The sequence below is a fragment of the Onychomys torridus genome, chromosome 13, assembly GCF_903995425.1.
Source record: "Onychomys torridus chromosome 13, mOncTor1.1, whole genome shotgun sequence".
Lineage (NCBI taxonomy): Eukaryota > Metazoa > Chordata > Mammalia > Rodentia > Cricetidae > Onychomys > Onychomys torridus.
Genome location: NC_050455.1, coordinates 24,959,921 through 25,081,816, shown reverse-complemented (window position 1 = coordinate 25,081,816; position 121,896 = coordinate 24,959,921). Strand labels below are relative to the sequence as shown.

Here is a 121,896-nt window from a genome sequence, read left to right as displayed (position 1 = left end):
CCAGTCTTCTTGAGGCTTTTAAGTTTCTGAAGAGTTTTCCTACCCTAATTTAAAGTTGGTCAGTTTGAAGAGAAAGAAAGGATGGTCGATGATCAACTGTTGTTTTTTTATTTTTTTGAGCTGAGGATTGAACCCAGGGCCTGTGCTTGCTAGGCAAGCGCTCTACCACTGAGCTAAATCCCCAACCCTCGACTGTTGTTTAACACAATTCCAGCATCTACCTTACTGAGCCAGTTCATTAGCAGGAGGCCTGCTAGCAAAAGAAAAAGCCCACAAGGCCTTTATTTTAAACTGGAATGCTTTTTCTCAGGTCAAAAGGGTGATGAAGTCAGCTATCTTGGAAGTTTACCATTTTTATTACCTAGTTACAGCCCCTCCCTACTGTCTGTCTACTGATAAGTAAAAATCCCCCGGAAGTGAGTAACTCCACTGATGCAGTAAGTCAGATCAGGCCGAATTAATATGTCCAGGTTTAATCTGAGCAAAACATTTCTGGGTGGTATGGTGATACTTTGTGCTCTGACAAACAAGGCTTGCCTGGAGATCAGAGGGCGGAGCTAGCCATAGAGCCAGGCAGTGGAGGCTCACACTTTTGATCCCAGCACTAGGGAGGTAGAGACAGGAAGTGATATGGCTCGTCAAAGAGAAGAATGTAAGGTGGGGGGAGACAAGGGCTCACCCCCTTTTCAGTCCGAGGATTCCTGGAGGTAAGAAGTCTTTCTAGTGGCTGGCTGCTCTGTTCTATCAGCTTTCACCCTTTCATCTGACTCCAGGATTTTATTATTAAGACCAATTAGAGGGTTGGAGAGATGGCTCGGTGGTTAAGAGCACTGACTGCTCTTCCAGAGGTCCTGAGTTCAATTCCCAGCAACCACATGATGGCTCACAACTATCTACAATGAGATCTGGCGCCCTCTTCTGGCCTGCAGGCATACATGCAGGCAGAATACTGTCTACATAATAAATTTAAAAAAAAAAAAAAAACCAATTAGAGAGCTACATCTGACATCCAACACTGGGGGCATGAATTCATGCCACCGGCCCTGAGCTACACACGGCCTGAGTCACTCCCCCACAGGATGTTTTTGTTGCAGCCTCTGCAACAAACCCCACAGGCATGTGGCTCAATACTGTGGCGGAGTTAGCGCCTCACCTTTAGGCAGCTCCCGCCACAGGAATTTCTTCCCCCAAGATCTCCTCTGTGTGTTTTCAGTGGGTTCCCTTTCCCGTTGGGTTGTGAGCTTTCCCTGGACCTTCTCCTCTGGCTGCTGCCAAACTCGATAGCGGCCTTGGCATCTGCTCAGGTTTCTCTGTACAGCAGCAATCTGCCTCAGGCTTCGCCGTCATTGTTGGCAGATTTGGTGAGACAGTTGGGAATTCTTAAAGGGGGGGAATTAGTTAAAAGGGAGTTTTTCCCCCATGTTAAAAAATGGGAAACACTGTTACAATGGAGGGAGTTAGGTCTCTGTATGATAACACTCTGGATGTTTTGAAAGTGGGAACAATTAAATGAGAGGATAATTAAGTTAGATGGGATTTATGTAATGTCAATTATAAACATTATTGGTTTTATCATTATTGTTATATCACTAAAAAAGTTGGTTAATATGAGTACTAAGATACAAGTTTTAGAAAAACTTATTAAAGCAGACCATAGAGATACTCAGACCCAGACAGATGAATTTAAAAGAGAACCAATCTCAGCATTGCATTATAAAGTTAGAAAGGAACAACTTAAGATCTTCAAACAGCCACCCTTAATTTATCCAGTAACCTTACAGGACCTGCCAAATGATAGATATCTTCAAGGCTGTGTAAGAGCTGAGTGGACTCCCGTGGAAATGTTAGATTTAAGGAGGTTCAAGGAAGGGATAGTCTCACATGGCATGCATTCACCTTGTATGAAGCAGATGTTAAACTTGTGTTTAGTTTATTCCAGAATTATCCCTCAAGACTGGAGAGACTTGGTTACAGCAGTCTTGGAGCCTGGTCCTCAGTTACAGTGGAGGACCTGGTGGAAAGATGAGGCTGAGATCACTGAACACTGAAGTAGGGCTAGGGATACAGGAATCTCCCAAGACCAGCTTCTTAGAGAAAGAGATTATACACAAAGGCAATCTCTGTATGATGACCACACCCTGGCTTTGTGTCTCACAGCAGCCTTGGATGCTTGGGACAGAATTGAAGAAGCAGGAAAGAAAACTGAGTCATTTACTAAAGCTATACAGGGCCCCAAAGAAACCTTCACTGGTTTCCTATAAAGATTGACATTAACAGTAAATAGACATATACCAAATTCAGAAGCTAGACAAATAATTGACTCCCTGGTTTTTAAAAATGTTAATGGACAATGTAAAAGGGTAATTAGGTCCTTAAAGGCAAGATTCTCACCGTTGGAAGAAAGGATCCAAGATACAGTCAATATTGAATCTCATGACCATGATGATGCTTGGATAGGAGAGGTGATTGCCAAAGGTTTCAAGAAAAATCGAAATGGCAGGAGTCTCAATTGTGGGAAACAAGGTCACCTAAAAAGGGATTGTAAACAGGGCATTCCTAGAAACAATGTTTTTCCAAAAATAACCCAAACAGAATGCCCTCCCTTCTGGAGTATGCAGAAGGTGTGGCAAAGGCAGACAGTGGACTAATGAGTGTATGTAGTTGGAAGTTTTCTTGGGTCCCACCTGGCTCTGTGGTCCAGCATCTGCTTATAAAATAATCACTCAGAGGCTTAATATTATTTACAAACTGTATGGCCTATGGCAGGCCTCTTGCTAGCTAGCTCTTATATCTTAAATTAACCCATTTCTATTAATCTATGTTTTGCCACGTGTTCCATGGCTTTACGGGTCTGCTGCCATGTTGCTCCTTGGGTGGTATGCTGGCGTCTCTCTAGACTCTGCCTTTCTCTTTCCTGTCTCTCTCCTTGGATTTTCCACCTGCCTCTAAGCTTTCTTGCCATAGGCCAAAGCAGCTTATTTATTAACCAACAGGAACAACATATATTCACAGTGTACAGAAAGACATCCCCCAGCAAATATAGATCAACAAGGGACAGGCAAGACAACCCTTTGCCAGCTGGGCAGTGGTGGCCCACGCCTTTAATCCCAGCACTCAGGAGGCAGAGGCAGGTGGATCTCTGTGAGTTCCAGGCCAGCCTGGGCTACAGAATGAGTTACAGGACAGCCTCCAAAGCTACACAGAGAAACCCTGTCTCGAGAGGAAAAAAAAAAAAAAAAAAAAAAAGATAACCTTTTGCCATTGGGAAACTCTCCAATAGGACAAAATTTCACAAATCTTCCCAAATGTTTGTTTCGGCCATTCTCTACAGACACATAATGCAAACAGTCTTTTTGTAGTCCCAGTTCAATTGAAAATTAAAGCTGGCTTTGGAGTTGGAGTGTGGTTCTCTCCTTCTCTAAACCCAATCATGCTTGTTAAAGTAAAATTCAAAATTTCTGTCTCATATCAGAAGAACCACCTGATGCGGAACAAAAGAAAAACAAAAAATTAGGGACTGTGTTGTTGCCACTAATCTCACAATCCTTTGGTTGTATTTTGACTCTTTACAGCTTTTCTTTTCTTTTTTCTTTTTTTTCTTTATTGATGATGATGATGTGTTTTAATTTTACACATCAGCCATGGGTTCCCCTGTCCTTCCTGCTCCTGCCCCCACCCTCCCCCCATCCCCTCCCCTCCATTCCCATCTCCTCCAGGACCAAGACTCCCCTGGGGATTCATTTAAACCTGGTGGATTCAGTACAGGCAGGTCCAGTCCCCTCCTTCCAGGCTGAGCATGTGTCCCTGTGTAAGCCCAAGGTTCCAAACAGCCAGCTCATGCACTAAGGACAGATGCAAACCCCATCAAATTACCAACACAATTCTTCACAGATCTGGAAAGAATAATACTCAACTTCATATGGAAAAACAAAAAACCCAGAATAGCCAAAAGAATCCTGTACAATAAAACAACCTCTGGAGGCATCACCACCCCCAACCTCAAGCTCTACTATAGAGCTACCATAATAAAACCAGCTTGGTACTGGCATAAAAACCGACATGTGGACCAATGGAATCAAATTGAAGACCCTGACATTAACCCACACACCTATGAACATATAATTTTTGACAAAGAAGCCAAAAATGTACAATGGAAAAAAGAAAGCATCTTCAACAAATGGTGCTGGCATAACTGGATGTCAATGTGTAGAAGGCTGCAAATAGATCCATATCTGTCACCATGCACAAAACTTAAGTCCAAGTGGATCAAAGACCTCAACATAAATCCAGTTACTCTGAACCTGACAGAAGAGAAAGTAGGAAGTACTCTTGAACACACTGACACCAGAGATCACTTTCTAAATATAACACCAGTAGCACAGACACTGAGAGAAATAATCAATCAATGGGACCTGTTGAAACTGAGAAGCTTTTGTATAGCAAAGGACACGGTCAACAAGACAAAGTGACAGCCTACAGAATGGGAAAAGGTCTTCACCAACTCCACATCTAACAGAGGGCTGATAGCCAGAATATATAAAGAACTCAAGAAATTAGACATCAAAATGCCCAACAGTCCCATTAAGAAATGGGCTATAGAACTAAACAGAGAATTCTCCACAGAGGAAGTTCAAATGGCTGAAAGACATTTAAGGAATTGCTCAACATCCCTAATTATCGGGAAATGCAAATCAAAACGACTCTGAGATACCACCTTACACCTGTCAGAGTAGCTAAGATCAAAAACACAGAAGACAGCTTATGCTGGAGAGGATGTGGAGCAAGGGGAACTCTCCTCCACTGGTGGGAATGTAAGCTTGTACAGCCACTTTGGAAATCAATATGGCGCTTCCTTAGAAAATTGGGAATCCATCTCCCCCAAGACCCAGCTGTAGCACTCTTGGGCATACACCCAAGGAATGCTCAATCATACCACAAGGGCATTTGCTCAGCTATGTTCATATCAGCATTGTTTGTAATAGCCAGAACGTGGAAACAACCTAGATGCCCTTCAACTGAAGAATGGATAAAGAAAATATGGTACATATACACAATGGAGTACTACTCAGCAGAGAAAAACAATGACATCATGAGGCTTGCAGGCAAATGGATGGATCTAGAAAAAATCATCCTGAGTGAGGTAACCCAGACTCAGAAGGACAAACATGGTATGTACTCATTCTTTTTTCTTTTTTAAAAAGATTTATTTATTATATATACAGTGTATGCTTTCATGCCAGAAGAGGGCACCAGATCTCACTAAAGATGGTTGTGAGCCACCATGTGGGTGCTGGGAATTGAACTCAGGACCTCTGGAAGAGCAGCAAGTGCTCTTAACCTCTGAGCCATCTCTCCAGCCCAAAGCTTTTCTTAAGGTATAAATATTATCTCAAAATTTATAAGGTTATATATATATATATATATATATATATATATATGTACATTTTAAACTTTTTGTCATGATATTCATTGTTATTAATGGTACTAATTCTAGAAAAAGACTTCATCTAGCTTCATGTACATGATTTCAGGTTTCAGTCTCTATCAGGTAACCAGAAATTAAATTTTTGTACTCTGGATGAACATAATAAATATTGATCCTTAATCTCTTTGAGATCTGCTGCATATGACCTTTAAAATGTTTAAATTTTCTTCAGTGAATCATGACCATGCCTAACAGCGACTTTGAAGTCTCCAAAAGGAGGATGGGGGCCCACAACGACGATTCCACCAGGACTATGATAACACCACTAAGGGGAAAACACGTCCCAAAGATCGGCTGTGGACTACAAACTGCTCAGGACAATTTCGAGATGGCTAGCTGAGATGATCCAGCCTCACAGACTCCTCTAGCAGGAACTGGAGACAAGCCCTGCACTCTCCCATCACACAGAGACTGGATAGCAAATGCCACAGCTACCTCTCCCAGGACTTGACAATTAACCCAAATTTTTCTTTTCAGGATCCCCTAAAGGTGCCGTCTCCCCCAGACAGCAGCAAGTAATTTTAAGAACATGACACCCACATTCCCAAGGTGGGGTGGGTGGTTTTTGGAGAGAAAACAAGGCTGACAAGCTATAGATCTCAGCAGATGATGGGGGGGGGGGTTTATAGGAGGGTGAAGGGGTGACTGGGGATGGAAGAGTCCATCTGCAGGCTGGCTCCCCTGCAGTCTGGAGGTGGCGATTTTGGCGTGCCAGTCTCCTTACCAGACACTTCATCAGTCAGTGTGTCCTCAGTCAGGTCAACTCTCCTGCCCAGAGCTTCAGTACACCTGAGGCTTGTAGGCAATTAACCCTTCACGGAGTGTCAGGGAAAGCTCACGTAGGCTTTTGGCAGGTCTCCAAAATGGGGAGGGGTTATAATTTTCTGAGTTAGGACTCAGAAAAGCAGAGGCCCTGAGAGTGTTCGCACTTAGGAGCTGGCTTCTGGAAAGACATTGTTTCATGAAGGGAATGATTAGTCCTCCATCCTTAGCCTTCCTGAGGAGTGGACTCTTGGCCAAGGGACTGACAGCCCCAGTGTGTATTAAAGTGTATCTACCCAGTGTGTGTGCGTGTACACTCATGTGGAAGTTGTTGGATGACTTTCCGGAATCAGCTTCCCCCTTCTACCGCGTGGATGCAGAGGATCAAACCCAGCAGCAAGTATCCCACCTCCCCAATTAACTTCGTTGTTGTTGTTGTTGTTGTTGTTTTGTTTTCTGAGACAGGGTTTCTCTGTTTAGCTTTTCCCTTTTCCTGGAACTCACTCTGTAGCCCAGGCTGGCCTTGAACTCACAGAGATCCTCCTGCCTCTTCCTCCCAAGTGTTGGGATTAAAGGCGTGCACCACCACCGCCTGGCTCCAATTAACTCCTTTTTATTCTTTTTGGTTTTTCAAGACAGGGTTTCTCTGTGTAGCTTTCCCCCTTTCCTGGAACTCGCTCTGTAGACCAGGCTGGCCGTGAAGTCACAGAGATCCGCCTGCCTTTGCCTCCCAAGTGCTGGATTAAAGGTGTGCACCAACATCTGGAGACTTTTTTTTTTTTTTTTTTTTTTTTTTTGAGACAGGGTGTCTTAGTCAGTGTTCCATTGCTGTGAAGAGACACCATAGCTTTTTTTTTTTTTCCCAAGACAGGGTTTCCCTGGTTGTCCTGGAACTCACTTTATGGACCAGGCTGGACTTGAACTCACAGAGATCTGCCTGCCTCTGCCTCCTGAGTGCTGGGATTAAAGGTGTGCACCACCACCACGAGGCCTCCAAGGCAACTCTTATTAAAAAAACAAAACAAACAAACAAAAAACCACCATTTAATTGGGGCTTGCTTACAGTTCATGTACTGGCTGTTTTTGTGTGTCAACTTGACACAAGCTAGAGTCATCAGAGGAAGGAGCCTCAGTTGAGGAAAGGCCTCAATGAGATCCAGCTGTGAGACGTTTTCTCAATTAGTGATCAATGGGGGAGGGCCCAGCCCATGGTGGGTGGTACAATTCCTAGGCTGCTGGTCCTGGGTTCTGTAAGAAGGTAGGCTGAGCAAGCCATGGGGAGCAAGCCAGTAGGCAGTACCCCTCCATGGCCTCTTCATCTGCTCCTGCCTCCAGGATCCTGTCCTGACTTCCTTCAGTGATGAACAGCAATGTTCAAGTATAAGCTGAATAAACCCTTTCCTCCTCAACGTGCTTTTTGGTCATGGTGTTTCGTCACAGCAATAGTAACCCTAACTGAGACAAACATTACCATCATGGCAGGAAGCAGATGGGAATGACGCTGGAGTAGCTGAGAGTTTTACAACCTGATCAGCAGGCAGCAGGCAGAGAGAAACACTGGGCCTCGTGTGGGCTAATGAAAGACTCAAAGCCTCCTCCAACAAAGCCATATCTTCTTAGCCTGGTGACTGAACATTCAAATATACGAGCCTAGGGGAAGCCATTCATATACAAACCACCAAAGAGAGAGGAGAAAGAGAGGGAGAGAGAGAGACACACAGACAGACAGACAAGAGACTGGGAATGGTTTGGGAAAACTCAAAGCCCACCCACAATGACACACCGCTTCCCACAAGCCACACTTCCTAATCCTTCCCAAACAGTTCATTCCCTGGTTGGCCACTAAGCATCCAAACATATGTGCCTATGGGGCGGGGATGGGGGGGCATTCTCATTCACCATCACATGGTGTATCAGTCAGGACCTCTAGAGGAACAGAACTTATACAATGATTGTCCATCTGTCTGTCTGTCTAGACAGGGCATATTAGAATGGCTAGCAGGTTGGCCCAGGTGGTCCAACAATGACTGTCTACCAAAGGAAGGTCCAAGAATCCAGCAGTTGTTCAGTCCATGGATGTCTCAGCTGCTCTTCAGTATCTGCCAGAATTCCAAAGAAGGCACTAATGCCAGTGAAGGAACGAATTTACCAGTGAGAGCAAAAACAAGCAGGCAGAGAGAGCGAGCTTCATCCTTTCATGTCCTTTATATAGGCTGCTAAGAGACAGTATGGTCCAGATTGAAGGTGGATCTTTCCCCTTCAAAAAACTCTGGATTAAAGGTTGATCTTCTCATTTCAGGAGATCCAGAATAAAAGTGGGTCTTCCTACTTCAAATGATGTAATTAAGAAAAAGCCTTGGGCTGGAGAGATGGTTAAAAGCAGTTAAGAGCACTGGCTATTCTTCCAGAGGACCCGGGTTCAATTCCCAGCACCCACGTGACAGCTCACAACTGTCTGTAACTCCAGTTCCAAGGGATCCAACACCCTCACACAGACATCCATGCAGGCCAAACACCAATGCACATTTAAAAAAAAAAAGGAAAGAAAAAATCCCTCACAGGTGTACCTAGCCACTTGTGGGTTAGTTAATTCCAGGTGTCAAGTTAATCACTAAGAAGAGTCTCACTATGCAGCCCTGACTACCCTGAAACTCACTATGTAAACCTTGATCTCACAGAGAGATCTATCACCACCGCCTTCCGCGTGCTGGGATTAGAGGAATGTACCACCATGCCAGAAACAATAGGTAATGTTCTAGTCCTTGGAGCAGATCAGAATGCCGCACCCCAGGCCAGAGGTATTCTATTCTTAAGCAGTAGGCAGAAGGAGCAGTGACAAGGTTGATTTTTATCTTCCTAGTGTTGCTAGAGAAACAGGAGGCGGGGTCCAAAGCTACCCCAGGGAGGAGTCCATCCTTGAGCTCTAAGGTTAGACTACCCAACAGTGTTTCAAAGACTTACCTGTGGAGTGCTAATGCCATGGCCCATGCACGGGGACACATTTTCAAGCCTTGTAATGCACATGTCCAGTGATATTTGGGCTGAATTGAGCAATGATGGAAGAAGTGTGTATGTTGGTGGGGTGGGGGTAGGGGCTCCCTTTCTGCCACCTGCAGAGCCCTGGGAGGAGTCGCAGAGGCCCAACAGGTCAGACCACTTTGAGAAGCTCAGAGCAGGAACCAGGAGAGAGGAGTGGACCAACAGAGGGAAAGGCTGGACCTGGACAGGGAATCGCATTCTGAACTGCCATGAAGCTACTGCCCAGCTGGAGAGCCGTGCTGCCCATGGGCCCTCGGCCTGGCCGGTGCCCCTGTGTCCCGGCCTGGGCACAGCAACCCAGAAGTAGGTAGCTCTGGGGTGGTTGGGACTAGGGTAACCAGAGAGGAGCAGGTGCCAATCCCAGGCCCAGCTCCTGGCAGCTGAATAGGGCCCTGGATCCTCATGACTGTCTCTGCCCTACGACAGATAGGAGGAGAGATGTAGACACAGAGTGAACACGGAGTGATGTGCTTAAAAAGCCTTGTGTTCAATTTAAAAAATGTTCCTCTATTTTCATTTTAACCCCTTTCAGATGGTTGGGTGTTTTGTTGTTGTTTATTTTGTTTAGTTTCGTTTGGTTTGGTTTGGGTTTTCGAGACAGAGTTTCTCTAATTATCCATGGCTGTCCTGGAACTCACTCTGTAGACCAGGCTGGCTTCGAACTCACAGAGATTCACCTGCCCCTACTTCCTGCGTACTGATGTGAGTAATGGTGTGTGCCGCCGACACCCAGCGAGAGAGTTGTTGTTGTTGTTTGTTTGTTTGTTTACTTTTTGTTTTTCTGTGTTATTTTCTGAGACAGAGTCTTACTATGTAGCCCTGTCCTGGAACTCACTCTGTAGACAGGGCTAGCCTTGAAATCGCAGAAATTCGCTTGCCTCTGTCTCTTCCTCCTAAGTGCTGAGTTTTAAAGGCATGAGCTACCAAGATAGGGTCTTAGGTTGCCAAGGATGTTTGAGGCCGGTCTTGAATTCCCTATCTTCTGGCCTGAACCTCCCTCATGCCGGGTTACAGTGTTATCAAACCCAGCTTCTCTGTTACTTAAAAAAAACATACGTTATACTTAGTGTGTGTGTGCTTGGGCATGTGCAATGTGTATGTGTGGGGAGGAGAACTTGCAGGAGCCAATTCTCTTCTAGCATGTGGGTCCTGGGGAGGGCACAGAACTCGGTTTCAGGCTTGGCAGCAAGTGTCTTTTCCTACTCAGCCGTCTTGCCAGTCCCCAACTTCTATTTATTACTAGTTTGTGTGTGTGTGTGTATATATGTATGTGTGCATGTGTGTGTGTATGTATGTATGTGTGTATGTGTGTGTATGTATGTATATGTGCGTGTATGTATGTGTGTATGTGTGTGTATGTATATGTGTGTGTGTGTGTGTGTGTGTGTGTGCTGTCTGAGTTTGGGTGTTTGTACCAAAGGGGTACAGGTGGAGGTCAGAGACAAACTATAGAAGTCAGCTCTCTCCTTCCACCATGTAGGTCCTCGAGGTCAAACTGGGGTCACTGGGCTTGGTGGCAGGTACCTTTACCTAGTGAGCCATCTAGCTAGCCCAGAAAGTAACAGGAAGTTACCTTTCAGTCAGGCGTTTACTGTTAGGTATTGTTTTTTTTATTGTATAGTCCAGGCTGGCCCAGCTAGAACTCACTATACAGACCAGGCTGGGCTTGAACTCACTGTCATCTGCCTCCCTCAGCCTTTTGAGTACAGGGATTACAGGCATTAGCCACCAGCCCCAATAAAACTCTTAACACTTTTGCAACAAGAACCCCTTCTCATTTGCACAGGGGCCCACAGACTGAGTAGTTCATCCTGGCTAATAGGTGTGTGGGGAACCCTCCCCCTGACACAGGGCTTGGGCTACACAGGCCTCTCTGTGGGTGCCTCAGGAACCCCTTAGAGTGAAGGCTGGCAGGACAGGAGACCAAAACTAACCTGAATTTAGCATCGGTTTTCTGAAACCTCACTTCCTGTCTGGCCTTGGTCCTATCACTACTAAGTCTTTTTCCTTCAGCAGTGAAAGAGTTAACACCACACAGCCCCAGAGGGGACATGTGACAGTGCATATACAAATACAGACATTGGCATTTGATTGTATTCTGGAAAGGAGAACAGTGATGGTGATAAGATTAACTTCTACTAATCCACACGTGGAGGGCTTTGTGAGGAGGGTGAGGAGTTATGTCCTGTGTCATCCTCCGACTGTGCCCTCTTTACCCTGTAGACTCTGGCCCTCCCTAGGGACACAAGGACAGGCTTTGTGCCAGGCTTGGATGCGGGTAGGACAGAGAACAACTCAGAAACGTGCCCTGTGCTTAGGTGGCCTTTACCATGGAGCCAGAGTTAATACCTTACCTCTGCCTGGGTCTCCCTTTCGCAATCTGGAGCTACGGACCTAGTTACAGATTGACTTCGAACAATGTCTACTGTGTGGAGTAAAGTCCTCCTTGGCCTTGGTAAAGCCTTCCTCTCTTCTCCTCAGAAGTTTCTCAAACCTGTGTCTCAGAGATGAGAGCTCAGGAGGATCCCAGGAGCCCAACACAGGTGCTGGGGGAAGTGGGGGGCTGGGCAGGGACATGGCAGGTGGGGGCTGGCCCTCTGCTGGCCTTTCTGGGAAGGCAGAGACAACATTTCTAATGCCAAAAGAGACAGTCCTGAGCTGCAGGTGGAACTGGGGGAATGGGGTGGAGGGCAGGTGAGGGAGCCTTTAGTTTGGGGGCTGGCTGACTTGGGCTTAGGGGGTCAGTAAGGGCTGGACCTCCTCCCCCTGTGGCACCTTCAAGGACCTCCAAGAGGTAGAGGTGGGACAGATGGGGCTTATCCAAATTTGGTCTGGTACCTTCCAGTCTTCTGACTTAGGGCCCTCACTAGAAAGCCTAAAGATTCCTCTAGAAGCCAGGACATGATTTCATCCCTAAACTAGGATGTGGGGTGTGGGAAGGACTGGTGACCACCAGCTGGAGAAGGTGGCCGATCCAGCCCATCCTCACAGAATTGTTGGGTGGCTGCTGTGGCCCCCTTAGTCCAGGCAACATAGCTTTGCCTGTTTATCACTCTGCCCTGAGCTGTGGCTCTTTCTTACCCCAGCATGAGTCTCTGGGTTCAGCAGAGACTTCCACCAGGGACCAGCAGACACCCTTGACCATGGAGCCCAAGTTTGACATGTTGTACAAGATTGAGGATGTGCCACCATGGTACCTGTGCATCCTGCTGGGCTTCCAGGTAGGTCGGTTTCCCCAAGGCCTCCCGAGTCCTACACAGTGTCCTCCCCAGCTCTACACGGTGTCCTCCCCACATATCCCAACCCCTCCCTGGACAAAAGGTCATTTTCAGGCTAGAGAAAGAAACAAGGTCAGCACAGTGACTGTCACTTAGCAGCAGTGCCAAGGAAGGTTAAGTGACCTGGGAAGATTGGGGATGGCATATGACAGACAGGAAGGGCCCATCCACAGAAGCCGTAGGAATAACCTGAGGGAGACTGAGGCCCCTGAATGGTGAGCAGTAGCTCTCTGGTAATCTCTGGGGGGTAACGTCATTGGAGTCAGCACCCTGTCAGCATGGCCCAGGTCTGGGGCACGGACCCGGGGTGCACATCTCCACGTGCGTGTTGTGGGGCCACCGCTTGATTTCCTCTCACCTTAGCACTACCTGACGTGCTTCAGCGGCACTATCGCCGTGCCCTTCCTCCTGGCTGAGGCGCTGTGTGTGGGCCGCGACCAGCACATGGTCAGTCAGCTCATCGGCACCATCTTCACCTGTGTGGGCATCACCACGCTCATCCAGACTACAGTGGGCATCCGGTGAGCTGCCCCTTCCCGGCTCATAAGCACACACACGCACGCACGCACGCACGCACGCATGCACACATGCACACATGCACTTGCCTGCTTGCACAGGGCAGAGCAGGTGTTCTCTCTGAGCACATCTGGTTTCTTCCCTGTCTGCTGCGCCATCCACCCGGCCAGCCTTAGCGCTAGGTAGCTGGGCTCCTAGGGAGTCCGTGATTTAGGGCGTCTCCTTCACTCGATCTCTACTCCAAAAGCTTAGGGTGGGTTCCCTGCCCCACTGCGCATCCCTGTGAGCAGGCTTCCAGCATCTCTGTGGACACCGGGGAATTCTTGTCCCGGATGAACAATTCTAATCGGTGGGCTCCGTGGTAGGGGGCGAGAACAGTAGCAAGCATTCCTCAGATGTAGAAATGGAGTGGTCCACTTTTGAGCACACGGCTCTCGCGGGTGCTGAGATGGGATGGATGGAGGGCTGGAGATAAAGCACAGGCTGTGAACTGACGGGAGTCCCCCTGAGGCCTCAGTGCCTTCCCTCTCTCTGACCCTTCCTCCAAACCTCCAGTTTGCTCTCCCTGTTCCTAACCTACTGCATCACCCACCATTGCTACTCTGTACCGCCTCCTAGGCTGCCACTGTTTCAGGCCAGCGCCTTTGCGTTTCTGGTTCCGGCCAAGGCTATCCTGGCCTTGGAGAGGTGGAAGTGTCCCCCAGAAGGTGAGTTTAGTTTTGATGTCTGCGCTGGAGGGGAGGTCTTGGAGGTCTGGGCAGCTGCCCAGAGCCTAGACACCAGAGTGTATTCATGGCACCATGTTTTCTCCAACTCTGTCCCCAGAGGAGATCTATGGTAACTGGAGTATGCCCCTGAATACCTCACACATCTGGCACCCTCGGATTCGAGAGGTGGGTAGAGATTGGGCTCAAGGCGGGGCTAGATGGGTGGTTTGTATATACTGCTGAGTTGTATTCAAGGAGGTGGTTGAGAAATTTGAACATTCTGCTAGTGACCAGGTCAAGGTGACTTACGGCCGATTTTGCCTTTTTAGGTCCAGGGTGCAATCATGGTGTCCAGCATGGTGGAAGTGGTGATTGGGCTCATGGGGCTGCCTGGGGCCCTGCTCAGCTACATTGGGCCTCTCACGGTCACCCCCACTGTCTCCCTCATTGGTCTCTCTGTTTTCCAAGCTGCTGGTGACCGCGCTGGCTCCCACTGGGGCATTTCAGCTTGGTGAGCAGGCAATGGGACGATTTCTGCCCAATCCTAGGCCCTGCCCTCAATCCCTCCATTCCTGCCCTGTTTCCAAGTGCCAGGCTGGCCTCCAATATTCCCTTCCTGTCTCTGCTCCCAGCTCCATTCTACTGATCGTCCTGTTCTCCCAGTACCTACGCAACCTCACCTTCCTGCTGCCCATCTACCGATGGGGCAAGGGTCTCACCCTCTTCCGCATCCAGATCTTTAAGATGTTTCCGGTGAGGAGCTGGCAGATGCTGGGACTAGCAAAGGGGAAGACCTGAGCCAGGACAAGGCTGGGCAAGGACAGGGGCTCCAGGCAGAGGCTGAGTGTCAGCCAGGGTTCTGGGGCTGGTGCTGACGCAGGAGCCGGTTAGTCTGCACCAGGTCTCTCTCCGGTGCCTGCAGCACACCCTCGTCCCACCTGCTCCAGATCGTCCTGGCCATCATGACCGTGTGGCTGCTGTGCTACGTGCTGACCCTGACGGATGTGCTACCTGCAGATCCCACAGCCTATGGCTTCCAGGCACGAACGGATGCCCGAGGGGACATCATGGCTCTCTCACCCTGGATCCGCATCCCCTACCCATGTAAGCAAGCTCACTCGGTCTCTCCTGCTTCCAACGGAACCTCCTGTAAGATACCTTGTGACCCCAGTTCAGCAGACAATGCAGCTAGCATTAGCCCTGTTTGTGGGTGCCACAGGGTAGTTTACCCCCAAACCTTTTTCCTGAGCTGTGTTTCAGTGAGACCTCCCTACCAGCCCCTCTCCCTTTCGAATAACCCCATCGATTCCCAACCCGCCATCGCCTCCTCAAGAACCTATTCTGTTGTCTCCAACCCAGGTCAGTGGGGCCTACCCACAGTGACGGTGGCCGCAGTTCTGGGAATGTTCAGTGCCACGCTGGCGGGCATCATCGAGTCCATTGGTGATTACTATGCTTGTGCCCGGCTGGCTGGTGCACCGCCCCCTCCAGTACATGCTATCAACAGGTATGCCCGCCTGGATGTCGGAACCTGAGCGGCCACTATGAGAGCAAGTGTAGGATGGGACCAGGTCCTACTGTTAAGAGGCTTGGGCAAGAAAGTCTTACCTCTAGACCTCATTTTCTTGATTATGGAATGGGGAATTACTCACTCTAGAACTGCTGAGGGTCTCAGGGAAACCAGTTAGTTACCCACAACTGTGTACCCAGTTCAGGTGCATTCTTACACAATGGCTAACCATGCTATGAGGCAGGGACCCTCATTATCTTCACGGTACAGATGAGGAACTGAAGCTCAGAACTGTCCAGGGGAGTAAGCACTGGGGCACAGTGCTGGTGCTGGCTTCCAGAGGTGGGATGCTACAGATGATGCCAGTCTGCAGTCCCAGAGGGGCAGGCAGTGGGCCAAGGTGACAGGACAGACTGGCGATGAGGCTGGACCAACACCCCACTCACCATTTCTCCACAGGGGAATTTTCACTGAAGGCATCTGCTGCATTATCGCTGGGCTACTGGGCACAGGCAACGGGTCCACCTCATCCAGCCCCAACATTGGGGTCCTAGGGATAACTAAGGTGCCATGGCAGCAGCCAAAGCAGCACAGTCCTTTTCTAAGCAGTCTTGGCTTTGGCCTAGCCCCACCCTGTGAGAGAGCATCCCACCTTCATCTTACTCCCCTCCCACCCCGTGTTGGGAGTCCATTTACATGCCTAACACCCTGCTCCCCTGGAACTGGCCCTGCTTCTGGCTCTAGCCAGCCCCTGGCTTCCCGCAGGTGGGCAGCCGCCGAGTTGTGCAGTATGGTGCAGGCATCATGCTAATCCTGGGTGCCATTGGCAAGTTCACAGCCCTCTTTGCCTCACTCCCAGACCCCATCCTGGGAGGAATGTTCTGCACTCTTTTTGGTGAGTGTTTGATGTCTGCCCAGTGGGAGTGGCAGGACCCACCTAGCCAGGCTGCATCTCTAGTCTAGTGGTTCTGCTGTGGCAGGTATGATCACCGCCGTGGGACTGTCCAACCTGCAGTTTGTGGACATGAACTCCTCTCGAAACCTCTTTGTATTGGGATTCTCTATGTTCTTTGGCCTCACGCTGCCCAATTACCTGGATTCCAACCCAGGCGCCATCAACACAGGTACCTTTTGTTCTCTACTGTCTTGAGAGAGGGGGGGAAAGTGGGGTGCTCTCTCAGAATCCTTACACATGTGGATTGGAAACCAATTAAATGGGACAGCACTTCCCTAGCACCTGTAATGAGGCTGGATTGCAAGCATGAGCCTAGCTATTTATCAAGCTTTATGTGTGCTCATTTAATTTTCCCTATGGTTCCACAAAATTCTGTTAATACCCCTGCTCTTCAGAGGAATGTGAGTTCACAGAGGCTAAGTGTTGTCCCAAGTCAGTAACTAGCAGCTGACAGAAGACTATCCCCAAAGATGGGAGACAGAGGTACAGACAGGCTTGAAGGTCAGGGCTCTGGAATATTCCACAGCCACCATTGCCTCTAAGTCAGTGGACTACACAGGCAGGAAGTCCCTTGAGCACAGCCTTCTAGAAAAGGCCACTAGCCCATCAGGCCCGACTTATTCTGCAGGCGTTCCTGAGGTGGATCAGATCCTAACTGTGCTGCTGACCACGGAGATGTTTGTTGGCGGGTGCCTTGCTTTCATACTGGACAACACAGTGCCAGGTACTGGGTCAGTGCTGGGAGAGAAGCACAGAACCAGGCTAGACTCTTCTGTACAACAGATGGCCTGGTTCCTGAGGAGAGATGGCCAGGCCTGATGCCACGCAGGCCACCGAGCAGTGGGAACAGATGGGCTGGTGGAGTGTCCACTGGCTGGAGGGAAGAGCTTGAGGCATGACATAGTCCCTGGGTTGTGAGAAGGTCTGGAGAGTTCCTCACCAATTCTTTATAGCTACCAGGCTGAAATCATCTTTATTTTTGCAGAGTTGGACAGGTAAACATGCAGTATTGGTTTGTGGGGGAAAAAAAAATCTACCAAGTATGTAAGCAGCCTGATACACAAATAGGGGAGCCCCCAAAGTGAACCTTTGCTGCCCAAATTTTTGCAGGGAATGTGGAAATGTGACAGCCTACAACTAGCGAATATATTTTAAAAACTGACTGCCATGAGATCTAAAAGGCAGCCAGCATCCACTATGAGTCAGGAATAGTCTCACACCATCCTCAAAACCTGACAGGCCGGGTTGTATCAGCAGTGTTGAAATAACAATGACCAGCCATAAAGTAACATTAAACTGCAAACCGACAGTCAACAGCTTGTTTCCCAGCCTCTGGACCACACAACCCCTGCGGACAGGTTTTGAGAACTGAATGGATGGGGCAAAGCTCAATAAAGACAGTGGTCATTAACCATGGTTTTTGAGACAAGGCAGTTCAGACTGGCTTAAACTTGCCATTCTCTTGTTTGTATCTGCCCAGTGTTACTATAGGCATCCATCACCATACCTGACTTATACCTCTTAGGGCGAGTCAAACACAGTTCAGAAAAAGCTGGTGGAATTTACCAGCTTGGCCCCGAGTCAAACTGAGGATGATGTGCAAAACACTTTGTTTTGAGGAGTTCCTGCCACAAAATGGGACATAAACCTGGGTTTAAAGAACAAGTTGCTGAGACTAAGCCAGAGTCATCTGTAGGTAGGCCAGCTCCATCCAGGAGATGAGAACATGAGAACAGGACAAGACTGAGCAAGAAGGCACCCTGGGCTAGGCATGCTTTCACTGTGGCAGTGGAAGAGAGGTAAATGGGACCTTGGGACCACTGTCCTGTGCATGCAAACAGCTCTTCCCTTCCCACTCTGGCCAACTCATCTTGAGGCAGCCTTTCCTGGGGCTTCTGGCCCTCCCTGCTGAGAGCATGAGCTTCATTCCACTGACTACAGCAGCTCTGGGCTATTCTTAGCTCTGGCTGCCCTCACTCCTCCCATTAAACTGGAATTATTTCTGTCAGTCCCAGCCCTTTTGAGAAGGTGCAATCTCTGGACTCCTCCCCATAGGCACAACCTTACCCCATGGATCTCTGCTTAGCTTGGTTTTCATTCATATAGAAAGGTTTATTTCCCAAATGCAGAATCCTAATACTGATTAAGTGTTTCGAGATCTACATCCTTGGGCTGGCAGGATGACTCAGCAGGAAAGGTACTTGCTGAACCTGATGACCTGAGTTCAATCCCCAGAGCCTACATGATGGAGCCAGAGAACCTACTTCCTGTGCTTTTTTTATCCTTTGATGCTAACTCTCATGGTTACAAGATAATAAATGTGATAAAAAGTTAAAAAAAAAAAATACATCCTTACTCCAATGTATAACCTAGACCCAGCATACACTAGCCCTATATTCAGAGAGAGTAAAATGTAGGATTCTTTTTCCTAGACAGGGTTGCCTTGGCTGTCCTGGAACTCTCTGTAGACCAGGCTGGCCTCAAACTCAGATATCCACTTGCCTCTGCTAGGATTAAAGGCGCATGCCACCACTGCCCGGATCAGAGTAAAATGACTTAGCCTGTCTCTTCTCAAATTTTGTGCAATAGTGCCTACAAACCTCCCAGGGGTGTTCTGAAATAATGAAATTATTTAGCACAGAGCCAATGCTATCTATAGTCACACAGTATTAATCTTTAAAAAATTTTTTTTTGCATTTACAATATTGCACATTTTATGTGCATTGGCGTTTTGCCTGCATGTGTGCGTCTGTGTGAGGGTGTCAGATCTTGGATTACAGACAGGTGTGAGCTGCTATGTGGGTGCTGGGAATTGAACCCGGGTCCTCTGGAGAGTAGTCAGTGCTCTTAACCACTGAGCCATCTCTCCAGCCCCATTTTCATCTTTTAAGAGTTTTTCAGAGGATTAATCTTTCAGGGTTTCTCAGAGCTCTGGCAAGTAAGGCATCCAGGGTGGTAGAGTGCTTATCTAGCATGCAAACCTGCCCTGGGCTCCATTCTAGCAATGCCTATCACCCATACTTGATTCTAGAAGTCTGCCTTAGGACTGGTTGGGTGAAGGGGAAGTAACACAGGGTTGTCACCCTCTTAAATGACCCCATTGTCTTGTTGCAGGGAGCCCAGAGGAAAGAGGCCTGATACAGTGGAAAGCTGGAGCCCATGCCAACAGTGACATGTCAGCCAGTCTGAAGAGCTATGATTTCCCCTTTGGGATGGGCATGGTAAAAAGGACTGCCTTTTTCAGATACATTCCTATCTGCCCAGTCTTCAGAGGGTTTTCTAAAAAGTCAAAAACTCAGCCTCCAGTTCTGGAAGACACTCCAAACACCACAGAAACTGGGTCTGTGTGCACCAAGGTCTGAGACTAACCAGGAAAGGTAGGATGTGTTACTGCTCTTGTAGGGGGTGGATAATCAAACACCTGTTTCAACAAAAAGGAAAACTGAATCACTTTCATTTTTGTAATCTGTTTCAAATTTCCTTGAGAGTAGGCTGGATAAAAAGTCCTATGTGGATTTGGGTGGAATTCCTTAGCCATGTTATAGTGAGAGCAGACATTCCCAGTGGGTATGAGCTGAAATATTAACCCTACCAAGTACAGACAGCACCCAGGCCTGCAAGTCTGTAAGCAGTCTTTGTAGCCCGCACCTTGGAATTCTTGCATACTATGTGTATAGTTCTCAGTCTCTCAAAAGTACCGGCATAAGCACCATGAGCAGCTCACCCCTCTCAATTCACGATTCTATCAGAGCCTCTCTCAAATAAACTTTTGTAAGGTAATTCTCTTATATGTACATGAGCGTTTTGCCCGCACGTATGTCTAGATACCTTGTCTGGTGCCTGCAGAGGTCAGAAGCATTGGATCCCCAGAGCTGGAGTTATGGACAGTTGTGAACCACCATGTGGGTACTGGGAATCAAACCTGGGGTCTCTTGTCAGATGGCCAAATGCTCTTATCCGTTGAGCCATCTCTCCAGCTTCTCAAACACAGGATTTTACAGGTGTGCACACAACACTTAAATTATGGTTGGCATGGGAAGGTTGTGCCACTGACAGGAAAAACCCTTCCACATATACCATTTGGTTTCAGTGTTCGTGATCATAAAACTAAAACCATTTTGTTTTCCGAGACAGGGTTTCTCTGTGTAGTTTTGGTGCCTGTGTCCTGGATCTTGCTCTGTAGACCAGGCTGGCCTCGAACTCACAGAGATCCACCTGGCTCTGCCTCCCGAGTGCTGGGATTAAAGGTGTGTGCCACCACCGCCCAGCCTAAAAACATTTTCAATTACTTCAGTTATCATAAATCTGGAGCACAAGCCCATAAAGCAGTGATCATTTATCTTTAGGGCTTCAAAATGTGTAGATAGTTCTGAATCCTAATTTTGGCTAAAATGCAGATAATACCTGGCTCTGGTTATCTCAAATGCATTCTCCCTCAAATAAGCAGCATGCCAATGAAGGCTGTGAGTGGCGCCCCAAGTGAGACATGTGGTTCTGAGCAGTTAGAAAAGAAAGGAGTTATGGCTCCTGCAAGAACAAGCGTCAAACATGACTGTCTGTTCCAGCTTTTTAAAGACCCTGCTTGCTGCCAGGTAGAGTGGTGCACACATCTAATCCCAGCACTGGGAAGGCAGAGGCAAGCAGATTTCTGAAGCCAGCCTGTCTACACTGTGAGCTCCAAGATAACCAGGGCTACATAATGAGACCTTGTCTCAAAAACAGAAACAAAACCAACAACAAAAAACAACAATCACCGTCTCTTCCAGATGACTCGGGTTCAATTCCCGGTACCCACAAAGCAGCTCACAACTGGCTGCAAGTCCAGTTCTAGGAGCTCTGATGCCCTCTTCTGGCCCCTCTGGTCACCAGGCTGGGAAGTGATACACAGATACACCTGCTGGCAAAACTCACACATTAAAAAAAAAAAAAAAAAAAAAAAGTGGTGGTGGTGGGCTGGAGAGATGGCTCAGAGGTTAAGAGCACTGACTGCTCTTCCAGAGGTCCTGAGTTCAATTCCCAGCACCCACATGGTGGCTCACAGCCATCTGTAATGAGATCTGGTGCCCTCCTCTGGTGGGCAGGGGTATATGCAGATAGAACACTGTATACATAATAAACAAATCTTTTTTTTTTTAAATTGGGGCTGGAGAGATGGCTCAGTGGTTAAGAGCCCAGGCTGCTCTTGTAGAGGTCCTGAGTTCAATTCCCGGCATGCACATGGCAGCTCACAACTGTCTATAACTGTAGTCCTATAGGATCTAATACTCTTCTGGTGTGCAGATATGCATGCAGACAAAATACCCATCAACATTAAATATGTAAATAAACAAAGGTAACATCTGTATTCTCTAAATGCCAGCACTAAAGGGAAAAAAAAAAAAAGAAAGAAAGAAAGAAAAAGAAAATTAAAGCCAGGCTTGGTGGTGCATGCCAGATCTCTGAGGTTGAGGCCAGTCTGGTCTACAAAGTGAATTCTAGGACAGCCAGAGCTTTGAAGAGAAGCTGTCTCAGGAAAAAAAACTAAAAAGACCACTCAGGAGGCAGAGCCAGGCGGATCTCTGTGAGTTCGAGGCCAGCCTGGGCTACAGAGCAAGATCCAGGACAGGCACCAAAACTACACAGAGAAACCCTGTCTGGAAAAACCAAAAAAGACTACATGGCCTGTTTTAGTCTTTAGCCCTATAATATCAAGAAAAATCCACGTTGTTACACACCCCCAGCACAACCCTAGTTTTACACCACGGCTGTCTAAGGGTCTGGACACCGCAGTCTTCAAGGACTCATCAAATCACTGGAGACACTTGACCGCTAACTGTGTTCTAGCAAATCCTCTCTGAGCATGCTCACCCACAGGGTGGCCCAAGGCTCTGGGCCACTGCAGAGTCTGTAGTCTGAACCAATAAACACAAGCATCAGCTCAGTTCTACTATTATTTATTTTTTTAAATATTTTTGAAAAAATATAATTTTTTTACAATATTTTCAACTTAAAACGCTATTCACACTGAACACGTATGGCAGCTGAACCTACCCAAATATGAAGTTTAAGAAGCCAAGACTGTTCTAGCTTGTTAAAGGAAACTGTGCTGCAGACTGTAGTCAGGACGGTTAACAAAGCAAGGAAGAGCACTGCTCAAGTCACGCTACCACCTGTCGGGACTTCAGTTGGATTACGGGCTGCTGTTGGTCCTGGGTTCGACTTCACACATGTATGGCTATGACACACTCGATCCTGAGAAGATGCAAACTTAAATCCTATTTCCTCAAGTTCACCACTAGGAGAACCCAGTGGTCCTAACATGATAATGCACCCGGCAAAAGCCAGACCATCCGTCTCTTATCTGCCCACCACCACAACCTCCGCCAGTCTCGTGTAATCTACTTCTAGTTAACAGACTTTCTTCAGAAAAGGTTATTTTCAATGGACAAATGCAACTGAGAAATCTGTTTAACAATTCAGAACCTAATTTAAACTTACTCATTTACGTATTTTTTTTTACAAAGTGCAGACATTAGAAAGTGTCAATCAATCCTTAGGGACCAGTTTAGCCTCAAAGACAGACAATTCGGTGAGAGTTGGAGGTTATTTAATTTGGTTCTTTGTCACAGCTGACTGGTGCTTCTTCCGTTGCTGTCTTTACAATAAGCCATGGGGCCAATGCTACTTTCAGTAACTGTGTGACGGCTTCTTACTTAGTAACAGTCTCAGCACTTTTATTAAGCATGCAAGACTAACAAAAACTTTGGCAATGCATAAGTGTAACACAGTGACGAGCTTTTACAATGAAGTCTTCTAATACTGCCTTCACAGTGTGGAAATTGTGCTACATCCACCAAAAGAGGGCCCGGCTACTCAAATATGTTAGTACTTCACCCCAGGAACAAACTCCTTTGCATTTGGATTCAGATTGCTCTTGACCTGGAAAATAAGTACATAAGGAAAAAAAAAAAAAAAAAAAAAAAGAAAAAAAAAAGGCAAATTCATTACAGTTGGCTGTGGATTCTCAGACGCATTCAGCCTAGATCCTTATGTAAAAAACATCTCAGAAAAATAAGAAAGATTGGACTACAGTTATACCTAACCCTAAAAACCTATGGCAGAGAAAGAATGTGATGTAAGTTCTACATCCTTTTTTTTTTTTAAATTAAATATAGGTCTCTTTATGTAGTCCTGGCTGGCCTTGAACTCAAGAGATCCACAAACCTGTGCTTCCCAAGTGCTGGGACTGAAGGTGTGTGTCACAACACGAGGCCTCTATATCCTATTATATCAACTTCTAAAGCAGGAGCTGACATTAAGTATAACAACCCCCCTGCCCCCACATAACTTCATAAAAAAACTTCACACAAACTATAAGGAATAGCATGGAACAAAGAATTTTGTCAACTGTACTTGATACTCTGGTCACAGTTTGGTGAGCTGGGGCACTGTTGGCTGTTGGTGAATTTCACTTATGACTGCCACTAAAAACTTGGGAGTTATCCTTCTACAACTGCTGTCTTCGACTTCCCACAGGTGATACTGGATGTAACAGCAAAAGAAAACTACACAGGAAACAGGAGACCAGAGTTGGAAATCTCAACTCTGCCTATTCCAAATTCCTGTGTAAGCTTGGACAAATCAGCCTCTCCGAGACTCCATTTCCACATCAGCTTAGAAAACAATGGAAGAGTAGGCCACATTCTTGAAACGCTCTAGAGACCTGTACCAGCACTATTCTGTTCTTTACTTTTACTTTCCTAAGCATACATGTCAACGTAAAGGAAAGAGAGCTGGAAATTCTCTACATTTGAGCTGGGAGTTGATAAAAAGAAACCAGGAGATTCCAGGGATAAATGTAGATATGCACGTAGGCTCTTCTTTTTTTTTTTTTTAAACTGAATTCCAATGTCATGTATTTTAAGACCAAAACATAATGCTATATAACACATTGGACCAATAAGTTAGATATATTGAGATAAATAGTCTCTATTCCCACAGGGGAAATAAATTTACATTTTAATTAAAGAATGTTCCAGGTCTGGGCTTGATCTTCAGCATTATATACACACAAATAAAAACCCTTCAGTGGAAGAAGAGCAAACATGGTTTAATTGTATAACCCAGAAGCCTTGACTATATAAGCTGCTGGCAGCTAGAGAAGTCTAAGAATGAATTAATCTCAAATAGTCTGAGTTAAATCAGTTTCTGTGTTATGGGTTTAAGCAAAATCCAGGTTATACATTAAGCCTAGCAAAGCCTTTATTCATCAGAACATCAGTATTATTTAACATAACTAATGTAGCTATAAACAAATATGCTGAGATCAGATTGAGATTATACACCTCTTCAGCTGGGTTACTGTTACTGACTGCAACAACAATTATACCACAATGTAAACTTCAAGGACTTCTGTACGGTTCTTTAGCTGCAGAGGTTTCCAAAAGCCTGATGGGGAGGATGACTCTAAAATATCTCCTTTGGAATGCTTAAAAACTGATTCTTCAAGTTTGGGTGATTATGATGGACAGCTTAGTAAATGAATACACAGTGAACAGACAACAATGGAGAAATTCCAGAGCCCAGGAATTCCAGACAATTCTCGTGGTGCATGATGGCTCATGCTCATAATTCCAGGTCTTGGTAGACTGGGGCATGAGGACTGTTTTAAGTTTGAGGCTAGTCAGGGCTAAGCATTGCGTTTCAGGTTGGATCATGCTAGAGTGAAATCATGTTTCAACCACCCACCCACCTCACAAAACAAGAAAATCTTTTATCTTAATTTTAGTAAAAGACTCATCAGGTTCTACTTTGGTGATGATGAGAACTTTATTGCAAGCACATCGCCAGTGACAACACTGATAGGAATCTAGCTTTGCATTCTTTATCTGCCAAGAGCTTGTAAAAATATCTTAAAGAAACCTAATCTAGAGATCTTAGAAATTTTATCAGATAAAAATTTCCAAATTTTACCAAATATTTAGGTAACAAAGAGCAAAACTTTCCATTAAGATATAATCAAGTCATATGGTAATACTCTAAGTTTCTGGACTACTCCAAGACATTTAAATATTCCAAAGGCAACATGAAGTTTAATGTAACATCAATGTTGGAAGCAACAATGAGTTATCCTATATAAGGGGGCCGCTACTTCCACTCTTACAAAAAGTGGGAAAATTTTCAAAGGGGAAGAGAGGTGGAACTCTTCTTAAATAGAGGGTAGCTGGATTTTCCAATTATGGTAAAGATGAGGTAGGGTCTAAAAAGATGAGAAATGACATTTTACCACAAGATCTTCCAGAGAAGAGCCATCACTGATAACAAGGTCATTAAACTGGTCTTGGATTTGGTCCATAGTTTGTGGGAGGTCTCGAGCTGGAATAAACCATTCATGTTCTTCTTCCTCTTCCAGCATTTCTTGGAAACAACGCTCAATAAATTCTTCTTCCCACAACTCCTCTTCTATCTAGAGTCACATCAAAAAGGGATAATTACAGCACAACTAGTTAAGACATCCCTAAATATGCCTTAAAATACATTAAACTGAGCCATTTGAAAACATTTTGTGCTGGGCGGTGGTGGCGCACGCCTTTAATCCCAGCACTCGGGAGGCAGAGGCAGGTGGATCTCTGTGAGTTCGAGGCCAGCCTGGGCTACAGAGTGAGTTCCAGGACAGGTGCAAGGCTACAGAGAAACCCTGTCTCGAAAAACAAACAAGCAAACAAGCAAACAAGCAAACAAGAAAGAAAGGAAGGAAGGAAGGAAGGAAGGAAGGAAGGAAGGAAGGAAGAAAACATTTTGTGAGGGCAAGGTATACATGCCTTTAATCCCAGCACTCAGGAGGCAGGCAAGCAGATACACAGCCAGTTACAGCCAGCCAACGCTATACAGTGAGACCTGTCTCCACAGACCAGAACCAAATCAAATCACCAGGTGAGGTTTACAACTATCACCTCAGCACTTGAAGTGTAACTCACTGGTAGAGCACATCACTGTGCATGGTGCCTTGGGTCTGATCTCCAACACCAAAAATTAAAAACTTAGAAACTTTCTTCCCCACTTCTGTACTACAGGAAAACCTCCAAGACCGAGGAAGATCTGTTTAGGGTTATTCTAGGTCTTTGTCTCTACAGAATGTTTTTTTACATTGAAAACAGCAAGGAAAAAGTAAAGGACAGAGCCAGGTAGTGGTGGCGCACACACCTTTAATCCCAGCACTTGGGAGGCAGAGGCAGGCGAATCTCTGTGAGTTGCAGGCCACCCTGGTCTACGAGTTCCAGGACAGCCAGAAAGACACAGAAATCCCATCTCAAAAACAAAACAAAACCCCAAATGATAAAGATGAAAAATAAAGGAGTGATGTCTTTGAGAATATTGATGAATTACTCATGAAGCCTTAAAATACCAAGGCCCTAACCCAACCTACATAAATCTCTAGGAAGTAGTTATTAAAAAATAGCAGCAAATAGGGCTGGAGAGATGGCTCAGAGGTTAAGAGCACTGGGCTGCTCGTCCAAAGGTCCCGAGTTCAATTCTCAGCAACTACATGGGGGCTCACAACTCTCTATATAATGATCTGGCGCCCTCTTCTGGCCTGCAGGCATACATGCAGGCAGAACACAGTATACATAATAAATCTTTAAAAAACAAACAAACCCCTCCAGCCCTAGAAAACATGGTCAAGAAGAGCTAGGTGGTGGCACACACGCGCGCGTGTGCTCTCCCTCCCTCCCTCCCTCCCTCTCTCCCTCCCTCTCTCTCTCTCTCTCCCCACTTGAGATGCAAGTGGATCTCTGTAAGTTCAAAGCTAGCCAGAGCAAGTTCCAGGACAGGAAAGGCTACACAGAGAACCTGTCTTGAACCCTTCCCTCCCCCAATAAAAAGGTGGGGACTCAGCGGTAAAGAGCACTTGCTATTCTTGTAGAGGACTCATTCCCAATGTCCATGTTGGATAGCTCACAATTGTCTGTAACTCCAGCACTAGGGGATCCAGCGCCCTCTTCTGGCCCACTCTCTGCACCCATACAGGTATGACTATTAATGGCTAGCCTCACAATCAAAAAAATAAAATCTTAAAGCCAGGCCTGATGGTTCATGCCTTTAATCCCAGCACTTGGGAGGCATAGGTGTGTGACTTTGAGGGCAGCCAGGGTTACGGGGTGAAATACCTTGCCTTAAAAATAAACAACAGGGCTGGAGAGATGGCTCAGTGGTTAAGAGCACTGACTGTTCTTCCAGAGGTCCTGAGTTCAATTCCCAGCAACCACATGGTGGCTTCCAACCATCTGTAATGAGATCTGGCGCCCTCTTCTGGCATGCAGGCAGAACAGTGTATACATAATAAATAAACCTTAAAAAACAAACAAACAAACAAAACAAAACCAACAACAACAAAACCACCCTTTTCTCCCCCAACCCCCACAAACCCCACCTCAGCTGATCTTACTGAAATGAGACTGAACTGTTTTGCTCTGCCGTGGCCATCACCGGATACAGGGATATTAGGCCAACTACTGATTCCCAAAACCCAAACCAGAAGGGATAGTGGAAATGGGAATAAAAGATGACACTTATTAGTGTACCAGCGTTCTCTAAGGAGTAGTAGTAGAAGTAGCAGATTTTCAGGCTGACTGAGGCTCTCAAGTGAAATACAGATCAACTCTGCACCAGGACATCTGTGGTCTGTTTACTCCAGTTTCCTAAATTCTCTTGGATTTGCACTGTAATACAGAGCTCTATCTAGGATCATTTTTCCATGTCCCAGGCTCCACCCTATTCTTCTTCATCAGTCTCTAGGGTGGGGTCTGAAATAAGCTGCCCAAGTAATTTCAATGAGCAGTTAAGCCTGGCAGCAACTGGCAGCCAGACAAAATAGGAGTGGTGGCACATAAACCCTTACCCTGCACAGAGGACTACACACACGCTCGCTCGCTCGCGCACGCACATCCCCCTAAGAATATATTTGAAAGATGTTTGTACACAAAACTAACTTGTCTGTTGAATTCCTCTTCGTTTTCCATCCACATGTACTCTGCAAATGGATTATCATCTTCATGAGAATGACCGTTAATAATCACATCTTCATTGATGATGCTTGGGCTAGTACTGCTGCGACTTGGATCTTTCATGGCTGGTGTTCGTTGTCGTTTTTAACCTTTAAAGTAGAATACAATCATTCTTTTGGTTCTTAATGAGCACACTTGCTATCATTACCACCCACCAAGGTGTTAGAGGCACATGCTACATTAGTTGGAAAGCTTTCTTTCCCAAAATGACTAAGAAATTGCTGAGGGCAGGGCTCAAGATATAGAAGGAGAAAATTCTTCTTTTTTGGTTTTCCGAACAGTGGTTCCCTGTGTAGTTTTGGTGCCTGCCCTGGATGTCGCTCTGTAGACCTCTTCTGTCTTGTTGAGGCAGCTTCACTGCACAGCAACACTCCAGGATCTAAGCTTTATGGATTCTCAGACTTTCATGTCTTTATGATTGCCACTGGTTGTTCTGACCTCCACAAGCACACAGTGATACACCGTGACACACCCTATGAAATACAATGAATACATTTGAAAGTAATCATCCAATTTACCGTCAGCACGATGTATTCTCTCAATTAGAGTTTGGCAAATATTTTAGCTGAAGTTAGAGGTGGTAGGTATTATATGCTTTATAGTGTCAAATGTAACAACTAACACCCAAGCATGCTCACTAACATGTTAGGGCTTCATATTATCAGTAGCTCCTTTATTCTAAAACCAATGACAGTCATTTGCTCATATTCGATACGGTTTCTCAATCTACTCAACTTAATGTAATCTAATTAATTACCTATACAATAACTTAATGTAATCTAATTAATTACCTATAAAAATTAGGTTAGTTAGGTTGGTGGCACATGTCTTTAATTCTAGCACTCTGTATGAAGAGACAGGAGGATCTGAGTTTGAGGCTAAAAATTAAAACATGGAATTTTCATTCTTTATATTATTTTACTAGTTAAAGATTGAAATTGCTAAAGAGATGCAGAACAATAGTGACCTGTACACAAATTCATGCAATTGTACGACTGAACAAAGAAACAACATAATTAAAATACAAAAAGTTGAGGGATCTGTAGGGATGGCTTTAGGTTGGTAAACTGCTTATCATGCAAATATGAAGACCAGTGCGTTCAGATCAACAAAATTCATGTAGTACCTATCTGTAATCCCAGCACTGGGGAGGGATAGACAGGTGGATCCTGGGAGCCGCTCAACTGGCCAGACTGGCTGGCCAAGTTAATGAGCTCCAGGCTAAGTGAGAAATCCTGTTCCAAAAAATAAGATGCAGAAAGGCTAGAGAAGGCCCGGGGAGTAAGAGCACTTGCTGCTCTTGCAGAGGACCCATGTTTATATTCCAACACCTACATGGTGACACTCAACCATCCTTAACTTCAGTTCCAAGGGACCCAACAACCTCTTCTGACCTCCATGGCCACCAGACATGCATATGGTACACACGCAGGGAAAACACTCACATACACAGAAAAGATCTAAAAATTTAAACAAAAAGCCAAACACACAGACAACAAAAGGTGGGGTACAATTGAGGAAGACACCATAGGTAACTTCTGGCCTCCACATCTCTATGTCCACACTCATGAACACATAATGCACCTTATACACATACAGAAGAGCCTCAAGAGCCAGGTGTGGTGACACATGCCTGTAGTTCCAGCACTAGGAGAACAGATGAGAGTCTGAGGCTAACCTGACTTAATGTCAAGTTCAAGTATAGCCTGAGCAATCAGCTATATAGCATGACCCTGCATCAATGAAACAGAAACAAGTCCACCCTGCCCAAAAGCCCATTGATGCCTATTATTCTGGCTATCATACCAATTAAAATATCAAAACTAAAATCTTTTAAGTTTTTTTGTTTTTTGTTTTTTTTTGTTTTTCGAGATAGGGTTTCTCTGTAGCTTTGGTGCCTGTCCTGGACTAGCTCTGTAGACCAGGTTGGCCTCGAACTCACCTGCCTCTGCCTCCCGAGTGCTGGGATTACAGATGTGCGCCACCACCGCCTGGCTTAAATTCTTTTATGGGGGTGAATATAATAAATATATATTGTATAAAATTCTCAAATTAAAATATATTAAAATACTTTCACTTGGGTAAAGTTCAGGGGACAGAGCTGCTATATGGGTTGCCTGACTCCTTAAAATTAATTTCATATTTAAATTTTCAGTCAATAGGGAGTGGTACTATCTGAAAGGATTAAAAAGATTAGGAAGTGTGTCACTAGGGGTGGGCACTGAGGTTTCAAAAGCCCAAGCCAAGCCCCAAAGTCTATCTACTTATGTCAGAATGTTGCTCTCAGATACTGCTCCAGCATCTGCCTACCTGTCTGCCTAACACCATTCTCTCACCATAATGCTAATGGACTACACCTCTGTGATCATGGTATCTCTTTGCAGTGATAGAGCAGTGACTAAAACAGTGTGCCTGCTTGGGTTTATGTGCACCGCATGTGTTCATGTGCCTTTGGAGGCCAGAGGTCATTGGATCCCCTAGAACTGGCATTAAAGGCAGTTGTGAGCTGCTCAATACTTATGCTGAAAGCTACATATTCTGAAGAGCAGTAAGTGCCCGTAACTGCTGGGCCATCTCTCCAAGACCCAACTATAGCCTTACTTTTAAGAGCATATAAAGTGTAACAAAATTCCACAGCTGTAATACAAATTTAGTCTCTAATCCAGGGTAGAGCTCAGGCAGGGATCCAATCCCATTTAGCACACATGTATTTTCTCAATACTGAATACCAATGACACCACTATGAAGTTTAAAAAAAAATTTTTTTTTTTCCTCTGAGATAGGGTTTACTTTATATAACAGCCCTTGCTGTCTGTCCTAGAACTCACTATGCAGACCAGGCTGGCCTCAAATGCAGAGATCTGCCTACTTCTGCCTCTGCCTCCCAAGTGCTACGATTAAAGACATGCACCTGGCTGCAGAAAATTTTTTTAAGAGATTCTCAACTAATCAGGCTTGGTTGGCACACACCTATAAACCAACACTTAGCCAGTGGAGGCAGGATGATCAGGAGTTCAAGACCAATTTCAGGTATATGGGGCCCCATTTTTTCTTTCTTCTTCTGATGTTTTGTGAGACAGGCTTTCTCTGTGTAACTTTGGAACCTGTCCTGGAATTTACTCACTCTGGAGACCAGGCTAGCCTTGAACTCAGAGATTCACCTGCCTCTGCTTCCCGAAAGCTAGAATTAAAGGCGTGTTGAAAACCATGTTCTAAAGAGAAAAAAAGGAGGCAGCAAAATCAGATCCTGCAAGCTTATCAGTCCACAGGACTCTCATAGCAAGATAAACTGAGATACATTGTAGAGGAACAGCCAAAGGAAAAAAGGGGAAAAAAAGGTTAACCATTAAAAAAAAAAAAAAAAAAAAAGAGAGACTATAATGGCTTCTACCCACAATCCTAGGGTTTGGTAGCTGAACCGGGATTACTGTGAATTCCAGGTCAGAGCCATACAGTCAGACCCTGTCTCAAACAAACAAAAAAGAAGTGTTAATAAAAAGACAACCCAGTTTAAAAATACACGAAGAAATTCAGGTTGGACATTTAGCTGATGCTGTCTTTAATGAAAAAATTATGTTTGGGGCTCAGCAGTTCAAAGGCCACTAGACAGACAGACAGACTGACAAAGGTGTGGAGTTTTCTTGTTGATACAGGCAAGTGTTGGGGAATATTTTTTTAACAAAGACTTATTTGTTTGTTTGTTTGTTATGTATACAGTATTCTGCCTGCATGCCAGAAGAGGGTACTGGAACGCATTATAGATGGTTGTGAGCCACCGTGTGGTTGCTGGGAATTGAACTCAGGACCTCTGGAAGAGCAGCCAGGACTCTTTCTTAACCTCTGAGGCATCTCTCCAGCCCCGAGGAATATTATATTAAGGTGTGTTACTTTTGTTTATGTTGCATTTGTTTAACTCTGTCAAGCCGTGTTACTGTGTCTATCTAAAACACCCGATGGTCTAATAAAGAGCCAACAGCTAACAGAGAGGCAGGAGAAAGGATAGGAGGGACTGGCAGGCAGAGAATATATAGGAGAAATCTGGGAAGAGAGAAGTAGCCAGGAGGAGGAGGACTCCAGGGGCCAGCTACACAGCAAGCCACGGAATAAGATTTATAGGAGGATAGATGGGTTAATTTAAGGTTAAGTTGGCAAGAAACAAGTCACGCTAAGGTTGGGCATGTTTTTTTAAACATAAAGACAGGTTATAATTCCAAAGTCCAGAGTTATTTGAAACAGGAAAATATATTCTCTGTAGAAAATAGGAAAAATGGTAACATTCAACAAGATGCCCTTCTAAGCCAAATAATTAAGGCTGGGCACATTCTTAAAAGAATAAGCCTCTATGAGGTGTTTTATTTGGGAGCTGAGTGGTAGGCACCCCAAAAGAGCAAACAATAAACAACAGACAAGGTTTGCTGTTAAGTTTACCAAATCAAGAGTTTTAGCCTAGCATGGTAGGATAGGCCTTTTACTCTCAGTGCTCAGGAGGCAGGGACAGGTGGATCTCCGTTTAAAAAAAAAAAGTTCCTCCCCACCTCTAGTGTTCACTCCCGTATATCAAATGAAAAGAGATGCTGGGAATCCTCAGCAACTTAATGAAATACACTGTTTACTGCATAAAAAGTACAAAGACATCTACATTGGAAAAAAGACACGAGAAAGATGCTCGGACTAGAAAAAAACTCACATGCCTCACTTTCACAAGCATATCCCGTGAATGAAAGCACAATCTGGAAGAATCAAGATCTGGAAGCTGCCACAAAGACTTCCAAGAACATGCTAGACAGGCATAGTGCCACACACATAATTGGGGGTTTGAGCTAGGAGATCAGAATTTCAAGACCATCCTAAGCTACAAAGGTTGATGCCAGCCTGGGCTACATGACTCTTATCCTAAACACTTTTGGGCTGGCTGGAGATACTCCGTGATAAGAATACTAATAGCGAGTAAAAAAACCAACTCATAAAAATGTATTTTAGCCTCCTCTCAAAAATAGGCAAAGGAGTTGAATAAAGTAACATAGCTATATAAAAGACACACAGATGGCTTTATAAGAACAGGGTTCAGGCTGGAGAGATGGCTCAGAGGTTAAGAAGGTTAAGAGCACCGACTGCTCTTCCGGAGGTCCTGAGTTCAATTCCCAGCACCCACATGGTGGCTCACAATCATCTGTAATGAGATCCGGAGCTCTCTTCTGTATACATAATAAATAAATCTTTTTAAAAAAAAAGAAAAGAAAAGAAAAGAAAACAGGGCTCACACCTTTGACTCCAGTACTCAGGAATCAAAGGCAGGACAACCACAGCTATACAGTCCTTGTGTTTAAAAAAAAAAAAATCCTACAAATACAGTTAAAAAAAACTATTAACATTAACCGGGTGTTGATGGCGACCAATCCCAGCACTCAAGAGGCAGAGGCAGGTGGATCTCTGTGAGTTTGAGAGCAGCCTGGTCTACAAAGTGAGTTTTCAGACAGCTAGCGCTGTTACAGAGAGAAACCTTGTCTCAAAAACAAAAACAAAAACAAAACAAAACAAAAACCCAAACCAACCAACCTACCAAATAAACAAACAAACCCCCAAATAAACAAAATCTAAAATTATCCATCAGAAATACAAACCAAAGTCACAATGACACCAGACAGCTACAGTAAAAATGACACGTCTAGCCGGGCGGCGGGGGTGCACGCCTTTGATCCCAGCACTCGGGAGGCAGAGCCAGGCGGATCGCTGTGAGTTCCAGGCTACAGAGTGAGTTCCAGGACAGGCTCCAATCTTGAAAAACCAAAAACCAAAAGACACATCTAAGAATGTGAAGAATTCAGAACTATTATTCATCAATGGTGGGAAAGTATTATGTCAGCTCCTTAGTAGATTAAACAAGAACACATCTTTTGGCCCAGTAACTCTATCTCCTAGTTATAGACTTAAGGAATTACAAGTGTATGTGTACATATGTTGGAACAGAGGCCAGGAATGTAGTCACGAGAGGAACTTCCGAGTGCTTGTGAGAACACTCCATGGAACAAGAGTCCGGCAACCCCAGTTTCTTTACAGCACGGAACTGTTCTTGGAATGTGCGTTCATGCTTCGTCCCAGGTGTAGCAGATATAGAGTGGATTGACTTCAGATTACTCATTATTGCTTGCTGCTGTTATTCAATTAAAATTTTAAACGTTCCTTTATATTTCTCTGTGGAAAACACTTATTTGCCAGCTGTGGCTTGTTCTTGTGATTATATACAGCTTGAACTCATGAGAACTTTACCCAGGTGACCTTTTTGTTTATTTAAAAAAAAAAAAAAAAAAGATTTATTATGTATACAGCATGTATGCCTGCAGGCCAGAAGAGAGCACCAGATCTCATTACAGATGGTTGTGAGCCACCATGTGGTTGCTGGGAATTGAACTCAGGACCTCTGCAAGAGCAGTCAGTGCTCTTAACCTCTGAGCCATCTCTCCAGCCCCAGGTGACCTTTCTAACCCTCAAGAATATAAACTGTCTGAGGCTCTGCAGGAGACTTAGTCCAACTCATTTCGTGGCCCCATTCTCCCAGGTCCCACAGCCTCAGAGCTGTGACACGCAGAGGGAAGGTGTAGTGCAACAAGCCTGAAACCCTGGAGGGAGAGAGCCAAGTGAAGCAGCAGTCTGGGGCCAGCCTGGGCTAACAGAGCAAGATATTGACCAAAAACCAATGAAATAATCATTTCAACATTTGGGAAGTTGGGGGGGGGGGGTGCAACTATAAGTTCAAAGCCAGCCTGGATTACATGGCAAGAACCAGACTAGCCACAGTTATATAGCAAGACCCTGTCACAAACAAACCTCAAAAAAACCACAGCAAACCAAACCATAAACAAAACCAGAAACCAAAAAAACTAGTCTGGTGCTTATCATGCAAGCACAAGACCTGAATTCCATTCCCAGCACCCAAATAAAGAGCTGAAATTGGTGGCCCATGCTGAAAAGCCAGCACCGGGAGGCGAATCCTGCGGCCTGTCAGCCAGCCTAGGCTAGGCACAAAGTTCCAGGTCCTGGCGAGAGAGAGATCGTGTATAAAAACAAAGAAACCGCTGGGTGGTGGTGGTGCACGCCTGGAATCCCAGCACTTGGGAGGTAGAGCCAGGCGGACCTCTGTAAGTTTGAGGCCAGCCTGGTCTACAGAGCTAGTCCAGGACAGGCTTCAAAGCTACAGAGAAAAACCCTGTCTCGAAAAACAAAAACAAACAAAACACACACACACACACACACACACACACACACACACACACACACACCAAACAGGCGGGCATGGGTGGCGCCCGCCTTTAATCCCAGCACTCAGGAGGCAGAGGCAGACGCAGACGGATCTGAGTTCCAGGCCAGCCAGGGCTACAAAGAAAAACCCCTTGAATGCACCCTCTCCCCACCCCAAACAAAAACAAGATGAGCAGGATGTTGACTGTGTCTGTCCTTTCCACTAAGGAGGATGACATAAAAAGATCTCCTAGTTTGAAGGCAGCCTGGTCTATCTAAACAGCAAGTCCCCACTTATGAGCATATACATTTACCTGAACATACACAAAATTAAAAACAAAACAAACAAAAAACCCAAACCTCCTCCTCCCAACAAAAGAAACCCATAAAACCCTGTTCATTCAAATGCTCCGACCTGCATTATTCTCAATAGGAAAGGGCACGGACAACACCAACTACAATGTGTTATCTACACAATGGATTACTCAGCAATAAAAAGACACACTTCATTTGTGCATAGAGACAGCTTTGAAAACATGTGAAGTTAAAGATGCCAATAACGAGGCAGGCGGTGGTGATGTACACCTTTAATTCCAGTACTCAGGAGGTAGAGGCAGGTGATTCTCTGAGTTTGAGGCCAGCCTGGTCTACATAGTGAGTTTCAGGAGAGCCAGAGATAGATACACAGAGAAACCTGAAAAGGAACTGGCGACAGGAGAGTTGGTTGCCATGATGTGGCTGCTGGAAACCAAACCCAGGTCCTCTGCAAGAGCAGTAAGCACACTAAATCACTGAGTCACCTCTCTAGCCCCAGGCCTCTCTTTGAGAAGTCTTACTATGTGAATTAGGCTGGTCCTGAACTAGAGACTCTCTTCCCTGGGCTTCACAAGTAACTAACTGACTTTACATGCTTCACCATGCTGGACAACCATTCTTTTTTCTTATATTGTCTTCTCTTGACACATTTGAGTTTTATTAATTTAGTCTGCATGAATTTGTCATTCACACCTCACAGAAAAAGGAATGAGAGGAACAGGTCACAGATGCACCCCCCCCCCAAGTTTGTGCATGCCATCCTATTTACATGGAGGTTCAGGGAATCCCAAATCCTAGCTACTGCACTTCCCCCTCTGGAGCAACAGAGCAGCAGCACTTTCTACAGGAGCTGCCAGCAGTAATCAGGACCCATTTCTAACCCACAGGAAGCTGGACTTCAGAAAGAAATGAAGATGCAGGGCTCTTGGAGGGTAAATTTGATTTTATGTATATATAAGTTTTGACTGAGTATATGGCTGTGCGGCATATTCATGCCCGGTGCCTGCAGAAGCCAGAGGCCTTGGATCCCCTGAAACTGGAGTTACAGACGGTTGTGAGCCCTGATGTGGGGGCTGGAAATCAACCCTGGTTCCTCTTGAAGAGCCAGTGCTCTTCATCACAACCACCTCTCCAACTCTCTGGTTGTTTCAATTTAAATTTAAGAGGATTTCTTTCTAAAGGTTGCCTGGAATTATGCATTTCCAAACTACTACATACATGTTCAAAAATATCTGTTGCTTTCATATTTGAGTAGCTTTAGTTTGGGTCAAATTGAGATGTTTTTTGTGATTCTAGTCAATAATCCACATTGAATTATTTCAAATTTCACCTTATGCCTGTAATCTCTGTGATTCAAGAGGCTGAGGCAGGAAAATCAGACTGTCAACTCTAGCCTGTCTAGGCTGTAGCATGAGTTCAAGGCCAGCCTGCACAACTCATTAGGGCCACTGGGCTGGAAATACAGCACTCACAGAGGGCTTGCTATTTGTGGGGCTCAAAGTAAATCCCCAACACCACAAGGTAAGTAACCAACCCTCAAGATGGCTGGGGGCTAACTGGGGATTTAGAGCACTTACTATCATGTTACACAAGCTTGATCCTCAGTAGGAGAGGCAGAGGAGGGGAAGATGGCTATGTTTTAAAACTTAGATTCATAAATTTTACTAGATTTTTGTTGTTAATTTTTTTTCCTATTAATACTGCTTAGCAATCAGCTACTTGATTTAGTAGTTTGTTTTCACTAGATCATGTCCTTTATTTCTTTGTTCCTACCTGAAATTCCTCACATATTGGTTTCCAGCAGGGTCACATTAGATCACTATTAAAATTTTAAATATGGCTTAACCATCTTTCTCTAGTTTCATATCTTAAGAATTCTCATTAAACCAGGAGGTCGGTGGTGAAGCATGCCTTTAATCTCAGTGTTGGGGAGGCAGAGGCTATGCAGAGAAACCCTGTCTCGGAAAAAAAAAACCCAAAAAGAATTCTCAGTAAAATTCAAATAGAATTACCTTCTGGTTCTTTCATTAATTTGCCTTCACAGGCATTACTTACTTTTTCTTCTCAGAACTGTACTCTAAACTACCATGACTTCTTAGCTTAGCTGTACTATTACTTTAACACACACACACACACACACACACACACACACACACACACACACACACAGTCTACCAGTCTCTTCAGCTGTTAAGCAAAAATAAATATTCCACCAGACATGGCAATGCCGATCTGTAATCCTAGCACTCAAGGGGGGGGGAGTAGAAAGAGCGCCCTGAGTCTGAGGCCACCCTAGACCACATATTAAGTTCTAAGCTAGCCGGATAAGACCTTGTCTCAAAACTAAACCATAATTCACAAAGGAGGAAAATATTTTCATCAGTCCTTTTCCACACAGATGTTTTCAGGAAGCAGTACGTTTGTCTTAAATGTTTGGCACTACAAGGTAATGACAAACACAGAGGCACACCTGGAATCTCAGCACTTGGGGCTGAGGCAGGAGGAGCTGGAGTTTAGGGTCAGGCTGTACTATGTGCATAAAAGACTTATTTTAAAAAGGGGGGGGGGGAGAGTAGCTGCGGGCTAGGGAGTGTTGGGTGGTGCATGTCTTTGATCCCAGCACTCAACAGAGATCTCTTGAGTTCCAGAGCAGCCAGGGTTATATAGTGAGCTCTTATCTTAAAAATAAATTAAAAACAAAACAAAAAGCTAGCTATCACCAGTCTGTTTCCCTCTTCTTAGCTGTGTAACGGCCGAGTCAGTTACTTACCCTAGGTCTCACCGTCCTCACATGTAAAATGGGTACTAAGGACAGTACCTAGGCTGGAGAGGCACTTCAGCAGTTGAGAGCGCTTGCTGAAGAGGAGTCAGGGTTCAGTTCCCAGCACCGATATGGTAGCTCACAACCATCTTTAGCTCTGGTTCCGGGGGGATGCCACTCCACCCTCGGATCTCTGCAAGTACCAGGCATGCAGATAACACACATTCATACATGCAGAAAAAACTCATAGACATAAAATAAAACTAGTAATATTTTTAAGGATTCAAATTATGTGTTTTGCCTGCACATATGTATGCGCATCACATGTATGTCCAGTGCCTGAGAGGTCAGAAGAGGGCAACAGAGACTCTGGAACTGAAGTCACAGACGGTTGTGAGCTACCATACAGATAGGGACTGAAACCTGGGTCCTATATAAGTGCGACAAGCACTTTTCTAACTGCTGAGCCACCTCTCAAGCTCCACCCCCTTTCTTTTTGAGACAAGGTCTTGGAAGTCAAGAGTGGCCTTGAAGTCCTGATGCTTCCACCTTTATGTCCTGAGCGCTGGGATTACAGTCACCCAGCACTGGCTTAGTTTACTTATTTATAGACAGGGTCTCACTATGTGGACCTGGCTAGCCTGTAACTTACAGATCAGTCTGGTCTCAAACTCAAAGAATCCACCTGCCTCACCCTCCTATATTTATTTATATTTCTGATACTGTCCACAATGTAACACAGGCCAGCCTCTATCTCCTAAATGCTAGGATTATAAGCCAGACCTAACCAGTTAATCATTTAGAAAAATCAAGAATCTAAAGCAAGGTACAAGTTAAAAAATCATACGTCTTATACCTGTAGAAATGAAACAATGCCACAGGAAATCCCTAATCAAAGGCTAGAACCTGCCAGTGTGGTGGCACAGGCCAGGAATCCTAGCCACTTGGGAAGCAGAGAGGAAGGTAGCCTGGTAATTTATCAATACTCTGCTTCAAAGGGCTGGAGATGTCGGGTGTTGCGCTCCAGACAACAAGAACCAGACCCAAGCCTATGATATAGCACTAATCTCTAGTGTTAAATAGGGCGATTTGGTAAGAGTAAGGATGGCTCACCGTTCTTCATTAGAGAAAAGTTCAACTATATCAGAAACACTAATTTATTCAACCAGGCATTAAAATGTAGGACATAATTCAAATCCTTCAGGCAGCTGATCATCCACAATGGTATCAAAGGCGTTTTAATTTAAATTTACTTTTTTAGTTCTTTAGTTGTACCTGCCATATTTCAAGTTGCCCCCTACAAAACTGGATTTCACTATGTAGCCGTGGTTGATCTTGAACTCAAGAGAACTGCCTCTGCTTTCTGACTGGGGGAATTAAAGACATTTGCCACCGTATCGGGCCTTATATTCCAAGTTTTCAATAGCTACAGGAATGCTGGGTTTCAGAGTCCAGCCACCACATCTAGTTTAAATATCAATATTCAGAAAAGTACTCAGAACAAGGAAGGCCTGGCATAATTAAATGATATCTACTACTAAATAATCTGCCAAACCCGTTTTCTCAACTTTAAAAATAGGTAAGAAAAAAACTTGCTCTATTTCACATGTCATCATAAATAGGAAAACACTTTATAAATGACAAAAAGGTGTGAAAGTGCAAAAGGTTATTAAATACTACCTTCATTCTTCCACAATACTTATTAAAATTGCTCTAATAGTGGACATTTTATAACTTTCACTAAAATGAAGGCATCACTATCTAGGGTCATAAAGTGATAAACCTGAATAAGGTATGTTTATTGAAGGAAAACACCACTGTAAACTTACTCTGTCCTGGAGGGGAGAAATTACCTACCTCAGTTTGAGTTCTCAAGGACCAATATGCACAGCCTTTAACCATTACAGTGAATCACCATTCCCCCCATCCCCTAAAGAAAGATAAATAGGGTATATTTTTTCTTGAAAGTTACCCATCTTTGCGATACATACTTCTGAGAATGGTTTTGTTCAAGGTCATTAACACAGAGACTGTGCTCAATCCTGTCACTCACAGACCAACCACACAACAGCAAGTACTGGACCTCATTAAAGTGCATCGTTTCTCTTCCTAGTTGAGAAGACCCTACAGCTGAAATTTCAGATGTTACTTCACGAACCAACACCTATCAACTACTAAATGAACCGTGTGAAAAGCGTGCCACCGTGATAAAAGACACGCTCAGCCAGCACACGCAAAGCGAGCATTTACAGAAATAAGCGTGAAAGGCTCTCAGCAAACTGAAAGCCAAATTATTTCTAAGGTTCGGGGCTGCAAAATTAGGGAAAGCAAACCTTTTAGCACCTATCAGAACATTACCGCGGGCTACTGCAACACGTTTTTAAAAGTTAACTTCACTAGAAGCAGAGAAGAAGGTAGCCTGGTAATTTATCAATACTCTGCTTCAGAGGGCTGGAGATGTCGGTTGTTGCACTCCAGACAACAAGAACCAAACCCAAGCCTTCCTTTCGTTGAGGTACTACTGGTGGGGAACAAACACATATTACCGAAAGGTAAAAGGGCCAGTATCCTATGAACCAAATAATATGAACCGAATGGGCGTTTATCTAACGCCCTGCGGGTGGTGAGGGTTTCCAGCACCCCCAAACAAAGGCCCTATCTGAAGCACGTGATACAGCTTAAAATAAAGGGGTAGACGTGGTGAAGAAACGAAGAGGTTGAAAGATACAAGCCGTTCGACCGTTACAGACTGCTCCCCGGGGCCACCGCCAGCTTGCCAGTCCCTCGGCCCCTTTCCTCCCCAAACCCCCGCCTCGGCCGAAACGCGCAGGCGCAGCAGAAGGGGCTGCGCGTGGCGACGCGCAGGCGTAAAGTGGATAGAAACAATGAGCTTTGTTGCCCAAGCGGCGAGGGGGGGCGGTGGGCGCGGGGAAAAGGTACAGGGCAGGTTACGGACAGGCTGGGGGACGCAACAAAGTGCTCTCCCGGCAGGCAACTCGCGCGCCACCAAAGACCCGGACAGACGGCTGTGCGATCGAAATCACAAATTATGAGATGAGAAAAATAAGCTATTTCGGAGAGAGAGATGGAGCCTGCCCCAGTTTATCCCTCAGACGCGGCGGAAATGGGCCAGGAACAACCGAGGTCAAACCGGGCTCGGTGGCCCACAGCCTGAGCGGCCTTCTTGCCCCCCTCGGCCTTTGCCCAGTGCGGCCTCCCGACCGCTGGGCCGCCGCGCCCTCACAACGCTCGGCCTGAGGGGACCCCTCACCCGGTGCACGGCAGCGGGGACGGCAGCCAACGAATCCTGTCGGCCTCCGCGGATCTCCACAGGCAGCGCCGCTCCCCCGCTCGACGTGCGCTTCGCCCGCCGCCTCCCTTCTCCAGTCCAAACAAACACCCCAGCCCGGAAGTGACTTCACTTCCGCCGCCGCCGGCCCCGCCCACTCGTTCTGTCTTCGCTTCCCCGCTAGGCCACTAGAGCGCACAAGAGAGGATGAAACTCCAAAGATCTGGTCTGAATTGTGCTTCTGTTAAGGAGCAAAGGCCTTCCCGGTGCCCAGCAGAGACCCACCTCGGGTTTTTCTAGTTCCGTTGGTCTCTCTCGAGACAGGTGTGGCTCCTTATTCGCCCGCCCGACCAGAATGATGGGATTCTGTGGCTATCGGGGCTGGGAACTAAGGTATGCATATGTGGACTCAAGTATATAAAAGAGGGTCATGCAAATAATGTACTCCGATATACATACTAAAAGTAACACACTGCCACGCTAAGGACACGCACTTATGTCATACTGAGATCCGGGCATAAGCAAAAAGCAAAATCAGAGGCACATATCTGATCCACAGGCACTCATTCTCACACACTTTAAAGACAGACCTTCACACCCTCTCAAAATATAAGCAGGTGGTTGCTATGCAGGCTGCTGAGCCTCTTTGAAACTAAGACAGGAAACTAGCGCGAACTAAGACAAAACTCAAAAATTTTCACAACAGTAATTCCAGCACTTAGATGTAAGAAGCAGGAATACAGGATCATCCTTTGCTATAAGAGAACTTGTCCAAAGGAAAAGAAAGAAGGCCAGCAAGGTGTCTTAGTAGTTAAACTCTAGCAGTTCGAGCTTTGTGACCCGAGTTCCATCCCAAAGACCCACATTAAGGCAGAAACCAAGCACCAACTCCACAAACTTGTCTCTGACCTCCACAGGTGCCTTGGAAAACAAAACCAACCCCCAACCTTTGAAGCTTAAAACCACCTTTAGTGTAGCGGCCTATATGTTCTTAGCCACGTCCTTGCTTTCATCATCGGCAATCTAAGATCTGTCAGTGACACTGTGATAAAGATGTGTGGAAAACTGGGTGTGATATGAAAGACAACATATAAGCCCCATTAAATGTCATTCCTCTGATATTGGAAAAATGAACTTGGAAATATTTTAATCCACCCCCCCCTCAAAAAAAAAATGCTTGTATTATCCGCTGAAACAACCACATTCTTCTGGAGTTGTTTTTTTGCAAACAGTTGTAACCAGCTCCATGGTTTCATCTTTCTATAGTACTCAAAGGTGTTGGCATCAGTGACATTCCCTTTGCCTTAAGAATGAATTAGGAGCTGGGCAGTGGTGGTGCACGCCTTTGATCCCAGCACTTGGGAGGCAGAGGCAGGTGGATCTTTGTGAGTTTGAGGCCAGCCTGGGCTACAGAGTTAGCTCCAGGAAAGGTGCAAAGCTACATAGAGAAACCCTGTCTTGAAAAAAACAAAACAAAACAAAACACCAAAAGAATGTAGGCCTTTTGTCTTTCCCTCAGGTAGCATTTTTACCCTGGGCCAATTCTGGTGACAAGCAGGGATACTCCTCAGTATTTATTTCTGGCCAGTTCAAAGCCCCAAAGAAAACATGGGTGGTCTAGGATGGTTCAACTACTTCACCTACATTTACAGAACTGCATACTAAACTTTTTATAGTGGCCTCTCATCTGCAAGGCAAGTGCACAAACCACTAAGCTGAAGCCCCACAATTATAGCCAACTAGAAGGGAAGGTTTGACTTTGCTGCTGCTGAGCAAGCATACAGCTATTAAGAGGAAAGAGACTGATTATGATTTATCCAAAGGATGCTGATACACAGTTGGAGTGATGTACAACTGTAACCTTGGCCCTCGGGAAACAAGCCTGTTTGTTGTACATCTGAACCTCAAAAACCACACAGTACTGGTGAGGAACCTGGGAAATAGTCCAAAGTACGAACAATAGCAATCAAGACTTGTTTACATATCCTGTAATTGACCTCAGCACGTGAAAAGATTTCTAGTGTACATGTATATCTATATGTATGTCATGTATATCTATATGTATGTCATGTATGTGGGTGCCTGAGCCTTTGAGCTGGATTAAAAGGTGGTTGTGAGCCTCCACGTGAATGCTGGGAAACTGACTGCAGATCCTCTGCCAAAAGCAGTATATACTGTTACCCTCTGTTACTATCTTTCTAGTCCCACCCCCACAAGACAAGGTTTCACCCTGTAGCTCATGCTCATTTTGAACTCTTAGCAATACTTCTGTCTCAGTATCCATAGTGTGAGGTTACAGGCTAGAGGCACTACACATTTGGCCAACCCAAACACCCCTAAAAATTAGGTCAAAGCCAGACCTAATGGCACATGTCTGGAATCTCAGCTACTCAGGAGACTAATTTGCCATGCGGTGGTGTGCACACCTTTAATCCCAGCAGGCAGGCAGATCTCTGAGATTGAGGCCAACCAGGTTTACAGAGTGAATTTCAGGACAGCAAGAGATACATAGAGAAACCCTTCCCCGAAAAACCAAAACAAAAAAAAAATAAAAATCAGGTCTATTCGGGCTATACTGAGATTGCAGGGTCAACCCTGACAATTTATTTTAAAAGATTTATTTATTATGTATACAGTGTTCTGCCTGCATGTATGCCTGCAGGCCAGAAGAGGGCAGCAGATCTCATTACAGATGGCTGTGAGCCACCATGTGGTTGCTGGGAATTGAACTCAGGACCTCTGGAAGAGCAGTCGGTGCTCTTAACCTCTGAGCCATCTCTCCAGCCCCCAACCCTGACAATTTAAAGACCTTGTCCCAAAATAAAAAGCGAAGAGGTATGGGAATACAGTGTTTCCTTAGCACACATTATCTAATACCGGGGTGGGGAGGATCATGAGTAACTAAGGAAGCTTAGGTAGGATGATTCCAACTTCAAGGCCTACTGGGCAATTCAGTAAGACCTGTCTCAAAGTAAAAACAAAGACATGAAAGGGCTGACCTAGGTTAAATCCCCACTATTTCACAAAACAACTACTCTGAGCATGCCCATCTAGAATCCCAGCACTCAGTAGCAGGGGTACATGACAGACTCCACCTTGGGGGGAGGGGAGGAAGGCTTAAGGATGTAGCTTAGTTGTCTGTCTAACATGCTCTAAACCTTGAGTTTGATCTACACTAAATAAAAACTGGGCATGGTGGCACACACAAACATGTGGAGGGTGGAAGCAGGAGGATCAGTAAGTAGTTCAGATCAGTTTATCATATTCAGCAATACATGGATGTCCTAAGACACACAACCCCTACTCCAACCCACCCCCTTTTTAAATCCATCATGTTGTCAACAATTCTTTAATTCTAGTACACAGGAGACAGAAACAGGCAGATCTGAGTTGAAGCCAGCCTAGTCTACATATCAAACTCCAAACCAGTCAAGAACATAGTTGAAACTGTTTTTTTTTTTTTTTTTTCTTTTTTTTTTTCCTGGAGCTGAGGACCAAGCCCAGGGCCTTGGGCTTGCTAGGCAAGCGCTCTACCACTGAGCTAAATCCCCAACCCCAATAAAGTTCCTTCTGTTTTTGTTTTTTCGAGACAGGGTTTCTCTGTGTAGTTTTGGTGCCTGTCCTGGATCTCACTCTGTAGACCACGCTGGCCTCAAACTCAGAGATCTGCTTGGCTCTGTCTCCTGAGTGCTGGGATTAAAGGCGTATGCCACCAGTGCCCGGTGGAACCTGTCTCAAAACAATACACCCCAAACAAAAATCTTGTTTCAAAAAGGACATGTCTGCACAAGATCATGAATAACTGTTCTTATTTTGTATCTTGTGAAAGTTAATGATAGAACCTATCATTGAAGTAAACCTATTTCTGAGTAACTTGAGAATTTCACTTTCCAATGCTTTTTTTTTTTGGTTTTGAGACAGTGTTTCTCTGTGTAGCTTTGTGCCTTTCCTGGGTCTCACTCGGTAGACCAGTCTGGCCTCGAACTCACAAAGATCCTCCTGGCTCTGCCTCCCAAGTGTTGGGATTAAGGCTCAGTAGCTTCTAATTAATGGCCCTCAGGCCTCAGCCTCTCAAGTGCTAGCATTATAAGAATGAGTGCAGCTAGTCAATACTTTTGAACTCTGTCTTAGCATTGTCTAGTAACTGACAGGGTGGGTAATTATGTAGCATTTTTCCCTTTCAATGAAAATTAAGAGCAGACCAAGTTAAAAAGGGTTATTTCTACATAGTTTGAATAAGAGATCTGGAAAATAGTGTGGATGTGGGACAGACTAATGATTTGTGTCCTATTGTAAAAACAGAACTTCTCCAGTTTGGGTTGATTTCCTACAGCTCACTAGCAGATGAAAAAAGGGCCAGAAACACTTAATATGTACAAGCATCAGGGTACAACCAGAAAATTAGGAGTTATGTCATTACTTGAACTGGAATCCATTCCATAGGTTTGCATGGCATTACAATTTAGGTGGCCGTCAAAGACACACAGGTTTCTTAGTGCTGAAGACTCAAGAACCTTGGGCATGCTAGGCAAGGGTTTTAAGATAGCTCTCTCTATACCGCCAGATAGAGGTCAATACAGAACTTGGTAGGTAGCAGTTAATAACTCATTTATAGTGAAATCTAATTTAGGGTGGACAAAATTCCATTTAAATGGTTTCTCATTATGCTTTTCAAACTGCTCTTCATCTGTGACTTAAGGCAATCCTGAGTAGTTTGGACTACAAAGTGATGACAATAGTGCTATCTAGTCTTCCATTTTAAGCCCCTGGCTCCAATCAAATGCCAATGAGAAACCCTCATTTCTGACTTAAGTCTTGGCAAGGGTGAGCAAACACAAACTGGCCTTACTTTTGATAGGCCAGCACCAAAACTCAAACAGCATCTTGTCCACATAAAGTGTTAACTCTTACTTGAAGGAATGGACTCAATACCCAATACCACAATAAAACCCCCTGAACAAAGTAGGAATCTTTCTGCTTCTGAAATATCTTCAAGTCTAGAGTCATGAATACAATCATGTAGCTTGACACCATGCTTTAAAAAACAAAAACAAAAACAAACAAACAAACAAACAAAAAACCCTCAAAGAGTTAAATAGTTCAGTGCTATAGCACTTGCCCACGTAGCATGTACAAAGTCCTGGGTTAGCTCTCCCACACTATAGTGATTAAACTCAGCTAGACATCTTAAGATACACCTCCAGCTATGGAAGATTCTAAATGAAGGATATCATATAGTTCAAGCCAGCCACTAGCCTAGACCTCCTTTTTCTCCTCCCAAGTGTACACCTCCAGGTGTGCTTCACCCCCCAAGTTTCTGTTTAGCTTTTAATATCCAGAAACTAGATCTGTAGACCAGGGTGACTTCAAATTTAGATTCCCCTGCCTCTGCCTCCCAGTGCTAGGATTCAAGTTGTGTGCTACCACACCCACCTTTGGCTGCCATTCTTTAACTTCCAAAACACTTATTGTGAAAATGCTAAACAAATTCTGTAACTTGTCATATTACCTTAAAAAAGGAACATTCAGCCAGTAGGCAGTGGCACATGTCTTTAATCCCAGCTCTTGGGAGGCAGGGCCAGGTGGATCTCTGAGTTCCAGGCCAGCCTGGCCTGCAGACCAAGTTCCAGGATAGGCTCCAAAACCAGAGAAATCTTGTTTCAAAAATCCAAAAACAGGGCTGGAGAGATGGCTGAGTGGTTAAGAGTACCGACTACTCTTCCAAAGGTCCCAGCAACCACATGGTGGCTCACAACCATCTGTAATGAGATCTGGTGCCCTCTTCTGGCCTGCAGCCATATATGTAGGCAGAACACTATACATAATAACCAGCAAACAAAAAAGATCCCAAAATACAAAAACTAAAATGGGGGGGGGGGTGGGAACACGATGACGACGACACACTGACATCCAAAAGCTCAGTGGTTGAGGGTTTATATCCAACATGTACAAGGCCCTTAGTTGAATCCCTTGCCTTGCAACATCCAATGACTCTATAGTAATAAAGTGTCTGTGCATGTGTGAAGCAGGGGTGTGGGTAGTAAGGAAATCTTTTCCTCCTAGATAACTCAAATAGTGGATATGACCTTAAAAATTCTTAGAAGGCCTGGTGGTGGATCTCTGAGTTCAAAGCCAGCCTGATTTGAGAGTGCGTTCCAGGGCTACACAGAGCAACCTTGTCTCAACACAAAAACAAAAGTTTGTAGAGGAAACACACACCTTTAATCCCAATACTTGGAAGGCAGAGACAGGTGGATCTCTGGGAACTGGAAGCCAGCCTGGTTTACATAGTTGAGCTCCAGAACCACAGCTACATAGTGAAACAATGTCTTGGGAGAAAAAAACAACAAAGGGGGTCACTGATATGGCTTAGAGGGTAAAAGTGCTTGCCATAAGCCTGAGAACTTGAGTTTGGTATGGGGAATCCACAGTAGGAGACAAATGACCTTTGAAAAATTTCCTTACTGCCGCAAAGGTACATGTCCACAATCCTACACAAGATAAAAAAAACCAAATGTACTTCCTCAGAATTTTACCAAATAGTGCTGGAGGCATATGCTATAGCCAGAAATTCATCTTCCTGTTACCTCTCACTGCAGACCATCTACACTGCTCATGCTAGGCTCAAACCAAACTAACTTTTGGCACTTCAAGCACACCTAACAGGGCTGAACTACTGCACACAACAAAATGAAAATTTCTTCTGGGATATGCAAGTTGACACTAGCAGAACTCAAGCTTTCTAACAGAGTAAAAAAGGATTATAAAATAAACTCAGGGGTATCTCTAAAACCTTCACTGAAATACCAGGAAATATGTCCAAACTTATAGCAGGTGTTTAAAAACAACAATAAAAACCAAACCTTTCTTTTATAGGTTTGCCATAAACTAGATCTGAAGGGAGCAGCCATGTGATTAGGTATATAGAGGTTGGGAAGGATCCTAAATCCAAGTTCAGTCATAGAGTAAACAGGGTCTCTATCCCAGACTGAACTCAAACTCCCCATGTTGTTAGGAATGACCTTCTGATCCTGTCTATATTCCCGAGTTATAGGATTAAAAGTGTGTGCGTTTATGGGGTTAATGCTAGATAAGTACTCTGCCAATATGAACTACCTGCATCTACAGGCATCTCAAAAATAAAAACGATAGCCATAATCTGGAAAAAAAAAATCTGATCTTAATGCCACAATAAAGGTAAGTGGTTCAAAGTATTCTTCAAGTTGCCAACTCCACAGAGTAGGATATAAAAAAATAAACTAGCACTGCTGATGGATGTTTCCATTTATGTGCAGTGTTCTTTTTATCTGTTTGCCTTCTAAGACAAGGTTTTGCAATGTAGCCTTGACTGGCCTGGAATTCTCATGTAAACCAGGCTGGCTTCCAACAACTCAAGAGGCAAACCTGCCTCTGCCTCCCAAGTGTTGGGATTAAAGGTATGGTATGTGCCACCATGCCTGGCCTTGTCCACACTTTAATAGTTGCAGTTAGATTTTAAAAAAAGGAAATAATTAGTAACAGTTAAAATTAAATTGAAGGAAATCTGCAAGGATTTTTTGTGCATGTTACTGAGGAGACTAAAATTTTACCAATAATATATTTGAAATATACTTTTTAAAGATAACTGGGCTGGAGAATTTGAAAGACAATTACCAATAATTCTTTGTCACTGAATTAAATTGAAACTATTCTTGGACTTCAGGTTATCAAATACACCAAAAATCTCTTCTTGATTTTAAAGAGTGACAAAAGCCATTTTCCCCATGCTATTTTCAGTTCTATTGTTAAAGGCACGGACATCTCTGAAAATGAGCTCTTACAATTTCTTTATCCTCAGCATATAAAACTGTAAGGTTAAAGGAAAAAGAAAAAAAGCCCCATTTTTAGTAATGTAACAAGAACAAGAAATCCACCAGGACTAAACTGAGATTTTAGTAGTTTTTAGAACACCCAATCTAGACTTATGAATAAACTGTTGTTAAAGCATGCACAAGAATGTAACAGTGAATTAAAAAAAAAGTAACAACTGACAAATATTTTGGTTAACATTCCAAACTTTTAACCAACCAACCAACCAACCAACCAACCAACCAACATGGCCTAGGTTTGTTTTTTTATTGGTATTCACTTCAGTAACTTGAATCCACAGATATAAGCAGTATATAACCAGAGAGTTACAAGTAAACACAGATTATACATGCAAAGTTCTGCTCGCAAAGGTCACATGTGCAGGTACATGAATTAGAAGCATGCATCTAGAATTATGGCCAAATTGTTTTTAAAATGCAGAAATGTAAAAATCACAACCTGAAAATATAGAGATGGTTTACACACTTCAAAAATCAAATGTTGCTTATACCAGAGATGTATGGCAGCTACAGGATTCAAGTGACAAGCAATAGGTTCTCAAGAAATTAATACTGGTCAAAGAGAATGGGAATATTTTTACATTTCACCGAAATGACACTTGACTACTAGAATACAAAACCTAGCAGGAACTCAGGGGAAAAAGAATTACAAATCTAAAGCCAATTACTTAATATTTCTTATCATCTAAACAGCATGACATTAAAAGAAAACTGCACCTGCATTTGAATTGCCAATCTCACATGAATGAAGTTCTCTAAAAATGAAATGCAACCAAGAGCTTCCAAAGTCAAATGAAAACGCTGCAAGGCTCAGATGAAAATGTGGAATGTTTCAGATGAAAAGTAATAAAAAATACAATTGGTTTTGTTCTTTATTGAATGGAATCAAACGTTGACATTTCTTTGAAGCCTCCAACTACTAAATTTCATTTTTCTGAATGGTTCTGTTATCTTTCTCTTAGTGGTGCAAGTTGTTTTCCAAAGCTTACAACAGTCAATCTCTACAAAGTACTTTTGTCTGTTGCCATTCTGATGAAACAAAGAAACATTTTCATTAACTTAACCGTATGTGTACTTTCTGCTATAACACTTAAACACATGAACAGACATCTATTATTTTCCCACTAAAACAAAAGAGTACAATAGTTTTCTAACTATCAGTATTGTATTTAAAAAAGGTTAACATTAAAATCAAAGAACCATTGTTTTCTTTGAAATAATTAAGCTTCTTGTACATCTTAAGTTTCCTTCTTCTGTCTCCGTTCTTCTGCCAATTTATTCAGATATTTCTGAGGGGAGAAAAAAGAATTACAGGGACTAAGTAACTGTTGAGACATTTAGTATATATATTAATTATAAAATAAAATATTCAGTCCAGGTTTAGGGACTTACACTAACATGTTAATATTTTATGAATGAGTTATTCAGTATAGAAAACTAAACTGGCTCAGGACACAACAATAAAGCATGGAAAAAAAAAAGGCAAATGTGGAAAATGGATATTTCAATGTGCAATTAACCCTAACTTTTAGAAATGAGAAAACATAAGAACATGATCATAGAGGAAGAAATAGCTCTATTAGATCTTTATTGTAATAATTTCACTGACCTAAAAGAGCCATAGACAATACTTGAAAGACTATGGCTATGACCCGCTGTGCTCTAATAAAACTTTATTTACAAAAGCAGGTGGCTGGGCTACAAAGTATAGTTTGGTAATCCCTGCCACCCTATGATTTCCAATGTACAATTTCTAGACACAGTTCTATTAATACTCTAAGGGAATAGCAAACATATATGAAAACCATTTCCGTTTCTGGTTAAAATATATCAGTACTGATTATTGCAGACTGATGAGAGGGTTAAAAGCCATTATATCCTTAAAAAGCAAACGAAAACAAACGAACAAACAAAAAATAAACAGAAAAGAAAAAACACAAAACATCTAGTTAAGTGTCAAAACAGGTAAGAATAGTGTCAATTTGTCATTTGAGCAACACAAACTCCCTAATACCTTTTAATGCAGTTGATTCATCTTTTCTCTAAATACTTAGTCATAAAGATAAAGCAGACCCTTGTAGGTAACACACATGGTTTTGACCCCACATGGCCTAAAATCCAAACAGTGCCTTTGGAGTATAAATGAAAACCATACTCATCCTCCTCCCAAAATAAATTGCTGTTAGCACTGAAAATGACCACCATTCTTTTCTTATATCCACAATGGTAAGAGACATATAGATTTACATTCGGAAGCAATGCAAATGATATAAGCAATTAAAATGAAATTTCAAAATTCAAAACTACCTTTGTCCATCAGTCAACACAGAAATGTCCTGAGATAATTGAATGCTACACAGGTCTTGTTTGAAAAACTTGGGATTAGAAGTGTTAGGGAGTTCAGATTTGGATGAGGCACCATGAAACATAGCCTGAAGATGATAGATAATTCTATCATCTTTTTTTTTTCCTTATTGAGTCAAAGACAAGACCTAACACATGCTACCAAGAGCTCTGCCACTGAGCTGCATCTCCATACCCCAGAGGCAATTTCATTTTCTCTTTCTTTCATGCGTTAAGTGGGTATACACATGCTTAAGCCCATGACTGACATGAGGCATCCTTCTTGACTGCCCTTTAACCTTATTCATTGAAGCAGGGTCTCTCAATCAAACCCAGACCTTGCTAATAAAGCTGCTTTAATTAGTCAGCCTGCTCCATTTCCACCTGTGACAGCTAGAACCACAGTCCAACCCCTCTCATTTAAACTGAGTTCTGCAGTCCTCTTGCTTTCACCACTGAGCCATCACCCACGCCCTCTAAATATAACTTTACACAATATTTGTAGTGTACCAGCATTCTGACTACAAGTTATTACTGTTACTAGGCCAGATGTGGGCTATCATTGACTGTCAAGATTAGAAATATTCAACAAGTAGCCACTGTTCACTATAAATGAAGGAGTGTGAAAATCAAGTCACCTACAACTGAGTTAAGTACTGCTTTCAGGTTTGCTTGTATTATTTATTATTGAAGCCTTAAAGAGACTCCTAACTAAAGAGTAGGAATTGTTCTTGCTTCCTATTGGGATTTACTCATTTATCCTGTGATATAGATAAAAATGAGAGCATCAGTATCTTTAGAACAGCAATCTTCAAAGGTTGCTCACACTTATTATCCCAGTACTTTGGGAGGCTGACACAGAAAGATCCCAAAGTCTAATCTAAGATGACCCAGAAAGGGAGACTCAGTCTTGAAAATGAATACATAAATCAGGGACTCGGTACTCTACAAACTCAATGTATTTTAATTGTTCTGTTTCATGTTCAGACCTCCAGCATCTTTGTTATTTGAGAATTAGTTTGAGAATACTTAAATAAATTATAATGTAAAAAAAAGTGTTAGAAATTATTTCCTTTCTTCCCAATTCACTACATAGCTAAGGTGATCTACTCATCCTCCTGATTCCATCTTTCAAGTCTAAGAATTATGGATATATACCACTAAATCATTTTTTTGTTTGTTTGTTTTCGAGACAGGGTTTCTCTGTGTAGTTTTGGTGCCTGTCCTGGATCTCGCTCTGTAGCCCAGGCTGGCCTTGAACTCACAGAGATCCACCTGGCTCTGCCTCCCGAGTGCTGGGATTAAAGGCGTGCGCCACCACCGCCTGGCAAATCTGGTTTTATTTGAGTGAAGAGGCTCTAAAAGTTCCCAGAACCCATTAGATTCCTTAACGCACAGGCAATTAAGGAAAAATGTCTTTGAGATAAAGCATTATGATGGGTCAAAGGACATACACACATTTTACTTATTTATCTCATTTATTTCCATAAATCATGTTTTCCATAAATCTCCTCTTATATTCAGCCTTACCTTTAATTTCTGATAATGAGGAAGGCTGCTGCAATGAGTATTCTTTGCAACTTCTTCATTTGTATAAAAGAGTGAACACAGCTTACAGTAAAACCCTGTTTTAGGTATCACATAGTCTATACCTAGAAACACAAACATACATTCTTACAAATTAAGTAAACTTAAATTTTACTTAGTAGTCTCAAATCTTTTTTCCTGACAATAAAACTTGAATCAGACAACATATTTGTGAAAAGTCCAGTATGGCCTAAGCTAAAAACACAAACAATAGCATATTACTCTAATTTTTACTTAACTGATATTCAAGGTCCTACCTATCTGTACTCATTAAAATGGAAGACAATAATATAACAAACACAAAACAAAAAGCAAATGTGTAATTTTAGAAATCATTATGAGTAGAGAGAACATAGTGGAATGGTAACATAATACAAAATTAGGAGACACATGAAGAGGGAAATAGAGCAATGTCAGTGTAAGTTTACAAATTAATGGTGGGGAGGGAGAAGATAACTTTACATACTATCAGAACTTACATAAGATCAACTTTTAAATCTTATTTTACTAGATTGTTGGGAGAATGAGAAGGGAAGGAAGCAGAGAGTCTTTAAAGCTCACCAACAGGAACATTGGGCTGATATGGTCCGATCCTATACTCATCTGGAATGGTACAGTCTTCCTTGCTTCCGTCCGTTTGGCCATCTGCATTTCCACTTGTGTCTTTGTTTGGATCATCAGCATTTTCGGCAGACTCAGCACCTGGTTCTGTATTTTCCTCATTTTTAATCCCATTTTCCAACGCAGCTTCATTTTCTTGATCAAGTTCCTCCATCTTTTCCACCTAATTTAAACCAAACCATCATTTTTGTCACCAGGTTTAAACGTCATACCTGATTTATGTACTTTTTAAACTTTGGAATCTTCATTACCGATCTCATCTAGAATGACAAAACCTTCCATATTCCTTGGGAAATGACGCTGTTAAGAAAGATAAATACACTCTGCAACAATAATCCTGCAGTATCCCTTTGATTTGTTTATTTTATTTGGAGACAGGTTCTTACTACTATGTCGACCTGGCCCAAATTAGAGATCATAATCCCTCTGCTTTCCTATTGTGCCTGACTTGTCTTTGTATTTATTCATTATCTCAAAATAGTATTTTCTTGGGCTATAAATGCAACTCACAGATGGTATACTTTCTTAGCCTGTATGAAGCCCCAGAGTCAGTCCTCAGCACTATCCTTAAGAATGAATGGATAATTTAAGAAAGGAAAATTTTCTGCTAGAATAATGACTTCAGAAAGAACTCAGCTTTTTTTTTTTAAAAGAAAGGAAACAAGTTTACTGCATATACTCTTAAGCAGCACAGCAGGATGGGTCAGTAGCAAGCATTTAGCTTGTCATAAAGTTAAATAATGGGGGTTAGGGTTGCTGCTCATCAGTGATGAAGCGTTTTCTTTTAATGTGTTGCCATCAGTTTGACCCCCTATGAAAAAACAACTCCCTAGAAAAACAAATCCACCAAGCTTCAATGACATGAAGCCCACTAAAACTCATACTTCACCAAATGGAAAGCCTGCCTCATCTAAGAAAATATCAGACAGAAGAAAATTTATATTCAGGTTGGAGAGATGGCACAGTGGTTAAGAGCTGTGACTGTTCTTCCAGAAGATGTGGTTCAATTCTTAAGACCCCACACGGCAGCTCACAAGTGTCTGTAACTCCAGTTCCAGGGGAGCCAATGCCCTCATACAACATATGCAGTCAAAAACCAATGCACATAAAATAAAAATAGAGAAATCACTAGAAAACAAAAAGACCCAGTGTAGTCTGCTTAATCCTTGTCCGGCCCAAGGTTCTATACTCAGCACCATTAATATAAGTAATAATAAAAAAAGAAATTTCATATTTTATACTTTCTCAGACAAATATGCTAAGAAATGAGTTTTAGAAATTGCTTAAATTGAGTAATGTTCTCCGAACTCACAGTTTCTACGATACAACTTTCATTAGAACAAAACATCAGCTTGATATAGTGAAATGGTTTAATAATATTGGAGCAGACCAACGCTATTGCTCTGACACTTAAGAGTCACAAACTACGGGACTGGAGAGATGGCTCAGAGGCTAAGAACACTGAATGTTCTTCCAGAGGTCCTGAGTTCAATTCCCAGCACCCATATGGTGGCTCACAACCATCTATAATGAGATCTGGCGCCCTCTGCTGGCCTGCAGGGATATATGCAAACAGAACACTGTATACATAATAAATAAATCTTTTAAAAAAGTCACCAACTAGGACAACATACCGAAATTCTTCATGCTTAAATTCTTAATTTATGGAATGGGGATAATACCACCTATTAACTATGGTTATTATAAAGACTAAGAGAGCTTAGAAAAAGATTACAACATGAGTTCAAGTAAGTCATTAGGTCTTATAAGGGAAACATTAAAATTGAATTTTCTAGTCAGAAAAATTAAAGTTATGTGACTAAGTCATCAAAATTTTAAAAGTAAATACTAGTTTTGGAATAGCAGAATGAATCCATAGAAATGACAAAAACTTTTCTTGATACCATAACGGATCAACCCTAAAGGGGTTACAAAGACATTTTATTTTATTTGTTTTTCGAGACAGGGTTTCTCTGTGTAGCTTTGTGCCTTTCCTGGATCTCACTCTGTAGACCAGGCTGGCCTCGAACTCACAAAGATCCGCCTGCCTCTGCCTCCCGAGTGCTGGGATTAAAGGCGTGCACCACCAACACCCAGCTCACAAAGACATTTTAATATCTTTTTGTTTGAGACAGGGTTTCTCTGTGTATCCCTGCCTGGCCTCAAACTCAGAGATATCTGCCTGCCTCAGCCTCCCAAGGGCTTCAATTAAAGGCAACATTTTACTATATTACCCCTTATTTGACACAGCATATTATTTTGTGCCTGCCAGCATGAAGGCTAGAGGAAATCTTGGTTGTCATTCCTTAGGGACCACCAACCATTTCTTTTTGGGAGACAAGGTTTCATGTATTCCATGGTTACCTCAAGCTCCCCACATAACTAAGGATGACCTTGAACTTCTAAATCTGAGTTCCTGCCTCTGACTGCCAGGACCACAGGTGTGTGCCACTATATAGTTTCTATGTAGTGCTGGGGATTGTGAACACTAAGCAAACACACTCTACCACTAGGCATCATCTCTAGCCTTCATTTTCTAGTATAATTCCCTTAAAAGCCACTAAAACAAAATCTAAGTCTTCCGAAAAAGCTTAGTAAAAAAAATTAGTAATCAATTTTTGATGTGTATAGGTGTGTGCATGTGAGTTTCTGTTTATCATGTGCATGCAGGTGCTTGAGGCTAGAAGAGGGCATCAGATCCCCTAGAACTGGAGTCACAGGCTATTGTAAGCTACCCGATGGTGACAGGAACTGAACCTGGGTCCTCTGGAGAAACAGGATTGCTGAGCCATCTTTGCAGGCCTCAAAAATATCCTGTCTTTCCTTTCTTTTTTAAAAAGGCTTTTGAGGCAGGATCTCTTTATGTAGCCATGGTCTTTCTGTACTAGACTTCCCAGAATTATGCCTGCCTCTGCCTTCTCCTGGAGTGATGAATTTACTATCAAAACTGGCATTCAAAAATAACTTTTAAATGGTTAAAATAACTGGAATTACTGAATTTCAAACTCATAACCCTATCTTTGTAGTTGTCTGGGTCTCACTATGTTGCGCAGCCGAACCTTAAACTTCTGAGTCACTTTTCTCTACCTTCCTAAATGCTGAGATCACATAGATATGCCATTATGCCTGGCTAACATCTTCTTGAATCCAAACATACCAGGGTTTAATAATTACCACTGCAAGACAAAAGCTCACCTAGTTTAAAGTCTTTCTTATACTTTGGTTACAAGTTTTCTTTAAAAATTGACTATTAGAGCCAGGCACTAATGGCTCATTACTTTAATCCCAGCACTTGGGAGGCAGAGGCAGGTGGATCTTAGTGAGTTCAAGGCCAGCCAAGATTGTTACACAGAGAAACCCTGTCTTGAAAAACAAAGAGTTGACTTTTTTTTGTAGCTGTAAGACAGTGTTTCTATTGTAGTTTCCTCTTTAAATGTTTTTCTGCCTAAGAAAAAAAAAAGTACACAAGAAAAATTGATCTGACCAAGTGTTCTAATTAAAACAAATATAAAATTTACCTTTTTAAGTTTTTTCTTGGATACTGCTGAAGCACTTGCATCTTTTTTCACAGCTTTATCGGAAGGCTCCTTTTTCCCATCAGATGATACATCCCCTAAATTAGCAAGATCAGTCTCATCACCCACGGAACTACCACTTTCTAGGAGAGCTGCTGCTTCTTCCTCATCGACAAGCAGCTCATCTTCAGACTCAAGAAGCATACTGGGTTCCTGTTCTGCCTGGTCATCCTTGGTGTCTTTCTCACCGTCTTCACCTGACTTCTCTTCTTGTTCTTTACCCTCAGCTGGACTCTCAGTCTTCTGTGAACCATCAGTCTTGGACTTCTTATCACTTGGGGACTCTTTTCCATCTGGAGAATAGGATCTTTTCCTGAATAAGACAGATGCACATTTTGTTTGCCAAGTTGAAAAATAAAAGCCTAATGTCAGTATGTTTACTATGATTGCCAATTTCCTAAGACCTAAGATCAGGTCAGCTAGTGGGAAGTGGGAAGATCTATCCTGAATGTGGGTGACACCACTCCATGGATTGCTTGGGGTCCTCAATTTAATAAAAAAGAGAAAGTAAAATGAATGGAAGCATTTATAGTTATTTATTTTTCCTGTCTACTGATGCAATTAGACCAGTATCCTCAAACTCTCACAGCCATTGTTTCCTATTCACTGTGTCTTTGAACTTGTGAGCAAAAATAAACTGTTCCTTCCTGAAGATGCTTTGGCCAGATACTTTGTCATAGTGAAAAGACTAGTAATTATTATGTAATATATAGATATACGCAAAATGAAATTACCGGGATTTGTCTTTTTTCAGTAAGTCAATGCCTCTGTTAGGTATCTAAAAGACAAAAGTTTTGAGAAATTAAATACATTAAATTTTATCCACTGGTAGAATAAATATATCAACCAAGGAACATTCTGCAACCCTCCTTTATATAATCTATTTATATCCCTCAGTCTGTACAATCACACACAAAAAAATCTGCCAAGAGTTGAAAAGTTCAACCACCAAACCAACAAAATGGGCAATAAACATTTTGGTAGTGTAACTCTTACAAACGTCAAACAAGAAAGAGAAATGGAGATGCTTTCACAAAACACAATATTGCTATTGAAAATCAAAGTTCTTTTTTTAAGATTTATATATATATATATAAAAAAGGCACAGGGTTGTGGTACATGAGTGAGTTCAAGGCCAGCCAGGCCTACAGAGTGAGTTTTAGGAAAGCCAGGGTTACAGAGAAACCCTGTCTCAACACAGAAAAGACAACCTAAAAACCACCAGCACCACCAAAAACCAACCATAGCAACCACTTATGTTTTTTTGGGGGGAGTGGGGAGGTGGCACCTTCTCACTATGTAGACCAGGCTGGCCTTGAACTCAGAGATCCACCTGTCTGAGCTCGAGTGCTAGGATTAATGTGTGCCACCATGTGAATTGGCTCAGTAGGTAAAGGTGACTGTCCCAAACCTGGTAATCACACACGTTCAGTGGCACTTGTATACCCACAAAGTAAATGCAAAAAAGGCTCAATACCATGAAGGACATCAGTGTACAGATGGTCTACTGACTGACTGAGGCCAGCGTGATTTACAGTGAGCCCTAGCTAAGGTTCTTAGCAAAACCCTGCCTATCCTTTGCCTCTCCTCCCCAAAAGGTGGATGGGAAACACTTTTGTGTCTTTTTGTTTAGGAAGCCAAAGCAGTACAATCAATTGAAACTAGTAGCTTGGGTTACATAATTAGACCTTGTCACCTAAGAGGTTAAAACTATTAAAGGACTACATACCCTCAGCACCAGTTTTTTATATTTCTCAGACAAGTCAACTTTAACACATCTCCCCTGAAACCAAAGTGCCTTCTTCAGACAATGGTCAACCATTGCCATTGCATCTTCTCTGGTCTCCATCTCAATAAAAGCCTGGAGGGAGGGAAGGAAGGAGAGAAATCCACAATGACATTATTTTCCACAGAACTATATGAAAACGATGTTATTCTATATTGTGCAACCTTCAGCAGAGCAACTGTATACCCTGTGTCAAAACCCCCCAATACTCTCCTGACTGATTCTGGGGGCATGCAAGCCTTGTTCACCCTGTCCTCTGAAATTTTTACATAAACAATTCAAATATGAGTAAAGTGAATTTAGCTACTAAATGTGGATTCTGAAGGGCTGGCTGTCACGGTGTATCACACTTAAAACCCATAATCACTACCCAAATCCTCAAAGCTGGGTGTCTATATATGTGTAAAATCTTTAGGAAGAAACTCTAAAAGCAAACTAATTTTCTATCATGAGAGGAGAAAACAATTTATTTTCTACTTTGTACTTTTAAAAATGCTTAACCATGAGCATCTAACTAAAATATTATTTTCAACCCACAAACTAATGCATTTCTACTACTGACATCCACTCCCAGTAAAATTATATTAAAGTACATTGAGAAACTGCTCTTAAAAACCTTCCCATGTGCTATTACCTGACTTTTCATTCTCATCAATATGTAATTCTTTATTTTCCCGTAAGGCTCAGCAAGCTTGAGGACAGCACTGTCAGAATAGCCAGAATGTGGTAAATTGCTGAGATGTATCACACGTCCAAGTTCTTGCTTTTGATCAAACTTCTGATCTGGTTTTCCTTCCGGTTTCTTAAAAAAAAAAAAAAAAAAAAGTAAATTTTAAATAACTGAAAGGCAAGTTAAAGGTTGGCAGGTATGCTACAACTACTACTAGCCTAGCTTTTAAACAACAAAGTTAACAAATATAAAAATGATTTAAGCTGATTACATATAACCTAGGGACTAGGAGGACAAATGAAAGGCTATTACTAACCTTTATTCTCTTATACTTCTGGGATAAATGAACTCTCACTGGCTTGCCAAATACTAATGCTGGTGTGGTTGTATAATAATCCACTGCAGCTTGAGCATCTTCTGTGGTTGCCATTTCAATAAATGCCTAAAATTACACAAAAAGAAATTCCTAAAACCATTACTCACAATCTTTATAGGGTTTACATGATTGTATTTCATAATCTAATAGGACGGACGCATCTTCAATAATCAAAATGAAAAGATCAGTGTTGTCAAGCTGATATTTTACTCAGGGCTCACAAACTATACATTTACTAAAAATCTATTTAACATTAGGATATATTTTTTCTTCTGATATTTCAAATTACACATAATTTTCCATTAATCTAAAACCACTCAATTTCTTTAACATTAGTGCTATGAATAACTGATATTCCTACTCATACCTCATTAATTTTATTTAAAATCAGATGATTTGAAATGACTCCAAATGGTTCTACCAGTTGTAATAGCTGGTATCTCAAGTTTTTTCCTCGTTGAAAATCCATAATGTGAACAACTCGGCTGGTTTCCTATGCATTGGAGGAAAAAGGGGGGAAAAAGTCAATAAAAGTCCTTTTAAAAGCATTTTGAGGGAGTTGGATATATGTTTCAGTGACAATAGTATATACTTAGCATGTGTAAGCACGAGTTCCTGGGTCAAATAGCTAGGACTCATTTGTGCACCCATAATTTTTACATAAAATTTATTTTATGTGTGGGTATTTTCACTTAACTGCTTGTGGATATTGTTTGTTATTAATGCTCTTTTGAGGGGCTTGACATCCAGCTCCCAAATAAATACAGAGCTTTTTCTTACTTATAAATGCCTGGCCTTTAGCTTGGCTTGTTTCTAGCTAGCTTTCCTTAAATTAGTCCGTCTATCTTTTGCCTCTGGACTTTTATCTTTCTCTATTTCTGTATATCTTTGTTTCTTACTCCATAGCTCACTGTATCCTGATGTCCTCCTTCTGACTACTTCTCGTTCAGTTTTCTCCTATACACTATCTCTGCCTGCCAGCCCCACCTACCCTTTCTCTTGCCTTGCTATAGGCCATTCATTTTTTTAATTGGATCATCAGATGTTTTAGACAAGCACAGTAAGACAGCTTCACAGAGTTAAACAAATGCCGCAGAAACCAAAGTAACACACCTTAAAATAATATTCTCCAACATGTGGAGGCCAAAAGAGTTAGATTCTCTGGAGTTAGAATCAGAAACCATTCCAAGCTACCCAACATGGGAGCTGGCAACCAAATTTGGGTCACCTCTAAGAGCAGAATGTGCTATTAACTGCTGAGGGATCTCTGGTCCCTCACTAATGTAATTTTAAGGACTACTTCTGTTTTTTTTGTGTGTGTTTGTTTGTTGTCTTTTTTGTTTATCTTCCCTATTGATCTTTAACTGTTTTGATTTTCAGGATTTTGTGTGTGTGAGAGAGAGAAAACACAAACATAAATTTGGGTGGGTAGGAAGGAGAGTGTCTGTGGTAGGGGGGGAAAATACAACCAAAATATATATATATTTTTTGTTTTTCAAGATAGGGTTTGTCTGTGTAACAGTGCTGGCTGTCAAACTCACTTTGTAGACTCAGAGTTCTGCTTCCAGTGCCAGGATTAAGGGCAGGCACTACCAAGTCTGACGATGATCAAAATATATTGTATTAAAAAGAAAAGAAAGAAGCTGGATCTGGAGGTATAGCTACTTGAGAGGCTGAGACCTCCAGCAACAGAGTTTAAGCACAGCCTGAGCAACTCTCAAAACACACAAGGGGAGGGGGGGGGGGGCTGTACCACAGTGGTTAAGTACTTGCCTACCATAGTCAAGGCCCTAGGTTTGATTCCCAATTTAAAAAAAAAAAAAAAAAAAAAAAAAGGCAAAAACCACACTATGCATTAAAATGTTTATTCTATAACTAACCAAAAAAGGTTATTACTTAATAACTTTTTACCATCCTAGAGAATTTTAAGTACACAGCATATTAAATGTTATTAGAATAATTTCATTCACTTTTTTTTCAGATAGTGTCTGACTATGTAGCTCTGGTTATCCTAAAACTCCAGATCAGCCTATCGGTCTTTGTGAGTGATAGGATTAAAGGCGTTTGCCACATTGCATGGACTAGAATAAATTAAAAAAAAAAAAAAATCAAATGGTGGTTATTACTGTCAAGTTTCAAAAAGTTTCTCTACAGATCCTTATTACACTTTAAAAAATTCCATGTGTGGGTTGGGGATTTAGCTCAGTGCACAAGGCCCTGGATTCGGTCCTCAGCTTAAAAAAAAAAAAAAAAAAAAAAAAAAATCCATGAGCACACTGTATGTGTGGGCATTTACATGCTATCATATTAGTGTGGGAGTCAGAGAACAACTAACTTGTAGGAGTTGGTTTTTCCCTTCTACCATGTGGGTCCTGGGAATCAAATTCAGTTGTTAAAGCATCGTTCCAACCGAGATTCTGTTAATGAAAACTATGCACACAACTGGATACCAAAGTTCCTAAGATTCTCAATCAAGGTAAGGTCTTTTAACTATTACCAGTCATGTAAAAGCAGGACAGCTTTAAACCCCCCCTTAAAAAAAAAAAAAAAAAAGGGTCTCATTATGTCACCCCAGCTGGCCTGAATGCTAGGATTAAACACATGCCACATCTAGCAAGCTTAATAGTTTTCAAATTAAAATATCCATCCTGTTATTAGGACTAAGGTTAAGATTTGTATCAATAAGCAGTCCAGCATGGTGGTAAATGCCTTTAAATCCTAGCACTCAGAGGCAGTAGCAGGTGGATCTCTGAATGTGAGGTCAGCCTGGTCTACAATAGCCAAGAGCTACACAGAGAAACCCTGCTTCAAAACACCTCCACCACCCCCAAAAGATTCAATGAATAAGTATTTAAGTGGAATCACATTCCCCACCAATAGCAATTATGAGAAAAGCAATTAGCTGTACTACAGACCACTCTGCCTTTTTGCATGTGTCTTGGTCCTTGTAGGTTCCCATTACCAGCACCTGTGCAGGGGAAAAAATTTTTGTAAAGAGTCACAAAAAATATACTTCCTTTATAAAGCAAGGTAGTTTATTTCAAATACAATGGGAAGACTCTTCTCATGCTCTGTTACTTTAAAAGAACTTTTTAATGGATATTCTGACACTACCATTTACACTAAAAGCAATTATAGCTAGTTACTAGAAAAGGCAATATGAATTTCATATAATCACCCAGATTTCCTCTTGGGCCAACTGCTGGTCCTCCAAGATGAAATGAAGGAGGTGGAGGTCCCAGAATTCCTGGTGCTGGGTTTGTAGACTGCTGGAGCATGAAGGGATCGCCCCTAGTAATAACAACAAAATAAATGAAGCACAATCAAGAGATTCATCACATAAAATTATATCAAAGCACCTCTTACATAACTATGACTATTTTAAGCTTCAGAAGTATTTATATACAAGGTAACTAGTGGAAATGTATAGCAGGGAAAGAAGAAATATTACTATGTTATTTTCTGAAAATTCCTTACACTTGTACTTTCATAAAAAAATTATCAAATTCTTATTTGGTGAAGAAACAGAAAATATTCTTATGAAACGTAAGAGTTAAACTTGGGATTTCTTACATTGATCCCCTTTATAAACAATAGCCTAAAATTTTTAAACTTACATTGTGTGTCCTGTATCATTGTCAGGATTCCATTCTGGATAGCTTTAAAAAGATCAGAAAATTAATTTTAAAATAAAAAGGTTCTTTTCACAAAGTAGCCTCCTTAAGCCTCTAAAACAGAGATGATTTATTAGTAAAGTTATCTGAGAATCTACATTTCAAAAGTATGTAACCTATTTCAAAAAGAACTTCAGACATCAAGTGATATAGAATAAACCTGCAATCCTTGTAAATTTAAGTGATGCATGTTGAAATGATCCTATATTTGCTAAATTGTAAGCAGGGTAAGTGCTGCACAAGGAATTAGAAAGGAGGTTATATGAGGAAAACAAACAACAACAAACCCAACTTCCTTCCCCAATTATTAGGTATCAAAGCAGAATTAAGCTGTGGCACCAGAAAGGACAGCCCCAAAGGAGTTAGGTATGTATGGATAATATTATCTGCTATAGTAGGCAGTTTCTTTGAATTCCATTTCAATGTAGCAGCCTAAATTCAGAACGTAAGCCACATATGTCAAAAGCTTTCCATGAGGAAACTGACTTGGTTTCTAGTAATTTTCAATTATTCCTCTATATTGTTTGTTCTATAGCATGTATGAACTATTACTAAAGTGCTATCATAGATTTTGATTATCAACTGCTATCTTTTCATTAATTCTACTAAAAAAATTTCGTGATTAACAGGCCAATGTGCATTTATCCTAGCAATTAAAAACAAAGTAACAAAGCATCACTATATCTACTATTCATGAAGATATATAGTTCATCTGAAATTAAGTATTAACTGGACATTATCAATTACATGACAGTAACAATATATGTGTAAGTAAATGATGAACTTCCCCAAACCAACAATGCTGTTTCTGATTCATGACAAGGACGCTTTATACGTATTTCAAATTCCTACATTTCAAGAAGAAGCTGGCATCGACGACTGTGGCTTGCTCCATTGATATGTTGACTCCACTCCTGCAGCAAAGTAAATTAGGAGAATTAACAAAAAGTAAAAGCTAAAGTATTTTCATGTGAACCATTAAATTAATGTGTATGCAGTATCAGGTTGTAAAACACGTCCTCATTCGTTAAGTCACAGTGGTTTAAGTTAAAACCATTTCTGAGTCCTTGAAGCTTGATCCTGCCCTCAAATACTCTATGCACATTCTTGGAAAAACTGGATTAATTTGGTCAACAATTGTGGAAAGGTGTAGAGAGTAAAGACCAAGAAGAACAATGGACCTTGAGGTCAACTGAGCACAGTAAATGCTGTGGACCAAACTCAAGTATCCATTATTTTTGGAACTGATTATTTTGTAATGCTCTGTGTAACAAAATCATCCTATCTAAAGTGTGTGAATAATAAATTTAAAGTAGAATCTTTAATTTCACCTAGACTTTTAGGCAAATTCCAAGTATACTATACTTTCTACTGTAGCAAAAACAAAACAAAATGAAACAACAGTGAAAGCACTGTCCAAAAAGGCCAACAAGATTTAATGGCTTAGCTAAGAAATTTTCCCCATTTGTTAGAAATTTAAGCTCCCATATTTCCCTAAAACAGAATCAAATTTAAGGAGTGCATCTTTCCAAATTTTAAGGAGGGAAACAATGTATTTCATCAGTATTTCCTTTTTTTGTGATTTAGTTTAAAATATAAAGCATTTACTAAATTTTTTTGATTCAAATTAGTTTTCCTTTCTCTAAGAAAAATACCAAGTTAACTTTTTATCCAATGTAAGAGTTAGGAAAGGTTGGCTTTGCTGTCTAAATGCCTTGGTTATTTCCTAAAGTGTAATATGACTAGATATGACTCCTAAGCCTAAATTAAATTCACTGCAACAAAATTCCACTATGGTGGTGAAAAACCAATGAAACAATAAAGGCAAACTATTTGAACACTGCCAAGCATAAGTTATCTATACTGCATTGTTTAAAAAAATCCACATTATTTTACAAGTAGTTTTGATTTTTCACCAATTTCCACAAATTGAGAAAGTATCTAAAATAGCCACTGTTCTTGAAAGGTCTGAGTAGAATATAAACATGGTCAGGCAATGTATATTTCTCAAAGTGATTACAGAGCCTTAGCTAAATGAAAGTATAACATCAAATTACACAATTTTACTTTTAAGGCTGAACATGGCATTTTATAAATTGGACCCTAATTTTGATTTATATTGTTAACAGTCTATATATAGTTCATGCTCTAAGAAAGTTAATTAAAACCTTGTGAATGAACTAAAATGGAATATATCCAAATAAAATAGTACTTGGTATGTGAGGTACTACTATCAACCACTATTCTTAATATCTCTGAAAACTAGATTGTCTTTCAACCGTAATAGCTAATAGGAACTTGAGAGATTTCCATAGCTGTTATACAATCAGTTGGGCTAAAGTTTCTACTTGCAACACAATAGACCATTTCTGGAAGCCATTTTTAAAACGGCTGTAAGCAAGAGGCGCCATAGGTGAATTCACAAATTCAGAAAAGGGACAAAACGAAACCATCAACCTAGAGTTTCAGAACAACTTCAAATACAAGTATCTACCCTTAAGAAGCAGTGTCTAAGGAAAAGAATAAATGTTATCCCTATTAAGAATGCTTCTGAATTATAGGAGATGGAAAGGGCACAGAGCTGAAAAGAAATTATATCCAATCCCCCATGTCCTCTAAGTTTCAAGTTTATGGTAAAAATGTAGCTGGTCTTTCAAGTACTAGAAAGAAGGCCAAGATTAGAAAATTAGTCATGTACCTCCCAACCCATCCATTATAAATCAGCTCCACTGTACCTAATTCTCTTGATATCTAGCTTAAAATAAGGACTAAGAATTCAAAACAAAACACAAAAACCTTCTGGATTCTATTCTGAATTCATAATTCCTATATGAGATAAAGAATAGGGATTCACTTCTTGAATTTATAAGTTTATTAGGGGGGAAAATCCTACACTCACACTTATGTCTTTCAGGTATCCTTTTTGTTTTCTGAGGTAGGGCCATAGATGGCTTTTTGAGTACTGAGATGAAAGATGTGGCACCAGGCTCTTTGAGACATTGAAGTTTTATAATAATCATTCTGAAAAGATTTCTAAAGTGGCAGAATAGAATGTAATTTAAAGACCTAAATAATACCTAAAGGAAAAAAATAGAAATTCAAGTAATAAGACAAAGCCGCAGCGGGCAATTTTCTTTAAGTGAAAAGAACTTGAAAGAAGTTTGAGACTGTATAGATATGCTACTTGATGTTCTAAAGTGGCCTAGAAAAAACTCAAGACAGTTACTTAAAAATCACCTACAAATATAAAATAAGGGCACTCCATCATGACAAGTTACATTATGCTTTTCTCTTGAACTTTGTATAATGTAGGCAGGCCATTTAACATTATCATTAAGTGAAAACAACAGATTTTCCAAGTTATGCAGTGATACCAGAGAGCAGGATACTTATTTTTTTCATTGTCTATGTCCACCACAGAAATTTTTTTTAACATGTCACACCTGTATCTGTTAACAGTTCATTGCTGAAGTAAATCAGCTAAGTTGAGGCAACTATAAAACAGAAAATCCAACTGCTTGAATGTGTTCCAATTGGTCTAACCTACAAACACAAATTATATAAACGCAATGGTTAAGCAAAAGTCCTCTAAAATAATTGTTAAATATACCTAATAATTTTGAAGAATATGCAAACTAGAACTCAAGCATTTTTTATAAGCTAAAAATACTCCTTAATCCAAAGTATCCTCAAGTATTTCAAACTGCTCTTTTGTTAGTTTAGACTCATTTACATTAGTAGCTTTTGGGAACTAGAAGTAGTAAAATTTGGAGGGAAAAAAATTTTTTTTATATAAAATAGAAACTTGTATCTGACAAATCTTCTTATCGTTCCTTTTTTGTGTTCCTTTCTTCCAACAGCAAAGATTTGCAGTTCTTTAAGATCACTTTCAATTGATCATAGTAAATATATTTCCTTGGTATTTAGCAATCTTTTCTAAGCAGACCAGTCATATAATTTCTGCTATATTTCTTGGTAAAGAGGTTAAGAAGTAACATAAGAAAACGCTGGAGCCAATCAAATTTAATGGACCTTTTTTCAATGCTTTAATTTATACCAGATTAAGTCTTCAAGTTTAGTATAGAATAAAAACCAAAATAAATTACATGGCATAGTTAGTGTAGCTAACAAATTTGGGAAAAATAAAAATGTCTAACAAATAAGATTTGTTGATTTTTTTTTTTTTTTTAAGAACTCCAGGTTCTATTTTTTTGTTGAGACAGGGTCTCACTACGTAGCCCTGGCTGGCCTGGAACTTAGTATGTATATCAGGCTGGCCTTGAACTCAAGAGATCCACCTGCCTCTGCCTCCCAGTGCTGGGATTACAGGCGTGAGCCACCACGCCCAGCGGTTCTATTTCTTAAATGAAAAACCTACACACTTAACTTTGGCTTTTATGTTAACTTATTTGATATGAAATAAAAGATTAAAAGATAAAAATGCTGAGATCTAATCAAAGTAAAGAGAACAATAAAACAAAAAAATTTAACAGTCTCGTGGATTTAAAAAAAAAAAAACACTAAAAAATGAAGTTAAAAGAAAGTGATATATATGAAAAGAAAATGTCCCAGATGCTGCTGTAAAGAAAAACCCTGTAACAGTGACTATAAAAATCAATCTCATGATAGCAATTATTCTAGTTAGATAGATTACTACAAAGCACATCGGGAAAAATGGATGTTCATGGATTACAGATCAAGCTAGTGGGGCCATTGACCTTAAGTCAACTGCAATAATATACTGAAAAATAGAATTTTAAAAACTCCATGAGAATGAGTAACACTGAAAAAGTTGAAAGAGAAGGACATTTAAAAGGGCATTTTGAAAAGGTTTCCATTTTGCCAGATGTGATAATTAAAGGAGAATTAGTTTTTTCCCCCCACAAATGACTATTCCAGAAGTACAATAAGCCTAAGTCAGAAAAAGAATTTTCTTACAAGGAACACAGAGCTGGATAATGTAGCCAACGATTTATCAAAGTCTCTAAAGGGACAGATGCAATAAATATGGAATAATAAAAAGTGAGCTTTGAAGCATGTTTAAGGAAGTTGTGGAAACAGAGAAAAAAAATGATGAAAAATTTCGGTCATAGTATGAGAGTTTGTGTTAAAGGGAAATTAAAAAAGGAAGAATGAACTAATCTAAAATATGAAACATACTGAAACACACACCAGGGCTCTACATTAACTTTCCCTGTAGCCACAGATAAGGAAAAAAGAGAATTGTACAAGAATATATCTTTGACTACATACAAATCAGCAATCAAGACAGATGGAAAGCTGAAATCTAGCATCCTAAATGGCAAAGCACATTGACTTTCAGAAAAAAAATGCTTAAAACAATTCAACAAAGCAGACTGGGGGGGAAAAAAGCCTGCTTAAATATGATTAAGAAGAACAAACTGATGCCAAAAAAACAACAAGATAACCCCAGTGGATGACAGCTTTGTGGCCAGAAGCATTCTAGGTAGACTGTATTATTAATGTAAAGCCCTGGTTTATATTGCTAAAAAACAATTACCTTCCAAATAAAGTGTTCTCAAAAGTATAACAATTCTTGATCAACTCAATGTCATCAGACTACAGAATTAGAGTAAAAGATATAGGTAAATACAGAATAGGCACTACAATGTAAAAGAAATTAGAAGCATCTGTTGCTTTAACTCACCTTATTAGAATGAACTGGCAAATCACATATAGAGCACAGATGGGGATAACCCTTCGGTAAGAGTCCATGGAAGTCTTCAATATTGCTACTTGGAGGAGCGCCCCTCTTTTTCTCAAAGAGAGATCTCTCTTGTAAGGGGCCAGGACCACGTCCCATTCTCTCATACTCACTGTCAAATTTATGATAGTTATGCGAGGTCTCACCAAAAAAAGAATCATCCCTACACCTTTCTCCATCTCTTAATCTGTCATCTTCATAATCCATTCTGTCATAATAACCAGATTCTTGAGAACGACTTCCATGGTCATAATCAAGCACTGGGTTGAGACTAGGACCACGATCATCAAAACTATCTCTTCTAAAGTGCCTTTTTTCTTCCCAATCATCCCTAGGTACTCTGTATGGTGGCTCCCGTGTAGCAGATCTGCCATCTCTACCATAACTCAATGAAGGGCCTTCTTCAGTTCTCCTCCTTTTAAGCTGTAGAAGGATTTGGGGCAAGTTCTCAGGAGTAATCTTGTCCTCTGGATAACGACTCAGTTCATCTAAGTCTCTAGCAGACAGACCAAAGCTGGCCAAAATGTTACTGGCCTGGTCTGCATCTCCACGGTGTTGAGAAGACAAAGGGAGTGGACCTCTACTTCCAATGTTAAATATAGACTGCAAATTATGGGAAGAAGTACTAGCAGAAGACAGTGCGCTATGAGCTCCTTGTTGATTCAATGAAGAACTCATTCCAAGATTCATTAAACTAGCAAGGCGTGCAGTACCCTGGTTCATCCTTCCAAGAGATGCTGGCATACTTAAAGACTGGGTAGCAGCAGCAAGAAGGCCTATTCCTGCTGCAGACAGGTCACGCCCATGACCCTGTGAGTCCCTACCGAGAGATGACTGCTGGAATGACTTGGACATTGTAGAACTATCTCTTGTCTATTTTATAGATCAAAAAAAATTTTTTTAAAGACGGTCAAAAAGAAAGCTCAAACTAGAAAGCTAGGTTAACTTTGCTTCAAAAATGGTAACGCCAAGAAAAAGGATCAATAAGGACTGTAGAATCTTCTTCAAGCTGAGAACCAGCAGACAACTCTGTAGAAAAATAAGCAGTTTTAGTCATAAATCCCTTTAAGCAGATGCCGTTTTTAAGAAAAAAAAAACTTATGCATCATGTTGATTTAAAAAAAAAAACACTTAAGATCTCAAACTTACAAGGAATTCATTACATATCTTAAACAGATTCCAGATGTATGCAGAGCCTGCATATAGATATTTAAAAAGTAGTTTTTCATGCTGAAATTTAACAAAGGGAGTTTCATATTGGGCTTAAAAACATTTAAATTCAAGGCCTAGATGTTTGGGTGCATCAAAATTTCAGTGAAAACATAGATGGGCTTCTTCTTTTAGAAGAATAAAAACATACTCTGTAGTATGATGCTTAAGTTCTAGAAGACTAAAAAAAAAAATTAAAAAAAAAATAAAGGTCAGCAAGTCAAAGATGAACCAGTTGTATTCTGCTTTAGAAAATGAGACCTATTATCACTTTCAGAAAGAACCAAGTAAATTCACAAGTAAATGAAGCTTAGGGTGTCAAGTATCTGATGTAAGATCTAAGATCAAGTAACAGTTGAGACCTTCATGCAGCAAAATTAACTTGAGGTGAAGACAGATGTGAAGGAAAATAAGTAAATTTCCTACAATTTTAAGGATTTCTGCCCAAATTTAAGCCACACAACTAACTGCCTTCTTACTGACCATACCAGGCAGTGCTTAGTTGATACCTACTCTTATAAGGTAAGGAGAACAATTTTGGTCAGTATAGAAACAGACCTACCAAGAAAAAACCAGGTACAGGAAATACAGGTGATTTAAAGAAGGGAAATACCCCCAAGTTAGCAACTATTATTGTTCATTTAATGTTCAGGGCTATACATCTCTAGAGTTCAAAGCACATAAATGAAATCTAAGACCTTGTTAACAGATTTCTGCAAACTCTTCACAAGAATAGCCCAATAGCTTGAAAACTTTTAATTCTGATTATGATCCTTCAAGATGTGTTTCTGGATGAAACATTAAATCATTAGCACTGCATCTCAAACTCTGTTATAAGAGTGTGCAAAGTATTAACATGATTCCCATAAAGCGTTAGTTTAAAGACGTAATACAACCAATATTTTCTGTAAGACAATTTTATAATCACAATCACATACAAGATAAATCTGATCAATTTGCCACAGACTTCTACTATGATGCATTGCTTCTTCAGTTTTGTATGTTTTGATTAGCCATACACCCTAAGTGTTATAGTTTAATAAACTTTATTACACTAAAACCCAGAAAATATCCAATAGTTAATTATAGGATCAATTCCATCAATGATAGATATAAAGCAAGGATATACTGGACGAACACAGTGGCAGAGGAAGAATTAAAAAAAAAAAGGTACAGGCAAGAAAGATTTGGACTAGATTAAAAAAAAAATAGATGTAATAAAGTAAGACACAAATGCTATCAGTGGTAGCTGGAATTACAGATGTTTTTGTACACCAAGAAAGATGAATTTGAGAAAAGACACCAAGGAAACTAATTCTAGACAAGATCCACTTTTGTAATCTGCTTAAGCTTTAAGGTAAGATTAATGAAGAGAAGAGTTAGTGAACAGTAGATGAAAGGCTTTTTTTTTTGAGCTGAGGAATGAACCCAGGGCCTTGTGCTTGCTAGGCAAGCACTCTACCACTGAGCTAAATCCCCAACCGAAAGGCTTTAAAAAAAAAAAGTATCTTTAAAATGCCATACAGAGCAACAGGCTGAAATACTACAAACATTGGTATTAATGTCTATATTTTATATACACCATTTTTCTTTTTTTTAAAAAAATGAGTCATTTTTAAAACATTAGTTTTATCCCAGCTTTGATGGTCACATTACAGCCAAAGCCTTCTATTATGCAAAAGGCTATCTTCTGAAAAAGAACTATTCCTATCCCAGAGAAATAATGTATTGTGCATAAAAAAACTTTAAAAATTTTAAATTAAGTCATCATTAAGTTACAGAGCCATCAATTAGATTTTTGTACTTTACATGAAAACAGTGGATCTGGAAAACTAAGTTAAAGTAAAAGATAATTTAAAAGACAAAACAGAAAATGATGTTAGAAAAACTCAGAAAAGGGAGGACAAACAATATAAATCCTATGACAAGGTCCAATTCCACAAGAACCATTTTATTAATTTCAACTTAAAATGCAGCTACACAGAACACTGAAGAAATATCACTGCAAAAAGAACTTAAATTGGATTTTTAACTGACACAAACCAAAAAGATTGCCACACCTCAGACTCTCACCCCGGGCCAGTAGTAGTGCTCATAAATATAATCTCAGTACTTTGGAAGCCGAGGCAGGAGGACTCCTTTGAGTTTGAGGATACACAGTTCCACACATAAATCCTAAGACATCATGGAACTCCACTTCAAAAAAAGTGTGTAATAGAACAAAGAGGAGAAATCAAGCACGAAAGCACTGCTTAGAGAATATGAAAACGGTGCTACTAGCATTTTTAGCCAATACCCTAAGATATAAAAGCCATTTTTAAAGGGCTCACTCCCCCAGGAACTGCTGCTCATTAATAAAGTTATTACAATACTAAAATACTTTATTACTAAAGATTTATTAAAAATTCAAGGGCTAGGGGGCTATCTAGATGGCTCAGTGGGTAAAAGCTCTTGTGCAGAAGTGACACAAGTTTGATCTCTGGAATAAACAGAAAGGTTTGAGAATGACCTCAGAGTTCTCTTCTTGTGGCATGTGTTGTTCACATGCTTGTTGTGGCATGTGGCCCACCCCCCAAAATAAGTAAACAACATTTATTTTTTTTAAATTAGGGGATTGAAAGCTCAAAATGTTGCCCAATGAGTAGAGTGCTTAAAGCTCTGGACTCACCCCCCCACAATGGGATAGTGGCACATAATTGTGATCCTAGCATAAAGGCCACTGTTCCAGCTTGGCTTCAAACTCAAGAAGCTCCTGCTTCCACTTCCAGAGCACTGGCAGAGTGGAGGCAGGAAGATTATGAATGCAAGTACATTTTCAGCTACAAAGAATTTGATGATGTCTGGGCTCTCTTCAGAGAACTAACCTAAGAAGTATCAAAATACAATTTACCCATAAATTCTAAATGCCCATTAATGAACGCACAATCTTCCATTCACAAAACACAAAGCATCCCCAAACACGAAAACAAAAGAACCTTACCAACATGACCTATAATTTCACTTTAGGTAAGTGGAGAAGGGAATAAGTTCACTTGCATTCATGAGAGAGGTCTTGAGTTTAACTGCCAGTACCACACATAGAAATAAACAAATGCAATTATCACAATACGAAAATCACTTTAAAATCTATACTTGGGAGACAGAGGTAGGAGGATCCTAGTCTACACAGTGAATTTAGGGCTACATAGCGAGACCCTGTTTCAAAACAAACCAACAATGAGCATTAGATATTATCATCATCATCTTTGTCCTGTTTTTCAAAACAAGAGTTTCTCTGTATAACAGCTCTGGCTGTCCTGGATCTTGCTCTGTAGACCAGGCTGGCCTTGAACTCAGAGATCTTCCTGGCTCTGCCTCCAGTGCTGGGATTAAAGGTGTGGGCCACCCCTGTATTTTTTTTAAAGTTACAAGAATACTAGGTCTAGGGGCTAGAGAGGTGGCTCAGTGGTTAAGAGCACTCACTGCTCTTCCAGAGGACCTGGGTTCAATTCCCAGCACCCACACAGCAACTCACAACTGTCTGTAACTCCTGTTCCAGAGGATCTAACACCCTCACACAAACATACATGCAGGGAAAACACCAACACATAAAAAATAAATAAAATTTAAAAATTAGTTAAAAAATAAATACTAGGTCTAGATGGACAGCTCAGTCAGTAAAGTGCTTGCCTTGCAAATTCAACCTGAGATCAATCCCTAGAACTAAAGTTTAAAAAAGGGTATATTAGAAGGAGCTTATATATAATCCCTGTACCGAAGAGGCAAGACAAGGAAGGTCTTTGGGGCTTGCTTGGCCAAGTATTATATTCTAATTGGTAACTTCAAGCCAAATGAGATCTGCTCTCAAGACCATGGATGGCATTTCTGAGGACACCTGGTATTGTACTATACATCTCTTCACACACTTAAAAAACAAACAAACAAAAAAATCCAAACTATGCCAGAAAAGAAAAACACTGTTGAAAGGTGTCTATTATTGCCACATCTTGTGCCATGCTCTCAGTTATATAAAATAATCACTTCTTAAAAACAACAAGTTTTCATTTGGAGGCTTGGATGTAGGTCACCACTGGAGCACTTAATGTGTAAGGTCCTACGAATAATCTTTAAAAAAAAAATTGTGTCACTTATTAAACTTTACAGAAGGCTTCAATAAAAGCTACCAGCATAGGGCTAGAGATGACTTACTGGGAACAAACTTGTGCAAGCATGAGGACAAGTTAAAAGCACGGCATGGGCACTGGCACCCCAACACTCCTACAGACAGAAGGGAGTCAGAGAGGAGAATCCCAGAAGATGGAAAGCCAGCTAACCCGGAGTACAAAGTGTGGGTATGATTCTGCCTCAAACATGGTCCATTTATGTAAGCCTGCATTCACTACTGCACACACAAGCACCAGAAAGTTATAGCAAGACCCTGTTTCCAAAAACAAGCAACCAACCCAGAAACATTGTATTTTCCAACATGTTCCTGATTCAAACAATCACACTTAAGACATACATAGCTGAGAACCTTAAGAGGATTTTTTGTGGGGGTGGATGGGTAGGTAGGAAGAGGGCCATACTATGCATTCCAAATAGCCTTAATTTTTAAAAAATAAACTTCTGTATGGTAAACTCCAAAGTCCCAAACCTTCTCACACCATTTCAATTTGAAAAGTTATATATAAAATCCGTTAAAGACTATACATTTAAAATGTTCTCAATTCTAGTTTCTTTCTGTTCTACTTTTAATTATCTACAGTTTTCCACATAAAATTTCTTATTAAGGACTTCAGAACAGCTGGGTGTGGTGTTACATGCCTTTAATCCCAGTAATGGGCAGGTGGCAGCAGCAGCAGTATCTCTGAGACTTGAGGCCAGCCTGATTTACACAATGAGACTCAGTTTATAAAAAAAAAAGGAGGGGGGGATTTTAGAACAAAAAGAACATGTTCTGTATAGCTATTCTAAGAATATTTAACAAACATTATCGGATACCCGATCATATTAGCAAGTACTAGCTTTTTGTCATTTCTGAATATTACATTTTCCAGACTTTGTCAGAAGCTGGTCTACTTCTACATTAATTCTTCTTAAAAGTGTATGAAATGCTCAAAACCATAAGAATCTGATCTGATAAGGACTTCTACTATTTATACCTACATGCTCATTTTTTCTCATTACAAAAGCAAATGGAGGCAGGTTTAGTGGCTGTCTTAGACTTGGGAGGTGGGAGGCAGAGGCAGGAAAACAGAGTTGAAGGGCAGCCTGAGGAATAGTGCCATGATCCAACACAAAACAAATATTTGAAATTTTTTTCAAATCATTTATTTCTATCTTATGTGCATTAGAGTTTTGCCTACATGTATATTTGTGTGAGGATGCCAGATTCCCTGGAACTGAAGTTACAGTTGTGAGCTGCCATGTGGGTGCTGGAAACTGAACCTGGATCCTTTGGAAGAGCAGTCAGTGCTCTTAACCATCCTTCCGCCCCAGAGAAAATATTTTTGGGTACATATTTTTCTACACATTTCTTTAACAAATCAAAGTTCACATCAATAATGACTTTCCATGTAATTATGTATAGCATAATCACTTCCTAATATATTACCCTCCTCTTAAAATATTTAAAAGTAGCTGTATAGATTTCCATTTTCACAATAAAACACCCCTCCTCCAAACTGAAAATTTTTCAGTCAATTTTTATTACCTACCAACAAATCCAGAGCCTCTATGCACAAATGAATGCTAAGAGTGAAAACCACTCAACTATCAATTAAAATTCCACACTTTGGCTGGGTGGTGGTGGCGCACGCCTTTAATCCCAGCACTCAGGAGGCAGAGCCAGGCAGATTTCTGTGAGTTCGAGGCCAGCCTGGTGAGTTAGTTCCAGGAAAGGCGAAAAGCCACACAGAGAAACCTTGTCTCAAAAGAAACAAAACAAAACACACACACACACACACACACACACACACACACACAAAACCCCACACTTAAAAACTGCCATTAATATTACCAAACACAATTTGACTGTTAGGATAAATTTCTTTAAGTGCAACCTTTCCACCATACTGGTAGCATGGTCACTATAAAATTAAGACTTAATACTCAGGCAGGGGTATGGTGTGAACACCTTTAACCTCAGCAGTCAGGAGGCAGAGGCAGGTGTATCTCTTCTGAGTTCGAAGCCAGCCTGGTTTACATATCAGTTCCAGAAAAAAACTTGTTTCAAAACAAAACAAACAAAAAAACCCAAAAAGATTTAATACTACTGTCTTCTACCACAGCACTTATGGGAACCAAGATACTTGGGCTACCAAGTGAGTTCTAGGAAAGGCGCAAAGCTACAGTGTCTCAAAAAAAAAAAAAAAAAAAAAAAGAGAGAGAGAAAAAAAAAAAACACCAAAAATTAAGCACTCTTGAAATGCCAATAAATATAAGCTTAAAGAACCTCAATCCAAGACCTGATGGGTAAATGTATCTTTTTCAAGGATTATATAACTAACCAGAAGAATCTTATGTATTTCAGTGACATTTGAGTTTGTAAAAACATTTAAGTGCAAAGGCAATCTTGGGGTCTTTTGAAATAAAATACTTCCCCCTCCCTTCTTCTAGATCGCTAATACTAATGTTCTAAATTACGAAGATAACTGGGCGTGGTGACACAAGCCTGTAGGTAATCCAGGATGCTGAGACAGGAGAATATGGAGTTCCTCCAAAGATCTCAGAAAGAAATCTACATAATGCCTAGAGCGACTTAACTGTTAGAAAAAGGATGTCGTTTTGAGACAATCTTGATGTTACCAAGGCTGGCCCCGAAGTCACAGCAATTCTTGGTCTCCGTTGGTCTCGAGTGCCGCTATTACAAGCATGCGTCACTACGCCCAACCATTAGGAGCTTTTAAGAAGCTTTCCAACACCTATGGAAAACCGCCTGCGATGTAATTTTTGCCGGCATCGTCAAGTCCAAATTTACCTGGGCAAAGCGTGTTGTATCGACTGACAACAGCCTATTTAGATAGGCGACACGCAGCAGCAGCAACACAAAAAACCCATGACTAATTCCTATGAAACCAGCGACACAAAATTTCAGAGCTCAAAAAAAAAAAAAAAAAAAAAAAAAAAAAAAAAAAAAGACTGAAAATTCCAGAATCGCCACAACTGTTCTAGAAACGTCTAGGAGTAACTGTAACCTATCCAAGACAGCAAAATTCCACAGAAGAGGGCTAGCCCACTAGACAGAGTCACAGAGGAGGAAAAGCGCCTAAGAACAGCCACGGTAAAAGGAAACCACAAAAGCACGGCACAGCACTGGCAGTGAAAAGACAGACCGAAGCACTACACCACGGCCCTGCAAACCCTTTGTCTGGAAACCGGAAGGTCTCACAACACACGGCCCTGTCCAGGGGAGCCGGGACTATTTTGATAGAGAAAATGGGAGGTGACTGGTTAAACAAACAAGTCTACCCAGGAGCATGCAAGAAAGCGGCGCCCAAGAGGCAATGCAAAAAACCAAGCGTCAACGTCTCATTTTCGGCCATTTTTACGCAACTGGGGGGGATGGGGAGGGATTGTTCCAGATGTCTGGCGAAAACCGCGCGCGGGTGAGGGACGCGGGAGTCTTGGGGACGGGGCAGTACGGAGGGAGGGACGGGGAACGCCGGGAAGGCCACCGACGCCGGGGGGGGGGGGGGGGGAGACGCGTCGGTCAGAACGCGCAAGCTTTCCCGGTCCTACCAAGTCCTCCATTTTGGGGACCTTTCCAGAGGGAAAAACGGCCACCGCACTATCTGGGACTGGCGCTCCCCGCCAACTTTCCTAAGCTCAACTGTCCTCCCCAAACGGCAGGCCCCCATGGACGGCCGGTCCCTCCGGCGTCCAACGCTCCTCCCTCCTCCTCCTCCTCCTCCGCGGCCCGCGTGTAACGGGCTCGTTCCGCCCCCGCCCCCCTCCGGCCCAGGGCGCAGGGCGTTCGGCGGCTGAGCAAACCTCCGGACCCCCGACTCTCCTGCAGCATTCCGGGCCGTTGGCTGGCTGCGCATCTCCCCGCGGAACCGCTCACCTCCGCGGCCCGGGGAGGCAGGTCGCGCCGCCACCGCACTCCTCCTAACATGGCGGCCGCCGCTCGGGCGGCTCACATACGCAGCGCCCGAGGAGGCGGCAGCAGCGGCGGCGGCGGCGGCGAGCGGGAGCGAGCGAGCGAGAACGGCGGCGCGCCGCAGACCCCCGGCAGCCGGGGCCACGGCGGCTGCCCCGCTCGCCGCGGACGCGGACAGCCCCGGCCACCCACCCGGGCTCTTACCCACTTCACGCCTACCTTAGGGGAAGGGAGAGGGAAAAGGAGAGCTACCTCTCGCAGCGAGCGGGACGCGGAGGCTCCCACAATCCCCCGCAGCAACGGCGCTGGCAGGAGGTGGCGACCGAGCGAGAACCCACTCTCGCGAGAGCGCTCGTTCCCACCTCCAGCTCTCTCCCCCCCCCCCCCCCCCGCCCCCCGCCCCAGTTCGGGCTCGGCACGCGCTAGGCCCCGCCCCCTGCGCGGGGTGGGGACTTGACACACGCGGCCAGCGTTGGTCCCGAGGGCTGAGCCTCATCTGCCTCTCTTCCTCCCGAGAAGGCGGGAAAAGCCGCACGGGCTTGTTACAGGTTCGGGTACCTCCCTAGCAAACGCTCTGCCACCTAAGGAATGCCGCAAAACCCCGACAAATAAGTAAATAAATAAATAAAACGAAAAATGCAGCGTTAGCCGGGCGCCTCTATACTCTCCGGTGTATCGGGCGAGGATCGTACCGTAGGAAACTATGGTTTCAGTGGTTTAACTAACTCTGGTGCCATAAAATTAATTAGGGGTGGAGGGAGCAGTTCTACTCTTAAGAAGGCCATCGCACCATCTTTAAAAAAAATAAGGAAAAGAAAAAGGCATAATTCGTCGTCTCTGAAGACAGCAGGTCTCTAAGAGCAGAGGCCAAAACAGTGTTAGTACTCCCTGGAACCGGAGTACCAGGCAGCTGTCAGCTACTAGACGCGAATGCTGAGAGAGTATTCGCTGAGAGTTCTCCACTCCCCCACCCCACCTCCAGAGTGGGGGTCCGAGACAGGGTTTCCTGTGTAGCTTTGGAGCCTGTCCTGCAACTTGCAGTGTAGATCAGGCTGGCCTGGAACTAAGAGATCCGCCTGTCTGCCTTCCCGGTGCTGGGATTTAAAGGCGTGGCCACCACCGCCTGACTGAGTTCTCCCCTTTTTTTGTTCTGTTTTGTTTTTCGAGACAGGGTTTCCCTGTTGTAGCTTTGCGCCTTTCCTGGAACTCACTCTGTAGCCCAGGCTGGCCTCGGAACTCAGAGATCCACCTGCCTCTGCCCCCCGAGTGCTGGGATTACAGGCGTGCACCACCGCCGCCAGGTTTGAGTTCTCCACTCTTAACTGCAAAACGTCCTGGGTCCTGAGATTCTTCCGCTTGAGATAAAAGAGAGTCCATAGGCTGCAACCACTCCTGGAGAACTCAGAATTTGGAAGGCAGAGACTCTTCATACCAAGATGAATTACGGGATGCTTTCTATGAGGTAGGTGGTAATGCTGTTTACACATAACCAGTTCACTTTGACAGGTGACAAAAGCCACCTCTCAGGTTCACAATTAGCACTTTACCTCATTTTAGTGCTTCTCCCAGGAGTTAGGCCTCAGAGAAAACGTCAACTGTGACAATTGCAATCTATGCAGATAATTGAAACCAAAATGTGCATAAATAATCTGAGGAATGAGAAAGCTAATATCTGGTGTTAAACTGTTAGGCAAGTAAAGAAAATGAAGTAATCCCGGGTAGAAGAAAAACCAGGGGTAAAAATGTGCTTTTGTAGGTAACATTGCAGAAGACGGAGGAGGTGGGAAAGAGCCATTCTCCTCGGGTTGCAAATGCAATGCAACGATGTAGTAAAGCCTCAGATGAATTAGCGGATACAAATCCTGGTTATCAACATAAAAAAACACCACAAAATATATGCAGAACTATATTCACACCCTGGAAAAAAACCATTTCTGCTTCTACTGTGAAGAAAACAGCAAAGAGAAAGAGAAAAGACAAAATGTAAAGACAACTTAAAAGTTATCTCTGAAGTCGGAATCCACCAGAGATGCTTCACAGCATGGCACTCTTACAAGAATAGTGAACAAAAGCGAAGGAATACTTGGAAAATAAGTCAATCATAATGATTAAAAGATCAAGACTAAAAATAAGATTTAGCCGTGGGCATAAGAGATTCTGAATGTATGGAAGGGAAACAGGACCCATTCAATGAAGAATGTGTAGCAAGAGAAATCAGAGCTGAGGTAAGCGTACTTTACGATGACAAAAGCCATAGCCATTAAATATAACTGTCAAGAGAATATCTTAGTAAGGAGGGCTTGCAAAGAGGAAAACCTACAATATAAGTTACTCACAGAAATGTCTCTCAAGACGTCAAGAGGGAGTCATTTCTGTGTATTTTACTTCTACCCGGGATTACTTCTGTGTAGCAAAACCCAATGGTCATTGAAATATTAAGATCTTCCTATCAAATCTCAATACACTTACCCAAATGTTTACACACTCTAATGGCATCTCATAATTGTATATGTGGGGGCCCACAGAGGTTTCCTAATGAGATTTGAGCTTGCTTTTCCCAACAGGGCTGCTTAACATGGACTGATCACATGCATGGTTACCAGGTGTTTGGAAGGGTCTGCACTTGGCCGTACTGGAGGGAGGTCTTTTGCTCCATGCCTTGGCATTCCTATAATGGGAAGGGTAAGCCATAGCAGAAGTTGGGAGGTGGTGGTGCATGCCTTTAATCCCAGCACTTGGGAGGCAGAGCTAGGCAGATCTCTGTGTGTTCAAGGATACAACCAACATACACGCCTTTAATCCCAGAAAGCCAGTCTTTAATCCCAGGGAGTGGGGCAGAAAGAAAAAGAAAAAGGTGTGAAAACCAGGCACCAGAGTTAGTTAAGCATTTGGCTGGTTTAATGTTCAGGCTTCTAGCAGTAGTTCAGCTGAGACCCATTCTGGATGTGGACTCAGAAGCTTGCAAGTCAGAGGAAACAGGATCAGCTGAGGAACTGGCGAGGTGAGGAAGCTGTGGCTTGTTCTGTGTCTCTGATCTTCCAGCATTCACCCCAATGACTGGCCTCAGGTTTGATTTTATTAATAAGACCATTTAAAATTCCATCCTGTTTCTGTCTCTCCTCCCTCTGTATTTCTTATCCCTTATCCCTCACTCCTCAGTTTCCTGTGGGGAGAACATGCGGGGGTCCCCTACATGTATAGAATCAAAAGTTCTTTTAATTGAGTATTTATTGAAGCTCTGCAGTGAAATGGAAGACAAACTGTAGTTAAGAGACAGATTTATGAGACTGCATTCACAAAGCACATTTTAGTAGTTTGGGGAGAGAAAGACTGGAAAGACTACACTCTGGAGGACTGTCCTCTAATGAGGCAGACTAAGAAATCTGGCCTTAAGGAGGGCCAGGCATTGAGCTGAGAATTCAAGAACTCTCTACTTAAGGCTTTGGTGTTATTGCCTGCACCAGGGATGGTAAGAAGGCCTGGTGGCGCACGCCTTTGATCCCAGGACTAGGGAGGCAGAGGCAGGCAGATCTCTGCGTTCAAGGCCAGTCTGGGCTACCGAGTGAGTTCCAGGAAAGGCGCCAAAGCCTCAGAGACCCTGTCTCAAAAACCAAAAAGAATAAAGGCCTGGTACAGATGTGTGATTTTCAATGTCAAAAAAAAGTGGGGGGGAGTAGCTCAGGATCTGCTCTGGCAATAAGGAATTTACCAGGAAAAGGCATGCATCTACGAAGAACTAAATACATTAAAACATTAATTAGGGTGGCTAATGCCTGAAATCCCAACTGAGGCAAGTTTGAGAGCAGACTGCCTCTGCCTTGTTAGTGCTGGGAGTAAAGGAAGGCTCCACTGCTGCCCAGCTAATTCTTTGTTTTTTGTTTTGAGACAGGGCTTCTCTGTGTAGCTTTGCGCCTTTCCTGAAACTCACTCTGTAGCCCAGGCTGGCCTCGAACTCACAGAGATCCGCCTGGCTCTGCTTCCCGAGTGCTGGGATTAAAGGCATGCGCCACTGCCGCCTGGCCCAGCTAGTTATTTTTTTAGTGTCTGAGGGAATCAGTTTTGACAGGTCTTGGGCTGCGGATGCAGCAGTTGGTAGGTTACTCCTGGGCTTAACCCTCAACACGAGGTAATTGGGGCAGTGCTTGTGCACCGGTAAAGCAGGAGGACCAGGTGGAGGGGAGTTCTGGCTAGAGACCATGTCACAAAACAAATCATAATAATTTTACATTTAACTGTCAATCTTTAATACAATCTACCATGAATTTATTCATAAGCAGTAAGGGTCTTCCCTCCCATGGAGTATGCATCTAACACTTCCGTCCACTGCTGTCTAACATGTGGTCCCGGGTTCAATTCCCAACAATGGGGAAAAAAAAAACGTGTGCTTTGTATTAATCAGCTTAAACTGGATACAGACTCACCATGCCAGTAACTTGCAGCACTTGGCTGTGTGGCAAGAGTTTCTTATTCAAAACCACATAAAAGTAGTTCAAGTAGCTAGAGAGATGGCTTGGCAGTTAAAAGTATATGGTATTCTTGTAGAGAACCAAAGTTCAGTTTCCAGATACCCAGAAGAGTGGTTCACAAATGCTTTGGGGAACATCTCCACTTAGCACAATCTTAAAAGGTCTTATTAATAAAAACAAACCCGGAGCCAGGTATTGGGGTGAACGCTGAAAGATCAGATAAACAGAACAAATCATAGCTTCCTCACCTCACCAATTCCTGATCCTATTTCCACAGACTGGAAGCCTCTGAGTCCTCATCTAGATGGATCTCAGCTGAACTGCTAAAAGCCTATAAGCTTAACCAGGCCTAGATCCTGGTCCTCACGCCTTATAAACCTTCTTGCTATCAAAGGCGTATGTCACCATGCCTGGCTGTTTCCAGTGTGGCTCAGAACTCGGAGATCCAGACAGATGGATCTCTGACTCTGGAATGCTAGGATTAAAGGCGTGTGTGCCCCCATTTTCCTCTATATCTAGTGGCTGTTCTGTTGTCTGATCCCAGACCATCCATTACCTTTAAGAGACTAAAGGGAGGAAGTCACTTTTTTGGCTACACCCCACTAAAAATTAACTTTACCCATAGTAACTGTTAGGTGGTCCAAGAACTTTTGGTGTATTTTCCCTTGTGAATCTCTAAAATGCTAGTCCACAGGCCTCCACAAGGCAGTCAAGCCAGTGGCTGTTGCCCACTCAACAGATTCTGATCATTCTTTCTTCACCTCTAAATGCTGGGATTAGAGATGTCTTTTTCCCCCCAGAGTTGAGGACTGAACCTAGGGCCTTGTGCTTGTTAGGCAAGCCTAGAAAGTAGACAATTTGGAGACAGTAACCCTTAAGGAGGTTACCAGTAACCTTCAACAAGATCTCACTATATATTCTTGGCAGAAACCTATCTATCCCTGAGAAAGAACCAGGAGTGTATAGATGTTACTTCTACACAATAAATTGCTAGCTTATTTGCTTGCTTTCCTTTTCAGGATAGGTTGAAGGTAGGATGGCATCTAATTGAGAAACATGATTTAGCAAATTGATTCATTGTAGGTGTTCCTTCATAGCAGTGAGGGCAAGGATGCTACTAGGCAAAAATCTCAAGTATTAGTTCATTAGCTCAGTAAACTGTCCCAAGTGTTCACCACAGTCCCATTAACAGGAGCTGCTCACAATTCTCAAGAGTCATTTCCACTCTTTTCAAGTTCTTAATTAGCTGCTCTTACCCCGTTCTTTTCCTTTGTGTAAATTCCTAGGCACTGGAGAGGCCTTCTCATGTCCCTTTGGGACCTGCAGATTTTAACCCCTGGGTTTTATTTCCCTAATTATGATTTAAAACCTGGCCTAACATTCCAAGAGAAATCTCTTGTCACTTGTCTAAACCCAGTAGGTGACAAAGAATGAATGGCCATCATCAATGGCAGCAATTAGTTGCTTTTTTAAATTTTTGAAAAAGGGTTTCTGTGTTGCCTTAGCTATCCTGGAACTCAGAGGTCTACCTGCCTCTGACTCTTGAGTGCTGGGATTAAAGGCATGCACCACCACCCAGCTTTGCTTTCTTTTTTTGTAGCTGAGGATCGAACCCAGGGCCTTGCGCTTGCTAGGGAAGCGCTCTACCACTGAGCTAAACCCCCAACCCCAGCCTACTTATTTTGTAACATGTTCCTTTTAACTCCAGTTCTGGGGGACTTCCTGGCCTGACTTCATGGGCACCAGACATGCAGAGGACATACACATACGCACACATAAAACAAATGTAAATTTAAAGCTCTTTATTTTTACATGAAAGCATGTTTTGCCTGCTTGTGTGCCCGTGTACCACATGCAAGGTGTCCCCAGAGCCCATTAGATCCCCTGGGACTTATGTTAAAGGTGGTTGTGAGCCACCTTGTGGATGCTGGGCATTAAACTCAGGACCCCTGAAGTCTCTCCAGCCCCTAAAAAAAAAAAATTAAAGCCTTTTTTGATTTATCTTGAATTTACCAAGACTTAAAGGACAGCTGGGATAAGCAGTGACTAATTAACTCCACTTATCAATTAGAAAATCCCATTAAATCATTTTAATTGTATTATTTATGCAACTGAACCCTCTTAGGACAGTGAATACATGCATTAGTAGTCATAGTATTATCCTCTTTCAAGAAATACCACAGAAGCTGGGTCGGTGGTGGCACATGCCTTTAATCCCAGCACCCGGGAAGCAGAGCCAGGTGGATCTCTGAGTTCGAGGCCAGCCAGTCTACAGAGTGAGATCCAGGAAAGGCACCAAAACTACACAGAGAAACCCTGTCTTGAAAAACCAAAAAAATGAAACTCAGGTGCTGTCCTCTCACTTCCCCTAGATCTGTGAGTAGCATAATCATGCCCACATACACTCACAAAATTGTAGATAGAAGGGGCCAGTAATCAGACTGCTTGCAAGGTACAGGGAAGTTACTGTTACATACTAAGTTTAAGGCCAATCTTGGTTACACAAGACTATCGCAAAAAAGTGGGATAAACCAGATGTGGCACCTGTAACGCCATACCTCAGGAGGGGCTATAGATCTACCAGGCGTGGTAGTCCTCACTTATTCCAACACTCAGGGATGGAGATAGTATTAGGCCAAACCCTCATACATGAGGAACAATCTCAAAGCCTTGGGCCTGGACAGATCCATCAGTGATCAATCTTGCTGGTCCTCTAGAACACTTGGTTATCAGCCAATCATTCCAGGGGATTCAGTGTCCTCTTCTGTCCTCCAGGGGATCTACATACATGTCATATACCTTTGTTTAAATCTCTTTAAAAATAAATACAGTGTGAAGATACATTTTGATACTGTGACTAATGCTATTCAATCCCTAAAGCCTGAACTTCATTCAAAGGTTGGAAATGTTGCTAATTCTATTCTTCTACCTTTGTCAGTGGCCCCTGGGAAATTTTTAAAAGCTTTCAACCATTTGGGAATGTTGACCCTGAAAGTTTCAATAAAATTCCAATCTCAGTGTTTATTAGTAAGTTTTATTGAAATGTTTGCTGACATACCATCTGCTTTTCACACACAGTTGCCAAAACAAAGACAATAGTAATAATATTTACTATCTGGTCTTAATAGACCTTTGCTTTTAAAAAGCAATGTCCCGATGTTTTTGGAATGTTCTGAGCTACCCTAAAATGGCTACTATCCAAATAGAACGCGAAAACCACTAGCTAATTAACAACTATCCAGCTGTAGTAGTACACAGCCATCATCTAGCACCTCAAGAAATTACAGCTGAAGATGTATCCCAGCTGCCCTGGGTGCGCGCTCCATCACTGCTCCATGCCCCAAACCATAGCTGGACTTTGCAAACATTCTCTGGAATTTTATCACAGCTCTTTAATCCTCTAATGCAAATCTAACTTTTCTCCCCATCTGAGCATTTTAACAAGGACCTTAACATTACAGGGACCACATACATTACTCAAAACATGGTGTTGTCAGAAACCTCAAGTCCTGATGGAAGCAGATTCCTCATTTGGATCTAAAATTCAAGGAAGAAAAGGTAACAAGGTGTAAGGTGCAAGGCCTAATGCAAACGTGGCAAAGTGTCCCCCACACACAGCTGTAATCCCGTCCCATCCCTCTTCTTTTAGCATGGAAAAAATTGTTTGCACCTAGACCAGGACCAACTCCACAAGGAGTCCTTCCACTCTCAGGGATGCAAAACACTGCCTGAAGGTAGTCGGCATGAACACCAAAACAGTGCTCAGAGCCAACCCTAAAGACAGCCTTTACTCTCCCAACAGTGTAACACAATCACAGGCACCACCTGGCCTGGATAGCTGACAACTGTTGGGCCACTCCAGAAAAATCTCCCTTTCCCATTTCATGGACACTGGCACCCTGGGGAGCCGACGAGAACAGACTTCACAATCAGCTGGATGTCGACTTGAAAACAGAAGCACTTTCTACACTTTCACTTTTATCCAACTTCAGTCCCGACCACCTGACAGGGACTAAGCTTGGATAGACTCTGAGCAGGGAACAGAAACAAGACACACTCTGCTACTTGTCTTGTGGGACTCACACTATCCCTCAGCTGGAATGGCAGACACAAAGAGCCTCCATACCTTCAAACCAAACACCAGAATTCTACACTCACTGCCAACAGTTAATTTGCTTCCCATTGGTTTCCTGATACATGTCAAGTAGTCACGTTACAACAGACACTTACCTGATAACCACACTTGGACTGTTGTGGGTTACTACTTCCGTCAGGAGGGTGAAGACCACCCTACTTCCAAGTCATCCTAAAGAAAAGCAAGCAAGTAAGCTTTAGCAATTCATAATAGTGAGGGAACATTAACAATGCATTATATATTTACAACTGTAAATAACTAGTTCAGTCATTCACTGGGATGACATATTTGACACATAAATGCCTCTTGCAAGCTATCCTGAGTCTTTCCACACACAAAATAAATGTAATGAATGTCCCACTATTTGCCTTCTTTCTGCTAACTACCTCTGAAGCCCTCTGTTCATCACCAGTCCTAAGACCATTCACAAGTAAGTCTACTCACAATAATTACTCAAGGCTCCGCTGAGTCCTTTTAAGAGAAGGTGCACTGATAGAACACCAACGACCTGCAGCCCACAAGGTAGTTGGGCACAGAATTATTTTAGGTACAGGAGTTATGATTTAGAAATAAGGTTTAGTTAGTAAGGTTATTCAAAATTGTTAGAAGTGGGATTGTTATCAGGGGAAGAGTAAGAATGAGGGGCAGGAAGGCAAGCGTAGATACCTGGAATATTATGTTGAGGCCAATGCAAAGGGACCCCTAATGCTAAGGCAGGCCACCAAGTGGTAGCCTGTTTAGAGGACATTTCCAGGGCTAAGCTGGTACTGGTGCATAAGAATACAAAGTAGGGCCGGGCAGTGGTGGTGCACGCCTATAATTCCAGCACTTGGGAGGCAGAGGCAGGTGGATCTCTGTGAGTTCTAGGCCAGCCTGGTCTACAGAGCTAGTCCAGGACAGGCTACAGAGAAACCTTGTCTCAGAAAAAAAAAAAGTAGGGCTGGAGAGATGGCTCAGAGGTTAAGAGCACTGGCTGCTCTTCCAGAGGTTGAGTTCAATTCCCAGCAACCACAAGGTGGCTCTCACAACCATCTATAACGAGAACTGGTGCCCTCTTCTGGCATGTAAGCATACATGCCAGCAGAACATTGTATGCATAATAATCTTTTAAAAAGCTATATAAAAAAAATACAAAGTAATTATGAGTATGAACCCAAGGGCAGGTAGAGATAGACAGAATAATAGATAAGGATCCTGAGTGGGTAATGTATTGTAGTAACTTTCCTGTTAATAGTTACTAATCATTTCGGTAGCCTAAGGCACTGGATTGAGGGGTGAAAGGGGCAAGCATGATCAAGACGAAGGAAGCAATGGGGAGGGCTGCTGAGGGGGTGTCAGAAGATGCACACAGGAGTGATTGGTTGGCCAGGCAAAAGGCCTCTTACTATGGTCCCCTAAAACAACCTTCGGTGGGTTGGGGCAGGTAAGAAACTTCTGGAAATGGATTAAGGTGGCCTGATTGCAGAGCTCAGTTCCAGGTATCCCAGGCACAGAAAACCAGATATGCTGAGTCATGGAACTTCAGGAGGTACTAAGGCAGTCTGGTAAGGACCCCAAAAGGGGCGGAAAGAGGGACATAGATCAGAGGATGCCACCAACCCTTCAGGATATGGGTGAGGCAAAGGTTGGGTCTGCCTGAGGAAACCAGGATATTAGTTTTCACAGATGCAGTAACTATATAGGCTCTATTGGATAATCGCCAGATTCATTCTGAGTGTTGTTATTTACCTAAAATTGAGGCATTTCCTAGAAAATAAGCATTCTAATAATATCAAACAAAAGGTTCCTAACTGTTCACTTGGTACAATTTGACCTAGGCTTAGTTCCCAGAACCCCATGATCAAGTGATACTCATAAAAAATATACTGAAGAGCTAGAGCAGAATACTAATTGTTTTTGCTGACAATGGCCTTCTAGGTTGCCCAAATAATCTAAAGGGATCCTGCATGCCCCAACTCCAGATTCATCAGTGAGCTCATTCCGTGGACACCTACTTTCCAAATTCCCTAAAAAGGGATTATAAACCCGGCAGTGGTGGCTCATGCCTTTAATCCAAGCACTCTGGAGGCAGGTGAATCTCTTTTTAGTTCTACGCCCATCTGGTCTACTACATAATGAGTCTCAGGTCAGCTAGAGCTATTCCACAGAGAAATCCTATCTAGAAAAACCAAAGTTGTATGTGTGTGTCTTAATCTAACTTTTATTATTGTGGGGAAAGGGAACTCTCACTTTTAGTGAATGCACATTCCAACAACTTCCTCCACTGTCTCAGGCCCAGTTTGGACTAGCCAACAGGCACTAAACCTTATCTTTTTCTATCTTTTCATCCCTTACTGGCTTGATTTTTGTTCTGTTTTGTTTCCAAGTTGTGACTGAAGTAACCTGTGTCAAGTCTGGCAGACCAGAACCACTAAGGACCCGGTGTTTAGGTTTCTTCCTGCAGAACTTGCTCTCTCTTACCTTAGTAGGTAAGCAACTGTGCTGACATCCTGGTATAGTTAACAACAGAGCTGGCATGAACCAGGCCCAGAATGCCAACCAGCTGTTGGCTGCTGTTCTCCCAGCTGTGTAACACGTGCCTAGGTACAAGGGAACCTAGGTAGCTGCCTACAGCTGGGGCCAAGGAGAACCAACTGAACTGTACTCACCAAGGCAGGCATCTCCTGAAATTGGCAGCTGGGCACTACGAAATCAAAACATCCCAGATTAGAGTCAATCAACACCTGTGCAGTTTAAAAACAAAACCCCTCTGTTCAAACTCCCTTCATTCCCTTTTTTTTTGGGGGGGGGGGGGGGTTCGAGACAGGGTTTCTCCGTGTAGCTTTGTGCCTCTCCTGGAACTCGCTTTGGAGACCAGGCTGGCCTCGAACTCACAGTGCTGGGATTTGGGCCGTGCCACAGAAACAGCACTGAAACAGCATACCTTTGGGGGCTCCATCTCCGAAGAGCCTGTCGGTGAGCCAAGTAACTACCTCGTTTGTAGAATAGTGGTAGTATGACAGTACCCTGTCCATCGGGTGGATGGGACCAGAGTGCGTTGGCATGGTGGCTGATGCCTGTAATCTTAGCGCGTGGGAAGCTAAGGCAGGAAGACTGACTCCAGAGCCAACTTAGACTGCACTGAGACCCATGTCTGAATAAGCCAAACTTAACAACAAAAACCCCAGAGGATATGTAAGTGTAGAGTGGACACTCAGTGGACAAGAAAATGACATTATCTGACGTCTTACACACCATTACAACATACATATACATGTTTCCCAAACCACATCTAACCCACTCCAAGCAATTTAAAGGAACAGGAAAACTAACATAGGCCTCATTGTTCAGGTCTAAAAACCCTTTCAGGGCGTCGGCTGAAGCCTATCTGGTTCCCCACGGACACGTGTTCCTCACAAACCGTTCACGGTCCCTGCTTGGGGCTCCGGGAATGCTAAACTCTGAACGAATTCCAGGTGACTCCCCAGCTGGAGAGGGACCGCACCTCATGGGCGGCGACTCTTCGGGTTACGATTTCCCCTAGTCCCTTCAAGATCACCTCCAAGGCCAGAGGCACTAGAAAACAAGCCCCAGCCTTCCCGTGCCCAGGCAGAAGCCTTCCCACCCTCCTTCTCGCCTAGGTCGGGAAAACCTCCAGGACGTCCCCTCGTCGGGCCCTCACTCACCTGCACGTGCTCGGGAGCTCTGCAGGACACAGCAGCCTCGGCCGAAGCCGCGGAGGAAAGGACAGCCGGGCGCCGGCGGGAGCCCCGCCCCGGGGCGGGTGCAGGGCGGGGCGATAGTCCCGCCCAAGAAAGGCGGGGCTAGAAACACACCAGGCTGACGACAGAGAGCCAAGTCCCCATTTGCACTGACCGGTGTTAGAGAACTGCTTAGTCTCGGAACAAAGGCTACATTTGCCGGACTCCTTATGGATAGGAGCCCTGGGCTTGCAGCTGCTAAAGACAGAGCCCCTTGTGTCCTAGTGGGGCCAGGCCGACTGCCTACCTGCACCTAAGGCTTGCGGTCGCGGTTTCTCTTCCACGTGTGGCGCCCTTTGGTTGCTGCTGGTCTAGCCCACGCTATTTATGCCTCCAGTGCGGATCTTTCAACATGTGCGTCGTCAGTCGGTTCATGGTGCCCCCACCCACGCAGGTCGTCTTGGTCGTGTTCTAAAGCCTTCAGTGAGATCCTGAACTGAGTGGCAGCAGCTCAAACTGGCTTTCTCTGCCAGATTGGGGCTGCTCCAGTGCAGTCCGCTAAAGAAGGCCCTATCCTTGATCTGAACAGACACCTTTCTTTACCAGGATTTCTTTTGAACACTAACATTTCCTTTCCCCTGTGGTTAAGGATTATGATTCTATCCTGCTGAACAAATGGTGCTTCTGGGGCCCAGAGGAGTAAGGTCCACCAACAGTAATTCCGGAATCCATCTTGTGATTCCTTCAAATCCTGCTTTCCGACTCCCTTCCCATCCTCCTTTCCCAGCCGCTCAGTTAGTTAATACACCTGTCAATAATGGGCAGGCAAGCCTCCGGGCATCAGCCGCTGTCCTTGGCATCTGCCAACATGTTTTGTGATCTATTTCCTCAGTTCCTTCATAGTGAAAGGGGATGGGGGGGGTGCGTCCCAGCCTTAGCGTACCTCCTTTGAAAACACGCAGTGCCCCAAATTGATTCAGACAAGAGACCCTAGGCTACAGAGTCAAAGAACTCCGGGAGAAGCAGCAGTGCCCAATCTTCTTCCCCAGGTGTGATGGAGTTGGACACGGCCGCTGGCCAGGGAAAGGCTTACATAAATACAATCATTTAAGGGTCATGTGGTCAGTGTTGGGCTGGAAAGCAGGGCAGTTAAAAAGGAATGTGGCAGAAGACTGCTGTCCAATGCGGTGTCAGTGTAACCGTAAAAGGAGGGTTTATGAGACCTATAAAGCCTAGCAGATCGGCCGGGTAATTGTCCTGCAGAGCTCTACTAAAGGAGGATTTGCATCAGCACCACAAGTGTTTTGCTGTCTTCCCTTCCACACCCACAAAGCGGAGAAGGCAGGACTACCTGAAGATTCATGAAAGGGAGAGATGACGTCCCTGTGTGCACTTGTTTATGAGAGACTTCAGAGAGGAGGCAGGAAATAACTGAACATAGAGAGGTGTGAGGGTCTCTGAGGAGAAAGAGACCAAGAGCCTGGCGTTGACTGTATTCACAACTTAGTCTAGTTAGAAGTAGAAGGTAAGAACTGTGTAAAGCCATGTGGTGAGCCCTGTTCTCACGTCATAGTGGAAAGGTAGCCAACATCTTTTAGAGATGAGCCATTTAGTGTCCTACGAAGGAAAACCTGGATCATGATGTCTTCTTTTCTTTTAAATTTATTTCTTCTTAATTTATTTAACTTTATTTTATGTGCATTGGTGTGAAAGTATCAGATCCTCTGGAACTGGAGTTACAGACAGTAGTGAGCTGCCATGTGGGTGCTGGGAATTGGACCTGGGTCCTCTGGAAGAACAGCCAGTGCTTTTAACCACTAAGCCATCTCTCCAGCCCTGGATTACTTCTTTTCATAACAACAACAACAGTCATTCATAGTCATCCTTTAAAAAAGCACATCCTTCTGAACCATGGTAGTGGTGGATTTATGTGTATGTGGGTAATTTTGTTGGTATCAGAACTACCATCATTTCCCTATATTTTTGGCTCTTAAACTTGCAGAGATAAGACCGCAGGAGAATAATAAAAGCAAAGAAGGAACACCCCTCTTTTTTACAATGCTGAGAATTAAACCCTGGGTCTTGGCTTTTTGAGACCAAATGACTCTTGCTATGTACCCCAGCTGGGTCCTGAACTCATTATGTAGCCCCAGATCAACAATGTGGGTGGGTGGGGACGGCAAGCCACAGAACAAAAGTCTGGCCTGAAGTGACCAGGTCCCCAAACTTCTTGCTTTTTCCTCCTTTCTCCTCTCTTTTCTTTCTATCTACTGTGTGTGTGTGTGTGTGTGTGTGTGTGTGTGTGTGTGTGTGTATAGTTTTTCTCTTCATAGCCCTGGAACTCACTCTGTAGACCAGGCTGACCTCAAACTGATAGAGATCCCCCTGCCTCTGCATCCCGAGTGCTGGGATTAAAGGTGTGCATCACCACCGCCCAGCTCTAGCCACGTATTTCTTTCTTGGTCCCTTTTGCCATTCAGACTGCTCTTTTCCTCTTCTACCTCGACAGGGGCCACCAGTAGGAAAATACTAATAAAAAAAAGAAAAATACTAATAATTTGTTTAGTTAACCATTCATCAGATGCAGATAAAGTCAGAGAAACAGAGATTTCTGTTTGTCCAAAGCTTAGTCTAGTAGGAAGTAACAAATACTATACATATGGGCTGTGGCTGCTAGCATGGCCTGCGAGTGTTCTAGAGATGGCTGCATTCTCTCACTGACCCTAGTGTTTAGATGAGACTCTTTTTCATCTCTGTACTACAGTGGCTGGTAAATAAATAGTAGCTACCCAAGTTAGATAAGGGTTCTGTATTGCCACTATTATTTCTCAAAAGCATAGTTACATTGGCAAGAACATGGGGAAATTAAAATTCTCATGTGCTCTGGTAGCAATGTAAAAGGGTGTGGCTGCATTGGAGGACAGTCTAGCAGCCAAGTTCAGTAGCATGCACTTATGTTCACAACATTCACCTTGAAGTGAGAGGGTTGTCACAAACTCGAAGCCAGCCTGAGCTACATAGCCAGATCCAGACCATCGGGATGATATGAAAAGATCTTTCTCAAAAAGAATTTTTTTTTTAAATTTTAAAAAAGAAAGAAGAAAAAGGAAAGGAAAAAAGAAGAGAAAGAAAGATGGGGTTAGAGAGATGGCGTAACAGTTAAGAGAACTGTCTGCTCTTGCAGAGAATCTGGGTTCAGTTCCCAGCACCCACATGGTATCTCACAACTGTCCATAACTCTAGTTCCAGGGGATCTGACTCTCTCTTCCAACCTTCAAGGGCATCAGACATGCACATGGTACACAGACATATATTGCAGGCAAAACACTCAGACATATAAAATTTAAAAAGAATGAAAAGAATCTAGCAGTTTTTCAAAGAGTTCATCTGGGCTACTTTATGACCTAGCAATTCTGTGCCTAGTTATACTCACAAAGGAATGGAAACAGGGTTACAAAAATTCTGTACAGCGCCCTGAAGGCTCAGTGGGTAAAGGCACTTGTTTCAAAGCCTGACAGCCTGAGTCCAATCCTCCGACTTCAAATAGAAGGAGAGGTCCAACCACTCTATGTTGTCCTCTGACTTCTACATGCTTGCTCTGGTATGCATATGTGTGTGTGCAACTGTGTTCTCCTCAACCCCCACCCCCAATAAATAAAAGTAATTAAAACAAATTTGAGACAGTCTATTGTGGTGTACCCTAATGTGTACCCTGATAAAATTTACCTGAAGATCAGAGAACAGAATAAGCCACTAGATTAAACATAGAGGCCAGACAGTGGTGGCACACACCTTTAATCCTTGCATCTTCCTTGGGAAGCAGGGATCCATCTGGATCTCTGTGAGTTCAAAGCCACCCTGTACTACATGAGATTGACTCAGTCTAGGAGAGAAAACAGAGCCAGGCAGTGGTGGCACACACCTTTAATCCTAGCGTTTGGGAAGCAGAGATCCAGATGGATCTCTGTGAATTCAAAGCCACCCTGTACTACATGAGATTGACTCAGTCTAGGAGAGAAAACAGAGCTGGCAGTGGTGGCACACTCCTTTAATCCCAGTACTGGGTAGCACACATGCCTTTAATCCCAAGTGATTCGAAGAAAGGTATATAAGCTGTGAGGAGACCGGAGCCTTTCAGCTAGAAGGCTTTTTCAGGCTGAGGAGTTGGTGAGGAAAGAGGTGGTAGCTGTGGCTTGTTCCTTTGTCTCTCTGATCTTCAGGCAAGATTTACTCGGGTACACGATATATCACCACAGTCTATGTAGCATTGGCTGACCTGGAACTCACTATATAGACCAAGCTGGCCTGGAATTCAAAGATTTACCTGTCTCTTCCTCCTGAGTGCTGGGGATGGAATTCAGGTCCTCTGAAAGAACAGAAGTGCATCCTAACTGTTCAGCATTTCTCCAGCCCTCCTCCTTTCTTCCTTTCTCTCTCTCTCTCTCTCTCTCTCTCTCTCTCTCTTCCTTTTTTCTCTCTTTGGGTTGGTTTTTTTTTTTTTTGTTTTGTTTTTTTGAGACAGGGTTTCTCTGTGTAGCCCTGGCTGTCCTGGAACTCACTCTGTAGACCAGGCTGGCCTGGAACTCAGAGATCCACCTGCCTCTGCCTCCTGAGTGCTGGGATTAAAGGCGTGCGCCACCACCTTCAGCCTTTCTCTCTTGACACTGAGTCTCCTTATATAACTTAGGCTAACCTCACATTTACTATGTAGCTCAAGCTGGCCTTGAACTCCAAGTGATCACCCTATAGCAGCCTTTGGAATTATGGGTGTGTACAGCTGTGACTGGCTGAACTGTGTACTTTAAATGGGTGAATTATATGGTATATGAATTATATCTCAATAAAGATGTAAAAATAACCATGAAAAGGATACTAAAGGGGCTGGAGAAATGGCTCAGAAGTTAAGAGCACTGGCTATTCTCCCAGAAATCTCAGGTTCCATTCTCAGCAGCCACAGGCCAGCTTACAAACCTCTGTAACAACAGTCTGATGTGATCCAGTGCCCTCTTCTGGCCTCTGAGGTCACAAGGCATGTGAGTGGTGCACAGACATACATTAAAAAACCCATACATATAAAAACAAATTTGAAAGAACAGACTGGAAAAATCTGCAGCCCTGCTAATAATTATAGGCTGCCAATTTTTTTTTTTTTTCCAATTTGAAGGACTAGAAAGGACTTTTTCCCACGTGTCCTGTGGCTTCTCAGCATTTCTTCCCGTCTCTGGGCCAGCAGCATGGCAGATTGGAAGAATTCCATTCATTCCCATCCTTCCACTTCCTAACTCCCTTGTGACAGTTCAGTTCAACATGTACGATGTACCTACCATGCACAAACCATCGAGGACTGAGAGAGCCAATGTCTCGTTACTCTCTCCAATGTTTGAAATTACATTATTACTCTATTATAAACAAATATAGCTCTTTAGATAAAAAGACAGGTGCCACTAATAGTCCTAAGGCAGCCTGGGACACTGGGCTCCTTCTGTAGCAAGTAGGGAAACAGTGACATCAGCGACAGCAAGACCAATCCCCAGTGCTCCAAGTTGAACAAGCGCCAGGACCTGGCTCCCCCTCACATGCCTCCAATCACCCCTTCATTTGGTTGCTAGACTCAGTTTGTTAGTCTATTTTCATACCCTCATTTTCTCCCCCCCCCCCCCCCCCCACAATGTCCAAATTGGCCCTCCATTACTGAAAGCATTTGCCGGAAATTCATTAAACCGAACACATGGGAAATTACAGAGGAGATTTCACTTGTCACTTGGGCTCAAATATAGAAAGTCATTTTATAAGGACAGTGCTGGGAGGCTATTTTTATCTTGGATGTTTGTGCTGAGTTCTCTGATCCTGCCGTCCCCCGTTCTCCTCTTCCTGGCTAGCCACCTTTTCCTTTGTTTTTCTGTCTTTTCCCTCAAACTAAATGTTGCCCTTTAAATCTTTATCCCAGCTTCACACCTGAGCTCCCCACAGATTCTCTTAAGGTACCTTTAGAGTCTCTTTCTGATGTCAACAAGCAGCAGGCCCTGTGCTCAGCACCAGGATGGGTGAGCTGAAAGACAGAGTCCCTGCCGTGATGGAGTCAGCCTGATGAAGGGCTACAGGGAGAGTGAATTCGGATTTGGTCACCAGAAAGCTTTGGAAGAATAGATTTGTATCTTTCTGATTCTGATATGAATTTTACTACCCAGTAAGTGGGGATGGGAAAAGGGTCAGAGGCCTGGCATGTTTATTAGGAAATAAGCCCACTGTAAAAAGAGGTAAGAAAACCAAAAGCCTTGGCTTGCCTATGGCATGTAGTCCCCTGGGTAGAGAGAACATGGATTTGGGAGTCAGATATAGGTTTGATTCTGACTGTTATTTATTAAGCGGTGCAATGCTGTTTATTAAGTGGCACTGTTTATCATGCGAGAAAAGCCACGAGGTACATCAAAACCCACTAAAAGAGTTTATTGAGCGAAGGGAGCAGAAGGGATGTGCATAGGCCTCTGGGAATAATTGTGCAGGAAAAAAAGGGCAGAGGGATAAGTGGGACCCACTTTTATAGGTTCCCCCACCTGCACATGCACATATGGGCTTATAGCTACGCCACGCATGTGCATAGATTACATGATCACACTCTGCACAAATTACATCATCATGCAGCACACGGATTACATAGGATGACTAAGCATCTTGCCAGCACACTGGGGTCATGTAGCTGGGGGAGTGGCTGGGAATTCTAACACTGACTACCCCATTCACAAATTACTAGTTTGACTTTGAGATAAGTGAGCTCTGGGCCTCTCTTCTCTCACCTATAAATTAGAAGTAGTATTTGGGAATGGTTGCACGTACCTAAAGGCACAGTTACTGGAGATGCTATGCCAGGAGGATTTCTTCAGCCCAGAATTTGGAGATAGCCTGGGCAACCAATATACCAAGATGCAATCTCTTAAAAGAAAAGACTGCTTTTTTGTTTTTCACAGTTTAACCTCTTCCCACTTAAAATGTTTTGTTTTATTTAATTAATTAATTAATTTATTTATTTAAAAATGGAGTGGGGTGGGTATCACTCTGAGGCCAGGTTGTTCAGGAACTCACTATGTAGCTCAGGCTGGACTCACACCCATGGCAATCCTTTTGGCTTAGCATGCTGAGTACTAGTGACCTCTCATACTCAACTTACCTTTTTTTTTTTTTTAATTTAAAAAATAAGATTTGAGCCAGGCATGTGGTGCATGCCCATAATCCTAGCATTCCAACACTCTAGAGGCAGAGGCAGGCAGATCTCTGAGATTAAGGCCAGCCTGGTCTACAGAGTGAGTTCCAGGACAGCCAGGGCTACACAGAGAAAACTTGTCTTGGAAACCAGGAAAACAAAATAAGAATGGGGGCGGTGACAGGGGAGACAGCTCGGGCAGTATAGCAATTGCTGTGTGAGCATGGGATGTCACAAGCCAGGAGTGGTGGTTCCCCTTGTAACCCCAGCAGAGCCAGGTAAACCGGTAGGATGTTCAGGCCAGCCAGCTTAAACTAATTATCCAGTCTGCGGCCAGTAAAAGACCCTGTCTCCAACAAACCAAACCAAACCAAAGAAAAGGTGGACAGCACCTAAGGAGAAACAATACCTAAAGCTGTCCTTTGATTTCCTCACACACATGTGCACCTGCACGTAAGAACACACACACACATTAACATGCATGTGCACACACACAGAGGAACAGTAACCTCATTTTAGAGTTGCTATACGGACCAAATGAAATATCACATATAGTGGGCCACACAAATGTCTGTGTATATCACTTCTTTCCTCTTCTCTATACTTCCCTTATATTCCACAATTAAAAGACATATGAGTTGGTGGGCCAGTGAGGCTGCTAACTGGGTAAAAGTGCTTGCTGCCAAACCTGGTGACCTGAGTTTGATGGATCCTTGGGACCCACAAGATAGAAATGATCTTCCGAATGAGCTATGGTACATGCTTGCCTGTGCATGCATACACACATGCTCATTCTCATATACACGCAAAATGAATAAATGAATTTTGTAGAAGTGAGACTGGTGATGTAGTGCAGCTAATGGAGTGTGACAGAATGCACTAAGCCCAGGCTTCATGGGGCATGTCTTTAATTTTAGTATTTGGGGGATGGAAGCAGGAGGATTGAGTTCAAGGCCATCCTGAGCTATATAGTTTGAGGCCAACCTGAACAAAATGAGACTTTATCTCAAAACAAACAAATAAAAATAAATAAGCACAAGACAGGCCTGGCAGTACTGATCTCTAACACCAGTTACTCCAGAGGCTGAGGCAGGAGAATCAGGAGTTCAAAGCCTGCCTGGCCTATACAGTGAATTCAAGACTTGCCTAGGCGACTTAGTGACACCCTTTCTCAAAATCTGAAAAAGAGTGAAGTGTGTGTTGGGGTGGGCTGCAATTACTTTTGCACCAACCTAATAATTGATCCCTGCCTAAAAATCAGTTCTAAATGGACCAATGACTTAATGAAAGACCTGGTACTTTGGAGTTGTCCAAGGAAAACAGACCAAATGCTTCAAAATACAGATATGAACAGGGAGGCTTCTAAAAAAAAGTCCTAGCAATATAGGGGGAAAAATGAAAGACTGATAAATAGGATAAAATTAAAAAGTTTCTGCATAGTGGCCAGGCGGTGGTGGCGCACGCTTTTACTCCCAGCACTTGGGAGGCAGAGCCAGGTGGATCTCTGTGAGTTTGAAGCTAGCCTGGTCTACAGAGCAAGATCCAGGACAGTCACCAAAACTACATGGAGAAACCCTGTTTCAGAAAACAAAACAAACAAAAAACAAAAACAAAAAACAAAAAAAAAAAGAAAGAAAGAAAAAAAGAAAAAATTTAGAGCATTAATATCTAGATTATATAGAGAATAATAAGAAATGACTACCAAAAACCCAAATCCTACAGTCAACAAATGGGCTGATGAATCAAAAATGACAGTTCTTAAGAGAAGAAATGTAAATGGCCAATAGATATTTGAAAAAATGTTCAACATCCTTAGCCACCAGGAAAATGCAAATTAAAATGACTTTGAGATTCCATTTCACTCCAGTCAGAATAACTATCAAAACAAGACAAAACAAAACAAAACAAGCACAGCAAATGCTGGTGAAGATGTGGGGAAAGGGCTTCCTTCACTGCTGGTGGAGTGTGATTCCGCCACTCTGGGAACCGGTGTGGAGGCTCCTCAAACACATAAACTAGATCTACTGTGTGAGCCCGCTCTATCACAGCTCATAAGCCCAAAGAGTTGTAGAATGAGTCAGTGTATTACAGAGATGCTTACACACCCGTGCTATTGCTGTACTGTTCACAATAGCCAGTGTATGGAACGAGCCATAGATGAAAGGATAAGGCAACTGGAGCCCATGCACACAGTAGAATGTTATTCCACCATAAAGAATACTGTAAAGGAGAAAGAAATTAAGGGCATTCACAAGAAAGCAGAACTGGACATCACAAGTGAAATAAGCCAGAATCAGAAACGCAAATATTACGATGTTTTCTCTTATATGTGAAAGCTAAATGTAATTTTTTTTTTCCCCAGACAAGGTCTCACTATGTAGCCCTGACTAGCCTGCAACTCACTCTGTAGATCAGGCTGGCCTAGAACTCACCAGAGATCTGCTTGCCTCTGCATCCTAAGGGCATGGGCCACCGGATCCCAGCTGTTTTGTTATTTTTTTGTTTTTGTTTTTGCTTTTGGCAGCTGCGACTGATTTGATTCACCCGATTTCTCCCTCCTCTGCCATAAAGAAGAAATTGTTTCCACTGGAGGCTGAAATTGGCAGTGAGTGGATTCCAGGCTCCCCTCCTGTGTCCCATCCTGGGGGAAGTTCAGTTCTCCTTGTTCTACAAGTTACAAGGGGATTAAATGTTACACTTCTCTCCTCTTAGCGCCATTTCCGCCTTTCTCCTTCGCATTCCCGGTTTCCTTCGATCCTTTCTCCTGCCTTCTCCGTTTCTCTTTCTTCCTTTTTTTTCTCCTCACTGCCGTAGCAGCTGTTGGATCTCATCGGCCACCCTACCAAGACTTCTCTTCCAAGAATACTGGCATTCCTTCTAGAGCTAAAGTATTAATTCTATTCTGGTCACAAAGGCAACACTCTTGTCTGTGCAAGCTTTCCCAGTGTGGAGGCAGGTGTCTGGGGGAAGACTTTCAGGCATGGAATTTTTGAAACTTTTGGTTTGAGATAGGGTCTCTCTGTAGCCCTGGCTGTCCTGGAACTAGATATTCAGAGTAGGCTGGCATGAATTCACAGAGATCCACCTGCCCCTGCCTCCCAAGTGCTGGCATCAAAAGTGTGCACCACCACAGCAAGCCAAGCCTGGCTGCTTTTGGAAACCTTTAATGTGCTGATGTGAACAATCAGGAAGACTACAATACCCAGACTTCTTAGACTTTCTCCTTTTCTCTATAGAGCTTAGCCTGGACCTGGGTTTTGGGAACAAATTTCAGAAATGTGTTTGTTCCATCACACCTGGCTAGATTTTTCTTATATTTTTCATTTTTACTTTATGTGTATGGGTGTTTGCCTGCATGTGTGTCTGGACACCGCATACATGCAGTACCTCCAGAAGGCCAGAAGAGGGTAGCAGGTGTTACCCTGGAACTGGAGTTACAGGTGATTGTGAGCCTCCATGTGGATGAAGGGAACTAAACCAAGGTCCTCTGGTCAGTGCTCTCAACCGTGGAGCGGACTCTCTAGCCTCTCCTTCATTTTCTCATTTATTTATTTCTGGGACATATAGTCTCCACAGTCTCTAACCCAGGCTGACCGTGAACTCACTACATAGTAGATGATGACCTTGAACTTCTGATCCTCTTGTCTTCATCTCCTGCGAGCTGAGATTACAGTTGTGCACCACAATACTTAGTTTTGTGTGTTACTGAGGATTAAACCTAGTGCTCCATTCAGGCTAGGTAAATCCTCTATGTTCCCAGCCCTTAGATTTTTCTAAAATGCTATCCCATTCCTTTCCTTATTTGATCACTACAACCACGCTACAATAGGAGAGGCAATTTGTATTAGTCCCATTTTATAGATGAGTAATGCGGAGGCTCAGGGTTTACATACCTGATTGATTGATAGTCAAATAGTTCATCATCAAACAACAGAGGCGGGTCTTCCTTTGTTGTTTGTTTTGAGATAGGAGTCTTACTTTATAGCCCAGGGAGGTCTCAAACTCATGATCTTACATCAGCTGCCCATCATAATGCCTGGCTCAAAGTTATTTATAGTTTTAGTCTGTCTGAATGGCGTTGAACTGAATTTAAAGACAAGGTAACCATGGCTTGTCATAATATGGAATATGATGTATTATATGAGAACTAGAAAACATGCTATAAGCTGGTAAACTATGATGTTCAATTTTTTTTCCTAGTTAACTAAACAGGTATTGTATCTCCACTATGTTTTGACACTGTTCGATGTACTGGAAATAGAGCAGGGATACACATTAATGAAAACACAAATTCTTGCTTTTGTGAAGCTTACATTCTGGTGGGAAGGCACAGAAATAGCATATACACATAAAATATATTTATTGTCAGTTTATATTATATATTATATAATTATAAGAGCTAAGAATAAAAATAAATTAGAGAATAGGGTAGGAAGACATGGAGGTTGCAGTTTAAGAGGGGGGAGGGGCCAGCAAGATGGCTTCGTGGGTAAGGGGCTTGGAGCTAAGCTTGACAACCCGAGTTCAAGCCCAGGGATGCACATGGTTGAAGGAAAAAATTAACTTCCACAAGTTGTCCTTTGACTTCCATAGGTGCGTTTTGCTATTCCTGTGCATACACTCACACATACAAACAAATAAAATGTAATTTTAAAAAGAGGGGATCGGGTCAGGAGGTGGTGGCGCATGCCTTTGATCCCAGCACTTGGGAGGCAGAGGCAGTCAGAACTCTCTGAGTTTGAGGCCAGCCTGATCTACAGAGTGAGTTCCAGGACAGACAGGGCCACACAGAGGAACCCTGTCTCAAACAAGCAAACAAATAAACACACACACAAACAAAAAAGACTCTATTTCAGTTCCAGCACCATATGATTACCTGACAACCAGTTCCAGGGTGTCCAATACTGTCTTCTGATCTCTATGGTTAACAGCAGGCATGTGATGAATAGACAGACTTACATGCAGCTGAAAGATCCATGCACATTAAAAAAAATACCTAAAAATAAAATGAGAAAAAGCTGTTCTGGGCAAGCAGCATTTGAGTAAAGACCTAAAAGGGTGGAACTGGGACTCAGCTGACAGAGTGCTTGCCCAACATGTGTGAAGCCCTGAGTTTCATCCTCTACACTGCTTAAGTCAGGTGGGGTAACTCATATCTGTAATCCCAGAATGTGGGAGGGAAAGGAAGGAGATCAGAAGTTCAAGGTCATCCTCAACTTCACTAGGAGTTCAAAGCCAGCTTGACTGACCTCCCATCCCATCCTTCATCTCAAAAAAGAGAGACAGATTAATTCAAGGGGCTGAGTTAGAGATGAGTCAATGGTGAGACCGAGCTGAGAGGTAGCAGCAAGCTACATGAGGCCAGAGAGATTGTGGGGAGAGCATGCAGCCAAATTAATAAGGTAGTGAGGTGAATGTAATACAGATGATATAATAAAAATGCCATATGGCAGGTCTCTTATGTTGCTACAAAACAAATTATCCCAAAACTTGAAAAGCTTAAAATAACAAATGTTTGCCTCAGAACTTTCCGAGAGATGGGAGATGAGCTGGCTCAAGGTTACTCAGGAGACTGCAGTCAAGGCGCCCAGTAGGCCTTGCAGTCTCTCCAGGCACCCAGTAGGCCTGCAGTCTCTCCAGGCACCCAGTAGGCCTACAGTCAGTCATCTGACAGTAATCTTGTACTTTTTGGGGCTGAGGACCAAACCTAGGACTCTGTGCTTGTGCACAAACGCTCTACCACTGAACTAAATCCCCACCCCCAGACCTGATGCTAATCTTGTCCAGGACTGGAGGATGTGTTTCTAAGGCCATACACATGGCTGTTGACATGAGCTTCTCCATAAGGCTGATTACTACATAGCACCTGTCTTCCCCAGTACAAGTGATCAATGAGACCAAGAGAAGGGGCCAAGAAGAAAACAAGCATCTTTTATAACCTAATTCTGGAAGTTAAACAGCATAATTCCTGCCATGTGCCATTGGTCTTACAGACAAACCCCACACCACGTGGAAAGGCATTACAAATGCCTGAAAACCAGAAAACGGGTTCATTGGGGGTCATTGCAGAGGCTGGTCTATAGAAACATCTTCAAGGGCAGGCATCAGTGGGAAACTTCTTCAAGGGGATAGCTCAGTGCATAAAAGTGATTTCTGGAACCTACCACCTATGATGGAAGGAGAGAACTGACTCCCAAAAGTTGTTCTCCGACCTCCAAATATACAACATGGCACACGTATGTATACACACACACACACACACACACACACACACACACACACACACACGATGATGATGATGATGATGATAATAATAATAATTCAAACTAACCCTCTCTTCGGCTGTGTGGTCCTTAGTGTACTGGCGCTCACAGCTCTCTTTGGGAAGAGGCTAGACCAAGAATAACCCAGATAAGGAGCTTCAGAAAGCTGCTGAGAGCCTCGTCAATTCAATACGAGCAGGTTTGTTTTTTCAAAGCTCTGATTCTTCCAGGCCTGCACTCATTTTCTTACCCATCCAATTAACTCAACTTGCAATCATTTTAAATCTGCACAGACACAAAAATCACTTTGAAGAAATCTACAGCATTTCAAAGGCAGGCTGGAACTCCTCTGGGTAATTTAACCTTGAGAGGACACTGGAGTTTTATGAAGGACAGAGCACACCCCGCTATCCTTTCAGACTCCCCCAGGTTCCGTGTCGTAGAAGACAGGCGTCCTGCCTTGTCTGAGATGAATGAGTCGTGACAAGGATCAGAACACTTGCCTTGTCCCTGAGGGCCAGTACTGGATTTGTCCAGAACAAAGACATGGTTCTCTGGAGGCCCAGAGGCAGCCGGCTAGCCAGCCTGCCCCGCCTCCCAGGCTCAGCCTGGACTTTGCAGCCTTAGCTGGCCGGTTTCCTCAGCTGAGCAGCAGATGGCACTGTAGCCTCAGCAGCGAGCCGCTGAAGCTGCTGGCAAAGGCAGGGCCCTGTAAGGAAACAGGGCTGCTGGTTTGGCATCTGGAGGCTCCTGAGGTAGGAGTTTCAGCTCTGTGATTGCAAATGAGGATACTGGCAGGCTGGAATCTCAGAAACCAGGGCCTGAGCCCTCAGCCAGGAAACACATGGTGAAGATGGGGCCTTAAAAAAAAAAAAGATCTTTACTAATAAAGATCAAAATCCGTGGCTGCAGGGTCTGTTTTTCCTTTACTGGCTGTGAGGGGTTTTCACGGAGTAGGTTCAGGGAATGGCTGGCCTTGGTAGAACTCCTGGGATGGCCATATGCAGCCAGAGTGACTTGAGGTCCCAAAGGTGCTGGAAAACATCTAGGGAATTTGCAAGGCTTAAAAACACTGAATTCCCATCTCTCTCTCTCTCTCTCTCTCTCTCTCTCTCTCTCCCCCCTTTTTTTTTCTCAGTGACCCAAATGAGAAGCTCCACCTAGAGCCCTGTGCCTGTGATCTGAATGCAATGGGTCTGCAGTTCCTCTCTCTGTGCCTGGCTCTTCCCCTCCCTGCTGGTCCTTTCATTTTCTCATCCTCCTTTTTCTCTGTCAGATCCACCCCTTTACGCCTTTCCCTCTAGAGATCAATTTCTCTGCTCTTCTCCAGTGCAAGGAGGAAAAACTTGTTACCAAATAAGTGAAATGACCATGGCCCTGGGCTGCCAAATCCATCACTCGCCTCCAGGGACTCAGTCCCTTCCCCGGGCTCCTCCCCTTCTGCTGTTCCATGGTGGGTGAGTAGGCTCAGTCCAGAGGATTCCAAAGGGATTTCTTTTCTTTCTCCAGCACCTGTGCTCCCTGTTTCCTATCTCCAGAGATGAAAGGGATTTCTCAGGAGGACTGGGGTTCACTGGGTTCTCACTGTGTGCCACTGGCATGTCGGTTGGAAGACAGGCCTGGCCTATCTTATCTTGTTCCCTCCTGTGTCCACAGCATCCACATAACAGAGGCTCAGTAAAGAGTTATTAAAGACAGTGAGTGAGTAGGGCTGTCAAGATGGTTCTGGGGTTAAGAGCATTTGCTGCTCTTGTGGAAGACCTAGGTTTAACTTCTAGGCTCCTCATAGGGAGGCTCACAGCTACCCGTAAATCCAGTTCTAGGGACTCAAGTGCCATCTTGTGGCTCGTGAGGAAACCTGTATGCATGTGGTACATACACATGGAGAGAGAGAGAGAGAGAGAGAGAGAGAGAGAGAGAGAGAGAGAGAGAGATGAAATTTAAAAAACAATGAGTGACTGATGGTTCAGTTGGTAAAATGCCTGTCAACTAAGCATGAGGATTTGAGTCCCTAACACCCATGTAAAATAAAGCCGGGGCAGCTGACGGTATACACGTCTGTCACCTCAACACCAGGAGGGCTGAAACTGGCAGAGCCTTAGAGCTCCCAGCCAGGGTAGCCATGTTTAGTTAGAGGTCCTATCTCAAATACCTAAAAAAAAAAAAAAAAAAAAAAGGTGGAATACACTAGTTCAGTGGTTCTTAACCTTTTTCAACCTTCCTAATGCTGTGACCCTTTAATACAGTTCCTCATGTTGTGGACACCCCAACCCCAAAATTATTTCATTGTTACTCCGTAACTGTAGTTGTGATACTATTAGGAATCATAATGTAAATGTCTAACATGCAGGACATCTGATACACAACCCCAAAAAGGGTCTTGACCCACAGGTTGAGAAATGCTGTGCTAGTTGATTGTGGGTGACAGAGGAGTAATAAGCAGGCGGTAACAATCCGAGTCGGCACTGTACTAGGACTATGCCTGGTTCCAGCAGAAGGCAGGGTAGCTTGCCTAGTCTAAGAGTTCTGGGAGGCTGTTTGGGGAGTTTGTCTTAGTCAGGTTGCTACTGCTGTGTTGAAACACCATGACCAAAAGCAGCTTGGGGAGGAAAGGGTTTATTCAGCTTATACTTCTACATCACTGTTCATCATCATCAAAAGAAGTCAGGACAGGAACTCAAGCAGGACAGGATCCTGGAGGCAGGAGCTGATGCAGAGACCATGGAGGGGTGCTGCTTACTGGCTTACTCCCCATGGCTTGCTCAGCCTGCTTTCTTATAGAATCCAGGACCACCAACTAAGGGAAGGCACCACCCACCATGGGCTGGGCCCTCCCCATCAATCGCTCTATAAGAATATGCCTCACAGGTTTGCCTACAGCCCCATCTTTTTTTTTCAGAATCATTATTTTTAAAAATTTTTTATTAAGAAAAATTTTCATTCATTTTACACACCAATCAAAGATTCCCTTTTCCCTCCTCCTGCCCCATCCCCAGCCTCCCCTCCCAACCCACTCCCCACTCCCACCCCCCACAAGAAGGCAAGGCCTCGCATGGGGAGGCACATTCAGCAGAGGCAAGTCCCTTTCCCCTGCCTCAAGGCTGCACGAGGTGTTCCATCATAAGTAGGGGGTTCCAAAAAGCCCTCTTATGCACCAGGGATGGATTCTGATTCTACTGCCAAGGGTCCCCCAAGCAGATCAGGATATACAACTGTCTCACCATGCAGAGGGCTTAGTCCAGTCCCATATAGGCTCCACAGCCATTGATCCAACTTTCATGAGTTTCTCTAGTTTGGTTTGGTTGTCTCCTGCATGTTTACCCATCATGATCCTGATGCACTTGCTCATAGAATCCCTCTTCTCTCTCCGACTGGACTCCTGGAGCTCTACCTAGTGTTTGGCCTATAGCCCCATCTTATAGAAGCATTTTCTTTCTTTCTTTCTTTCTTTCTTTCTTTCTTTCTTTCTTTCTTTCTCTCTCTCTCTCTCTCTCTCTCTCTCTCTCTCTCTCTCTCTCTCTCTCAGTTTTTCCAGACAGGGTCACTCTGTGTAGCTTTGGTGACTTTCCTGGAACTCACTCTGTAGCCCAGGCTGGCCTCGAACTCACAGAGATTCACCTGCCTCTGCCTCCCGAGTGCTGGGATTAAAGGCGTGCGCGACCACTGCCCAGCTTTTTTTTTTTTTTTTTTTTTTTTTTTTTTAAGATTTATTTATTTATTATGGATATACTGTCCTGCCTGCATGTGTGCCTGCAGGTCAGAAGGGGGCACCCAATCTCATTACAGATGGTTGTGAACCACAATGTGGATTTATTTATTTATTATGGATATACTGTCCTGCCTGCATGTGTGCCTGCAGGTCAGAAGGGGGCACCCAATCTCATTACAGATGGTTGTGAACCACAATGTGGTTGCTGGGGATTGAACTCCAGGACCTCTGGAAGAACAGCCAGTGCTCTTAACCTCTGAGCCATCTCTCCAGCCCCTAGAAGCATTTTCTTAATTGGTTCCCTCCTCCCAGATGACTTAGCCTGTGTCATGTTGACATAAAACTAGCCAGCACAGAGAGAGTTTAAGCTGAGGACCATCTAAAGATTTAGTAGACTTTAGCTGGAGAAAGAGGAAGGGAAGATTCTAGATCAAATGAGTATCACATGGGCCAAGAGAGAACAGGCAAGTGTCAAAGAACTGAGCAAAGGTTTTGGGAGTTATGGCTGGAGTAATGTAGGCTAGTAAGCGTGGTTGGAAAGCAAGGAGTAGGAGAAGTGGTTAGGGATGGTCAAACTAGCCCCAAACTGTGCAGGAGTGGGGAGAGCTCTGAAGAATTTTTAGAAGGGAAGTGATAAGACTATGCTTGCATTTTTGATTACTCTGGATTCTTCCCACCTCCTTCCCATCTTTCTTGACAGATTCCCACTGTGTAGCCCTGGCTGGCTTGAAGCTCATTGTGTAGACCAGACTATCCTTGAACTCATAGAGATCAGTTTGCCTCAGCCTCCTGAGTGCTGTAATTAAAGGTGAGTGCCACCATGACCCACTCTCTGAGTGCTTTCTATAAAACCGATAAGGTAGGAGCAGAGGGAAAGTTGTCCTGGGGACCAGCTAGGGAGTAGTCCAATTAGGACACGATGACCCCAGTGATGACGTCACTGGGAGGAAAGGTCTCCTTTGAGGCGAGGGCAGTTATAGATGTTGCTGGTTTCAAGAGCTGAGCATTTTCTAGGATGCTCCTGTGGTTATAGATCTTTGGATTGCAGGAGAGCACAGAAATGAGGCCAGAGGAGCTAATCTTTGAGAGTTTTGTTAGCTAAGGATGAGACCAACGTCCCTTTGTTAGAGCCGGGGAAGGAGAGAGGAGGAATGACCACCCTCTGCAAAGGAGGGGACAAATATGTCACACAAAGCCCAAAAGGTGAGTGCAAACAGAGTCCACGGAAGTAAAGGAGTATATGGGAACTAAAGCAAGAATGTGGACCAAGCAAAGGGGTGGGGAGAACAGAAAGAGACTGTCTGCTCTGCAGATGAACAAGGAAGGTTGGGCTAAACAGGTTCTATCCGGATCTGAAAACCCCCTAGGGATTTAGCTCCTTGGTAGAATACTTGCCTACCATGTGCAAGGCTCTGGATTTGTTCCCCAGCACTGTAAAAATAAACAAACAAATCTGAATGTCACTATTCTATAATAAGTTACTTGGGCCAGCAAGATGGCTCAGTGGTTAAAAGCATTTGCCAACAAGCCCTGTGGCCTGAGTTCAATCCCAGGAACCAACGTGGTGGGGGACTGACTCCCTTGTAGTTTGTCCTCTGATCTCCACAAGCTCACACACACACACACACACACACACACACACACACACACACCACACACACACACACACACACACACACACACACACCACACACATACCACATACACATACACACACACATACACACACCACACACACACACCATACACACACACACCACACACACACATACACACACATACACACACACCACACACACACACACACACACACACCACACACACCACACACACACATACACACACATACACACACACCACACACACACACATACATACACACACCACACACACACACCACACACACCACACACACACACACATACACACACCACACACACACACACACACACACACCACACACACACACACACCACACACACACACACACACACACACACCACACACATACCACATACACACACACACACATACACACACCACACACACACACCATACACACACACACCACACACACACATACACACACATACACACACACCACACACACATACACACACACCACACACACCACACACACACACACACACACACACACCACACACACACACACACACACACACACACACACCACACACATACCACATACACATACACACACACATACACACACCACACACACACACCATACACACACACACACCACACACACATACACACACATACACACACACCACACACACATACACACACACCACACACACCACACACACACACCACACACACACATACACACACATACACACACACCACACACACACACATACATACACACACCACACACACACACCACACACCACACACACACACACATACACACACCACACACACACACCACACACACACACACACACACACCACACACACATACACACACACACACACACACACCACACACATACCACATACACATACACACACACATACACACACCACACACACACACCATACACACACACACACCACACACACATACACACACATACACACACACCACACACACATACACACACACCACACACACCACACACACACACACACACACACACACCACACACATACACACACACACACACACACACACCACACACATACCACATACACATACACACACACATACACACACCACACACACACACCATACACACACACACACCACACACACATACACACACATACACACACACCACACACACATACACACACACCACACACACCACACACACACACCACACACACACATACACACACATACACACACACCACACACACACACACACACCACACACACCACACACACACATACACACACATACACACACACCACACACACACACATACATACACACACCACACACACACCACACACACCACACACACACACACATACACACACCACACACACACACCACACACACACACACACACACACACCACACACATACACACACACCACACACACCACACACACACATACACACACATACACACACACCACACACACACACATACATACACACACCACACACACACACCACACACACACACACACACACACACACACACACACACACACACACACACGAGTGCAAGCCAGCACCCCTGTCCCCCACACATACACACAGAATAATGTAATCTTAACAAGAAGGCAAGTTCCCAACTTATTCTCTTTTCTGCCTCCAGACCTAAAGGCATCCTACAGATATTTCTAATTTTTTCCCCCAAAGAAAAGGCTTAGAAAAAGGTAGAGAGCATGAGTCATTTAACATAATGGTTAAGAGACTAGGCTCTGCTTCTTCCTTGTTTTGTAACTCGGAGCAAATAATTTAATGGAGCCACTTTCCTCACCTGTTGGTGCTGAAAGCTTGAAATGAGCTTAATGTGAAGAGAAAAATCCTCTAATGAAGCTTCACTGTAAACTGTTGGTGCTGCTGGGAGTTTGGTGTCAGCCAAACGGAGTAGAGCGTGCAGGGCAGAAAGAGAGAGATGGAACAGAAGGGGCCTGAGTAGGAGGAGAGTGCTTTCCAGCAGGCTCAGAAGTCTTCAACGGTTTCCATAACCCTCATGGCAAAATCCTCCACTGCTGTGGTCCTGGTGTCTTCCCCAAAGTCCATGCATTGGAAACAATCCCCAGGCTAACACCACTGTGAGGTGGAGCCTGGTGAGAGGTGAGGTCTTTGCCTTCATGGATGGTTGCTGTATTCCTGTAGTGGACTGCCTAGAAAAGCGAGTTCAGCTCCTTCTCGCTCTCTTCCTTTCCTATGTTTCTTCTTCTTCTTCTTCTTCTCCTTCTCCTCCTCCTCCTCCTCCTCCTCCTCCTCCTCCTCCTCCTTCTCCTTCTCCTCCTTCTTCTCCTTCTCCTTCTTCCTCTTCTTCCTCTTCTTCTTCTCCTTCTCCTCCTTCTCCTCCTCCTCCTCCTTCTCCTCCTCCTCCTCCTCCTCCTCCTCCTTCTTCTTCTTCTTTTTGTAATTGCGTGTATTTGTGTGTATGCAAATACATGTACATGTTTGCCTCTGTGTATGGAGGCCAGAGGTCAACCTTGGTTGTTGTTCCTCAGGAGCTGTCCAGCCTGCTTCTTGAGACAGACTCTCTCACTTGGTTCTGAAGCTTCATGATTAGGCTAGGCTTGCTGGCCAGTGAGCGCCAGGGACCTACCTGTCTCTGTGTGTCTGCTTTCCCAGCATGGACACCTGGCTTTTTAGCTGAAGACTGAACTCATATCCTCATTTGATGCTTGGATGGCAAGCACTTTACTGACTGAGTTCCTCTCCAGCACACACACACACACACACACACACACACACACACACACACCATCCTTATTTTGGAGACGGAGTTTATTATATAGCTCAGGCTGGTCTGGAACTTGCTATGTAGACCAGGCTGACCTCAAACTCATAGAGATCCTTCTGCCTCTGCCTCTTGAATGCTGGGATTAGAGGTGGCCCACCACCATGGTTGGCCCATCACCCCATATGGTGTATCACAATCATCTGAAACTAGTTTCAGGGGCTCTGATGCCTCTTCTGGCCTCTGCAGGCACTACATGTGCATAGTACACGTACATAGACAAAAACTCATACACAAAAGAAAAATAATTAAATGTAAAAAAATAAATAAGTAAAAAAAAAAAAAAAAAAGCAGCTGAGGCCATCCTTGAACTCACTCTGTAGCCAAGGATGACCTTCAATTTCAGACCCTCTTCCCTCTACCCTCCAAGCGCTGTGATTAAAGACTAATATTACAGGTGTGTGCCATCACACCTAGTTTATTTAGTGCTTGGAATTAAACTCACAGCTTGTACATGCTAGGCAAGTCCTGTACGAACTGAGCTACATCTCCAGCCCTCCAATGCTTCCGTACCTTCTGCATTCAGCTGTGGTATGCCCCAGTAAGGAGACTTTCATTAGATATTAGCCTTTAACCTTGCCTCTAAAACTGTAAGAAATAATTCCTTGCCCTTTGTAAATTATCCACTCTTAGGTACTGAGCTATAGTAGTATAACATATACTAACATATCAGTCAAAGGCAGTCTCACCTGGCTGCCCTGGCTGTCTCTTCTCCCACCGCTTACAAAGTAATTTTCTAGATTAAACATGACACCACCACTTATAAAAATGTATCGGGCTCTCCAAGTCTAGCACAAGCTGTTCTTTTGGAAACAAAGTGGTCCTTCACAACTGTCTTCATATCAAATATGGGGAAGCCAAAGCTGTCGGAGACCTGGAGCAGGTGTTGGGAAAAGACTCAGCATACACATGCGCCAAGAGATGCATCGTGTCCTAAGGAGAAAGAGGAGCGGGAGAAAGTTAATAGGGCTCAATTTATGACACATGACAGAGTGCTTCGGTAAGCAAGGGGCAGACACATTGATGGACATGCTTCTTTGGGCTGTGAGACTAGAGATGTAGGAGAAGAGGAAAAGGCTTAACAACCTCAACACTGTCTTGAACCTTCAAACCCTCCATGTTTTCTCCCTTCTACCTTCCACCAGACCCACATTCTCCGGGAAGAACTGTAAACCTGTGTACTGCCCAAGGGGTTTATTTGTTCCAGTCAGGAGCCTCAACTGGGGCCCCCCTGTGGTGATATATTGTGTACCCTAATAAACTTGCCCCAGGATCAGAGGACAGAGCCAGCCACTAGATTAGATACAGAGATCAGACAGTGGTGGCACACACCTTTAATCCTGTCACTCAAGAGGCAGAGATCCATCTGGATCTCTGTGAGTTCAAGGCCGCACTGGGCTACATGAGATTGACCCAGTATAGGAAAGAAACAGCCAGGCAGTGGTGGCACACATCTTTAACCTCAGTACTTGAGATCTCATGCCTTTGCTTGGGAAGCACACGACCTTTAATCCCAGGAAGTAATATGGCAGGGCAGATAAAGGTATGTAAGGTGTGAGGAAACAGTAACTCATTCTCTTTAGGTTGAGAATTTCATAGATGTAAGCTAGTGGCTGGCTGTTTCTGCTTCTCTGATCTTTCAGCTTTCACCCTGATATCTGGCTCTGGTTTTTTTTTTTTTTTTTTTTTTTCCTCTTCTTCACTAAAAAGCCATCTAAGAGTCAAACAACAGATGCAGAAGTACAGGTACGTGGAGATGTAGAAAGGTGTGCACATGGGGATGAAGACGATGTGGCTTGATGCTACTCTTGCAGAGGTACTGGGCTTCATTCCCAGCACCTACACGATGGCTCACAACCATATGTATGCACCATGTGGGTGACTGGTGCCTGCAGAGGCCATTAGAGGGCACCAGATCCCTGGAACTGAGTCACAGACAGCTGTGAGCCACCATGTGGATGCTGGAGATTGAACTTAAGTCCTCTGGAGGAGCAGCCAGTGCTTTTAGTGGCTAAGCTACCTCTCCAGTTTATTTTCTGAAGCAGGGTTTCACATTAAACCTGGAGCTCACTAATCTAGCTAGACTGGCTGGCCAGTAAGTCCCAGAATCCTCCTGTCTCTGCCTCCCTAGTGCAGGTATTATGCTCCTCTGCTATCTTTTTTTTTCTTTTTTCTTTACTAGTAATTTTTTTGTCTTGGTGTGTCTCATCTATCTGCCTTTGCCTCCAGAGTACTGGAAATAAAGGTTTGCAACACCCATCGGTAGTTGGAGATCTTCTCTCCAGGTGCCACCAAACCCCCCCCCACACACACAGTCCCACAACTTACATATAAAATAATCACTCAGACGCTTATAGTACTTAAACTGCTTGGCCATTAGCTCAGGCCTATCATTGTCTAGCTCTTATTCTTTTTTTTTTTTTTAAAGATTTATTTATTTATTATGTACTGTGTTCTGCCTACAGGCCAGAAGAGGGCACCAGATCTCATTACAGATGGTTGTGAGCCACCATGTGGTTGCTGGGAATTGAACTCAAGACCTCTGGAAGAGCAGCCAGTGCTCTTAACCTCTGAGCTATCTCTCCAGCCCTAGCTCTTATTCTTATATTTAGCCCATTTCTATTAATCTATACTTTGCCACATGGCTTGCTTACCAGTACCTTGCATCTTGCTTTTCATGGCAGCGGCTGGCAGCGTCTCCCCCAGTCTTCTACTTCCCACAATTCTCCTCCTCCTTGTCCCGCCTACCCTATCCTTCCTGCCTGGCTACTGGCCAATCAGCACTTTATTTTACCCAATCAGAGCAACACATTTGACATACAGAACATCCCACAGCACCCATCTCTGCTTGTAGGGAGTTTTCCTGTCCCAACTGCTTGTTCCTAAATAATCAGCAGCCACTTTCCAAATAACTGACTCAGAGACTTAATATAAATCATAAAGGCTTGGCCAATAGCTCAGGCTTGTTACTAACTAGCTCTTACAATTTAGCCTATTTCTATTAATCTATGTATTACCTCTATCCCATTTTGTGTGTCTGACTTGTTCTCTGTCTGTCTGTCAACTCCTCTGACTCCACCCTTCCTCTTCCCATCATTCTCAGGTTGGCTTTCCCACCTAACTTTATCCTGTCCAGATATTGGCCAGTCAGTTTGTTTATTAAACAAGTCATAGCAACATATATTCACACAGTATACAGATGGATTATTTCACAGAGTCTGCTCCCAAAGCACTAGGCTGCAGGTGATTGCTGCTATGTCCAGTTTTCCATGGGTTCTGGGCATCTGAACTCAGGTCCTCACGCTTGCATGGTGTTGTGGTTTGAATATGAACCATCCTCCACAGGCTCACCCACAGGGAGCTGGTCTCCACTCGGTAGTACTGTGTAGGGAAGTTGGGAACTTTTAGGAGGTGGGACCTCACCGGAAGAAGTGGGTCAGGAAGGGTGGATCTTGAGGTTTCACAGCCTGTCCACTTCCTCTTCCTCTTCCTGCATGTGGATCCAAGGCAAACAGCCTCCTGCTTCTGTCACCATGTTGTCCCTGCCTGCTGCTGTCCCTTCTCCACCATGATGAACCGTGTCCTGTCAGTGTAAACAGAACAAACCCTTTCCCCCTTGGCTGCTTCTGTCAACCCAGATCGAGCACCCTTTGAAGGAAAAGACTTTTTTTCTTTTTCCGAGACAGGGTCTCTGTGTGTAACAGTCTTGGTTGTCCTGAAACCACTTTGTAGACCAGGCTGGCCTTGAACTCAGAGATCCATCTGCCTCTGCCTCCCAAGTGCTGGGATTAAAGGTATGTGCCACCACCGCCTGGTGATTTGTTTTCTATTGTATAATCAGCCCTATAGCATAATGTGAGGCACACAATCTATAAATATTTATCAGATAAATAGGTTTTCATCCATAGAGAAGCCAAGGTTGGTGAGAAAGGTGGTGTATGTGTGTAATCCCAGAACTGACAAGGATGTGGCAGGAGGATTGTGAGTTGGAGGGCAGCCTGAGCTGCACAGAGAGACTGGGCAGGAGGACTTGGAAAGGTTACAGAATTGAATGCGTTCGGTTAAGTTAGTGTTTGGGGGTTCTTTGAGCTCAGTTCTGACGCCTGAGGACACAGTTATTCTCTGAACAAGAGCTTGTGGGGAGAGGGGGATTAATGGGGTGTGATGGGGTATAATCCTTAAAGGACTTTGATACCTCATCAAAAGGGAGATCAAGAGGAGCCTGGCGCCTCTACTTATTTTCCTACCCTCTCCTAACTAAGGACAAAAAAAGAGAGCCTAGCACAGCTTCTAAAGACCTTGGGAATTGAGCTGGGCATGGCGGCATAGCCCTTTGTAATCTGGGCACGTCGGCCGTGGAGGCAGGGGGATCAGGAGTTTGAGTTCATCTCAGCAATACAAGGAACTCCAGTCTGGCCCGGCGTGTGTGAGGCTTTGTCTAAAACACAAACAACAGTAACACAGAGATGACCTGGGGATCTTTCTCACACTCCCGAGCAGTTAGCCTGGCTTCTGCACACCCATCCCGTTCCTCCACTTCTGAACCCTGGCTGAAGAGACCCTGGCCTCCTTCTGTCTGTTCCTTTGTCCGTCTTGCCTAAAGCCCTCTTTCGCCTCAGTGTCTTCCCCTCTATTAATTCTTCTATTTCTGGCTCTCCTCATTGTCCCCTCCTCTTCTCCTCCTCCTTCCTGCCCTCCCTTCATAAAGCAATTGCTTTGCTCTTCCTCCCTAAATTGAAGGGCAGTAGTGTAGGAAAATGAATCGCTGTCAACACAAGCGCATTTTCACTGTATTTATCCCCACACGGGGAAGATTTATCAGGGTCTCACCCGGCACTGTTATGTAAATGTGGTAATCCAATGGAAATATGACATCGAAGGAGTCTGAGGATAGAGTCACCATAAAAACTATCAATTACCCACCGAGGCTTCCATTTCCTTAACTCACTTATTACCTTGCCTGCTCTTAGGGGTACATTTTGACAGGTTGTGGCAGCTTACAAAAGATGCTTTCTGCTTTCTTGGGTCCTAGGAGGTCGTCTAGAGGATCAAATGTTTGTGAGGTGCCTGAAAATGATCAAGTACTACATAATTCAAGGAAATTATTATTTCTGCTGCCATGTGGGCCATCTCTGTGTTTCTGGTTTGGCAGATGTCAGCTCTGTCTGCAATTCAGAGATAACCCTAGGCATGCCTGTCTGTAGCTTCCTTATGCTGTCTGCATCTATATGCAATGCTCCCCTCTGTCCTATTTTTAGGTAGGTAGTCCCTAGGCACCCCAGAGTCACACAGATGTTTGCTTGTCCTGTAAGTGTAATAGGAAGATTAAGGGGGTTGAAAATTCTCTGAGCAGCTCTCAGAGATTTCCAGCCCACTGGGGTGGAGAGTGGGCTAGGTCTACAGGAATGATTCTGAATCATGAGAGGTTAGAGTTGGAGCCCCTCCCCCACAGGCCCCAAGTCTGAGGATGACATGCTACCCACAGTTGCTCAAAGGTTGTACTGGAAGGGGCCTGCATTGTCCTGAGGTCCCGAGACAGGGGAGAGAGCCTTGTGACTTAAGTGTAGGATGTAAGAGGTGGGTTTGAGCCCCAACTTTGCTTCCTTCCAGTTAGTTCTCTCTCTCACGTTTCTCATTTATAACATGCCAGTGACAATAGTGTCTGTTCCATAGAGTTGATGTGAGGATAAACGAGACAGAGTGCATGATGAGCTTAGCATGTAGTAAGACAATTTTGTTGTTATTTTTAGTGTCAGTTAGAGTGCTTTCTAGATCATGAGCCTTCCCCTCCAAAGACCTAGTCACCCTCCCCAGAAAAGGGCCACAGGTTTGAGTTGGGCCTGCTTCTCCTGGGATGAGGCTGTTTCCAGCCAGCAGCCCCTGGAGGATGCTGTTGAAGTACAGGAGGAGGCAGCAGAAAGGCAAGATGAGTTTTGGGGGAGGTGGGTGTCTCTTACTTAGAAATGTCAAGAGTCAGAGCTGGAAGTGAGGGCGGTGGCGGGGGTGGAGGGAGTGGAGGGAGGAGGGAGGAGTAAAGAATGCCTCGGAGCTGCCAGCCGGATGGGGCTGCAGTTCTCGGGTCCTGGCACTTCCTGCCACCCCCAGTCTTGGGAATGAGTCACTAAGAGGGAGGAGTGATGGAGGCGGCATGCTCTGCCCACCGAGCTTCGGGTTCTGTTCCCCAAAAGAGGACTTGTAGGAGGGAGGTCTACAGCTGGGGGGGGGGGGGGGGGGCAGGGCCTAAGGGGAGCAAGGAGGAGCTTCCAAATCCCGGCTTCCTTACAGTGCACCAGGACACCGGGAGTAGGTCCTGCCTTCCTCTTTGAATGCCAGCTCAGTGTCCACAGGGGCCAGGTGGAACCCATCTACAACTCCCCTTCAAACTTCTGCCTCTGTGTGGTTTTCTCCAGAGGAGGGTGTGTAGTTAGAGTTTTCTGCCTGGCCCAGTCAGGACAAATCTCTCTTACCCACCAGTGCCACAGTCGCTCAGACCCAACCAAGAAAGCACACAGAAACTTACATTGTTTACAAACTGTATGGCCATGGCAGGCTGCTTGTTATCTACTTCTTCTATCTTAAATTAACCCATTTTTGTTAGTCTATACTTTGCCACATGGCTTGTGGCTTACCAGTGTCTTTACATGTTGCTTCTCATGGCGGCGGCTGGCGGTGTCTCCCTCTACCCAGCCTTCCATCTCTCAGAATTCTCTTCTCTCTTGTCCCGTCTATACTTCCTGCCTGGCCACTGGCCAAACAGAACTTTATTTACACAGAGTGATATCCACAGCACTTCCCCTTTTCTTTTTTTTTTTAAGGAAGGTTTTAACTTTTACATAGTACAATTACATATAACAAAACAATCATCAAACAAGAATTACAGTTACAATATTAAAGAAGATATCCTATCTATCTTATATTTGTGAGTCTAAGGTTTTTATATCTAACTTATCTTTTATCATAACTGAGGAAATTATAACTATCTAGCCTTCAACCACATCAAAGTCCTCAGAAGGATATAATATTACCTGAGAACCGGGAGAAGGATGCAAGCAACTTTTGGGAGTCTTGCAGGGTAGACAGAGACAGCTGGCAGCCTGGACAGTCACCTAATGTTTCTTTGTAAAGTTGGGGCATTTGTCTTCAGTCCATAGGGCTAGAGTTTCTCGGTCACTTTTCTTAGTGTCCTGTAGAATGTCTGGCAGTTTCCTCTGCAAAGCAGGAACCTGAAAGACCATTTTTCAAGCAAAGTTTAGTGGTCACCTTTTTATGGGTCCTGCACGTCCAGTTGATTAAGCAGTCCAGGCAAGAATTGGCTATATTTGCCAAGGTGAAGATAAAATCCATATGAAGTGTCTTTAATGCCCATCCTCCTCTCTGAAGTAAATTGGTGCTGCCAGGAGCAGACATGTCTCACTGTCCAGAAAGTCTAAATTTTAAAAATATTTTAAATGCCATATTCTGTAGACCTTTGAAGTGTTTGAAGATTACCTGTCTATCTGAAATATCTCTGTGTATACCTAGAAGACTTACCTAACATGGCTATGAGTATGATTATCATAGATGACCAGTTATTAATCTATTTTTAATTATCCATTATAATTTTAAATGAGCTGTACAAACATAGTATCTTAAACAAGAGTAGAAATATACACACAGTATAACAAAATTAACTTAAGTTTGTATCAATAGACTAAAATCTATACCAATGTAAAACATTTTAAACAAGTTGTTGCTCTTTAGAAGTAAGTTCCTTAATCTACCCTTTTATCCTATTATATCTATATCAAGGGTGCTTCATGTCCTTTTGGTCACCCACGGTAGGGGAGGGAAAAGAGTCCGCTCCTCCTCTTCTGTCTTGGCCAACTCAAAGTCTGCTTCCTCCTAAAATTTAAAATCTAAAGTGTTTCCCTTCGGCACTAAACACCCTATTCATGATTCTGTTGTGTCTCTTGCCTTATTTGGGAGGATTTTTTTTCCCCAGGAATGTTTGATCCTTTTGTCTTCCAGTGCCTCAAAGTCAGGGACTTTGTGATGTCCCTATAGGCCCATCACATGGTAAATCCTTGAACTCCTGACACTTTTGCCTGAGTCACACAAGCGTCCAAGTGCTAAGGTTGCAGGCATGTGCCATCGCCACGCCTGAAGAGGCGGTGTCTTGCTATGTAGCCCAGGCTGTCATTGAACTCTTGGCCTATCAGCCTGTGGTCTCCCTCTTCTCCTCCTCCTCCTGTTTTGGTTTTGTAAGACAGGGTTTCTCTGTGTAGCCCTGGCTGTCCTGGAACTCACTCTGTAGACCAGGCTGGCCTTGAACTCCAAGAGACCTATTTGCCTCTGCCTCCCGAGTGCTGGGATTAAAGGCGTGTGCCACTACCGATTGGCTGTGGTTTTCTTCTTCAATTGCTGATTTCTAACTCTTCTTTATGGCTTGTATTTGCTGAACACTTACTCCAGCTTGGTTCTTTACACATATTTGTAATGTACTCAATCCTCATAATGACCTAATGCCCATTTTACAAATAAGAAAACTAAGGTTCCTAAAGTCACGAAGTCAACAGGTGGCAGAA

At 43.3% G+C, this 121,896-nt stretch overlaps 3 protein-coding genes and 1 non-coding gene across 10 annotated transcripts; 1 reads left to right on the top strand and 3 right to left on the bottom strand.

Moving 5' to 3' along the window:
- The first annotated feature begins 11,793 nt into the window (after positions 1 to 11,793).
- On the top strand, positions 11,794 to 19,614 carry Slc23a1 (solute carrier family 23 member 1). The gene is made up of 14 exons (XM_036205227.1): positions 11,794 to 11,829; positions 12,373 to 12,507; positions 12,928 to 13,085; positions 13,699 to 13,787; positions 13,906 to 13,973; positions 14,117 to 14,298; positions 14,420 to 14,540; positions 14,735 to 14,891; positions 15,147 to 15,294; positions 15,757 to 15,862; positions 16,063 to 16,192; positions 16,278 to 16,421; positions 16,881 to 16,976; positions 19,367 to 19,614. Exons 1-14 carry the CDS (start codon positions 11,794 to 11,796, stop codon positions 19,612 to 19,614), a joined length of 1,818 nt encoding a protein of 605 aa, XP_036061120.1.
- Positions 19,615 to 22,821: 3,207 nt separating this feature from the next.
- Positions 22,822 to 42,026, bottom strand: Paip2 (poly(A) binding protein interacting protein 2). Its single transcript, XM_036205078.1, has 4 exons — positions 41,880 to 42,026; positions 28,222 to 28,385; positions 25,518 to 25,697; positions 22,822 to 23,170 (listed from the first exon to the last, which is right to left on the bottom strand). Exons 2-4 carry the CDS (start codon positions 28,357 to 28,359, stop codon positions 23,114 to 23,116), a joined length of 375 nt encoding a protein of 124 aa, XP_036060971.1. The 5' UTR covers positions 28,360 to 28,385; positions 41,880 to 42,026; the 3' UTR covers positions 22,822 to 23,113.
- Positions 42,027 to 49,810: 7,784 nt separating this feature from the next.
- Matr3 (matrin 3) lies at positions 49,811 to 91,755 on the bottom strand. 7 transcript variants are annotated; one of them, XM_036204369.1, is made up of 18 exons: positions 91,678 to 91,755; positions 90,661 to 90,695; positions 88,108 to 88,183; positions 87,350 to 87,414; positions 70,066 to 71,151; positions 65,250 to 65,311; positions 64,341 to 64,382; positions 63,902 to 64,014; positions 63,639 to 63,691; positions 61,091 to 61,216; positions 60,664 to 60,789; positions 60,312 to 60,479; positions 59,621 to 59,752; positions 58,626 to 58,669; positions 57,835 to 58,204; positions 54,257 to 54,479; positions 53,639 to 53,760; positions 50,613 to 51,054 (listed from the first exon to the last, which is right to left on the bottom strand). In XM_036204369.1, the coding sequence occupies exons 5-18, from the start codon at positions 70,975 to 70,977 to the stop codon at positions 51,004 to 51,006; spliced, it is 2,544 nt and encodes an 847-aa protein (XP_036060262.1). In that variant the 5' UTR covers positions 70,978 to 71,151; positions 87,350 to 87,414; positions 88,108 to 88,183; positions 90,661 to 90,695; positions 91,678 to 91,755; the 3' UTR covers positions 50,613 to 51,003. The 7 variants fall into 7 exon arrangements, with proteins under 7 accessions (XP_036060261.1, XP_036060262.1, XP_036060265.1 ...); XM_036204368.1 differs by lacking the exons at positions 87,350 to 87,414; positions 88,108 to 88,183; positions 90,661 to 90,695; positions 91,678 to 91,755 and adding an exon at positions 79,631 to 79,763 and having other exon boundaries at positions 49,811 to 51,054; XM_036204372.1 differs by lacking the exons at positions 87,350 to 87,414; positions 88,108 to 88,183; positions 90,661 to 90,695; positions 91,678 to 91,755 and adding an exon at positions 79,664 to 79,685.
- Positions 87,537 to 87,730, bottom strand: LOC118595079. Its single transcript, XR_004946454.1, has one exon. It is a non-coding gene; the product is annotated as a small nucleolar RNA SNORA74 (small nucleolar RNA).
- Positions 91,756 to 121,896: the final 30,141 nt, after the last annotated feature.

Coding starts and splice junctions, on each gene's coding strand:
- Slc23a1 (XM_036205227.1), top strand. CDS start 11,794: ATGAGAGCTCAGGAGGATCCCAGGAGCCCAACACAG. Junction 12,508..12,927: donor GCATCCTGCTGGGCTTCCAG/GTAGGTCGGTTT, acceptor CTCTCACCTTAG/CACTACCTGACGTGCTTCAG. Junction 15,863..16,062: donor GGGTCCTAGGGATAACTAAG/GTGCCATGGCAG, acceptor GGCTTCCCGCAG/GTGGGCAGCCGCCGAGTTGT.
- Matr3 (XM_036204369.1), bottom strand. CDS start 70,977: ATGTCCAAGTCATTCCAGCAGTCATCTCTCGGTAGGGACTCACAGGGT. Junction 64,383..65,249: donor TGCCAGCTTCTTCTTGAAAT/GTAGGAATTTGA, acceptor ATCTTTTTAAAG/CTATCCAGAATGGAATCCTG. Junction 51,055..53,638: donor CTCATTATCAGAAATTAAAG/GTAAGGCTGAAT, acceptor TTCTCCCCTCAG/AAATATCTGAATAAATTGGC.
- Paip2 (XM_036205078.1), bottom strand. CDS start 28,359: ATGAAAGATCCAAGTCGCAGCAGTACTAGCCCAAGCATCATCAATGAA. Junction 25,698..28,221: donor AAGAGGAATTCAACAGACAA/GTTAGTTTTGTG, acceptor ATGTGACTCTAG/ATAGAAGAGGAGTTGTGGGA. Junction 23,171..25,517: donor CTTCTCTGGAAGATCTTGTG/GTAAAATGTCAT, acceptor CTTATTTTCCAG/GTCAAGAGCAATCTGAATCC.